The sequence below is a fragment of the Armigeres subalbatus genome, chromosome 3 (genome assembly GCF_024139115.2).
Source record: "Armigeres subalbatus isolate Guangzhou_Male chromosome 3, GZ_Asu_2, whole genome shotgun sequence".
Classification (NCBI taxonomy): Eukaryota; Metazoa; Arthropoda; class Insecta; order Diptera; family Culicidae; genus Armigeres; species Armigeres subalbatus.
The window spans coordinates 11,529,132-11,673,310 of NC_085141.1; the positions used below are offsets into that span (position 1 = coordinate 11,529,132).

Here is a 144,179-nt window from a genome sequence, read left to right on the forward strand (position 1 = left end):
CTGGATGTTTTGAAAAAGAAAAAAGAAATCAAAATCGTTTATGATCAATTGCTTTATGGCAGGATTATTCAAAAAGCAAAACATTCTGATAGTCTCTCGGATTCGTTCTTTGAGGGCATTGAATAAGTTGACGGCAATTTCTGTAGATGCCTGCGGTATATAATTCGGGCCTGGTGGCCTCACAACTGGATCTCAAACAACGAGCTCCATCGTCGTTGTCACCAGAGGCCGATAGCAACAGACATTCGGGATCGGAAATGGAGTAGGAGAAGTGTGAGTAGGATATTGTAAATGCGTGTTAAACATATCCCTTCCCACAGATCGCATTGCTTAGCGGAGTGGTTCCAGGAATAGTATCTTTTGTGATTAATACAATATTCTTTCGTTGAGATGGAGAGGTGCTCAGTTTTTAGTAGCAACGAGAGTCTAACTAATAATCCTTTCCTTCCTATATGACCGCAAGAATGTTGTCGGCGTCCTTCATCTTCTCCTTCTTCTATAGCTCTACATTTTAACTTGAATTTGGCAATCCTACGCCTTTGCTCACAAGCAGTGTTGTAAAATGTCATTTGCTTTTTTTTTTTTCATAATTTTCCCAGAACTTTTTTCAGTAGTTAGCTATCAACTATCAAGTATGGCGAACTTATAGCGCTTAAATGTGGCTACAACTTTGTCTAATAAGAAATTGCTGTAAATATGTAATCTGGGGCGTGGGAGGCAAAATGACATTATGTCAAATGACACGTGACATTTTGGAGAGATTTCACTATCTAGCCTCAGATGTTATATTTAGAGTAATGTACCAATGTAATGTGATCCAAATCAAAATATAGCACTACTCAAGCGTTATGCGTGCATCTAAAATTTTGAAGTAAATTTGGCTTCCGAAGAAAGTTATGAACAAATTAGTCAAATGACATGCAGTTGACATTTTACAAGCCTGCTCACAAGGCTTACTGGTGACCCAAGAAAAAAAATATAAAAGGAATTTGGAGGAATATCTTGAGGAACTTTCGGAAGAGTTCCTCCTGGAGGAACCCCCGGAGAAATTACCTGACTTATCGAACTTTCCGACGAACACCCTGGGGAACTTCTGAAGAAATTCTTGAAGAAACTTCCTGAGAAATTCCTGGAGGAATTTTGATGGCGTTTTTGGAGGAATTCCAGAAAGAATTCTAGGAGGATCTTCTCGAGAAATTTCAGAAGAAGTTTCCCGAAGAATTCCTAGATTATCTTCCGAAGAATGAATAAAATAATTTACCAACCAATTTCTGATGAAACTTTTGGAAGAATTTCTAAAAAACTTTCGGAGGAATTCCTGGAGGAACTTCTAAAGAAAGTATTAAGAAATCTCCAAACGAATTCCCGGAAGGAGCTTCCGGAGAAATTCCTGGATTTTTTTTTCTAAAGGATCCTCCTTAGCCCAGCGATAAGACGCGCGGCTACAAAGCAAGACCATGCTGACGGCGGCTGGGTTCGATTCCCAGTGCCGGTCTATGCAATTTTCGGATTACAAATTGTCTCGATTTCCCTCGGCATAGAAGTATCACCATGTTAGCCTCGTGATATACGAATGCAAAAATGGTACCATGGCTTAGAAACCTTGCTGTTAATAACTGTGGAAGTGCTGAATAAACACTAAACTGCGAGGCGGCAATGTCCCAGTGGGGGATGTTGTAGAAAAGGGAGTACATAACAAAACAAGTAGGGCCGATGAACGTTATAGAACGGCTCCATTAGTAAAACCTACATGATAAAATTAGAATAATTTTCATACTATTTGATAGTGGTATTCTAATGTGAAATGAAGTTGAAACCACATCAGTTAATTCGTAAGTTTTTTTTATTTGTGATTTTGATTTTGAAATTCATAATGTTCAAGACTAAAGTTTATTGGCATCAATAGCAGAAATCCAGTCATTGAAGATTGACGGATTCAGACCAATTATTGTTAGACCAATTAAGATTTCATGAATATTCATAATGGAAGAAGTAATAAAATACAATACATTTCAGTTTTGAGCTGCTACGAAACAGTACCTACTGCTGCAAGAAATTTGGGAGACATCCGAACAATGCTAATAGAACACTAAGTTGAAAAGCAGGCTAAGTTCCAGTTAGAATGTAGAGCCATAGAAAAAGAAGAAGAAGAAGGAGAAGAAGAAGAAGAAGAAGGAGAAGAAGAAGAAGAAGAAGAAAAAGAAGAAGAAGAAGTTCAAACATCAACAATATGCCTAAAGTTGTTGAGTTGTGAAGAGACAACTTTACATAAATTGATCTAGAGTGCGTTGCTGCAATATTTGACATTTACAAAGCAAAAGTGTCGATCCTGGGCAACGCAGGGTCCAATTTGCTAGTAAAGTATATAAATGAAAAGTATAAATAGCTTGCATATAGACCACATCACCTAACATTTCCCTCAAGAGTTGTTTACCTCGGGCCACAACAGTACCCAACAGTTCCTTTCAGGAGGCATCATTTTTTGAGCAGAACCAATCATTGTAATCAATGGCATCGTAACCTTACGTTTAATAACGAATGAAGACAAGTGTAATATGTCATACCTATTCCTGCACTAGAGCTCTCGATTTCAAACAGAAAACTGCTGCTACGCACATAATTTGTTGAAAGCAACCAGATACCACAATTTGCTTATTAATAATCAGTCTGGGATAAATTTCTGGATTTTCATTAAATTTCTCTTCGAGCTTGCCTATCTCAAAAACTCCCCAAAAAACTGAAATTTCGGAAAAAGCCAAATTCAGAAAGCTTCTACAAGAATTCTCGGAAATCCTGAAGCAATTTTCGAAAAACTTCCATTAATATCAGCATTTTACATGTTACTCTGAATCAATGTTAAGGGCCGAGGGGTTCCTTCTAGAATCCTGGGGAATTTATTATTAGTTCTGATGATCTGGGATATTCCTTTTGAAATTATGGGGAATTTATTATCCTGAGACAGGAAGGGCTTCCAGTGAAGATCCTAAAGAGTTTTCAGTTGATTTTTTGGAAGGATTCTCATTGAAGATGCTGGAGGACTTTTCAGTGATGCTCCTGAAACCTAATAGAATTCTGAAAGGAATTCCTGGGAGATATGGAACCCTCCTTAGCCGTGCGGTAAGACGCGCGGCTACGAAACAAGACCATGCTGAGGGTGGCTGGGTTCGATTCCCGGTGCCGGTCTAGGCAATTTTCGGATTGGAAATTGTCTCGACTTCCCTGGGCATAAAAGTATCATCGTTTTAGCCTCATGATATACGAATGCAAAAATGGTAACTTGGCTTAGAAACCTCGCAGTTAATAACTGTGGAAGTGCTTAAGGAACACTAAGCTGCGAGGCGGCTCTGTCCCAGTGTGGGAATGTAATGCCAATAAGAAGAAGAAGAAGTCCTGGGAGATATTGCTGAAGTAATTACCACAGGGATTCGTTGATGAATACCTGAAGGAATTCCGGGAGAAATATGTGAATTCCTGCAGCAGTTCCGAAAGTAGTTCCTGCAGTATTTCTATGAGAAGTTTCTTCAGGAATACCAGTAGGAATATTTGGAGAAGGTCCAAGAATAATTCCTAGAGCAGTTCAAGGAGGAACTCTCAGAGAAATTTGAAGAAGAACAGCTGGTGGATTTTCAGGAAGAAGTTCAGGATGAATTCCCTTCCTACTTTGTGCTCCTCCAGAAATTACTTCTGGAGATCTCCTCCAGAAATTCGTCCTGAATTCCTCCAGAAATTCATCAAGGACTCCTCCAGAAATTTATTCTCAGTTCCCCCAGAAATTAATTCTGAATTCCAACAGGCGTGAGTTATTTCAAGAATTCCTGGAGTAACTCCAAGATAAGTTTCTGAAGAGACTCAAAGATGAACTTTTGAAGAAACTCCATGAGGAGCTCTGCGAGGAATTACTGGTTCAAATCCGGGATAAATTGATGGAGGAACTTCAAAAAGGAACTTTAAGAAGAATTCCTGAAATAGCTTCAGAAGCAATTCCCGAAAGAGCTCCTGAAAATTAAAGGAGACATTTTTTTCCTTGTTGGGTATTTTAATCACTGCGAACTAAAGGAGAAATATTTGGAAGAAATTCCAAAAGGATATCCTAGCGGAACTCCAGGAGTAATTTCTGGAGGAACTTGAGGAGAAATTTCTGGAGGAGCTAGAAGAATAATTTTCGGAAGGATTCCCGTAAGAACTCCAGAAAGATATGTTGGAAAAACGCCAGGCAGAATTCCTGGAGGAACTTCAAGAATAATTCCCGAAGGAAAACGAAAAAGAATTTCCGAAAAGACGCTTGGAGGAATCCCTGAAAAAATCCTGAAGGATCTCCAGAAGGAAATTCTGGAGAGCTGCAGGAGTAATTTCTGGAGGAGCTCTAAAAATATTGTTTGAAGAAACTCCAGGAAGGATTCCTGTAGGAATTCCAAAAAGATATCTTGGGTGAACCCCATATAGAATCCCTGCAGGAACCTCAGGAGGAACTTTTTTGGTGAACTCAGGAGGGAATCCTGGAGGAATTCCAGTAGAAATTTCTGGTGGAGCTTCAAGAAGAACTTTGGAGAAATTCCTTTGTGATTTCCTGAAAGAACTCCAACAAGGCATCCAACAAGAAATTCCTTGGGGAATTCAGAATTAATTTCTAGGGAAATTCAGAATGAATCCCTAGAGGTATTCAAAATGAATTCCTGGGAGAGTTTAAAATGAATTCCAGGGGGAATTCTGAATGAATCGTTAGAGGTATTCAAAATGAATTCCTGGGGGAGTTTAAAATGAATTCCAGGGGGAATTCAGAATGAATTCCTGGGGAGATTCAGAATAAATTCCTGGGAGAATTCAGAATGAATTCCCTGGGGAAATTCCGGATGAATTTTAGTAATTCTTCTTGGAGCTCCTCCAGGATTCCTTCCTGGAGTTTCTTAAAAAGATCTTCTTGGAGCACCTCCAAAAATTACTTCCGTATATCCTCCTGTAGTTCTTCCAAATATTTCTCCTTTAATTTTTCAGGAGCTTTACCAGAGTATCCTTGTGAAGTTCTTTCAGGATTTTTCTTGGGGTTTCTTCAGGAATCCCATCTGGGGTTCCTCTAGAAATTCTTCTTCGGGGAATTCTTGGAATACCTCACGTCGGTTACAAGCAATTTCAGGAGTAAATTAAAAAGGATATGCTTGTGGAGCTTCAGGATGGATGCCTAGAAGAGCTTCAGGAAACATTCCTGAAGGGTTTAGAAGAGAAATTTCTTATCGAACCAAAGAAGGAATCACTGGAGAAATTCCAGGATGATTTTCTGAAGGAACTCTCAAAAATATCTGGGTGGAGTTATTGTAGGAACTCCAGAAGAAAATTTCTGGTGGAATTCGAGAAGGAATTCTTGGAAAAATTGCATGACACATTTTTGTGGAAGAACTTCAGAGTGGAATTGTACAGGAACTGCAGGAGAAATTGCTATGGTCCTGGTTCATCCTGCTCCTCAGGATGAATTTCTGGTTAAACTTCAGGAGATATTCGTGGAGAAACTGCAGAAGAAATTTATGTAGAAACTCTCTAAGATCTCTTTGTATAGGAGGAAATCATGGTTGAACTCCAGGAATAATTCATAGAAGAACTGCAGGAGTAATTTCTGTGGGATTCTCCTGAATGGAATTCTGGAGGATCTCCACGATGGGTTTCTGGAAGAACTCTCGAAGGAATTCCTGAATTCTCAAATTCCTAAGCTCCTAAACTCACAAATTCCTAAATTCCCAAATTCCTGAATTCATAAATTTCATAAATTGCTAAATTCCCAAATTTTCTAAATTTCTAAAATCGTTAATTCCTAAGTTTCTAGATTCCTGAATTCCTAAATTCCTAAATCTCTAAGTTCCTTAGTTCCTAAATTCGTCGCCGCCCACAACCAGGACGTTAGACAAGAAGATTCACGCCTCGATTATGTGATATCCAATATTTTAAGAAACACAGATAAAATTAACTATTATTTAAACATAATGTTAATTTTCATTAGACATGAAATGTTTCAACCGTCTAAGGCGAGCTTAGTACACTCCATTTAATTCCACTAGAAGAAAAAGAAGTACTAACATATCTTAAGACAAGTGAAACTTTCCATTATAAATCTCAAAATGATTATCTAATTACAATTCTGTGCAACAACCTCCCAAAATCTAGATAAAAACTGGGCATATGCGAAATTGCTAAGATCTAGTAGGACTAGTTTGTCGAATTACAACCCTATCCAATTTTAAAATCAAAGTCCTAATATGTGGAATTTGTTTCTGTCATCGTTGCCGAAATATTTAGCCACACACGTCTAATTATTTTCAAGTGGCTGTAAATGGTACAACGTAGCGAAAGTTCCATCACTTCTGGCGGTTCTTCTAGGTCACGTACTTTAGCACATTTGTTGTCTATTCCGCCTTCTGCTTCCCAGCTACAAATGTGCTCTTATGTGACGCTTCATTGCCTTCATTGAGTCGCGCAAGTTTACCCTTTGGCTTTTGTATGTATGTTACGTACTGGTATAACGCCGTCTAAATCAACAACGGTGACAGCGTCGTAAATACAAACATTTGATTCTGACTGGATCCCGATAACTTCACATCTGTTATAACGTATGTTAAAAATCCATATGCAATAATAAATGTGTGGAACCTTTCTCTTTGGTACACCCCTCAGGAGAGAGATCAAAGTCACCATGATTGTTAGTCACCAAACTTAGCAAAACCAAAAATCTTTCCCCCACTACCTAGCTGCCACGATGCGATCACGCGATCGCAGCCACCGAGAAGCCGAGATGTTTGGTTGGGAGATTGACGCCGGTATATAGATACCCTTCCCAGCAGTTTAATGCCGAGACTCTTAGATTTGAACGACCCGTGGTTGACCCCGGATCGGCGGTGCGCTGCCTTGGTTGCATCGCTATACCCACCTGTCAAGTCCAAGTCCAACTCTAATTTGGGCACCTTGCCGACGAGAATTCCATTCTTTGGGATTGGCCCCGAAAAAACACACAATCCGATTTCAATGCAGTTTGGTGAGGGTATGCGATATGCGTTTTTGATGTAGTGAAAAAGAAGGAAATGAAAAATGAGTTGGTATCTAAATAGATAAACAAAACTCTCCTTCACGATATTCGAGGGATCGGACCGTAACAGAAGCTGTCAAATTCCTCGATCGAATTTTCGACCGATCAGAGTAGCCAGGATTTGCATCGAGCTAGAGAACGCATCGATTATGAATTTTAGGTGCTGCAAAAAGAGTGTTGCGTTACAAACGCTTCATAGAGGAGTTTTTTCACCACATTCATTACATCTTTGAATCATTTCATTTCTCAACATGCGTCCTGCAACAACTATCGCTTACCCCTACGCCACGGTTAGTCGTAAAAAAGAAACGTCTGCTAGGCATTAGTAGGTACCTACATATATTTTTTTCGTGGCGTTTATCGCTCCACTAAGCCCCAAGTCGTTTGATGACGACGAACCGGCTCACGGCGGCGGTCGGTGGTGATGATGCTAAACGCGCGCGCGCCAACAGTTCAGCTTGAACCGTCGACCCGTTCGGATTGGAACGTTTTACCGCGTGCGAACACCACGTGCTGCTGTTAAGCCGATGCAAAAAATAAGTTAGATATTAGTTCGGACCGTTCGGAGGTGGTTGTTATTTAGTTCATCGACGTTGTGTTTGTTTACATCTGAAACGCGTGTCATTCTGGTGGAATAGCGGGCAGTGTACTGTTAAATGGAATTTTGCCGGACATTCCTGCATGTCGAGGGTGACTAGGAAGAGCTTAGTGTGTAATTTTATCTGTTGAGGAAGAAGCGAGTGTCTTTTAAGCGGAGATGTGCATAACTCATTCCATCGATTGATAACGAATGATTGTGTGAAAAAATTGTCAATAAAACTGCTGTGTTGAAACCGAAGAAATAGTGTCAAATTTGAAAGTGACTAAACGTCCCCACAACGGTTGAAGAAAATAACGAGCGCAATCAACTGCAGCGTCAAGAAATAAATCCAGCGGGAACCTTTATATGGATCAATAATCAATATTCACAATGAATAACAATGAAACCAAGGTAAGAGAGCCGGGTACTTTTGTCCACTTTGCATGGACGTTGATTGAATGGGGCTTGAAGAAGTGTAAAGCAATTCATACGTTGGGCTTGCTGTATGCAATAGTATGCCGATTTCACTAATCGATTGTGCTGGTTTATTGGAATTCGCAACGGAAAGGTGGTAGAGGAGTATGGGGCGAGATCCTTACTTTTGAATGAATTTATGACAACAATCGTGTAAAACATTCTTGTTAAATTTGTGATTCTGAAATAAACCATTTGTCCTTTGTATTTTTCGTTCTAATATTTTTTGCATGTATTTTGTATTCAATTTTTCAGCTAATCACAATCATGAATCAGTTGAAGGTCACATGCTTATGTGCCATCCAGACTACACACTTAATTTTTTTTACCGGGATCTCAGCAAAATGGTCAACTTTTACCGAGATTCGCACAGCCGTGCCCCAGCAATCATGTTTTTTGCCGAGATTTCTGTCAAAATTGCTGAAAATCAGCAAATATTTTGCCGAAAATCAGCTAACAAACGTCATTTCTGCTGAAATATCAGTTTTTTATTTTGCTGGCGCACGGCTGTGCGGATTTTTGCCGAGCTGCAGAAATAAAAACTAAGTGTGTACGATCTATATCACTTGATAAAGAGAATCTTGATATGAGATGTCATCTGCATTATTTGCAGTGAAAATAAGATATGTTAACTTTGATGTCAAGCTACTCTATATCAAGTGATATATCTCGTAGTCTGGATGGCACATTAAACAATCACCGATAACAATTAATGAAAAAGTTGGTTTAGTTCATTAGCATTATTGACGCAATTTTGAAGGTGAAATAAAAACACTGATTATTCCATCTTGCGGTAATTTCTCATAAGACCGTTACAAATATTTAAATTTAATCTATATACATAAAAATGGATTTCTGTCTGTCTGAACCTTATAGGTTCGGAAACTACTGAACCGATCAGCGTGAAAATTTGTATGTATAGGATTTTGGGGCCAGGGAAGGTTCTTAAGATTCTTAAGGTTCGAGACCCCTTCCCTCTTTGGAAAGGAGGGCTCCCAAACAAATGCACCAGAAATTTCTGCAGGCGAAATGAAGTTCGTCGGGTCTGTTAGTAAAAAAAAAACATTAAAATGAAAAAAAATCTCCTCGGATTTGTTAAAGAATGTTTTGAAAATCCTCAAAATTATCAGAATTTTATTTTGTTGCCCTCTAAAAATATTATTTTTGGCCAAAAAATTCCAAGCATAATTGTTTTAAAATATATGTATCGGCCTAAATTATGAAAAAATAAATCTACACCCAGTTTTTTACGCGTTTGGATTTTAGTCGGTTGAGACTTTTAGATTCAATACAATAATAAGTTAACCCCGCAAAAAACAAAATTCACTTAAAAGTCGAAGAAAATATAGGTGGTATTGAACTAACTGTGAAGGTTCTGGTTAACCAATAAATTAACGAAATCCAACCGCGAAAAAAAGTGGGTTTAAGTCAACAATATAACTGATATTCGGATGGGTGCCATTATTTACATGACCATTATCATATTCCCATTAGAATGCAATGTGTTGCAAGTAAATCGGTTAAGGACAAGTGCCAAAACAATGAATAATTCATTTTTATTATGTCATAGGGAATCTGAGCCGATAATTCGATTTGGTCTATTAATAATTAACTATCAATAAGAATATATTATATAATTATTTTACGAAAGGTTTTAAAAGTGTCTCCTAGATACCTTGAGAGTATGAATAATAAATATGATTAGATGCTTTTTATTGATTACTTTTGATGCACTGAGTAAAGGCAGTTGTCTAACAAATTCAGCTCAAAACAGCAATGAATCAATCCTCGTTAAATGTGCAGGTTCTTGAATAAAACCTAACCTAAGCCTTTTGTCAAGTAATACCTTTATCAAAATAATCCGCTTGTAATCCCAAATATTGTTACTGTTACAATATGATCCTATTTCGGTCTCTGAGCTTGCAATAATTATTGTGTCAGCACTATTCTTACTTACAACACTGCAACCAAATCCTCACATTTACACTTACATTTGATTTATGTGTTCGCATTTGATGTCTAGAATTCCAGCTGGCATAACTTATTCACCTAGTGCTTCGTGCGCCGATAGAGAAAGTCTTTCATTTATCAATCGAAGAAAGTAACAGTAACAAATTCCTATATCTTTCATATATTGTCCTGTGCTATCGCAACTTTGTATCAGCAAAACCAAAAAAGAAGCTGTCAAAATATTTGTTTCAACCTAATTTTAATCAAGAGAACAACAAGAACAGTATTACTTGAAAAAGATTTGTTTTATGCGGTTTATGCCAATTTTATTCAAGGGACATAAATTTTAATCAATTCAAATTATATTATGAAAATGCTGAATAACTGAGTTTTTTTATTTATAGCCATTCAAACTTAAACGTCATTTATGCTGTGATAATAAATGAAAACATCCAATTAATTGCGTATTATTCGACAACTCAGCCGTTTTTTTTTGTTAAATATCCTGGCTGTGGATATGCACAGCACATGTTTCGAAATGGACAAATTGATATGTAAATTTTGTGAACCCTCAACCTCCTACTCTCTAGATAGGGTTCGAGTCCCTCCAAGACTCGTAGATTTTTTTTTCGCAAACTTTCATATCAATTTGTCCATTTCGAAACATGTGCTGTGCATATGCACAGCTAAGATATTTAACAAAAAATGAAAACATCCACCAATTCATTATGAACATGATTTTTTTTTCATATTTTGTTGGCGCATTGGCTGTCATAATAATTTTATATTCTTTAGTTATACGCAAAACAGGATAGTAAATTTTGAAGCGTTGTTACAAATTTTTAGGAAGGAAATATCTTTATTGAAAAATTGTAAAATACATTATGAAGAAACATTTACTTTTGAAGTATTTCTGTTGCATTCAATTTCCTTCTGATTCTTGAAGTGATTTTTTGTTTTCAATAATAAATACAATGAAGCTCCAAACATACCCGATTGAGATTATTATAAATAATTTTGTTCTTCAAAAATTTTTTTTATCAAGATGTTTTATGGCATTCTTGATAAAGTGTTGAAAATCACGAAAAAGTCGAGGTAAGGTGTATTAAAACAAATTTTGTTGCCCAGTGCAAGTTGTTGCGAGTAAATCACTTACGATTTTGTCTTGTCATAAGACGAGTTAATACAATCCCATTGAATTCCACCACTTAATTGTATCTTGACAGATACGTATTTCGACCTCAACAGTAAGGCCGTCTTCAGTGTCTTGTACTTGACTCGACGGAATTCAATGGGATTGTATTAACTCGTCTTATGACAAGTGAAGACATTCCACTAAAAAGCTCAAAATAATTTTCTTATCAATACGATTTTGTGTTTTAATGTTAGGGATCGAAGTGTGCCGCGCACGCGAGTGGACGTGTTTTTGTTTCTTCGTTGCGGCTCCTGTCATTTTTTTTTGTTCAGCTGATAGAGGACAAAAACTCAGCAAATGTCAATTTTAAACCACAAGATCCTTAAATAGTAGTTTGTGCAACAAGTTGCAAAAAGATGATTTTTTCAGCACAAGTTGTACGTTTATCCAACGAGGCTTGCCGAGTCCCTCCAAGACTCGTAGATTTTTTTTTCGCAAACTTTCATATCAATTTGTCCATTTCGAAACATGTGCTGTGCATATGCACAGCTAAGATATTTAACAAAAAATGAAAACATCCACCAATTCATTATGAACATGATTTTTTTTTCATATTTTGTTGGCGCATTGGCTGTCATAATAATTTTATATTCTTTAGTTATTCTTCTTCTTCTTCTTCTTCTTATTGGCATTACACCCCTACACTGGGACAGAGCCACCTCGCAGCTTAGTGTTCATTAAGCACTTCCACAGTTATTAACTGCGAGGTTTCTAAGCCAAGTTACCATTTTTGCATTCCTATATCATGAGGCTAACACGATGATACTTTTATGCCCAGGGAAGTCGAGACAATTTCCAATCCGAAAATTGCCTAGACCGGCACCGGGAATCGAACCCAGCCACCCTCAACATGGTCTTGCTTTGTAGCCGCGCGTCTTACCGCACGGCTAAGGAGGGCCTGTGTGCTGTGTGGAAAAGGACAAAGTAGATTGCTTTATAATGTGTAGATTAGACAGGATGATTGGTTGGCCGAGGGAGGAAGTCGAATATGGTGAAAAGTGAATTTCAGCATGAAATTTGGTCGAAGGGAAATTTGGTCAAATGGACATTTAGTTAGGGGCCCTCCTTAGCCGTGCGGTAAGACGCGTAAAAGACGCGTAAAAGTATCATCGTGTTAGCCTCATGATATACGAATGCAAAAATGGTAACCTGGCTTAGAAACCTCGCAGTTAATAACTGTGGAAGTGCTAAATGAACACTAAGCTGCGAGGCGGCTCTGTCCCAGTGTGGGGATGTAATGCCAAGAAGAAGAAGAAGGAGAAGAAGAAGAAGAAGAAGAAGAAGAAGAAGAAGAAGAAGAAGAAGAAAAAGAAGAATAAGACGAAGAAGGGCATTTAGTCAAACAGACAATTGGTCGAATGAAAATTTAGTCGAAAGTGAAAAGTGAATTGCAGCATAATAGGTCGGTAATAGGTAAATTAGTAAAATGTATAATTGAGAATGAGAAACGAGAAAATAGAACTGTGCAATAAAAATCATATTCGACTAAATGCTGATGTCATATTAGAAATTTGGAGACAGCACTCGTCGATAGAAAATCCTTACGCACGCGATGGCATATGAGCAAATCAAACCAGTGGAGATATATCAGCTTCCACACTGATATTCTTCCCTCCCCCTTCATACGGGAGCTTGGCAGAAGGAAGGTCGTGTGATATGTGCCGTCACAAATATTGCCCTCCGCTCGCTTTCAAATCGACTTCTATAAAAACATTCTTCATGCCTGCCGTATCCTAACGGAACTATCAATTCTATACTTTCGCCTCTAATTCTATCATAAACATGTACGTCTAAGTTTGGAAGATGATATTAGCATTCCCATATTATTGTAAATTGTTTAACTTCACGTAGAAGTAACACACACAAAATCATTAATTTAGTGAACAAAAAACTGTTTTTGAACAAATTTTCACCGATTTCTTTCTTTCGATTTCTTCGATACAGATCAATAGTTTTTGGCAGAACTTAATACCCTGAGGCACTTCCAGTGCATAAACAGCAAGCAGCACTCCATAATTACTCTTCATAGTGTGTGCACATATATACTTTCTCAATCAAACGAAAAAAATTTCATACATTCCTGACCAAAATTTTTGCTAAATAGAATATGTATTTTTGGACAAGGATTCAGAATATATAAAAATCTCATTTTGGCCAAAAATGCTACATATGCAGTTTCTCAAACAAACGGTTCAAATGTCTTTTAGCCAGGTAGTATAAATTTATCGTAGTTGGTTAGAGGGGTTTGCCGAACTCAATATCCTGTCGAGATAATTCAAAGTTGTCCTTTTATTTATTCGTTTTATGAACCCATCATTCTTTGGTCAACATTGAAGCAAAAATTATGTGACTTCTTTAAACACAGCAATGAATCATTTAGTTTTTAATTGTTATTGGCTAAAGTTTCTTTCATCCAAATATCCATTCGATGAAATATACCACTCGAAAATCTGCTTTCGGCTAAATGTCCATTCGACGTAATGTCGTTTCGACTAAACGTCATTCGACCAAATGTACAAAGGTTCTTCATTCTAAAATCTGCTATCGACTAAATGTCCATTGGACCAAATGTCAATTCGACGTTGTGTCCTTTTAACCAAACGTCATTCGACCAAAAGTCCTACGTCTCTAGTGAATTAAAAAATCATTTTTGATTATACATATATATATACTCGACCAAAATGTTCATTCGACGTAATGTCCCTTAGACCAAACGTCATTCGACGAAATGTCTTTCGGTGAAATATAGATTCAATATAACCAAATGTGAGTAGTGGGTTATCCACCTAACAGCGCTATTTAGACTTTTCTAATATGCAATTTACTCTTTATATCGCGCGAGAAAGACACATACACCGTAAGGTGGATTAATCCTGATTTTTATAGAAATTTTTTATAATATGATAGAAAATATTTTATTTTTTATGTTTAAAGTTAATATCTCCTTGGTGTTTGGAAAACTCTTTTGTGCTTTTGGAAATTGTGTAGAGTAAATGATCCAATAGTGGAGGAACTAAGCACGTTCCAACATTATTTATTTTCCTAGAATTAAACGAAATTTTATGTCGCTTACCTTGGATATATATTCGAAAGCGTTCCCCATCTATTTTATTGGAAAAATGCTTCCGTCGCATGAATTTCACGAACTCCGTCCTAAAATTGCAACTCCAATTATTGGTACACTGTTCCAATAGTTGCGGTAATTTTCAATTTGTGTTCCTATAGTTGCGAATCCCATTGTTTTCTTACGGGACTAGCAACTATAGGAACACTAACGGAACTATTGGTGCACAAGCGAAAAATTAGTAAGGTATATTTTAGATATTTACCAGTATTTGAAGATAATTAATGCTGTTTTCACTTACTTCGTTTATTGACATATTGTTTTATCATTGGACGCAATGGGTTGCTGCGTTTGATTCGTAGATTTAACTCACACTGTACTACCGCAACTATAGGAACACCCACGACTATTGAATCGATTGCCCTATTATTTAGGGAAACTTGATATTTTTTTATTGCTCCTATCCTGATTTTTTTCATTGGAAATTCTTGATTCTTTAGAAGATTATTTTTTTTAATAGTGATAGATTCAAATATGATAGATCACAAATATGAATCAAGACGTTCTTCTCTATAGCGCATCAATACTTTAAATTGGATTTCACTGAATTCGCTTCCTCGTTTGATTTTGACTTCGAAAGAGCTTGACGAAGTATAATGCCGTGGTCTTACACAAAGTTCGTATGCTTATACATTGGCAGCTTCATAAATCTATTCAACCCAGAACATGAATTTTCAAAATCGCAGAAATCTAAACGAAACCTATCGTTGGGTCGCTGTAAGCAATGTTCCATTTACGCTTCCATACCAACGGCGACAGAATCGAAGTCACCAAGCGAACCTTTAAGGAGTAAGCTAAATCGTCAACCAACCAAGTCACATTTTTGATAGATTGTTTGTGCTATCCGTTCGGTCACCGTTGTAATGATTCGAAGAGGTTTTTGTCTCAATTTAATCGTTGTTCGTTATCTATTGAAAGCAAACCCTGGCAGAGGTTATCGAGATCTCCAGATAAATTGCACACACCCCACTTAAAATTCCCACCTTTTTCAACGTCATCTCCAATTGTTGTGACTTACTATTGTTTATGGCTTTTTGATTAGCTCAAATTTAACAATACTGTTGTAAAAATGATTATTTGCTCACTGGAAAATGTTACTGTCCGGATCTGTGGGTCAGTTGCACTGATACCGAAATTGGTTTCAGACTACATTTACCTACATAAGAAACCTAACAAATCATGAGCGATGATTTCAAATTATTGTTTCCAACCTTCCAAAGTAAGCCTAAGCAGTAAAATTTCAGAAATAAATTTTCATTCCCAAATTGGGAAAATGAAGTTCCAAAAAGGCAAATAATTTTTAAATAGCCTTCTTGTATTACCTACATAAGACTGGGCCTCCAGTTAGCCTTGCAAGCAAATGCGTAGGCTTGGGTTGTTTTGACCTTTGGGGTTTTTATGCATTATGTTGACTCAACTGTGAAAAAACACAAAAAAAAATCGAAGAATGGTGTGGTGTTTTAAATGTTATGGATATAGTGACGTAGACTGAGACATTTATGTTATCTCTCCACGTGAAAAGCGACCTCAACGTAGCACAGAACACTAAGTTGAAAAGCAGGCCAAGTTCCAATAAATTCTAAATTTTGGAATGTAGATCCATAGAAGAAGAAGAAGTTTCCCACTAGAAATGTTTTGGAATTTCCATGGGAAATTATGAAACTTCCCTCTCAATACGTCGTATTTCCAGTAGGAAGATATTCTCTACCCAATACCATATCTCGGAGTGTATTATTTATCTATTATTTGCACTCTATGGTTATCGAATTTGTAAGCTTCTAAGAACACCTTAGTGAAATCAGTTGAAGGGTTGAATAAAAATGAAAGTTGCCAACATAATAACATAAGCATAATTAAGAATCAATGCAAGCAGATCCTATTTGGGCAACTTTTTTATCATAAACCTTGCCAAATCTGAGGAATTCACTGCGTCGTGGAAATTCAATGAAAATAATTTAGGGTTTTATTAAACCTATATTGCTATTGCAAGCATAACTGTCCCATCTTTGCTTGATTTCCTATCTATATGAGACAGTTATGCTCATGTGGGCAGTATAGGCATATCGGTATACTTGTGGTTGGATGCCTCCAACGAACTGTGGTGGTGGTGGTTGTTTTTTTACTGGTGGCAGCGATCTCATCTCGATGACGGACGTTTATTGATGGCAAATTCATGCTGGTGGCGGTCAGTAGCTTATTACGAGTAGAGACCGTTGATCTGATGATGGTCTTCGTACCGATAACGATGACTTTGATTTGGACAGATGTTGACCTTCATGTGGATGGCCAAGTGAATACTGTAGAAATACTGTTCAAAGCCGTAGTGGAAAAAAAAAGTGAAATCTCCACGAAATATAGCTTTGGATATTCACGGACGAAATTTTCCAGAATTTCAATGAATATTTCCTTTTTTCCGTTTTCTTTCTCGACAGAATGGGTGTATGACATCCGCTAGATAGCCATTTGCCAGAATCAATTTTCTAGAATTGATCATTCCCCAGAAAGCCATTTCCAGAATGCACCACTCTCCAGGGCATTTGGCATAACTGTGATTAGCGTCAAAAGAGAGGGTCATTTGGCTTGAGGGACATTTGTCAACATTTTTGTGCTGAAAAAAAAAAACCCGAATGTTGAATTAAACTTATTTAAGTAAAAACGGCTACTCAGTCCTAATGAAGTAAAACGAGTATGTTATTTACCCAACGTTTCAACGCGGGGATTGTGTCTTCCTCAGGGGGAAGATACTGTCGTTTTTTGTCTTTAATTTTGTTTGTTGGTACATTCGGAACCACTGTCATTTAAAAATCTATATACTCGCCGGCAATGGCGCTATTTTTACTGTCAAGTTTTACAAGTTTTTATCACTGCATTCGAGAAGACTCTTGTCGACAAAAGTTTTCAATGTCAGTAGAAAAATGAAATAAGCGATTTTCAGCATATCGTGAAGAAATTTGCGACTTTTTGCAATTAAGGGAGTAATCACCTCTAAGAATACCTCTAAGAATTTGAATAATTTAAAGATAACTTTTGTTGTATATGAGATGGAATGTTACAATGTTCAGCAAAAACATATAATTTTGCTTGTTTAACAACTTTGTAGAAGAGTCGGAAAATGGGAAAAATCATTGGAAAGAGTTAGAATGAAAAATTGAAAAGTTGCTCGTATTAACATTTGCTACAACTTTGCGGAAGACACTACGTGTCTATCTCATTCTGGTGGAAAAATAATTTTCTTAACGAACTTTTAGGGGGATTAATCATCAAACTGTTTTTATCAAAAGATGCGCTCCTAAATATCTTGAAACTTCTGTGAACAAACCCTATATCCAAAATCAACACTTTTCTAGTTTTTGTATTTCGATCGTGAAAATGACGAAATAAAACACTGTGCAATGGCGCTATTTTTACTGCCATCCAGACAAAAATTGTCGGGGACGGCTGTGCAATCTGTTTCGAATCAAGGAAAATGCACTACATGTTCGTACAATATAGGGTCGACACACTAATAATGTAAGGGCGTATGGGTTTATGCCAGTTTTTTACGCACCACACAAAAAAGATGTTTGAAGAAATAAAAATTACTATTCGGAGAAGTTGGATGAAAAAGAGAGAAAGTTTTTGAAAACCACAGAAAATTTCCCTACGTGATTATTGTACAACAATAAAATTAGTTTGATAACATAAAATGCTTCTTTATTTCATGAGCATCCATCCTACCATAAACTGACGAAACTTATCGTAATTATCCTGAAATTTCAGGTGATTACCAGTGATGTGCGAATTAATTCTTTTTTCTTCGATTGTGAATCACACGAGAATGACGCACGCGATTGTAAACAAATACAAATGCAGGATCTGTTGATACTTCAGATTCCCTATAATCAACACTTTTTACCTATATAGAAGTCATGTGAACTTTACTGCCGCAACAAACATAAAAATTCCATACTTGCTTGATTTCTTATCTCTATGGAACGGTTATGCTTTTATGGGCAGTATGTTTTGGAACTTAATTTCAAATAATCAATATCAAAGTTTATTCAATATAATAACTTTTTAGGAATATCATGTTGATGTTACAAGTTTCGTTTTCGTTACATTCATTATACCCTTCTTTATCTATGACACATAACTCGGATCCATACAGACATTGACAATAAATTAGCACTACTTCTTCGGGTTATGTTATTCATGGTGAGCTGTGTGCGCCAATAGACCTGTGCAGGAGTTCATGAAATTCACTCACCCGATGGATTTTGACATTTGAGCGGGTCTTCTTCTCGAACAAAAGTTCATTTTGCGTTCATTATGCGACCCGCTCAAACGTCATAATTTCTTGGGGGAGTTCATTTTGCGTTAGTCTATTGCGAATCACAAGTAAGGGGCCATCCAGAAACCACGTGGTTATGTTTTTAAAGATTTTCAGCCCCCCTCTCGTCATGTGGTTTATCGTGGTCATTTGGTGACCGCCCCATATGACCACGTATTTTTTGTTCCTAGTGCAAAAAAAAAAAAATTATCTTGAAAGCTGTGGACAAAAACAGGAATATAAAATCAAATTAAGCGCACCATGGGTATACATCTTTCTGAATTCGATTGTTGTAGTGTATATCAGGTATAAGGATATCTAGAACTCGCACACCTCTTCGATGCATCAGGATACAAAAAAAATGGCTCGCGAATATGTTTTAATATATTTTCCGAAATATCTCTATATTCCTAAGAGTATTTGGGACCTCCCGTAGTTCCGGAGGTACTGGCAATTCTTAAGATATATTTTTTCGAGAAACTTCTAACAATAGAAAAAAAAATGTTGTCAGAGTCTATAAATATTTCAGAAATCACAGAGTTAATATTATCTTAGAGATGCAAATATACTCCTACTGTTGTTTCCTATAGCTATATTTTTTTTAGAAATTCCAGTATTGTTATCAGATTCATCAAATTAGTTTTTCTTCTAATATTCTTTTGGATTTTCTACTGTCAGAATCTCAAAACTCTCTTCATTATGCCACAATTTTATGATTCTATTCAGAACCGTAACACAATGTTCTTGATATCCCTTTTCCTAAATTTTAAATTTTCTAGTTTTCATTTAAAATTTTCAGTCTTCAATATCTTTGGGTTCCTTTCTGGTCAGAGTTGTCCTACACATTTGGCAAACATCTGCTCTTTTATTTTTCACATTTTTTTAAAAAGTAAACTAAAGTTCATTCATTGAGTGCAACTTCGCTGTGCACGTGACCGCATATATTTGGTGTGCACCATTTTGACAGATCGAAGTGACATTTAGAAAACTCAAACATCCATTTATTAGTTGCACTCACTGAAACTACGAAAAAATCAAATGACTGCCCGAAGATTATTCCCGATTAACTTTCGGAAGAATTTGTGGCGAAAAAAAAAAAAACAAACGTAGTGGGAGTTCTAAAGATTTCCAAGACCCGAAGAAAAAATTTTTTTGTGAAATTCGAAGAATTTGTGATAGGGGAACTGTTCCGTTTTCCATCTCACTGTACATATATTCATCTCATCACGAAACAAAGAAATTCCGCACCAATTTCGTCGCTTCTTTTTGCTAACATGCATGCTCACTGCTGAAAAAAATCACAAAAATAATAAACAAACAAAATACCTTTTCATTGCTTTGTTTTTCGTGAGACCAATATCGGAGCTATGAGATGAAGTCCAGGAGCAGTAACCCTATAATTCACAAAAAAAAACGGGAAATGGGAATTCCGAATAACTTCCATCGATAAATTTAGAGTTTTTTTTTTTAAAGTTTAGAAGTGTTCTGCTTGAAAATCTTGAAGAACTACTATGAAAAAGAATTTCTTGTGAAGATTCTGAAGAATTTGCCGAAGAAATTCAAAAGAAGCTTCGGCAAGAATCGGAAGAAAAATGTGAACTGTTTTTGTCCACAAGAGTTTTTTTGTATTTCTAACGGAATTGTTTTGAATTTTCAAACAGAATTCCCATGGAAATTTCTTCGGAGCTCTAAGGATTTTTTTTTTTCGGATTTTATACTGGAGCTTGTTTTGTTCGTAGCGTATTTCCAAGCTTTTTTTTAAAGATCCAACGAGATAATCTTTCTAATTTCCACAAGAATTGTTTTTAAATCATTCGGAATTCCAGCACTTCATCAGAATTGTATGAAATAGTTAAAAAGTTCTTAAGGAAATTTCGTTACGGGATTATTCCTGAAAATCAAAAAGAAATTCATTTTAAGTTTTTTTCCTGGATTTTAGTGAAAACTGAACTTTTACGAAATTGTTGCAGCATTGCGCTGATGCTGAATTGTCAGCGGCGTAATGTCAAAAACCATCGGCGGCGGTGGCGTGGCACGGCGGAATTTGTTTTTTATATTGCGTTTTACGTATTACATTCCAAACTTCTTTGTGGAAATTATGAATAAGGTCGAAATCGATTCTTTTCTGGATACAAATAGGATCTAAAGATCCGCTTTGCGTATATTGATTTAATGATGTGTACTTTTTCCACCGCTATTGTAATTCACCAAGTTTTCGCGTAAACAAATAAAATTCTAAAAACTACGTGGTTCGGGAGCTGTACCCCCTCCCCTCATGTGGCTTATCGTGGTCAATTTCCCCCTCCCCACCTATATAACCACTTGGTTTCTGGACGGTCTCTTAGTAAAAAATGATACTTCATTTCTTGTCTGTTTCAAGAAACCAAACTCAGTCATGAATTTCGAATAATCGCAATAATAATAATTATAATGAATTTCAAAATATCCATAAAAGGGACATGGTGCATTTGTTGCGCTGTAATCGCTTGAAGTAAAAAAATTTATGGAAGCAGTGCGTTTTTGTAGAGTTAGAGAATCACGTCTGTGTAATGTCGGTAACATGAAAGACTATAAGTTAAAATGTCACCTAAAGAAAAATACCCAAACAAATTAAGCTTGTTTAGTGATTTGAAATCAACCACTCCTCACGGCCTAATTTTTTTGGGAATAATAGATTTACGCCAGTATCCCGTATACGCCACAATAGATCAAATATCTGGTCGCAGTGGATATTGTACCCGACAGGAAAGATCCCGTATGAAAGGATGACTCTGCTAAATTCTGGAACTATTTTCATTTTTTCGGATATAATGCTATAATTTGTCAGAAGATGTCTGGTTTCTTATTTGGTTCCAAGATTAATTTGTATTGTGTTTTCAGCAATGGAGAATAATTAACTGGCTAGCGTCATATTTTATTATTATCGACCATTTGATAAAATCTGGATGATAATCGATATGCTGTGAAATTTATATTGAGAACAGCCAGGGTAGTTAACAAATAATCCCTCTGTTTTGGCCTTTCTGGTCATAGAATTTAAAAACGCCCAGCAATAGGCGATAGACACATAGCGGTACCCTTATAGCCTCCCTAAAGAAGACCCAACTCAAGGGTCGAAACGTCGGATGCAGTAGAATCACTTCGTTTTTGTTTTTTTTTAATTCTATGGCCAGTAAGGGAGGGATTATTATAATGAGTTTTTTTAAGGACAAGCCTCTCGGATTCCAAAACTTATTTCACTTGCGTTTTCAAGGGTATCGCATTCAGTACGGAAGAAACTCACAACTGTCATTTTTATTATTTCAGCTTTGCTGGGTCGCAGCATGCATGAAATAATGAATAACAGTTGTGCGTTGCCCTTGAAAGCGCTAGTGAAATTAGTTTTGGATTATGGGAGGCTTGTCGTTATCATTTAAATTTATACAGAAGGAGAACGTTGATTTTTTAAATCTTTGTATTTGTCTACAGTGTCAATTAGTGCCCAGTTGTTCACTTGAAAAAGCTTCAGTTCTAGCCTAATTCCTACTGGAAAATCAATGGTAGAAAAAACTGTATAATTAAATTTTTATTGGTTGATATCGCTCTAATATAAGAATAATTTTCTCATGGTTTCAATTTTATCAGCACCCATTGCTTAGTTCATAGAATCGTTTTTTTTTTGTACCGCAAACTGATCGCAAATCAGTAGTGCAGTAGTATATTGTACCCACACCGTGCAACCTCTGCCAATAATAATTGGTTAATAACTAGCGGAAGCGAACTGCATGGCCAGAGGAGCAATTAACGCAGTAACGAAGCTGAAAATCGATATTATTTGAAAGGCTCGAAGTTATGATTAAACATATTGTCTTCTGCTTACTGGATGCTCTCGACTGTTTTGGATTTAGCACCGGGGATTTTTCGGCTTTGCAGTCACTTCAGCAATTAAAACGAATGTTTTTTCTTTGCCCGACGTTTCAATGGGCTATGCCATCTTTTTCAAGGGTTCTAAAATAAATATTACAACATAACATAATCAGACAATACATAACAGAAAATGCACAAATCTTACAGAAAGGAACGTTTTTTGTCTGGTGGTTTGTTTTTAACATTCAGAATCGTCAGAACAATACAGTATTTCATCAATCCTATAGTGATTTACAATTATACTATTAGTTAGACAATGACAAATTTACACATTTCAACACAAAAATTAATATTTACTATCTAAAAAGCGTCTTTAAAAAGTGGGTGGTGGGTCACTACTCTAGTCTTTTCGCACTACACTATTTCTGTTTAACCGTCATTTTGTAATTTCAATTTATGTATCAAAGTGGGAGAAAATTATTGCATACAAGTTATGTTAGTCAAAATTTGTGTGTCGTTGTCATTATCATGGTTATTGTTTATCTGTTTATCTACATGGTTTGTTTTGGTTCTCATCTTTAGTGTGTGTAAAATGCCTGCATATGTTGTACTCAAACTGTCACAGTCGCTTCGTTTGTTTACCGTCTTGTCTGTGTTGATGATGTGGCAAACTTCCAAAACGGGGAGAGCCGATGATCTTCGATGGTTATCGAGAATTTCGGTACTTTCCAAATCGAAGTGATGGTTGTTGTTGGCCGTCTTCTGTTGTTGTCTTCTGGAAATGTTTGCAGTTAGTGTTGAAAAATGTCCGAGATGTCCTTTGGAATTTAAATTCAGAACGTTTATCAAACTTTTACGTTACTTGTAGATTACCAAACATGCCTTAAGCATATGAATCCTATTATAGCAAGTAAGTCTGTCAAGTACCCTTTGATCGTTGTTAGTTTACTTTTTCTTAACTACGCTCTGTAATTAATTAAAAAGATAAGTTCATAAGAGAAACATTTTCTTGATTCTATGATCAATTTGAGTAAAGGTTAATCTATTGTATCATGGTACCATTACAAAGAATTAAGTTTAATGAAATCAAATTCCAATTCGTCAGTTACTAGAATGTACATATGCTGTGCAAAGACTTAGTATAAACAATAAAATATTGAAATACGTCATGAAATTACCGGCTAAATCGCTGATGCCTATAATTCATAGAAGCTTTTAAAATCTCTAATGGAACTACGTGAAAAGATTCAGTCATTAAACATTCCTCATTTGTGTTCATTTAAATCCCCCTTTCAAATCATCCATCAACCGACATTATAAAAAATACCGATGATTGTAATATTGACGCTACATTAATTATTAAACGTACTGAAGTGTGTCCAATTGTCAGCAAAAAGCGACACCCTCACTTGAGCTCGATATTTGTTGATTATTTTGTTTCGATCCTCAGCGCCAAGCGTTCGGGTTGTTGGATTACCATCCATCTTAGCCGAAAACATTTCTTTTTGCTTATTGCGCTTTAAAATATAAAATGTCCTTTACCAATTTTAAGAGAAAAGATTTCTTCTTTGCATTAACTGATCTGGAAGCTGTGGCTGGATCAAAATTTGCATTTTGAACTAGAATTTGAACAACTTGGGCCAACTTTTAAAATTATACCACTTGACTAAATTTGAATAAATTTACATTTTTTAGGCCCCCTATCGGATTATTACGATGCATTTTATGGTCGCCAGAATGTCAAAGTTTCGGCATGTGTGAGAACGCCGCACCGGTTGAAATACGAGCATTAACAGCAAGCAACAACATCTATGCACCGTCTTCCTCGCAGCAGAAGAACAAGGAAACCACGCTGACATTTGTGCGGATCGGATGGTTCGGCATATGATGGCCTTGTGCTTACGGACCACAACGCCCATGAAACCGGTCCGCACCGATATCGGACCATTCAACCGGCCGCCGTTGTTGCCTGTTTTTATACATTGTGTGCAAAGGAATCCCCTTTAGCTTGTTTTGTGACCGCAGATAGCCCCGCGAACAGTAACCGAGCGTGGCAGTTCTTTTGACGTCATTTATTTTGGAAGATTACGACCATCGGTTGGTAATGATCGATCGTTATGATAGAATTAGTAGATGGCCGTGGAGATGATGTACATGGAAATACTGGCCCAGGCACCATCGGTATAATTAGTGTTTAGATATTTTATATTTCAACTTATTCAGCAATGATTCCATTTATTGAAAAGATATTCTCCACAATTCATCTGTTGCATAGCCAGCGCTTTTAGTTTCGTGAAAACTTCCTAACCTTAAGCTCATTTGCTCTAGACCAAGACTCTAGAGATAAAAAGAAGAATTTATCTGGGTAATTCCGAAGGATTTCACGTAAAAATTTAGGATGATTTGCGGTGCAAATGCAGAAAAACTTTCCATAAAAAGAATCGGCAATTGTGTCTTTTATATAAATATGTAGCCCTAAATCTGAAATTGATGGCTTTATGGGCAGTAGGTCTTAAAAACGGAATACAGTCGATAACATGATTAGGAGGAACACAATGAGTGTAAAAATGTTATAAATATATTGAATAAAATGTCTCCCTGCCGTACACGTAAAATCGATTCGGAGATGACAATTTGGATGTTTGGCCGGGTTGAGGATGTGTCGTGATTGATATGTTTCAAATAATCCTCAATAATTCAAAGAAAAATCAGTTACCAATGGTTTTGTTCAATAAGCCTACCAGAACTAAAAACCTGCCTTTTGACAATAATATGCTGTGCATTAATTCTTATTGTAGAATAAAAATATAATGAATGTTGTGAGTAATTTAAATAATTCGATAACATACGTAACAGTATTATAATACATAAATCAATACCAAATTTTTAAAACGACTTATCTGCTTTTGTAAACAAAGATTCAAACGTCGATTTGTCGCATTTAAGAGCACTCCCACGCAAACCAACACCATCAACAGGCAGCCGAAGTCTTCGCCTATGTGTTTGAATATTTGTTTACAAAAGCAGATAAGTCGTTTTCAAAATTTGGTATTGAAATAATGTAATGGAAATGCTGAATATATTGTATCAATGAATTCACACAGGAAGGGTCGCACGATTCCCATTCTGTAGAACGGCGAGTTTGTTATTGGCTCCGACTGTTACCCTGGGAATATGGGAGAGTATTCTACTACTAATCAATACTACTTCACAAGGTCATATTGAGCCAGCCTGCTTGCAAATGCACCTAGAAGTTTGGCGTACCTATAGCAAGTTAAGCTTGTAACCTTATATAAAAATACACTAATCACGCCTTGTTACAATATTATTACTTATTTTGTTCAAGCTTTTAATTCTAGAATCTACATAGTGAAACTTATTTGGTCACATATGTTTCCTAGGAAAATTTATGGCACAATTATACACATCGATCCAAACGGGAACATGTAGGACTATCAAGTTTATCCGCATGTGCGCGATATCATATCACTTTTTTCACACCAATATAAAAGAAAAATACTCCCTTGCATAATGAAAACTCCGATGATCCTCTGCAGTCCTTTATAAACTTGTCACGCACTATAGCACTCAGCACTACACGTCTTTAATTCAAATTAACTCGTATTTACATTAAATACCTAAAATGCGAAAAAAAAATCTAAACAGCTGAAAAAAATCTTGATAGCAAACTTCCGTTAACTTTATTATGTTGAAATAAAATATTTACAAAAAACGAAACAGTACCCGGATTTGTCACTCTGATCTAAGCTGTAAAGAAAATTCCTTAATATATGGGGCTTTTCCTATACATCCACAGAGAAAACGGCTGATTGAATTAATTAAAAATTAACTTTGAAGGATCCAAAGTATACAGCTTGTAACAACTATTCGATTCTGAAAGCATTCACTTCACACATGTGTTGGTTGGAAATTGGTTGGAAACCATAATGTAACAAAACTTCATATCCAGACGCATACTAAATTGGTGTTGCATGGAAAAGGGCTTCGACCTAGAATATAAGAAAATGTATTATATTTGTAAATTTTTGATATGAAGGATCAGTTTTATAATTGTTGAAAACTTGATTCAAGTTTACTGGAAAAAATAACTACCATCTTCGAGTCACTTCATGTTTCATAATGTATCATCAAACAATGTAGTTGCTGAGTTACAACGAGCGTCGAAAACAGTTCAGCGTCGGAAGCAGTTACTGTCAGATTTAATTATAGCAGTCACCATTATGGCTAGCGTGGAAGGCTGGATAGAGACAGATATGTTTTCTTTTTGAAATATTTTTTTTTATCGCCCCATCGGATGTACAATAACTCTGTGTTATTACCGCCGAATTGCAGCTATTCAAATTCACAATAAAACTTCCGTATCGTTGTTCTGCGATTGCTACCACGACGTTGAGACAATTTTCTTTTGGAGTTCATTTTTCAAAGAAATTAATCGGTTTCTCAACTGTTCATTGTTCATCTTTGTCTCGCAAAAATTACCCAACAAAAAACAATCATTGCGTCCTATACTATAGGATTTTTTTGCCCTTTTCAATCAGAGAAGAAGGGGAATGTGTGACCATTTTTGACAAATACCGGTTTTTATGAAATTTTCAGCTATTAAATGAAAATCTTTTGATTAGGACTTTTGGATGAAAAACAAAATTTGTTGACAAATTTTAAATGTTAAAATCACTGCTTGTCGAGCTGGGCAAAGCGAAACAGAAGTAGACATATATTTTTTATTTTATTTTATTTATTTATTGGGAGCAGGGAAAAGCCCGCTTGAGTTCAACAATTAGAAATTCATTAGCTCTCACCTCAAAACCAAAACCACCGCTCTCAAAACCTCCTCATCTTTTCTATGCATCAACAGATTACAATTAATATCCAAATGATACATTTCGGCTTAAAACTACATCCAACAATAAACTTAAATCTAGGCCTAGCTACTACTGATTGTCGTTTAGAAGGTGAGAAAAGTTCGTACGGAGAGTGTTACGAGATGAATGGAAATCGAATCCAATGGAGCAGTTATTGAATATACGGCACATGCTAGTAAATGGCTCATTGTGACCATAATTAGTCAGCATTGAGTACCATCTGATTTAAATTACACCGGTTTGCAAACAAATTCAGTTGTGATTGTAGGAATGACGCATCATTGAGATTTTTTATAATCCAGTATTTTTTAGTATCCAGTATCGTTTGGGGATGAAGCCATGTTGATCCTCTGATATATAACCCAGGCAGTTGTGAGATGAAAAAATGTGGACCAGTTTTTCAAACAGCTTTGAGATTGCACATAGAGCAGCAATACCCCTATATTTAGTTCTTGACTTATCACCTTTCTTGAAGGCAGGAAAAATGTAGGATTTTTTCCAGTGATCCGGAAAAGTTCCAGTACGCAGCGATAAGTTAAACAACATTGATAGAGGCAGACATAAACTGGAGGAACTTTTTTTTTTAAATAATTGATGGGATGCCATCCGGTCCCGGATTAGACGATGATTTTAAAGAGGAACAGCATTCGGCGACGTACTCGGCGGTGACAATGGGATGTTGGCCAACTAGAGGATATAACGGGAGATTGGCAGCAGCTTGCTGAACTTCTGATTCGTTAAGAAGATGGTTCGAAAAAACTCCAGAGAATTGCTCCAAAAAAAGATCACAAATTACTTCAGTAGACGTCTGTTTGATATGCCCATTAGTCATGACAGTTGGGAGACCGGATTCTTTCCTTTGTGAATCCACAAAGCCCCAAAATCCTTTTGGGTTAAGTCGTAGGTTTCTTTGAATTTTTCGTTGATACGAAGAGTCGTTCACATATTTATAACGCCGATTTGTGGAGTGATACATGACCTTGTAATAGTGCGTTTTAAATTTTGAGTATTTCCTCAAAGCAGACCTTTTTCGGGTTTTCAGGCGTTTTAAATAATTATTGCTCCAAGGTGGATTCATAGGAAGAGATGATATACGTTTTGGTACAAACTGATCAATCGAGTAGAGTAATATGTTTGAGACCGTAATAACAGCAGAGTTAACATTCATGTTCATGGTGACATCCTGCCAGTTAATATTTTCTAGGAAAATATTCATACTAGTATAATAACCCTTTTTGGAGTTGTAGTAGATGTAGTAGTTGTAGTAGAACTGGTTCAGAGAAAATACAAGGTGTGACGCTACTCGCAATTATGAGCAAAGGTGGATGATGTGAAGTTGACGTTACGAGAGGCGAAGGAGCTCCAATCAACGTGCAGCGAATATTGCCGTCCGAACTGCTGAAACAGAGATCAAGTTATTCATTTGATGAATGCGTGCTAGGCAATAACTGTCTAAGAGAATCGAGCTTATTGAGCTGATCGACGAGTGAGAAGCGTTGGGATAAAGATAGCCAGATTGACCAGGTATCCATTTAACATTAGGCAAATTAAAATCTCCTAGAATCAATATACTATCCTTGAGTTGCATCCGATCCAATATCGAAAAAAGTGAACTGACATGCTGATCAATGACATGTTGGTCTAGAATGCGGTCCGGTATATGTTATAATATACTGAGCGACTGATCTCCCAATCCGCATTGGATTTTGTTGGCAATGTTGCCATATAATAAAAATGTCCTCTCTGGCTCAACCGAAGTTGGACAAATGGTTCCAATACCGTCAAAAATTAGTGTCAAGTACTTGCCCTCAATTTCTTCAGATTCATGGTAGAATTTCTTACGGATTGCATGCAAGGATCCTGGCGTCAACGTATATGCCAAGTGTTTTGGTCTGCTACAGTCTCTTCACAAGTTGTTCTTTAACCGATAAACCAGAAAAAATTTTCCATAGAGGTATCTTTTTTGTACCGAACGTCAGGTATGGTTAGACGCTTCAAGATCCCTTCTACTCGCTTAATCAAAGTGGCTCTGGATGTCTTGAAGAAAATGCCAAAATCAGTACTGCAAAAGGCCGTGATCGTCATAGGACAAAGGACAAAGCATCTTTTTCTATTTCAGGCGACCAAATGAAGGAATCGTGGGTTCTTTGGTACATTTCGCATGAAAGGCAGTCATAAAAGGATGTCTTGCTAAATAATGCATATCTAGCGCTGATTGATCGATTTTATATTTTGTTAATAGCTCAATCGTTTTAAAAGCTACAACCGTGATTGATGTTTCTGATGGTCGGTGCTAAATGGTGCTAAATTGGGCAAAGTTACTCATGCGCGCGTATTTAGGAGAAATCCCAAATTTTGAACGACTAATTTTGTCGCCTATTGTTGAACTCCTATAAGAAATGCACGTGTGTTCAACAATAGGCGAAGAAATTAGTCGTTCAACATTTGGCGAATTACCCTAATTGTTGTATTTTTCGTACGGTGCTTCACTGCTTTTTTTTTAATTCCTAAGCAATGGAGGGGGAATCTGCTCAACAAACATCCTGGGTTGTCTAGGAATTGCGGGGTTGGGGACCATCTCCAACAGCAAACGAGGGAGGCAGGACTACATCCCCGACCCGCTAAACCGTTTCCATTGCCGCCAAGCCCATAGTCCCTTCGGTACAACCAGAAAGTAATGCTTCAAAGGGGGGCCAGTGCACAACGCACCCTCGAGGTTAGCTGCGTGTCCTTGTAGCACCGAACATCGTGACTCGCTTTTTTAAAAGAACACCATGATATCGTGCCAGCGCATTGCCGGCTTTCCAGGTGGCCTTACCAAACCCTATGTCCTCGGAAGGTGGGAAGGGTCGACTTCGCGCCTGCTTCCCTCTGCACGACTGGTATCAAGAATGATGATGCCGCGTACACCCCAAATTGACCTCTCTGCGATAGGGTCTACTCGCCAACACACAGAGGGACTTGCCGACGCGGACTGCTTGACGGATGCGGACGGACGTGCTTCACTGCTTGTAATCGAATATTTGTCCCAACTATGCTCGAGTTCCTATCTATATGAGACAGATATGCAATTACAGGCAGTTTAGCTAATATATGTAGGTGAAAACTATTCGAGATTTTTTATACTGACAGCAACATTTTAAATACCGAAAACACCGGTATTTTCCGTCTCTAAGAGCACCTCCACGGGAGTCCTCATCGCTATTCTTATAATAGTGCTCCTTCCCGAGTGCTATTTTAGGATAGCGCCCCATCTTCCCACCGGTGGTTTCTATTTTAGGTATAGCGACTTTATAAACATATTGAGTTCTCACCGGGGATTGCTAAACATAGTCATCTTCTTCTGCAATGACTACATTCCAACTGGAACTGGGCTAGCTGCTCAACTAAGGATTTTATTAGCATTTCCTTAGTTATTAATTGAAAGTTTTTCTATGCCCGCTTTTTCATGAGTATGTATTTTGTGTAACAAGCGCAATGGAGTTATTCCTTCTGGATTTCCTTCCTCCTGGATTTTTTTTTGGCTTTTTATTATCGAAACTTTTAACCCTAGGCTGGCTCGTCTCGTTCCTGGAAATTTAACTCGAAACAATTTTCAAAAGAATCCGGCGAATTCTCTTGCAAAGTTTTTTGAAACCACAAAAAAGATTATAGGACAATTCCAATAAAAAAAATTATGAGATTCTGGAAGAAACCCTAAAACTATTCTGGGGGAACTGCTAAAGATTATTAAAAGAACTCAATGATTGCTGGGGGAACTCCCGGAGAAATCTTCCAGGGATCCTAGATGAATTTTCAAAGCAAATCATATAGGGGAACTGCTCCTGGATTTCATCTCATGGCTCCGATATTCACCCAAAAACAAAGCTATGGAAAGGTATTAGATTTATTTCTCATATTTGTGATTTTTTCGGCAATTTTTCGCATGTTTACAAAAAGCAGCCCCGAAATTGGTGCCGTTTTTCTTTGTTTTGCGATGAGATGAATATATGTTCAGTGATCTTCATGATCGGAACAGTTCCCGTATGATGAACGACAGAAAAGAGAAACTTGCAGTAGATTTTCTGGAGGAACTCCTTGATCAATACTGAACAATTATTAAAATCTGAGGGATTCCTGGAAGACGCCGGTGTGTATCGCTCCTCATTATCTCCTGATATGTTGCTGTAATTACTTCTGTTTTCCTTGATATTTAATTACACACGCCGAAATTGTTCTGAAAAAGAAAAACAATTTTTATCAATACTAAAGTGACGTTTCACAGACTAGCAACCCTGTTTAGAAATTTAGCAACCCAGTATGGGACGCTAAATTTGGAAACTCACGGCTAATTTTGAGTTGCGTTTTCATTTTACATTCCCGTTTAGATGCTACCGGTGTAGAAGTGGGTCCCTATATAGGCCCCGGAAATAGCAGTAGGGATCCAACTCTACGGCGAACCCAGTATCCAGAAGGTAGCTAAAGCCGGAAGGGTACGATGGGCAGGACATGTTGCAAGAATGCCGGACAGCAACCCTGCAAAGATGGTGTTCGCTTCCGATCCGGCAGGTACGAGACGGCGTGGAGCGCAGCGAGCGAGATGGGCAGACCAGGTGCAAAACGACTTGGCGAGCGTGGGGCGTATCCGAAGATGGAGAGATGCGGCCTCGAACCGTGCATTGTGGCGTCAAATTGTTGATTCAGTGTTATCTGTTTAGATGTTAACTAAATAAATGAAATGGGGACTCCCGTGGAGGTGCTCTAATACCGGTATTTTCGGTACCCAAAATTGGCCGGTAGTACCGGTATTACTGGTTTCGGTACTACCGGTTAGACCACCCTATTTGAGGTAACATAATGTCAGCTCCTTATATCAACTGCTTACCATGAATTGGGTTCTTCCTTTGACAAGCTCATACTTGCAGAAAAGTTTCAGTACTTTGATGAACCCCAAATCCAATGTTAGAAGTTACGCTTGGTAAATAAAATTTAAGCTTCATTGCGTGAAATTTCGTTTGAACGGATTTGTGCCGAGCAGTTGTCCACAAACATTGAGACATTCGCTTCTTGTCGATCATTCTCTTATCAAATTACATTCTTCAAAGAGCATGAAATCATCTAAGCTTTGTAGTTTGCACTGTAGAGCACTGTGATAGATTCGACATTCTTGAAACATTTCGGGTTCCGACTTTAATGCGCAGGTAAAGGAAGACTATCAGTTCCGTTACACAAAGAACTGTGAATCTTTACTTACAAGAGTACTAATAGTGCACGGTCATGGGAGCCTTCGCTCTTTTTTGTTAAATTTTCAAGCTTCACTTTTCGCGATTATTCAAAATCGTCGAAACAGTACTTTGAGGATCCTGCAACCTCTTCTTAATTCCTAATACTAAGTGAATAACTGTGGCCTTCCCTCCAAAGTTCGCATAATTAAAAAATAACGTTTCCAATCACATTCAACGAAACACGATTCACACTACCTACAATTAAAAACATGAACATTAAGTTATAGAAAGCAAACAACATCATAAGTATCTTGAGGGAGTCTCGAGTAAAGGAAAGATCAACTATAGGGGGTACGTGTATACGAGAAACTGAATAGACTGAACAAATCTTTGGGTAATGTAAACTATTGACTGATGGAACATCTCCACATGAAGGTTCCAAGTTCCAACGAAAAACTTCTGTACACCTTCCAGGTTGCACACATGTTGTAAACAAGTTTCTATTGATCAAATACAACCAAATTCAGTCATATATGAGTTAGGGCTATTACTACGCAAAATATGATCAATATTTTGATGGGAAAATTTGGGATTCCGCTGGCTGGATCGCCAAATGTGTAATTCGCCATCGCATATGGCAATCACCCAGCATATTTATTTGCTTGCACACGCGACACACCTCTTGAAGAATTTATGTAAACTGTCATGTGACTGAGGAATGGAGGTATGTTAGGCTTGTTTATGTTATAGGCTTGTCCATGTCACACAAACACTGATTCTATTAAGATTTTCGAGAGATTGAAATTAATGTAGCTTATTTTTTGCTTTATTTTTTTCATTCTGTTTTTTTACTTATTTTTCTTTGTTAAAAATATCAAAAACTAATCAGAGTAAAACTAACCTAAATTAGACGCTGACCCTCAATCCAAAAAATGTATTATTTGGTGAGATTGTTTCGATTGTTTTAACAACGAGTTCAACCTTTAAAACTGTATTTATAGAAAGCGAACATTTTTATAAGAATGAGAAGACGAGAAGTTTGTTCATGGAATAATAATCCAATCTGAAATAAGCAACTGCCCCTGTCTCTTATCTGTTGCTGCATAATCAATCCTTTTATGGTGGCAATGCTTTCAAGAATAACGCTGCCGGTCATTCCATAAATCATAGCTTACGAAATTGACAGATCCATGCAATGAAAATCAATTCTAACTAAAGGTGTACAATTAATCGGTTATGTTAAAACAAAATAATTCCCGGAAATAAAAATTCATGTGCTTTTGGATTTAGCATTTGTTTTTAAACGTGAAGATTCAATAACTCCAATGCACATAAACAACTGAACTCTTCACTGAACTTCGGTTCAACACGATTAAAATTCATGCGATTTTGTACTAATCAATTTTTTCTGTGTGTTTAATTACCATCTGATATTTCTCAGATTTATTTATTGAATTGGAAAAGGCAACATAGATTATGATATTTAATTAAAGTCGCGTAAACATCAAGTTTTATTAAGCGAAATGAGTTTATAAACGTAAATATAAATACGAGGATTATTTTTATGAACCGTTCTCCCTTGTGTTTGAGATTGCCAAACAGCTGAAAGGGCTTGCATGGTGTGCTTTTTATTCATCTCCAATCACAAACTGTGACCGACCAGTACCTATTTGATTGGTTGTACATGTTAGATATTTATTATTTATGACGAGTGGTAGAAGAATGATGACACAATTTGGGTCAACAGTCTGTTCGCTGAGAGCGACAGATGATCGAGTACGATATTCTATCCGTGTGTACCGTTTGCAAATATTATCTCGTTAAACAGTAGCATTCGCGAATGTTTGATTAGTGTGTAGAACGTTGTGTAATTACAATAGCAATTGTTGGAGTACATTCTACCTCGGTTCTCGTCTAATTATTTTCGCTAAAAATACAATGAACCGCATTCAGTAGCAACTGTAACAACATCAACAATTCTTTTTCCACGGCCTTCAAACCAATTGAACTTGAACTTGATCGCGGTTCTTCTTGGAGAAAAAAGGTAAATTGAGTGAACGCAGTATGTGTATGATCACGGAAAATCTGCGAACAAGCATCGGCACAACCGGTTTTGCGCCAACTGAGGGCGCATTAATTGGCGCTTAGCTGCGGCGTACTTGGGGTGATTTTACCTCTTGGCCATCACACGTGAATTCGAGTTGCATAGGTTACTGGACCGAAAGCGGTTCAGCGGGCTTTAATCGAGCTGACGCACATAAGGAAGTGGTAGGTGCCGGGTTGAATACATGTATGTGGCTGCAGACGAGAAAACCTGTTCGGTGCGTCCACACGGCAATGATGAACTTGACATTGGAAGATTGGCAGAGATGGTGAAGTTTTTTTCACGCCTTTCACATTATACAATATTTCTTTCCGGCTTAGAAGTCCCATAAAGTTATTCGAGGGTAAACCACATTTTCAGTATTTCCGCAAATTTGTCATTTTTTTAAAATAAACGTTTCGACAATCTGAAGGTCATATCAACGCACCCCCTGGCCGCAGCTAAACAACCTAAGGTTCGTTACTTGAATTTGCTTTGATAGCGTTGAAGTCTCTTGCATCTTCAATACACAAAAGAAGGGATAGGAAGTTCTGAGAAGTGTGAAAAGTGTGACAAAGGAAGGGAAAACGAGGGTTGAAACTTACAAGCTTTTACGTGACGCACTTTATAGACCTTCTCTAAATAGAAGATTGTGGTGAAGCAAATGCTGCTCAATTGTGTTAATTTTTATGTATTCTAATATTGTAAGGAAACAATTTAAGGGGGGAGGACAAGGAAATCCCCTAGAGTTCAGAGTCGATCATACGTTAATTGCAAAAAGCAATAGCCCATAAGAAGAAGAAGCAGGTTGACAAACATTTACACATCAACACTACCCTGTCAACGGGCTACTACGCGTGAATGGAGTCACCATTTGCACAAGTCGCGTACCACGCCACTGTAGTGGCATGCTTCGATCGATGAACAATCAAATTAGGTGATAATGGCCTTGCCTGGCAAGTAAACAGCATACGACGATGTTGACTTTGGCATTGACTTTCGTCGGTTGAATTGACGGGCGTACAAGAAAATGACACCCCCTTATAAGTCACTGCCCTGCGGCGTCCGCACTTCGCACAGATAATCCGCCGAAATACGCGACCTGACTTCAAAATAATTGTCGATAGCTTGGTTCCACGTGAATTCGTCTGACGGTGAACGATGCAATTATTTAGCTTGTCTGCCAGCTAATGGAATAATTAGATCTGCATTCATGAACGATCATCATATGTGATAAGATTTATCCGGGACACGATAAGGTGGCGACCATAAAATACTTCAAATGTGGATCAGTTATTTTGAATTCAAACAGTGTGATGAACAGCGGAGCAAGGTTGAAAAAACAACAACATTTGTGGAACGTACTTTATGGATTTTTCCTGCGCGTCGTTCACTGTGAATAAATTCGCATAAACTCGTGCGTTTAAGATCCAGATCAGCACCAATGCGGTGAATCAATTGTTTGCATATTTTTCCACTGTAATCCGGTAACAAAATTCCCATTGATGTGCCGTGACCCTGTGCACAGCCGACGTTCTCCAGAGAAACGGATATAATGAGAAGGGTTTGCAAAGCACTTTGTTAGTCACTGAATTCCAGTGATTGAAAGACAATTTAACAATTATCTCTGTAGGATTGTTCCATTAGTATTCAGTGTTAAAATGGGTCAAATTCACACTGCAGCTAAATGCATTTATAGACCTGACTGACAGCGCATAGTGATGCATGTTCCAGTGAGTACTTGATCAGCATGTGAAACGAAAATGGTCATAAGCGCACGAAGGTTCGTCAACGCTGATACGGGCGTCAGATTTAACTGACAGCTCTGATGGAGTGAAACTTCGCAACACACTTAACTTAAGACTTGAGACAGACCTTTAATGTCGGACTGGTGGCGTTGTATTTTCAAGCCGGAGGTGGATTGGTGCATACTAAGTTTAAGAGGCCGAGGAAATTTCCAGTTCTCAATGATTCTTGTCCGTATACGAGAATCAGATTTGTCGTGTTTAGGAATGACAAATATTTTTTTCCCAGGCACTGAGTTAATGGAAGTCCCGATGTTTGTGTATCTAATTATAATACACCATTTTGCATCATCGATATTTTTTCAATGCTCGTTGAAAAAAGCATCTTGGACAGTTTGTCAGGTGCTTTTGAAAACGAGTCTTACGCCAATATGTACAACACACTGGGAAATTTGACCAGCTAGCACAAAGTCTGCCAATTAACTGCAGATGCTTGTTAAGTGAAACGAACGACAAACGTAGCTTCACATTGTTTACCGAAATAAAATATTTAATGACAGCACACTCGTACCCAAAGGTATTTGTGCAGACTAGCGGTCCGGCGTCTAGCGGCTTCAATTTAGCGAAGGCAGCACGAGTGCGACAGTGCTCTTGTCGTGGGTCAACTCAAAGTTATATTAGTTGCTTGTTTATCTTCTTTGTTGTTGTTTTTATTACTAGTTTTGAAGACGGTTAGGGTGACCAATTGCAATATTGGGTGGTCGGTGGTCGAAAAAACAAACATTTTAATAAATAACCTTTTTTTTAATCATAACTTTTAAAATACTGGACCATTTTTCAATGTTCATGGAGACGCAAGGTTACTCACCATGAAATTCCATGGTAAATCGGAAAATTTCATTTAAAAATGTACAGGTTGTCCAACATTTCTATATATATTATGTAAAATTTAAAGATTTCTCAATCAAAGTAATTTAAGCAAGGATCTGTTGAAGACCCTTGTTTAGAAAATGCGGAAATCAAATTATTCTTTAAATTAGTTATATAAAATCAAATACAATGTTATGGTTTCGAATTTCTTTACAAAAGTACGCTCTTAAAGACAATCCTCACGGAATACATATTTAAAAATTCTCGCGTTTTCGAGGGCACCCCACTCAAAACAGAAGCCACGCACAACTGTCACTTTTAATATTCCACGCATGCTCTTGAAAACGCGAGTACTTTTAAATTTGGATTCCGTGAGGATTGTCCTTTAGCATCCGTTTCGTGAGAACACATTGAAAATCGGTCCAGAAGTTCAAAAGTTATAAAGCTTAGCTTAGCTTAGCTAAGACTGACTGTACATATCAATGGTTGCTACTCCGTGATTGATCAGAACTGGTGCAAATTGCACTTCGATCCAAGTGAATAGTGTTTGGGATTTACCAACTATTCTCGAAGTGCACGTTTCAGCAGCTCGCAAATGTTGATCAATAACGGCGCCGGCCAAGTCCTTACAGTCAGTTGGGAAAGGGAGGGAATGTGAGTGTGTGGTAATTGTTGCTACTAGAGACCGAGAATACCTCTGCATCTCCACATTTACCACGGGAAGGAAGTAGTGTTAGTTGGGTGGGGTAATCAGTAACATAGATCGGGATTCACCATGGAAAGTGATGTGACCTATGAAACTTCTACACAGCAGTATTAGCATTTCCACAATTTGTTCAATTGTTCATTCTTCGCGAGAATAAACAATCAACCGCCCAAAGTGAGCGATTGTTCATTTGAATTTCGGATTAGGCGCCCGCGTTATCATTTCATTAACGTAAGAAAAGTGAAAAGAAACGGGATTTAAATTGAAAATAATTGATAGTAATCGGAAAGCTAATGTTATTCAGCAACCCTTATTTTATCTCTATTTGACGTTAAGTAAGAATGTAAATTTACGTTCATTTTACATGTCGTTTATTTTGCATTACTTTCGCGCGCGTGTGTGTGTCACTTGCATTGACCAGTATACCGTAATCAGGATCTCACTGGTATTAATCCTGATGTGCCGGTTGGCACTCGTGTTGGGCTTGTGCGCTTTGAGCGGCACACGTTCGCTTCCCAGTCTACATAAAATCGCACATGGTGCAATACAAGATGCTAAATTGGAGACGATATACATACATGTTGTGTGGAAAAGTACATCTATCGCCTGCACTCCAGCATCCTACACGACACCATATACGTTCATGTGTTGACTGGGTTTGATAGGGCCTGCTTATGGACACATGCAGCTTTTTGTAGAGGTTTAACAGAGCCCACTGTCAAACCCCACCACATCCTAGGCAGGCCCCCTAACTCGCAGTGGCCATGGGGAGGGGTCGTCAAGCCCTTGGACATAGTCCCTGCTGCCCCTCGGTCCAGAAGTTCAAAAGTTATAAAAGTTATAAAATGAAGTACAGTGTTGAGCCGATTTTGTCACTCCCCGATTTTGTCTGCCCTGGAATTTATCACGTTTTCGACCCTATTCTAAAATGAAATTTTAGTCGTTCTTTTTGTTTTCGTAAAAAATACCGGAACAACAATGATTTTCATAAAATAACTTTCAACGCCTGTGTTTTTTTAATAATCATTTCCTAGTGCTTGTCAAAGATTTTGTGAGCCTTTTCGATAAGAAATAACGGGTATTGTTCAAGACATAAAATATTAAAAAAAATCCGATTTTGTCACATTCCCTATTTTATCACCCCAAAATTTACCAGGGGGTGATAAAATCCTACGCCGCTACGAACCTACGCTGAATGGAGTATCTTTCTCCACTGGACTCGATCCTGGGCCAATCGCTTCCAGTCGCCCTGAACATTGAGCGCCCTCAGGTCCTCTTCAACTGCAAAAAGCCATCGTGTACGTGCCTGTGGCCTTTTCCGGGTTCTCTACTAAATATTATTTTCGCTTGATGTTCTTCCGGCATACGAACAATGTGACCAGCCCACCGTAGTCTGCCGTGTTGTATAAGCTTAATAATATCCTGGTACTTAATAAACACCTGGTACAAATCGACGTCGCCAGATACCGTTCTCCTGTTTACCGCCGAGTATTGTCCGCAGCACCTTACGCTCAAACAGCTCCGGAAGCATGTTTCATGGCCGTATAAAGCCTCCGGAAGAATCAGAGTAGAATACAGCGCGAGTTTTGTTTTCGTTTGCAGACTACGGGACTTAAGCCGGTTAAGAAGTCCGTAATAAGCCCTATTTGCAGCTGCAATACGCCTTTTACCTCGCGGGTAATATTATTATCGCACGTCACTAATGTTCCAAGATACACAAATTCTTCTACCACTTCAAATTTTTCACCATCCAGCACTATTTCGCTACCACCAGCACTAATGAACCCACGTTGATTGCCAGCGACCATGTACTTCGTTTTTCTGGTACTGATCGTGAGTCCCATCATCGATGTCTCCCTCTTAAAAGGCACAAAAGCCTCTTCCACGGCACAGCGATCAATCCTGATAATATCGATATCGTCCGCAAATCCCAGGAGCAAATGCGATTTTGTGATAATGGTACCGCTTTTTTGCACACCAGCTCTCCTCATCGCTCCCTCGAGCGCAATATTGAACAGTAGATTCGAGAGTGCATCACCTTGCTTTAATCCATGCATGCACAGTACGAACAAAACCTGTAAATTTCCGTTCAAGTAGATGTAACAAATCTGCTCCGTGTTAAACGACAGAAAGTTATAGGTTGTTTTAAATTTACACGTGCTAGAATTTTACAGTTCTTATTTTTATTTGAAAACAAAAAAAAAGGAGCAGAGCATGGGAATCGAACATTGGTCTGCAGAGTGAGAGCCGAACTTGTTATCGTCTCGGGTATTTCCGCTTCCTAATATCGAATCGATCAAGGTGTAACAGATTTAACGTTTTAGTGAATCGATAATTCTTCATTAGGCTGAACGATAGCTTAAATTTACATGACACGGAAACTCCATCGAGACTCAGTATGCTGAATGCATCACAGATTTCTCGCTGGAAGAAGCAAAAAACAAAGAGTTGCAGCGTTGAAATGCAATGTTATAAAGGCTGCTTTATTTTCATATGCGAAGATATCCGTTTAGATTGATTCTTATATGAGTAAAATAGGTGCCAGCTGCGGTTTGTATGAAATGCAGTGAAGTTTGTTTTGATTTGTTTCGACAGCCACGTGCTTGCTACCAAGGCTTCCGGTAGAGTCATGTAAAATTAAGATATATTCAATGGATTTATCATTTACATCACAGAATCTTAAAATTATGTACCAGATCATTTTGTTTCAGAATTTTACATTCAATTATAAATTCCGTCGTGGATAATTTTCATAATATTTTACTGTGTGGCGATCAGAAATCATGGCCTCCACATCCACTACAATAGATAAAGGGCTTTATGACAAAAGATCCAAAGGCAGGGCTGGTAGCGAGTCACTTTTTAGTGACTTGGTCACTATTTTGAGCCAAGTCACTAAAAAGTCACTATTTGCATCCAAAAGTCACTAAAGTCACTATTTTTCGGAAAATGGTCACTAAAGTCACTATTTTCGCACCGCCGTTTGTAAAAAAAGTTCAAAATAAATATCATTTGTACCTATCATTATCATCAACCAAATCAAATGTAAATCTGTTAGCAAAATATACAAATCTGAGAAATTGCATCAAGTGTATTGTGGAAATCGCCAGGTTACTTACAATTCATGTGAACTATGATCTTCTTCTCCATGAACTAAGGTTGTTAAAATTAGAAGTGCTGAAGACAAGAGTTGAGGAGTACTGGAACCAGGCTTTTTTATTAAAAAACGATTGTGCGTAAATACCCTAAAGTGACTAAAATAATGAAAATAGCTTTAGCTGCATCCCGTGACAACAACGTCGAGCGAGGTTTTTCTACGCCAGCGAGAATAGTTAACGATAATATGGTGTCGATGACGTAAAGTTAATAAAAATAGTTTATGATTGTGAAATCCGTCTTGTGATCCTTCATGATTCAATAATAGTCTCTAAAGCAAAAACTGAAAAGCAAGATAAGTCAGAATTAATTCTGCATTGAGGAAACTGATCGCAAGAATTTTAATCAAACACTTTATTGAAGTTTACTACAAGAAATCGTCATAAATTTCAAAGGGCCGTCTAATTAAAGATGTTTTGTGCAATGTGCGGCAGAGTGGGTTCGAACCATGGACGTCGAGATCGAGAGGCCTGCATGCAGACTACACAGCGAAGCTTGGGCATAAGTTTAGAAAACTCCGTATACAAAGCGCATGATTGTAACGACTATGCGGATTTCGCGGATTTGATGCGGATTTTAAGGCTTCGCGCGGATTTAGTTTCGGGTGGAAATTTAATAAATAAGAAGCGTAGGGTTTTGTTTTCGATAGCGAAATGTTGTTGAGAAGAGGACTTCACGTTTGAAGTCTTTGCTTACCCAATTATTTGGATATTTTCCATTATTGAATGCATTATACTCTTGAGCACTCGTTTATCAAGCATTATAAGGGTAAGAACTTCACTTGTGGTCATTTTTCATAGTTTCTGAATATTCGTTTTTTGTCACGTCAAGTTTGACATAATGCCGAGGTATTTCTTAGTTTCTTATTGATTAACCCCTCTACGACGAACCACACAGCATGATACATACCATCATAGTTCGATTTTTTTTTGTCAGGAATTAGTTCCTTTTCTTAAAGTATTGAAGGTTTTATATTGTTTTCAAAGCATTCATCTAGAAAGAAGCAGGGTCTATAAAAATTTAAAACACTAAAATGTTCCTTGATTTATACAAAAATTATATTTTTCTGATTATTCAGAAAGTGGCTCCCGTTGATTTTTTTAAACAATACGATGGGATTCAGTTCATGGCATTCAGTCTGCTGAATTTTGCTCAGAAAAATTTGATTTTTTTCTCTTGGAGGAACTTTTACTGTAATTTCTGTATCGCAAAGAATTGTGTGAAATTCCGCCTTGAATTTGGGAAATAATTTCCTGGAGGGTTTTTTAGGAATACACCAAATAATATCTACAGGAATTCTCAAAGTGACTTCCACCGGAATTCATGAATAAATCCGCTTGTAAATTAGGAAGATTTTTTTCAGGGATTCCCGGAGATTTTTTACCAGAAATAACGTTGCAATTCCCACGGAAATTCCTGAAGGACTGTAAAATATTCCGCCCCGAATTTATGATAAAAAAAGAATATCCGGAAGCTGACTCGCCATCGGATTTCTGTTAAAATTTTCGTTTGATCTCCTGGAGATAGAATTCACAAGAATTGAAGTATTTTCTGCACAATTTCTGAAAAAAACCTAAAGGTTTTCACAAGGCTTTCCACATAAATTTAACTTCTGTTGAAATTTCCGAAAAAAAATCTTCAGAGTTTTCCAAAGCTATTTCTGCATCAAATTCAAGATTTTGGATCACATTTCAAGAAACTTGAGCAGTTTTGTTAGATTCTGAATTATTTCTCTCTGGATATAAATCCAAATAATTTCCATATGAATAATGAATTAAAATAATTTGTTTACAGATGTTTTGTTCGAAAAACGAATTTACATTATTTTATTACCTAATTTTTACGATCATTAGACAATGATCCACAATTACAACAAAGCTGCAACAATAATTTTCTTTATAAAACTTTGATTATAGAAATATAGACTGCTTCATTATTGTTTGCTTAGCTTCGGAACGTTGGTGAACATAGCCATCTAGAAGGAATGTGATACTAATGTATATTTTCTTTGTTTTTTTTTTCAATGTGGTAAAATCACGTAGAAAATCAGTTTTACTTTACTTTACTGGAAGAGAAAACGTTCAGTAAATTGTGATAACAATAATTGATATTTTTCGCGCGAATTGGATTGTATGCCGTGCGGTAATGTCGCGTATTTGATTTCAGTCGGCGCGGATTTGGCGCCGGTCGAAACTTAGGTATGGTAAAATTCATGTTATATCTGAGTCCTGGCATTTTTTTAAAATAAAATCGGTTCACGGGCAAACGAGATCAGGGGCTCGAATGGCAAATTGACACTGTATGTATTTAAATTTGTTATTGATAAAAAGGTTGTTATTGATTATTTAAAATCCATCTCCCTAGTTACTGTGAAGATGGGCACGGCCAGCAGTAGTAATCCTCATGCTTTTGTAATTTTTGTCTTTTCTTGATTTCTTATAGCATTCTAGATAAGGATTTGAACAAAATATATATCACTAGTTTTCAATCCACTACGAGTTCCATAGAGACAATGTAAATACAATTCACAGGGTGTCGACTACCTGGAAAAACCTGGAAAGTCAGGGAAAGTCAGGGAATTGAATTTTGGACCTCGAATGTCAGGGAAAGTCAGGGAATTTTGATTGAGGTCAGGGAAAAAAATCACAAACCCAATATTGAAAATTTATAGTGATTTTTTTTATTTCGAGCAATATACGAAAACTAAACTAAGGACACTTATGACAATGAAACTCTGAAACCAATTTTAATCCATTGAAAAGGTATCAATAAAATTACTGAAACGTCGGATCAGAATTAATATTGCGCTTCAGACTGCATAGCCGATAAACAATACTCCGAGGCAGTTAAAAGCTTGTTTTTGTGGCTGTTGACAGTCTAGAGTCTACTACGAGGCCTTTTCATGTTCCCCATGGTAATCAACTTTGTTTCTATTAATCTCTAAGCAAAAACAAAGGTTCAAAGCCACGTTGCTTAAATGGTCACTGTTGATTTTTTTAAAGTCTCATCCAATAGTTTAGATTATTTAGTTTGAGTGGTTTTGTGTCGGAGTCGTTTTGAATTGTTTGCAGTTTCCTCATTAGTAGCGTTTGAGTCATGTTCCATCAAGCAAAATAAGTTTTGAAAATTTGTTCAAATACTTAATCATCAATCGCCAGAGTCATTCCTTATAAAATTATGTTGATGTACCTATGATATAGGAAAATTTCATTCAATGCGATCTATCCTGATGAAATTAAAATGCTGACTAGTAACCAACTCTAATTAGAAACCTAATATACCACATTACCTTCTGATAAAAATGTAACGCCCAAATGTTTGAAAACTATCTCGTGAAAGCAGTTGAAACTGAATCAAATGACTGAAATAGGTCATAGTTCAGAACCGTTCAACCGTTCAATCAATTAGGAAGCTTGTTAAAAGAAAACGACGAATAGTATCTCTGAAGACCTGTAACGGCACTCCACAGCATCGGCATCATCTCTAAACAGGATTCTGTAGGTAATGTTTTAAAAACATTTCGGGAACTTCCATTTGATGATGGGCTTATACAGTCATTGGTCGATCCTCACGTTCTAAGGTGGTCATGTAGAGAGAATGACAGAGGATAAAAGCATCATATGGTCTACTAGGTGGCGAAGGTCCCAATTAAACGTTACTCGATACTCCATAGTTATGCTTGGACGCAAGAGACGGATGATGTTGTTATCAATGGTAATGTTTCTGTTTTACATTTGCTGCTGATGTTTATAAAACAATTTAATCAGGAAATATTCTGGTTGATCTATGATAATTTTGTCCAGAAATTAACTCAGAATTTTCACTGATAAGTGAAAAATCCCAAGGGATTTTAAAAGCTGTTTCGATAGTTTTTATCCTTGAACTCCTCGATAGATGTTCAGTAGATTTTTTTCAAAAGATCTGCTCCAAAAACTTGGTAGATTGTATGGCATTTACTCAAATTTGAATTGAATGTCTTCGTGGAGGAATCTATAAATTGAAGACGGTGTTCAAATAGATAATTCAGACCAAATTTTTTAAAGTATTGCAGTGGTTAGAATGTTTTGCTGGGCTTACTGTAAGTGCTGCATAGATTTATGTGAGCTTGTAGAGATTGATCCGTAATTAATTTTAGAAGTCTTTAAATTCCACAGAGAGTGAATAAGAATGTTTACTCCGTAATCATACTTGAGAGCCTATGGAGGTTTCTCGATGTTCTCGAAAATACCTAATCCGTACGATTTTTTAACGGCAGTAGAAGGATTTCTAGAAGCTTACCCGACTGTTTGGAAGATCAAAAGTCGTGTCAAAAGATACAAGAGTTCACACAAATTTCCAGAAAGAAAATGAAAACTTCAACGGTTTGAAGAAGTCCATCAGTAGTCTTGGATGTCTATATTGCGACTCCAGGGAGCCCGTGAGAATTCTTATGGTGGATGAAGGCACCAGAAAACTTATAACATTAATTGGAGCCAATGTTAGAAACCTGTAAAATCCAAGTATAATCCAAAATCTAATCGGGAACTCATATGGACTTCAATGACTCACACTTGCAAAGATTTTCATACGTTCCTAGGAATTAAAAAAAACATTTTTCATATCTGGAATTTTTTGAGGAATGGTCTGGAAAGTCAGGGAAAGTCAGGGAATTTTATTCTCAAATTTGAGTCGACACCCTTCAGCTCACTACCTCTGGTTAATACTTCATACAAAAGTCACTATTTGGTCACTTTTTCTGCATCTGAAAGTCACTATTTAGTCACTTTTTTCGTCATCGTTGGTCACTAAGTCACTATTTTGAACGGCATTTATCGCTACCAGCCCTGCAAAGGGCAAAACCTCGAATGAACAAATTTTAAAAATGTGCTATGCAATCTACCGGATCAAAACAGAATGTTGAATAATATGTTAAGAATATGATTCTTAATTAAAATCTAGAGTCTACAGATTCGGAAGCCTCCATTTGAGATACATGAAAACTTTTTCCCGAAAAGCTCATTTGCTTCGTTGCAAAGGAATTGAAAGCATCCTTCTAAACTTTTCGGAAGCCTCCATCCAAGCAGTTCGGAGGACACCTTTCAAGTGGTTAGGAAAGCTTTTTTTTCAAGGTTCGGAAGCCTTCTTTCAAGAAACCCGGAAGCCTCATTTTAAGAGGTTCGGAAGCTTTCTTTTAACCCTTTTTTCTATAAAATTTATTTTTTTTCTGCTTCTTGAAAGCCTCGGAAGGATCTTTTCAAAGTACTCGGAAGGCATAGCCGTAAGTCTTCTTTTAAGCTTGCCTTTTAAAACTTTCTTTTTTCTTTTCTTCTTCTTTAAAAAGGCTCGGAATGCTTCTTTAAAGAGGCTCAGAATTCTTCTTTCAGGAGGCTTGGGACCGTACTCTCGAAAACCTCAGAACCGTCATTTCAATATACTCAGAAGCCTCATTTTAAGTGGCTCAAAAGCCTTCTTTCAAGAGGCTCAGAAACCTTAAAGTGGTTTGGACGCATCCTTTCATCCAAAAGGCTAAGAATGCTCTCTTAACAAAGCTCGGAAGGCTTCTTCCAAGAGGCTCTGAAGCTTCCTTCTGAGTGGTTCGGAAGCCTTTTTTCAAAAGGTCGAAGCTTTCCTTTAAGAGGCTCAAAATTCTTTTTTTATGAGGCTTGGAAGCGTCCATTCAAAATACTCTGAAGCAGGTATTGCAAACCATCCCATCATTCGATCTTTTGAGCAAAAATACTGATGAAATAATGGGATATCGATCTTAGTTATCTATCCGCTCAGTAAACAAAGTGCAATGTCCGTCATGGAGAAACATTTTTTCACAGCTTTTGTTGTAGCTACAACTTCGCAACGCGAACAAACCCCGAACCGCGCTGGCTATCCGGATCATCATCGAACGCTCAAATGATAATATCTTTCTAGAGTGCTCTTCGATTAGGGATAATATCTTTGCAAAAGCAAAGATAATATCCTGTGCTCAGATGATATTGCAATGCCTGCTCTGAAGCCTCCTTTCAAGAGACTCGAAAGCTTCCTTTCAACAGGCTTGGAAGCCTTTTTATAAGGCTCGAAAGACTTTTAAAAAGCCTCGGAAGGCTCCTTCCAAAAGTCTTGGAAGCCTACTTTCAGGGGGTTCAAAAGCCGTCATTCAATAGGCTCGGAAGACTCTTTTCCTAGTTTCAAAAGGCTCGGAAGCCTCCTTTCAATGCGCTCGGAAGCCTGCAATAGTCAAAAAAGTTCTGTTAGATGCTCGATGTATGAACTTAATTTGAATTGGGATGTTTCAAATAAAATGAAAATTTCAGAAAAGTTTATGGACAGCCATAATTCCGTTAGTTTTCAGGTCCATTCTTCATATATCTTGAAAGTTACGATTATTTTCATTTATAGCAAAAAACATAGGGGGTACCTCGATTAATTCAAAATCTCGAAGGGGTACCTCTCAAGAAAAAGGTTGAGAACCGCTGATCTAAGGTAACAAATGACGTCGATGTTTCATCCGCAACCCTTACACTTGATTTCGATCCGTCCAACGTTATACGAATCAGCCGAATCAGTTTCGCCGGAAAACCATGTTCTAGCATAATTTGCCTTAGTTCATTCCGTTTCACTGAATCGTACGCCGTCTTGAAATCAATAAACAGATGATGTGACTGCAAGTTGTTCTCCCGGAATTTATCAAGGATTTGTCTCAGGGTAAACATTTGATCCGTCGTTGATCGGCCCTCACGAAAACCTGCTTGGTATTCGCCGACGAAGGACTCTTCAAGCGGTCTCAATCTATTGAACAGAATACGCCGAATTAAGGAGGGTTATTCCTCGGTAATTAGCGCACTCCAGTGTGTGCCCTTTCTTAAAGATATGGCAAATGAGGCCGCCCAACCAGCTAGCAGGCATTTCCTCGTCTTCCCATATTTTCGACATAATATGGTGAAGAACTTCATGAAGCTGTTCACTGCCATGATTGAAAAGTTCAGCCGGGAGCTGGTCCTTCCCCGCAGACTTATTGTTTTTGAGCTCTTTAGCAGCTTTTTTAACCTCATCTAGTGTAGGTGACTCCATAGCTTGGCCATCGTCTCTAATATTTATTCTGTTCACCGATGCACCGTCACTTCCACTATTCAACAAAGTCTCGAAGTGTTGCTTCCACCTGGCAGCCACTTCGGTTTTATCTGTCAGCGAATTCCCTTCCAAAAACGCTTAGAATTTAATTCTCTAACTTTGATGATTTCCGTTTTATCGAATTATGTCGTGAAATTCGACGAATCCGACCATTGGGGTATGCTTGGCTTTATAAATACCCTTTTCCTTCAGGTTCTCTTGAAATTCCTTTAGGAGCTTGTACGAAAAATCCTCCTGCAAATTTTCGAATTTCTCCTGCAGTTTTTCCAAAGCCTCTTTCTTTTCCGAGAACTCCTCCAAAAAAGTCCACCCGAAATTCCTATACGAATTTATCCGAAAATTCTTACAGGAATTCAAACCAGGTTTTTTTTCGCAAATATCTTCAGAAATTTTTCAAAGAAACTTTCCAGCTATTGCTTCATTCTTCCTGAAAGAGAATTTTACCGGAATCAACTACTGGGGAGATTTATGCCGAAACATATCTGGAGGAACTATTGGATGAATTTCAAAATTTAGGATTTTTTTGGACGAATTCACAATTGAATTTTCATAGGAATTCTTGGATAGCTTCCGGGAGGATTTTCTGGCAGAATTCCCTGGAGGCGGAATGATATTCTGTACGAATTTCCAAGGAAATATCTGGATAAATTACTGTTTTTTTAAATAATTGCTTGAGTAATAGGGTGGTTCAAAAAATCGATTTTGCTCCACAGTGCTCATCTGATTCTTTATCATGTTCTGAGGGTCCTCTGAAAATATGAGCTCATTTGGATTAAAACTGATTTAGCACAAGCCGTTTCAAGTTTGCATGCAAATTAGTATGGGGAAATTTATTTTTTCATTATACTGTTAATGACGTTTCCCCGTTAAGCGCAGGTTAAAAGAAAACCTACATAGCTAAATGGGATACTCAACAGCTTTCACCCAACGAAAATCGCATGTTGGTTAATCGTCCCAATAATTAGTAAGCAATTATTAGCACTGTGGAGCAAAATCGACTTTTTGAACCACCCTAATGAGTAATTCTTACAGAAATTTGTGCTGGAATATTCAGGGGAGTTTCTGGTGGAATTCAACGAGCGAAATTTTTGTAAGGATTTTGGAAAATCTTCCAAAGGAATTCTTGGGGGCACTTCCGTAGGAACGACTGGAGGAACTTCCGCAGGGATTCACGAAAGAATATCTGAAGGGATTCCTGAAGGAACTTCTGGAGGGATTTATAAAGGAACATCCGGAGGAATTCCTGGAGGAACTTCTGGAAAAATCTTGGCGCTATTTTGGGACGAATTCCCGGAAGAACTTCCGGAGGAAATTCATGAGAAAGTTTCAGAGGGACCTAGATAAATTTCCAGAGAAATTCCGGAACTTTCGAATTCCTAATAGATTCCTGGAGGAACTCCCTAAGCAATTCCTGGAGGAACTTCCAGAGTAATTTCGGAGACTACCGGTTGTATTTCTGATTTTTTTCCTGTTGCAACTTTCGGAGGAATTATTCCTGGATTAACTCCTGGAGCAATTGTTGCAACTTCTGGAGGAACACTTAAACGGCGCTGAGAGTACACAGTTCAGCGGACTATGGAAACCAGCTAGTCTACACCTTTCAGGAGTCCACTTAAGAGCAACAACTTAAGAGGAGTCCACTTAATAAAGGAACTGGTAAGGATCTAGGTAAGATGGTATCGGATCTGAGCTCATCAAAGTAGGCCCGGAAAAGGTGTTCACTTGTCATACACTTAGTAATAGTCAGAATCTGAGAAACAGCTTGCGAAGGCAGGGATCATTCGTCCCATATCAAAGAAAGGTGACACGCTGGAAGATGAGAGCTTTCGAGCGAACACCATCCTCAAAATTTTAATGAGTTCGGCCGTTCGTTAATGGTAGCTTTTTACGACAGATCCTTACTGTACGGCAAATCCATCAAAAATGCCGGGAATATCAGGTCCAAACGCACCATATGCTTATCGATTTGTAAGTGACATACCACAATATAGACCGCGTGGGAAGCTTGCAAGACTTAAAGAAGAAACGATGGATGGTGTGCAAAACTGTTTGAAAATTTCGTGCGAATATTAAAGGCGATCTAAATGATTGGAACTTGGTTATCATTTTTTATAAGTTACTGCAACTGGCGCTTAATTTTACTGCTGGTGGAATTCAAACAACGTACTGGAAGGCAGAGTTGTAAAAAACATCGCGTTAAAAACCCACAATGAAACACATTTTGAGAATCAGTCTATGAAGTTATAAGCAAACTACTAAATGATCGAACCCGAATTGCTAAATGATCGAGACCATCTTTGTGCCATTTCAAGTTTTGCGGATACGAACACAGGTCAATATTATACTAGCAACAATATTGAGTGGAAACTCGAATCGCTTCCAATGACATATGACAATGTTTCTTCCTTCATTCTTAGATAAATCTGTTGGGCTGGAGGAGCAGGAATCCCCCAGTAGTCTAAGGACCTGCCTTGAAGGTCTCGTGATTTGGAAAGCATGGCTTGCGACCCTGAATGGGAACGAGGGTTGCCTGCTCACTTCGAATGGTGTGCGACTTACTGCCAGTTGCAATACCAAGAGTTGAAGCTTTTTTGTGGAGAAATTTACATCCCCCGTAGATCTGGCTTGAAAGGCTTGCATGGGGATGGTTCGTCTCTCGTCTATACTTGCCTCCCTATGACGAGTGGTATTCTTCATTTTCGACGTGGAAAAGCGTCCGCACTGGGGCTGCAATGCTGCATCAACTACATTGCCTCTGACAGGTGATCGGCTCTTCAACGAGAAGCCCCTTTATTTGCAGAGCGTTCGTCCACAATCCTATTCCAAACAAGGTCAATTCTAAGGTTCCGGTTGGGGCTTACTTCCGGTTCAAAGGGGCCTCGGCTATTCGTTTAAAAACACGGCATAATGTTGCTGGTTTTGACATGTTAGTGGCTATGACGGAGTACTGGTACTTATGAGAAGAAGACTTGGCTAACTTTCACTGCTTCTTCATTAACAAACGCTATTTTTTAGATGGTATTTTGCAGTTTTCAGGTACTGCTAAGGTTTAATTTCGGGGTTGGAGAAACTCTAGAACCTCCAGTAGTACTGGTAGATGAAGCTCTGACAATGGCTCTAGTTTTTTCGCAGATGGTATAGCATGTCGCTGGGAAAGAAAAATATCTTCGTTTGGTATGGTGGCGTGTGTCCCCTTCATTGTTCCAATCAGAGTATCGCAGGGATCGGAGGGCCAACCGTACTCCACCTCGGTTGTCCATGTTATCTAGGTAGCATTGAGTTTTGTTCATACCTTTTTGGATTTCCTTGATAAATATTTCGACCTTTTTGTAGTATGGCCCGGAACAGACTATTCTGGTAGTATCCGGCTGCTGCGGAAGAATGGGGAGGTTGGCAGTGCGCGTCGGATGATCGTTGGTTGACGATGTTCGTGTGAGCGAGCATGTTATTCTCTTCAGCGGTACAGGGTAAATCAGGTTCAGAGTTCGAGTTGTGAAGTTTTCGACTGCTGGGCCAGCAAGAGACGGGCGCTTAACAGGGGAAAAAGCAGTCCGTACTTTAGGGGTGGAACCTGAGCTACGGTCTCATTTGTCTTTAAGTTTCTGATGCTCCTTTCTCAGGTATCAAGCTTCTATTTTGAGGCCATGAAGAATCATTGTGTTCAATTTTGGGACTGTTGGGCTTCTTAGATCCTCGAGCAGCCGCACAAGTTCGTCATTATTTTCTTCCAGGTGACGAATTTTTTGAATATTAAGTGTTTGGTTTGATGCATCAGTCCAAAGAGGGAATGAACAGAGCAGTTATGGAAACAAGTTCCCTTATTTAGGTTCCGTTGGACAGAATCAGCGTAAGATCCTTGTCTCTCATGTTTCTGCAACTGTAATAGTCTGATGGCTTCCGGGTAGGCGATTCACTTCCAGTGTGCATTGATGACAGATAGTCAAATATTATTCGTATAACGGATCGGTGGTTATCATCGATTAGTGAATAGACGAATCCAAGTAAAAACAAGAAGAAGATAACCGACGGTGTTAACTATGACAGGTCCCACGGCTCAGCATAGGGAGATTATTTTAAAATGCTTATCGTAAATTCTAGACAAAATGTAATTAAAATCCAAGTTAAAATCTTATTCATGTACGATGTGGAAAGGTTCAGAGTTATATGACAGATACATTTTTGGAAAATATACAAAAAAAATGAAATAAACTAAACGTTTATGTACTTCAGAACATTTCTCGCTTAACTTTTCAAAAGGACCTAAGTAACATTTTTTTCATGAATTAATTTGAATAGCGCAATCAACAGAACAACATGAAAGCTTTTGATTGCAGTACTCAAATTAAATCATGAAAAAAATGTTACTTAGGTCCTTTTGAAAAGTTAAGCGAGATTTCCCGTATAGCATTAAAATGATCTCCCTATGCTGAGGCGTGGAACCTGTCAAAGTTAACACTGTCGGCTGTCATCTTTTTATTTTTACTTACATTCGTCTATAGCAGGCCATGACTTTGCCTCCTTCTTCGTCGGGCAACCAACAGGGTTGCACGCTTCATTAGACAGCAGAATCGGACCACACATTTGGCGATCCTGGCAGGATGTTCCTGGTTGAAAACTATTGTTTTGTAAGTATTCTGTAGTTAGTTAAAAAGAAACAATTTTCATCGATTGCGGCTTGTGGAGTCGATGGTTTCGACTTGGAATGTCGAAAAGGATTTTCATCTTGTGACGTCAAAGGCTCCTCGGTTTCGATGTAACATATCGAAGCAGTTCTGGAGAATCGCCGACGTAAATGATTCGTTTTCTCATCGGTTTTCTACTTGTAATGTCGAAGGTGTCGGATTGAAAGATTTGTTGGAATGCTGAATTGTCGCAGCTTTTTTGTGTTGAAGATTGTTTTGCGTCCTTAGTGCGATGGGCCAGTATAACGCAAAGTTTCATATTTGCTGCGGGAGAGTGTCGGATTGAATCGCTTAAGCTTGAAGATACAGTATAGTGTATGTGTATAGTGTATAGTGTATCAATGTTTGGAGAGCCACCGAAATGGTTTTGGTTTTCGCATTCGAAGGCCATCAATTTGTATTGGCTATGGTCTGCCGGATCGAATTCTATTGACTTTGGATTGCATTGCTGTATATATTTGCAAAAAATGTAGAAATATATCTGGAGGATCACGAATTTCAAATAGTTATTCTCTAAAAGTAATTGTAGTTTATTAAATATGGTATATTTGTATATGGACTTTGAACTGAAAAACTCGGATGAGATCGAATCGATCTGTGCGTTTAAAATTAAGAAAATTGATTTCCGTTTCAAAACAAGGAGAAGGGGCAGGAGTAGTCCTTCAATCCACTAAAACCCTAAGACAACTACTTCACCGCATTCATTACCATGTAATTATATAGCGTACGTCCCGTAAAATTTCCTCCGATCGTTCTCTACTGCCTACTCCCAAGGATAAGGAACGCCCTAAATCAAGGAACCCCCCTAGATCTCTCGGACATTCCAGATATCAAACTCTCAAATGTTTTAGCCAAGCAAGTCTTTGGCACAGCAGAGTGTGATTGATTCGCACTCCATACAAATCCGCCCAGCCCGTTGTTGGGGGCATAGAATGCGATCCTCTCGTTTAATAAACAATGTGCACTCGCCTGGCTGTGGATATACAACAGTAAAGCACATGTGGAGATTGGACAAATCAAGCATCCGAAAGATATTCAATTTGCAAAAAAGAGCTAACGGCGGTGGAGGTTGGTACTCGGATTCTGATGGCTTTTCCGCAAACGTGACCTTTAAGTGGTCTTGTTGTGTAGGGGTTATCACGTCTATCTAGAGAGTAGGAGGTTGAGGGTTCGAGTCCCTCCAAGACACGTGGATTCTTTTCCGCAAATTTCATATCAATTTGTCCATTTCGAAACATGTACTGTGCATATGCACAGCCAAGATATTTAACAAAAAAATGGTTTTCGTACGGCCGAGTTGCCGAATAATATGCAATTAATTGGATTCCAGATATGTCAAAACAAAAGATCCAGTATCAATAAAGCAATAAACCTTGCAAAAACCGCACCAGACTGTAGACAATAAGACAATGAATCCAATACTATTTTGAAACCAATCCATCTGTTACAGATTCATTTTGTACAACATTAAAAATGTATTATAGATATTTTGAAATCTGACACTTTTGGTTTTATCGGTTTTTGTATCGCAACAACGGTTTTTGTATCGATATGGACTTGATTGATAGAAGAGATAAAAGAACAGGCAACAATATCAAAAATTTGCATCAAAATATCATTCAAATATCAAGATATGCTATGGATAAGAACTAATTAATGGCATATAATATTGATCACTTCTTACTAGGGACGTTCCGATACTTCAAAATATCGATATTTTATTCGATACGATAATCGAATCAAAGTATCGATATCACCGATATATTGGAATGAAAATCATATGATATTTCAGAAATGAGAATATTTAAAATATATTTGTTGTAGTTATTCAATTACTATTGTAATACTGTTTTACCACTTTTTTCTATTACCTTAATCCAATCTGCTTCTATAGTGTACCAGCTCAACAATCATCGTCGTCATTCGTCGTAGTTTTAACCGGTAGCGGTACTGACCTCACTATTTTCCGTACTGATGTTTCGAGAAAATTGCTGAAATCTCATTGACAATTTTTTTATATTTCATCTCGGATTATTCTGATCCTCAACAATAGAAAATTCTCTCTTCATTTCCACGGAAGTTTTTTTTTTAAATTTATTTTCCAAGAAAATTAAGAATTTTCACGAAAAAAATCCATTACAATATTCTTAACTAAAAAAGGAAATTCGCATCAATTTTCACAGACATTCTTCAAAATTGACGCAAAAATTTCCATCAGAAAAAAATTCAAAATTTTCCTCTAAAAACGGGTAGCAATATTTTGAACTTCATAAGGAAATTCTCTTTAATTCCTAGGAGGCAGTCTTTAAAATTTCGGAAGGAAATTTTCATTTTACAATTTTTCTAAATTCTCATTTGTACAAATCTCTTCCTGATTTCTCAAGTTAATTTATCTGTTTTATCATAGGAACACGGCAAATATATAATGGGGGAGGTTCTTTCATCAGTGCTGCCACCTGGAAAAGTTTCAAGAAAAAAATATAAAACTTTTAGAACGTTATAAATTTTTTTTAGTGAAACAAATTTGTAGTTTGTTGGGTTATAAACTCAACATTCTTAAGCATTTGCTGCTTATTTGAAGAAAAAAATATAAAAAATTCAGATTTCATGTCTATTTTGTGTGCTTTTAAAATTCTAACTCTTTAAACCAAGATTTTTGAGAGACATCTTTAATTTTCGTTTTATAACAAAAATATACTTCATTTCCTATACCAAACCGTGTGAAGTTTCAAAGATTCTACTTTTTCTCTCGTTGACACCTGTCGGTCTTCTCCTCCCCTATTGCATTCTATTGGATTACTGTTATTTGTTTACCGTGTGATTTCATCAACAAAATACAATTGGTCCTAATGTATGTAAATATTAATATTCGCGTAAAGGTTCAAGGACCAGTGGCATGACATATGTTGCACAACTGCGTGTCAATGCAAAGTGTCGAGTTGCCAAAACTATTTGTGATGCGCACACCTCACACCATCCACGCTACCGAGAAAATTCATCTTAACCATTAAAAATACGGCATTCCAGATCCATTTTGAAGTTTTCTTTTCGCAAAATACATGCAATTGTTATTTTTGTGTTACCTTGTTCTGATTCAATATATCGATATCGAAAACAAAAATATCGATATGACAGATATATTGAAAGCAAAATATCGATACAAAAATATCGGATATCGAAACAAAAATATCGATATTCCGATATATCGGAAGTATCGGAACGTCCCTACTTATGATATACCTACTACAAAATTCCCAAACGAATCTTAATTTTAGTTTTTCACTATTTTTTTTAATTTTACTCGTGATTTTCACATAAGAAAATATCATTTAAAGACTCCCCTGACCTAAGCGATTTCATCACCGTGACGGCAAAAACTAGTCGCCGCGATTATATCGTTGGGTCGCTGCTGCAGGCAGTGTTCCATTTACGCTTTCATACCAAACGGCGCATCAGAATCGCAGTTACCAAGCGATAGAATCACGTCGCTTGGCAATTGTGATTCTATTGCCGTTGGTATGGAAGCGAAGATGTCGCGGCGACTAGTTGTCGCCATCACGGCGATAGAAACAAATATGTTTTTATAAATTTTAACATATCTAGTGTTTGACAAAACTTTATTGATAATGGAGACGCTTGGTAATCTAAATTATACATTTCATCAAATCACGTTTAATTTTTTAACTAGACAAGAAATTTATTGCACTCAACTTGGCCTAAACCTGCTCCTAGGTTAGGTATTAAACCTCATTAGTTCTATCAGCATCCTTCAAGGTATGAGCAATTTTATTGAGCTACGGGTACTAAGCTAACAAGTCATTTCTTGTCGCATTCAGCCAAGCTCAACGCTTGACGGCGCTTGACTCAGTCATTGAATCTCCACCGAAACCAATCGAATACCACCAGTGCCAAGAACAAGGTCAGTGGAAATTGTGTGGTACTGCTCTTAGCGTAGTACATCAAATTTTCTCTTTCGACCCTGACTGCTGCGCAAAGATGAAAACTTCCCGTGAACAAAAACGTTACTTGTGGCGCATCAACAATAAACACAGATGGTACAGCTGCTATCCATACAAGTCTCATTATTTGTCATTATTGTATTACCCGTTCCAGTTTCACGCGAAAAGTGTTCGTCCGTTCAATAGATAGTGAAAGCTGGGAAGTCGGTCGCAAATCATTAGATCTGTTTCATCAGTTAATACCGAGATCGGAAATTGTCTGACATGAATTGCAGTTAAATCCAAAACAAACAAAAAGACGATTGAAAACAGTTTCCAATAAGTATTGAGGAGGAAAGGCAAACCCGTGTGCTGGTGCCGCTTCAGTACATACGCGGATTACTTCCAGACTTCACAGTCGGTTCGTTAGTTGGTTGGTGATGAAAAGAAAAAAGTGAAACCAGTTCACGGAGTTGGCGTGATTGGAAAATCGTTCGCTTTTTTTTGCCTAAACAAACTACAGACAATGCAGTAATCATTACTTATGCATACCTTGCGGCGGGGCAGAGATTCAATAGAACGTAACCAAGTCAATGCACCAGCATTGGTGCCTTTTTCATTTCCATCCTTCGCCTCAAAACCCCCACGTATGATTGGTATACGATAGTGCAGTGGTTTTGAATTACGCAGTCGATCGTCATTCCATTGTTGCAGTTGTAGTTAAACGATTTCAGTCTTGTGTCTATAAGAATCTTTCCTTTTTTTGGGGCCTTCATTGGACATCTAATCAGGAAAACAAACATTGAAAAGTTCACCCATTGAATGGCACCCAACAGGTTGACAATCTTTGATCTCGGCCTAGATATAAAAAATAGGCGTCAAATTACTTCGCCGTAGTCCACATTAACAAACAAACGCTGAGGTATTGAACCACCATAAGCCCTACTGTGCGACTAGTGTTGAATGAAGTGAAATACACACGCAACCCGCGTACAGCCATCATTCATTAGTTTGACGAAAGAAAATATTGGCAATCGTCTATTGCGAGTGGGGTAGCGGACACGACGCAGCAGCGCTGGCGCCCCGACCAGCAGCGAGCGAGTGCCTAGAGGTGGAGTGATGATTTTTCGGAATTTTCTTTTCCTCACTCAGCAGCTGAACGTGAAGGGACGGCTCGTCTCGTGACGAACGATCCGGTCGGTGAAAAACTTTACCCGGTCCAGGGTTAGGCGGTATGAGTGCAAGAAGGTGATTATATGCTTTTAGTCGATATGGTGCTGTTGTATAATTTAGGTAGGTTAGATGTTTATTTTGAATCTTCGCTTTGCAACACACTGCTTACAATTATTATCAATGCGGCTAAAAATTGAGGAAATTGCTTTCGTCCTTTGATTCGAAACAGATGTTGCAAGGTAGTTTCCAATAGTAAGAACTGAATAATAATTCTTTTTGAGTATACTCTCCTATCCGTCAATTGAAATACGTTTTTTAATCCGCCTGAGATGGCACATTTCTAATATTTTAAAACATGTTATTCTGGCTTCACCGGCAATTAGAAAAAAGATACCTTTCACTCTTGTCTCAACATTATTCAAAAGCGTATCATCATCGCTCAGAATTTCCTTGGGTTGCTCGTGGAAATTCCAAACAATTTTCCGTGGATATTCCGAAAAAAATCCTTGGAAATTCTTGGAAGAACTTCCCGTGAAAAAATCCTAAGATCTGCAGAATTTTTCGAGATAAAGAAATTTTTGTGCGAATTCAAAATAATTTCCTGGAACTTTAGAGAAAAAGATATGGGAATTTAAAATAATTGTAGTGCATGTTTTAGATAAATTCCGCCGAAATTCCTGAAAACAAGAGATGGATAAAAAGACCTGTATGTATTTTCGCGGAAAGGATGCATCATTCGAGTATAAAACAAAGATAATTGTTATCCCTTCATGGAAATCTTGGTTTGCCCAGTAAAATGCAATAATGAATGTGTTTATTTCTTTAAAAAATAATGCGTCTATCCGGAATAAGGCATTTCGTCATTACGAGTAGATGTTTGCCCAGCATAAAGCAATGGTGATTGTGACTAGAATCTGGATATCATCAATGAAAAACGCAGATAGAAAAAGTAACTTTGCCAATACTGCAGTCAATCCTCTTCATTATAGAACATCGCATAATAAGGGAGCAAATGTTTATCTAGGAAAAAAATACAGAAACTGTATAAAATTTTGACATATACAATTTCGGAAGTTTTTAATACAATCATTGTTTTGCAATTTTGTTTTATTTTAAAACAGTATCTGTGTGAAAAGCTTACATATTTGTATTTAAATCTAGCAGAAGTGCATATGCCAACATTTTAAACAATATTTGTGAGATTTGTTTTTGCATGTACGTAAAAAAAACATTGAATAATCCTTTCTCATTCATAGATACAAATCATGCATAATGTTAGTTATGCTTAATGTCTCGTTGCTGTTTAAAATGTTACAATTGAATGATTGAATGGTTTTATAGAAATGTATAAGGAAGAAAGAGGAAGGGAGAAGGAAGAAAGACGTAGGAAAAAAGAAGAAGGAATAAGGAAGAAGAAATAGAGAAGAAATAAGAAGGAAGCAGGAAAAAAGACGTCAAAAAGAAGAAACTATTCGTGGGGTAAAGATATTATACCTTGAAATAAAATTACTTTTTTTTGTTATTATATGCCTTGGATTTCGTAAATGAGCAAAATTTGGCGGCAACACAAATAGCACGAGATGTCAAAGCACGCGCCGAATAAAAACTTCATCGCGTGGCCTTTTTGATTCCGATGACGATTCAGGCCATTTCAGTGTTGGATTTTATTGACCCAACTTAACAAAACAGTGCCTCCAAAGCTCTGGCAGACCCAACCCATAGATGGATTCTTCTTAATCCGCATAGATCCGATAGCGTTTCTGACCATCCATCGACCCACTTCAGAGTTGAAATTTATTGAACGGAAAATTTTAAATTTGTAAAACATTTTTTTGGCTTTCCATATCGTTCTTCTCCGTGATGTACTTTATAGTGCGTCGGTTTTTTCAATTGAGTGCAAAAAACGGCCAAGCAGCGACTGTTAAATTTTCTAACATTTCTGTATAAGAACCTACTAAAACCTGTAAGATCTGCGCATATACAAAATTGTTTGATTATTATACAAAAAATGTAACCTCACAAACAAATATTGTAAGAAAAGCTTGCAAAATGGTTAGGTCTCATCCAATATTTGTATGAGAATCTAGTATTTTCGCTTATTCTGTTATTTTACAGGTTTTGGAAAGATCTCATACGGAATTGTTAAAAAATTTAACAATCACCGGTTGGGTTAAGAGCTGAAACTCTGAAAGGAATCACGAGAAAAAAACTTGCCGTAAATTTAGTTACCTTTTATCACAATTATCAAAATCAAAACCTCTGAGAGGCTATGAACTACATGCCACTGTATGAAACATCTCAAAATTGTGTATGGATTGTCACACTTTGCTCACCTCCCCCCTCTAAGCGTTACCTAATTTATGGACGCTCACTGACTATTGATTGTTATTGTTATTTGAAGCACCTTAACCGATTCAATACGGATTTTTTTCGTCGCATTTCAGCATAAATTTTTGGACATAGGGTTATGCGCTAATTCGTCCATGGCGCTAGTATCCGTCATATCAAATTCTAAATCACTAAATACTCGCGAATCGTAAACTAACATAATAAACTAATCATCTGGCGAGATAGAAAAAAGTGTACACTACGATCTGCATTCATTCAAATTACATTCCGGTGTTACTTACTTGAAATACAGTTAAATTTAACTTTGCGACTGTGACTTTTTGCACAATTTCCTACGTTATCCGTGCGACGAAGGAAAATCCAGTTCGTTCACTGCTGTAGAAGATGCGCAACACCGTCACCAAAATCAAACTAATTCACTGATTTTTACCGCACTTTTTCACATAAATTTCTCACTGCGCACTAAATAAAAGCAATGTTTATTGCTCAAGTGAAAAATAATTGTAAAATAACTACCGGAAGGCGTTCAAATGATCTGTTTTTTTAAACTTTAGAGCGTTTGAAATTTATTTTCTTCGTCGCCTTGTTTATAGTCGAAAAACGCGTTGCCAAACTGGCGGTTCGAACTGAAATAATCTTTTGTTACACATCTGATAATACATCATGCAGTCAATAAAAGTAGGTTTTTCAATTATTTTCCGCTAGCGTAATAAAAGTAAAGTCTTCCAAATAAATATTTTTCATACACACTCGTCATTCATACTAAAATTTTCTACTATTCCAAAAGTTTGAAACAGGAGAAATAATTTCATAATAGAAATTTGTTGGCAGCACTACCCACGTACATGTTAAGCATGTGTGTTAGTTGTTTGACAGACTGAGGCATTTAACTGAATGGCAGCACAATCAAAACCATTTTTATGCGATCGAAATGGGATTGCACTAGGAAATTTTTGTTAACTGGAACCGAAATACACTTTCAAATATGACTTTCAAAATTGACCGAAATGATAGTTATTCTGCATGAAGTCACAGATAAGTCATCCAGTTATCCAAGAAATGGCTTGAGCTCAGGAACAAAGATTTGCAGTTCTGTTTTAAGTATGGTACATGCTCCTTGTGGTACAGGGAAAGGATACGTAGATGATCATTTTTCCGATTTCAAATATGGAACATGCTCTCTGTAGTACAAAGAACAGAATGTGTTCACAGCATATGTTCTTGGTCATCCAAGAAATCCCTGGAGTAAGGCCTTTCAATCTACACGCGTAACTGAAAATCAGTTTTCCGGTTTCAAATATGGTACATGCTCTCTGTAGTACAAAGAACAGAATGTGTTCTTAGCATATGTTCTTGGTCATCCAAGAAATCCCTGGAGTAAGGCATTTTGATCTACACGCGTAACTACAGATCAATTTTCCGGTTTCAAATATGGCACATGCTCTCTGTAGTACGAAGAACAGAATGCGTTCACAGCATATGTTCATGGTCATCCAAGAAATCTCTGGAGTAAGGCCTTTCGATCTACATGCGTAACTGAAGATCAGTTTTCCGGTTTCAAATATGGTACATGCTCTATGTAGTACAAAGAACAGAATGTGTTCACAGCATATGTTCATGGTCATCCAAGAAATCTCTAGATCAAGGCCTTTCGATCTACATGCGTAACTGAAGATCAGTTTTCCGGTTTCAAATATGGTACATGCTCTCTGTAGTACAAAGAACAGAATGTGTTCACAGCATATGTTCATGGTCATCCAAGAAATCTCTGGATCAAGGCCTTTCGATCTACATGTGTAACTGAAGATCAGTTTTCCGGTTTCAAATATTGTACATGCTCTCTGTAGTACAAAGAACAGAATGCGTTCACAGCATATGTTCTTGGTCATCCAAGAAATCCCTGGAGTAAGGCCTTTTGATCTACACGCGTAACTGAAGATCAGTTTTCCGGTTTCAAATATGGGACATGCTCTCTGTAGTACAAAGAACAGAATGTGTTCACAGCATATGTTTTTGGTCATCCAAGAAATCCCTGGATTTTCCTTTTGATCTACACGCGTAACTGAAGATCAGTTTTCCGGTTTCAAATATTGTACATGCTCTCTGTAGTACAAAGAACAGAATGCGTTCACAGCATATGTTCTTGGTCATCCAAGAAATCCCTGGAGTAAGGCCTTTTGATCTACACGCGTAACTGAAGATCAGTTTTCCGGTTTCAAATATGGGACATGCTCTCTGTAGTACAAAGAACAGAATGTGTTCACAGCATATGTTTTTGGTCATCCAAGAAATCCCTGGATTTTCCTTTTGATCTACACGCGTAACTGAAGATCAATTTTCCGGTTTCAAATATGGTACATGCTCTCTGTAGTACAAAGAACAGAATGCGTTCACAGCATATGTTCATGGTCATCCAAGAAATCTCTAGATCAAGGCCTTTCGATCTACATGCGTAACTGAAGATCAGTTTTCCGGTTTCAATTATGGTACATGCTCTCTGTAGTACAAAGAACAGAATGTGTTCACAGCATATGTTCTTGGTCATCCAAGAAATCCCTGGATTTTCCTTTTGATCTACACGCGTAACTGAAGATCAATTTTCCGGTTTCAAATATGGTACATGCTCTCTGTAGTACAAAGAACAGAATGTGTTCTTAGCATATGTTCTTGGTCATCCAAGAAAGCACTGGAGTAAAGCCTTTTGATCGACACGCGTAACTGAAAATTAGTTTTCCGGTTTCAAATACGGTACATGCTCTCTGTAGTACAAAGAACAGAATGCGTTCACAGCATATGTTCTTGGTCATCCAAGAAATCCCTGGATTTTCCTTTTGATCTACACGCGTAACTGAAGATCAATTTTCAGGTTTCAAATATGGTACATGCTCTCTGTAGTACAAAGAACAGAATGCGTTCACAGCATATGTTCATGGTCATCCAAGAAATCTCTAGATCAAGGCCTTTCGATCCACATGCGTAACTGAAGATCAGTTTTCCGGTTTCAATTATGGTACATGCTCTCTGTAGTACAAAGAACAGAATGTGTTCACAGCATATGTTCTTGGTCATCCAAGAAATCCCTGGATTTTCCTTTTGATCTACACGCGTAACTGAAGATCAATTTTCCGGTTTCAAATATGGGACATGCTCTCTGTAGTACAAAGAACAGAATGTGTTGTTAGCATATGTTCTTGGTCATCCAAGAAACCACTGGAGTAAAGCCTTTTGATCGACACGCGTAACTGAAAATTAGTTTTCCGGTTTCAAATACGGTACATGCTCTCTGTAGTACAAAGAACAGAATGTGTTCACAGCATATGTTCTTGGTCATCCAAGAAATCTTTGGAGTAAGGCCTTTCGATCTACACGCGTAACTGAAGATCAGTTTTCCGGTTTCAAATATGGTACATGCTCTCTGCAGTACAAAGAACAGAATGCGTTAACAGCATATGTTCATGGTCATCTAAGAAATCTTTGGAGTAAGGCCTTTTGATCTACACGCGTAACTACAGATCAATTTTCCGGTTTCAAATATGGTACATGCTAGTTGTATTACGAAGAACAGAATGCGTTCACAGCATATGTTCATGGTCATCTAAGAAATCTCTGGAGTAAGGCCTTTCGATCTACATGCGTAACTGAAGATCAGTTTTCCGGTTTTAAATATGGTACATGCTCTCTGTAGTACAAAGATCCGAATGTGTTCTTAGCATATGTTCTTGGTCATCCAAGAAATCCCTGGATTGAGGCCTTTTGATCTACACGCGTAACTGAAGATCAATTTTCCGGTTTCAAATATGGTACATGCTCTCTGTAGTACAAAAAACAGAATGCGTTCACAACATATGTTCATGATCATCTAAGAAATCCTTGGAGTAAGGCCTTTTGTTCCACACGCGTAACTGAAGATCAGTTTTCCAGTTTCAAATATGGTACATGCTCTCTGTAGTATAAGGAACAGAATGCGTTCACTGCATATGTTCTTGGTAATCCAAGAAATCCTTGGAGTAAGGCCTTTCAATCTACACGCGTAACTAAGGATTAGTTTTCCGGTTTCAAATATGGTACATGCTGTCTGTAGTACAAAGAACAGAATTTGTTCTAGGGCAAATGTTCTTCGTCACCCAAGAAATCCCTGGAGTAAGGCCTTTTGATCTACACGCGTAACTAAAGATCAATTTTCCGGTTTCAAATATGGTACATGCTCTCTGAAGTACAAAGAACAGAATGCGTTCACAACATATGTTCATGGTCATCCAAGCAATCCCTGCAGTAAGGCCTTTCGATCTACACACGTAACTAAATATTAGTTTTCCGGTTTCAAATATGGTACATGCTTTCTCTAGTACAAAGAACAGAATGTGTTCACAGCATATGTTCTTGGTCATCCATGAAATTCCTAGAATACGGTCTTTTGATTTAAACGCGGAACTAAAGATCAATTTTCCGGTTTCAAATATGGAACATGCTCTCTTCATAATGGGTACATAATCTATTCAGAACAGGCCTTTGGATCGTTGGTTACGCGTGTCGATCTGAAGGCCTCCACTTTAGGTATTTCTTGGATATCCGCGAACGGCTTTTATACGCAGATTCTGTTATATGTACCACAACGGGTACATTACATTAACAAAACAGGCCTGTAGATCATTGGTTATGCCTGTATACTTGATGACCTTCACTTCAGGGATTTCGTGGATAACCGTGAAGATCTTCCATCTGCAGATTCTATCATATGTACCACAATGGGTACATTACATTTACAAAACAAACGATCTGAATGCCTCCACTTCAGGTGTTTCTTGGATAACCGCGAACATGCTCCATACACATATTCTATTTTATGTTCCACAATCTACACATATCATATTCAGAACAGGCCAATATTAATTGAATTTATGTTATTTTTATTTAACACGGTATGATACCGCATAAAAATCTAATTTGGTGTACTTGTAGAAATCGCACACCAATACCAACAGATTTATTTGACAGCAATCCATCGAATTTTAGACTGGACGAATGAAAATTCTCATGGACGTAAACAGATTTTCATAAGACAAATTTGAAAATTTTGAAGGGTGTTTTGGATTGCCGATTCTCAATAAACTATGATTTAATAGTACACAATGAAAACTTGGAACTCTAAAATACGTGTTGCATACAACTTAGTTAGAGTAAGTAGTTGGGATAGCGTATAAATTAGATTTGAAAACCAAGCACTACCTACTACGACGGGAATTAGCTCACTACTCTACTGCTTCAAAAACGGATGCAAACCATAAAAAAGTTGAAACTTTCTTGAGTTCAAATCTTGATGATCTACATAAACAACAAAGCGTTTTACGAGGCCTCAATCCTAATATGAAGTTGACAATGGTACTTGAGACATAATTAAACTATTTTTATCAAATCGAAGTGTTACCAGAACATCAACGGTACTCCAAAATATTCTTGAGTTCAGATCGTGGAGTCTACTAGATCAACAAAGTAATTCATAGGCTCCCGAGCATGTGTATTAGTTGAAGAAGTCCAATGGGACATCATTACATCAGTATTTAAAAAATTCAACATTTCCAGAATAGCTATGGTACTCAAAACCATTCTTGAGTTCAGATATTGAAGGTCTACAACACCAATAGAGTAATTCATACAGTCCTGAGCTTGTGTGTTATTTGGAGTAACCCCATGGGACATCAATACACCAGTATACACAAATCACAGCATTCTCAGAGTTCCTGGGGTACTCCAAATCATTCTTGAGTTGAGATATTGGAGGTCTACAACGCCAACAGAGTGATTCATAGGTCTCCGAGCTTGTATGTTAGTTGGAAAGCCCCTTGGGACATTATTACTTCAGTAAATAAAAAAAATCAACATTCTCAGAATATCTTAGGTACTCCAAAGCATTCTTGAGTTCAAATATTGGAGGTCTACAACACCAACAGAGTGATTCGTAGGGTCCTGAGCATGTGCGTTAGTTAGAGCAACCCCATGGGACATCATTACTTCATTAGCATTAGCATTAGTATTGAGCAATTCGCACAAATTCGTAGGTGGTACAAGCCTGGACTATTGTATGAGAGTGGCATCACTTTCATCCGTTACCACAGATATTGATTTGGGACTAATCTTTATCTCTTAGATGGAAGCAATGCACTTTCCGAAAGTCCAGATCTGTCCTGGCCACGTCCTTGCGAATGCTGGGGAAGGGGAAGGATGGTTAGTTGGACATCTAGCTAGATGCAGAGAACTATACGACCTCTCATAGGTGCACGGAAGGTTTTGGAATTGTTAGTGTGGAAGGTTATAACAGTAGGAATCGTGTTGGAACGTGAAACACAGAAAGAACTGTGATAGAAATACAAAGTAGGAAAGGGACGAACCTGGAATTGAACCCACGACGTACTGCTTATTAGGCAGAAGCGGTAGCCACTAGACCACCGAGCTCGTCTTCTCCCCATGTGACATCATTACTTCAGTATATAAAAAAATCATCATTCTCAGAATATCTAAGGTACTCCAAACCATTCTTGAGCTCAGATCTTGGAGGTGTACAAGATCAATAGAGTACTTCAAAAGGTTCCCGAGCTTGTGTGTTAGTTGGAAAAGCCCCATGAGACATCATTACACCAGTATATACAAAATTACAATTTTCCCAAAATATTTTGGGTACTCCAAACCATTCTTCAATTCAGATCTTGGAGGTCTATAAGACCAACAGATTGATTCAACGGCTACTTAGCTAATGTATCAGTTGCAAAAACCCCATGAGACATCACTACCCCAATATATGAAAATTATAACATTCCCAAATTATCTACGGTACTCCAAAGCATTCTTGAGTTCATATATTGGAGGTCTACAAGATCAACAGAGTAAACCATAGGTTCCCGAGCTTGTATGTTAGTTTGAGCCCCATGGGACATCATTACACCAGTATATACAAACCATAACATTCCTAGAATATCTAAGATACCATACGTGAGCTATTCCAACTCATAAAAATAGTTGAGACATCGGAAATTTTTATGTTGATCGTTTTAAATATTAGGATCTGTACTCAAGGACAGGAGTTCCGTAGATAATGAACGAATTTTGTAGTGTGTCTGTAATGGTGTATTGTAGTCCCGTGGAGCTATTCTAACTCATAAAACGAGTAGGGGCCCCGAGGATCTTCATGTTGATCGATTTGAATATTGAGATCTGTACTCAAAGGATAGTTTGGAGAGTCGTAGATGTCGAGTGAATTATGTAGTGTGTCTGTAATGGTGTTACGAGGTACCGTGGAGCTATTCCAACTCATTAAAATAGTGGGGACATCAAAGATCTTTTTGTTAATCGATTTAAATATTTGGATCTGAACTCAAATTCAGTTTGGAGTGTCGTAAAGGTTCAACGAATTCTGTAATGTGTCTATAATAGTGTAACGAAGTCCCGTGGAGCTTTTCCAAGCCTTAAACATAGTTGAGACATCGAAGATCTTGTTGATGGTTTTGAACATCGTTTAGAATATTAAGATCTGTACTCAAGGACAGTTTGAAGTGTCGTAGATATTGAACAACTTCTGTGGTGCGTCTGTAATGGTGTTACGAGGTACCTTGGAGCTATTCCAACTTATAAAACCAGTGAGGACATTGAAGATCTTCATGTTGATCGATTTGAATATTGGGATCTGTACTCAAGGACGGCTTGGAGTGTCGTAGATGTCGAACGAATTCTGTAGTTTATCTATAATGGTGTAACGATGTCCCGTGGAGCAATTCCAACTCATAAAAATAGTTGAGACATCGAAGATCTTCATGTTGATCGATTTGAATATAAAGATCTATACTCAAGGATAGTTTGGAGAGTCGTAGATGTCGAGTGAGGTCTGTAAAGTGTCTGTAATGGTGTTATAAATAGTGAGCACATCGTAGATCTTCTTGATGATCGATATGAATATTAAGATTTGATCTGATTAAGGACGGTTTGGAGTATCGTAGATCTGAAAAAGATCTGATATACCGCTGCTCTAGATTATCGCATTGCTCATAGCCTGACCTGTGCAACATTTTTCCTATTAATATTAATTTTGAACATTTATGCTGAAGAAAGCAAGGCTCTATCTCTTACAACTGGTTTTTGACAGCTTATTTTCGTCTTGGGTCATATATGACCCATCCGTAATAAATCGGTCATCTAAACATTTTAATCTCTTTTAAGGTGAAAGATTCAATTTGTTGTCTGAATGTGTTTTATGATACAGCGGTTCTTTACCCGGTATCCCTGAGATTACCTTCGTACATAATATGCCTGGCGATCAGGTCGTAAGCCTCCTTTCAAGAGGCGCGGGAAGCCTCCTTTCAAGAGGCTCGGGAAGCCTCCTTTCAAGAGGCTCGGGAAGCCTCCTTTCAAGAGGCTCGGGAAGCCTCCTTTCAAGAGGCTCGGGAAGCCTCCTTTCAAGAGGCTCGGGAAGCCTCCTTTCAAGAGGCTCGGGAGGCCTCCTTTCAAGAGGCTCGGGAAGCCTCCTTTCAAGAGGCTCAGGAAGCCTCCTTTCAAGAGGCTCAGGAAGCCTCCTTTCAAGAGGCTCAGGAAGCCTCCTTTCAAGAGGCTCAGGAAGCCTCCTTTCAAGAGGCTCAGGAAGCCTCCTTTCAAGAGACTCAGGAAGCCTCCTTTCAAGAGACTCAGGAAGCCTCCTTTCAAGAGGCTCAGGAAGCCTCCTTTCAAGAGGCTCAGGAAGCCTTCTTTCAAGAGGCTCAGGAAGCCTCCTTTCAAGAGGCTCAGCCCTTCAAGAGGCCTCCTTTCAAGAGGCTCAGGAAGCCTCCTTTCAAGAGGCTCAGGAAGCCTCCTTTCAAGAGGCTCAGGAAGCCTCCTTTCAAGAGGCTCAGGGAGCCTCCTTTCAAGAGGCTCAGGAAGCCTCCTTTCAAGAGGCTCAGGAAGCCTCCTTTCAAGAGGCTCAGGAAGCCTCCTTTCAAGAGGCTCAGGAAGCCTCCTTTCAAGAGGCTCAGGAAGCCTCCTTTCAAGAGGCTCAGGAAGCCTCCTTTCAAGAGGCTCAGGAAGCCTCCTTTCAAGAGGCTCAGGAAGCCTCCTTTCAAGAGGCTCAGGAAGCCTCCTTTCAAGAGGCTCAGGAAGCCTCCTTTCAAGAGGCTCAGGAAGCCTCCTTTCAAGAGGCTCAGGAAGCCTCCTTTCAAGAGGCTCAGGAAGCCTCCTTTCAAGAGGCTCAGGAAGCCTCCTTTCAAGAGGCTCAGGAAGCCTCCTTTCAAGAGGCTCAGGAAGCCTCCTTTCAAGAGGCTCAGGAAGCCTCCTTTCAAGAGGGCTCAGAGCCTCCTTTCAAGAGGCTCAGGAAGCCTCCTTTCAAGAGGCTCAGGAAGCCTCCTTTCAAGAGGCTCAGAGCCGCCTTTCAAGAGGCTCAGGAAGCCTCCTTTCAAGAGGCTCAGGAAGCCTCCTTTCAAGAGGCTCAGGAAGCCTCCTTTCAAGAGGCTCAGGAAGCCTCCTTTCAAGAGGCTCAGGAAGCCTCCTTTCAAGAGGCTCAGGAAGCCTCCTTTCAAGAGGCTCAGGAAGCCTCCTTTCAAGAGGCTCAGGAAGCCTCCTTTCAAGAGGCTCAGGAAGCCTCCTTTCAAGAGGCTCAGGAAGCCTCCTTTCAAGAGGCTCAGGAAGCCTCCTTTCAAGAGGCTCAGGAAGCCTCCTTTCAAGAGGCTCAGGAAGCCTCCTTTCAAGAGGCTCAGGAAGCCTCCTTTCAAGAGGCTCAGGAAGCCTCCTTTCAAGAGGCTCAGGAAGCCTCCTTTCAAGAGGCTCAGGAAGCCTCCTTTCAAGAGGCTCAGGAAGCCTCCTTTCAAGAGGCTCAGGAAGCCTCCTTTCAAGAGGCTCAGGAAGCCTCCTTTCAAGAGGCTCAGGAAGCCTCCTTTCAAGAGGCTCAGGAAGCCTCCTTTCAAGAGGCTCAGGAAGCCTCCTTTCAAGAGGCTCTGGAAGCCTCCTTTCAAGAGGCTCAGGAAGCCTCCTTTCAAGAGGCTCAGGAAGCCTCCTTTCAAGAGGCTCAGGAAGCCTCCTTTCAAGAGGCTCAGGAAGCCTCCTTTCAAGAGGCTCAGGAAGCCTCCTTTCAAGAGGCTCAGGAAGCCTCCTTTCAAGAGGCTCAGGAAGCCTCCTTTCAAGAGGCTCAGGAAGCCTCCTTTCAAGAGGCTCAGGAAGCCTCCTTTCAAGAGGCTCAGGAAGCCTCCTTTCAAGAGGCTCAGGAAGCCTCCTTTCAAGAGGCTCAGGAAGCCTCCTTTCAAGAGGCTCAGGAAGCCTCCTTTCAAGAGGCTCAGGAAGCCTCCTTTCAAGAGGCTCAGGAAGCCTCCTTTCAAGAGGCTCAGAAGCCTCCTTTCAAGAGGCTCAGGAAGCCTCCTTTCAAGAGGCTCAGAAGCCTCCTTTCAAGAGGCTCAGAGCCTCCTTTCAAGAGGCCCGGAAGCCTCCTTTCAAGAGGCCTGGAAGCCTCCTTTCAAGAGGCTCAGAAGCCTCCTTTCAAGAGGCTCAGAAGCCTCCTTTCAAGAGGCTCAGAAGCCTCCTTTCAAGAGGCTCAGAAGCCTCCTTTCAAGAGGCTCAGAAGCCTCCTTTCAAGAGGCTCAAGCCTCCTTTCAAGGCTCAAGCCTCCTTTCAAGAGGCTCAAGCCTCCTTCCAAGAGGCTCAGAAGCCTCCTTTCAAGAGGCTCGGAAGCCTCCTTTCAAGAGGCTCGGAAGCCTCCTTTCAAGAGGCTCGGAAGCCTCCTTTCAAGAGGCTTGGAAGCCTCCTTTCAAAAGGCTCGGAACCCTTCTTTCAAGAGGCTCGAAAGCCTCCTTTCAAGAGGCGCGAAAGCCTCCTTTCAAGAGGCTCGAAAGCCTCCTTTCAAATGGATCGGCAGCCTCCTTTCAAGAGGCTCGGAAGCCTTCTTTCAAGGGGCTCGGAAGCCTCCTTTCAAGAGACTCGGAAGCCTTCTTTCAAGAGGCTCGGAAGCCTCCTCCGGAACCGCTTTATAGCACAATTTGGTTTCCTAAGTAAGGAAGGGGCAGCGTGAAATGATTTCGCTAAGTGCGCTGGGAGTCCATGCTACAGCTCTGCATTTACGTTACGATCAAAAATTTGGAGATCTCCTATATTTAATATCTTTCAATATAAGTTAACATCAACGTATTAAATCGACTATACCATTTTGTTATCAACTATATTGAAATACTCAAGTTAAGATGAATTTGGTCAAGATGTTCAAAGCTCTCTACCACAGTGTGTTGGAGCGAAGATTGTCCAATGACTGTTAGTTTTCTTGTGACGATAGCCGTGCGTAGATTTATGAGTGGCTGCTACTTTTCTACATGCATAACAATTTTGCAGATAATGCATAATTATTAAAATGCTTTGAAGTAATGACAGTCCATTGTCATCATCTATCAAGATTCCTAATTCAAGTTATGCATTGTTATATGAAATACCTCTCTCATACCCAATTCGTACCGAAAAGTATTAACATCATATGGGGAATAAAATTAAGCAACCAACTTTTTAAAAAGAATGATTGAGATGCCGAGTTTGATAACATATCTCTTCTACTGATATGGAAGAGCGCTAGACTTGTACTACCAGGCAGGTTAAAATAAATCGATTGTAATTAGCAAGATTCTTGCACTAATGCTGTGCTCATGCTAGCACGATTACGACTGTTGAATTTGGAAACCCTAATTAGTACTAAATAGTCGAAGTGATAATCATATGACGATCTTGCGTGATTTTTCACACATATTATCATTCAGAAACATCTTTTCGAGTTATTCGGCTCATACAACTTTGCATATGATAGCAGTTTTTGAACCGTCTCCTAAAATCTATTATCTATCAGTTTTCCTTAGTGCATACTATAAATTTAATGAGATTTTATATTTTTATGCTGGAATAACTTCTTTTCAATGCTTCTAAATACCAACTGCTTTTCAAATTACTTTCCGTACGCAGAACAAGAATACTGCTGACAGCTATCCATTCTTCCTGGTAGATATCTATTATATGCCATTGCTTTGCTGGATTTCATGACCGAATATCTTGGTTAAGAAAAAGGCAATACTAAAAATCAAGCATTTTATGAGTTGATTGGAACGGGCAAATAAAATTGCTTCAAACATTCTGACAAATATTTTGAATTGTTTTTGCAACCTCATAATATCATGCTGGTTATCTGATTGGGGTATTACACATTTCAAATTCTACAGAGCATCCTGATCACGCACTCCTGAGCCACGAATGGCCCTTCGCTCACGCTGTGTATAACAATCGAGATATTATTCCCATTAGCACGCTCGAATTCCTATGAATGTGATAAAATCCGGATCATCATGATTCTTTAAATTGTAGTCATATAGCCTAGCATTAACTGTTACATATTGATAGCCATCACTACTCTGGTCAGTCATTCACCGGCATTGAGGTCATTATTATTGAATCATAATAACTTCTTATCGACGTGCCACTATCACAACTTCTAAGCTTTTCAGAGTCGATAAAAAAGCTCGCTAAGATAGTACGCCGTCTGCCGCGCAACCGCAGCAAGCCCACCAGCTTAGCTTTTAAGTCCGCTAAAGCTCCTCACTGATCGTCGATTTTTCCGCTTTTCTCGTTTCATTGCAGCCATCCGCCATCGACATAGAGAAGGGACGCCTAGAAAATGAGCCACCCAACGGCGTACATCACAACTCCTCTGCGGCGACGACAACGACGTCATCAACCGCGGCGTTTACCAGCGAGAGCAACCCCCGCGACGCGAGCAGTTCAAGCTCGACCAGTGTGCGGGCCAGTCACGTCTTTCTGTACGTGATTCAGTTTGTCGGGTTCGGTTGTTCGATCGCGGGTGTCGTCCTCGTTTGGTACTACATGGGTTGGGAGTTCGGATTGCCGGCGGTCCTGATCGCCCTGCTGGCGGTGCTAATTGCCAGCGGGAAGTGGCGCTGGTTTTACATCGCTGCCGTGACGGTCCCTCGGGATGTGAAGTGAGTTTCGTGGGTGGTGGGGTGATGCGTGTAACCTTCGAGATTGGTGGCTGGAGCGGAGAAATAGATACTAACCTGATGGGATCATAACTAATTATAGGTGAACGTGAGGCTCTCATAGCTGAAGTGAAAATTGGAAATTTTCTATTGTTGCAATTGTTTTCACGGCACAGCGATCGTAGGAAACGTACTGCGATGCCCGACGAAGCAGTGTACGAAGCAAGCTGTGAAAAGTGTTTTTCAAGGCCTGCTTCGATCTTGAAAGAAGAAACCGGTTGCTTCGATACTCAGCGCACGAGGTGCTGCGGAGCAAACGACTGGCCGTGATTGAGCATCTCGACTGCAGCAGCGTTTGTTGTTGTTTTGGAAATGGCATTGCTGACGATTATGAGCTGAAGTACTTGGAGGTCTGCCATCGATGACTGATTGACCTCCTAGCACCAGCAAACACATTACGTCAAACTCCCCGGTCAGAGCTGCGAATAATTAGCTACGTGGCTGTATAATTGAGCCGATCGAGTGAGGCCTAGTGTGAATTTCTTATAAAGCATTAACTGGAGGTTAGTAAAGGCAAATGACAGGGATGTTACCGTTTGAATTTTTCATCGTCTGTTAAAAATTGGTGTAATATAATTGCCCTTAAAACATTTGAAATTCAAAGTTGATATGAATTTCAAGAGCATCTATAAATCTAAACCAAAACACATTCGTTATAAAATAGCTATATATGCATAAAAACGATTCAGCGTGATTATTATGTAAGCTTAGTGTTATAATAGGTTAAGCAAGGTCATGTTAACTAGACTACATATTTGTGACGATAGTTAGAACCGAATAAAGAATCGTTTGCTTCATTCCAATTGGTGCTGAAACCGATTCTCAAAATTAAGCTTATGACCATATCAAAATCACGAACGTATCAATAAGGAAGAATGCAACTCTGTAGTTCGCTTTGCGTAGTACGTGCGTGACATTCCGATTTTGTAATATCGCACAGTGCACTTCAACGCGCTGTCCATTCAACCGAGTCGCTTTGGGGGAGCCAAACGCGTCGCATACCAAGTAGCGACCTGCCCGAAGCCAATGTGTGATTTCTTGATTGACCAGTTCGTTGGACCTTGACGTTGTCTTCGGAGTTTCCTCCAAAACTATTTAGTGCTCTACGTCATATTCATTCGTTCGACAGGTTGCACCGATTTGATGGCGCGATGGTTTTAGGTAAAATTCCAACACGGCCTACGTACGTACGGATTAACCCGCATTTATTTTCGATAGTAAAAATAAGTTATCAATTCTGTTGTTATCACCATTTGCAGATAGATAACACAATGACCGGCATGCTTTGCTTTGTTTATTAGTCACCTAAATCCGATTCATTTACCCCAAGCCTGCTTTTGTTATCAAAGTCATAATTTACCAACACACTTTCACTTTCTGCCTCGTTGCTGTTGCGCTAACTGCAGTCAATAATAGTGCTTTGCTGCAAGTTTTCATTGATGACGCTTCGCTCTTTTATAGCTGCAAGCAAAATCGCAACAAGGCCGTGCGCGAGCGAGGGTAAAGTCCGCTCGAGACCAACTGTTTTAGATTATTTGTAGGTAGGGGAGAATGATGCAAAACGCACCACTGGTTCAATTAATGAACTCACTCATATAATCGTTTGTATTACATATAATTGATTTTCGGCGAAATTCAATAATGGCAATTCAATAATTTCAACTCACTTGTATGATTTTCGATCAACCAAATAAAGTTTATAAACAACCATGCGTTCCCGTTTAATTTTGGCCCATATTTTAAGCTCCAGTTCCAGTAGCCTTGCGAGCAAAGGCGTAGAATTGCCAATCCGAAGAAGGCGAGTTCGATTCGCGGTCCGGTCTAGAATTTTTCGGGTTGGGAACATTCTCGACTACCTGGACAAAGTGTGCACATTGTACTTGCCACACAAGATATGTACATACTCATGCAATCAAGCTTTCGATTACTAACTGAGGAAATGCTAATAGAATACTACACACTCAGTTTTTATTTCAGCAGCTCGGCAAAAATCCGCACAGCCGTGCGCCAGCAAAATAAATAACTGATATTCTGGCAAAAATAGCGTTTGTTAGCTGATTTTCGGCAAATTATTTGCTGATTATCAGCAATTTTGACAGAAATCTCGGCAAAAAACATGTTTGCTGGGGCACGGCTGTGCGATTCTCGGTAAAAGTTCAACATTTTGCTGAGATCCCGGTAAAAAAAATTAAGTGTGTAAGTTTAAAAGCAGGCATGTAAAGCCATTGAAGGAGAAGAAGATTTTAAACAAATTTTAAATGCCTACAAGTAAAGCATAGCATAGTAATGGTGAACTTGGTAGATTGGACACTAATGATACTCATGTTTTTCTTTTGGAATCTCCATTCAGATTACTACCAGCAATAAAGATGGGTATGGTCTTCGATTGCAGTCTAGGATAGCGGTTCTCAACCTGGGGTACATGTACCCCTGGGGGTACCTTCGCTCAAACAAAACTGTACCTCGGACAAAAACGCATAATGGCGGACGTATTACAATTCTAATAGGAGCTTATTGATAAAATTTTGATAATTGTGATTTTTTTTATTTCAAAACTTTGTCTCCTCAACTAGAACAGAATAGGAAGGGCTGCGGAACAATAGATCAAATGGATAAATGTTGAACGAGAAAATTTAAAAAATCTTTAATATAATCTATCTGATCTAAACAAAATGTTGAATAATATGTTTCTATGCTTTTAAACTAAAATCTAGAATTTAAAGGTTTGGAAGCCTCCATTTGAGAGGCATGTAGGCTTTTTTCAGACAAGTTCAGTTGCTTCGTTGCAAGAGGTTTAGAAGCATCTTTCTACACTTAACGGAAGCCGTCTTCGGAGCAGCACGAATGTCTCCTTTAAAGATGTTCAGAAGCTTTCTTTCAAAAAGCTCGGAAGCCTCGTTTCAAGAGGCTCGGAAGCCTCGTTTCAAGAGGCTCGGAAGCTTCGTTTCAAGAGGCTCGGAAGCTTCGTTTCAAGAGGCTCGGAAGCCTCGTTTCAAGAGGCTCGGAAGCCTCTATTCAAGAGGCTCGGAAGCCTCCTTTCAAGAGGCTCGGAAGCCGCCTTTCAAGAGGCTCGGAAGCCTCCTTTCAAGAGGCTCGGAAGCCTCCTTTCAAGAGGCTCGGAAGCCTCCTTTCAAGAGGCTCGGAAGCCTCCTTTCAAGAGGCTCGGAAGCCTCCTTTCAAGAGGCTCAGAAGCCTCCTTTCAAGAGGCTCAGAAGCCTCCTTTCAAGAGGCTCAGAAGCCTCCTTTCAAGAGGCTCAGAAGCCTCCTTTCAAGAGGCTCAGAAGCCTCCTTTCAAGAGGCCTGGAAGCCTCCTTTCAAGAGGCTCAGGCCTCCTTTCAAGAGGCTCAGAAGCCTCCTTTCAAGAGGCTCAGGAAGCCTCCTTTCAAGAGGCTCAGAAGCCTCCTTTCAAGAGGCTCAGAAGCCTCCTTTCAAGAGGCTCAGAAGCCTCCTTTCAAGAGGCTCAGAAGCCTCCTTTCAAGAGGCTCGGAAGCCTCCTTTCAAGAGGCTCAGAAGCCTCCTTTCAAGAGGCTCAGAAGCCTCCTTTCAAGAGGCCGGGAAGCCTCCTTTCAAGAGGCTCGGAAGCCTCCTTTCAAGAGGCTCGGAAGCCTCCTTTCAAGAGGCTCGGAAGCCTCCTTTCAAGAGGCTCGGAAGCCTCCTTTCAAGAGGCTTGGAAGCCTCCTTTCAAGAGGCTCGTAAGCCTCCTTTCAAGAGGCTCGGAAGCCTCCTTTCAAGAGGCTCGGAAGCCTCGTTTCAAGAGGCTCGGAAGCCTCATTTCAAGAGGCTTCGAAGCCTCATTTCAAGAGGCTTGGAAGCCTCATTTCAAGAGGCTCGGAAGCCTCATTTCAAGAGGCTAGGAAGCCTCCTTTCAAGAGACTCGGAAGCCTCCTTTCAAGAGGCTCGGAAGCCTCCTTTCAAGAGGCTCGGAAGCCTCCTTTCAAGGGGCTCAGGCCTCCTTTCAAGAGGCTCAGGCCTCCTTTCAAGAGGCTCGGAAGCCTCCTTTCAAGAGGCTCAGAAGCCTCCTTTCAAGAGGCTCAAGCCTCCTTTCAAGTGGCTCAGAGCCTCCTTTCAAGAGGCTCAGAAGCCTCCTTTCAAGAGGCTCAGGCCTCCTTTCAAGAGGCCTGGAAGCCTCCTTTCAAGAGGCTCAGAGCCTCCTTTCAAGAGGCTCAGAAGCCTCCTTTCAAGAGGCCTCGAAAGCCTCCTTTCAAGAGGCTCGGAAGCCTCCTTTCAAGAGGCTCAGGCCTCCTTTCAAGAGGCTGGAAGCCTCCTTTCAAGAGGCCTCAGCCTCCTTTCAAGAGGCTCAGGAAGCCTCCTTTCAAGAGGCCTCAGAAGCCTCCTTTCAAGAGGCTCAGAAGCCTCCTTTCAAGAGGCTCGGAAGCCTCCTTTCAAGAGGCTCAGAAGCCTCCTTTCAAGAGGCTCAGAAGCCTCCTTTCAAGAGGCTCAGCCTCCTTTCAAGAGGCTCAGAAGCCTCCTTTCAAGAGGCTCAGCCTCCTTTCAAGAGGCTCAGAAGCCTCCTTTCAAGAGGCTCAGGAAGCCTCCTTTCAAGAGGCTCAGAAGCCTCCTTTCAAGAGGCTCAGAAGCCTCCTTTCAAGAGGCTCGGAAGCCTCCTTTCAAGAGGCTCAGGAAGCCTCCTTTCAAGAGGCTCAGAGCCTCCTTTCAAGAGGCTCAGAAGCCTCCTTTCAAGAGGCTCGAAGCCTCCTTTCAAGAGGCTCAGAAGCCTCCTTTCAAGAGGCTCAAGCCTCCTTTCAAGAGGCTCGGAAGCCTCCTTTCAAGAGGCTCGGAAGCCTCCTTTCAAGAGGCCTGGAAGCCTCCTTTCAAGAGGCTCGGAAGCCTCCTTTCAAGAGGCTCGGAAGCCTCCTTTCAAGAGGCTCGGAAGCCTCCTTTCAAGAGGCTCGGAAGCCTCCTTTCAAGAGGCTCGGAAGCCTCCTTTCAAGAGGCTCGGAAGCCTCCTTTCAAGAGGCTCGGAAGCCTCCCTTGAAAGGGCTCGGAATTATTCTTTCAAGAGTCTTGAAGCCTACTTTCAAGAGGGGGTATCTCAATTAATGCAAAAGTTTGAAGGGGTACCTCTTAAGAAAAATGTTGAGAACCGCTGGTCTAGGACCACCTTCAGCGTAACTTGGGGGGAGAAGGAAGTGCTGGTGTAGTACTTACTTAATGAGAGGCCCCCGAATCAGCGACACCCTCATAAGTACCACGAAGTTGGATATTGGGGAAGGTATTCTTTAGGTCAGGATTTGCCTGTAGCTGACAATGTGACCATGTTAGATCTTACACCGTAACACACCGCACAAAGGTGTCTCTACCCAGCGTTACGGGGTCATATTTTGAAAATAATTTTAAATGCTTTGGAAAGTCAGAAAAGCTGATTACTTCGAGTAGACATGTATTATGACATGTACACAAAATAAAAAAACACGTTAATTTTGAGATGCTAAAAGTTACGCTTAAATGGTTCTCTCCCTAACAAGTTTGCGTAAAATTTGAACGCGATATCGACGATTTACGTCAAATGTCGCCTATGTTTAAGGACAAGCCTCCCGGAATTCGAAACTAATTGCACTCACGTTTTCAAGAGTACCCGACTCAGTACGGAAGCAACGCACAAATGTCATTTTTATTTTTACAACTTTGCTGCGAAACAATTGACAGTTGTGCGTTGCTTCCGTTTTGAGTGGGGTGCCCTTGAAAACGCGAATGACATTTACGCCAATAATGCCGTTTCATTGATGTGCATTTTTTCTATCTGCGTATCTAGGCTTGGAAATTTCGTGTCTGCACATTAAAATTATTCAGTATTCGGTTTATAAAACATCGAAAAGGGTTAGGGGTGCATTTAGGACCATTCTCTTCTATTGGTAGGTAGGTCCCTACCTTTAACAGCGAGTCGGACAAAAAGTCGAGTTGTTACACGCGTTTCGTATTTTCTTGTGTCACTGCGTCGTCGGTTATGTTTTCTTTGGTCGTCATCGTTTTCTGCAGACACATAGTGAGCCGTTTATGGGTGATCATGACGCGCAAGTCTTAACTATTTCAGTTTTGTTACTGTTGTTGGCAATAATAAGAATCCTTATTTATTTATTCTTCTTTCTTGGAACATTGCCGCTGCTAAGAATTTATTTATCATTTTTACAGTTTATTAACCGCAAGGGTTCTTAGCAAAAGTAACATTTTTGCATTCGTATGTCATGAGGCTAACACGAGGATATTTCAATCTGAATATTTGCTGAACTGTACCTGATTTCCACCCAGTCAGTTCAACGAATACGTGCTTAGCATCAAACATCGGAAGTTTTTTGGCGGATTCAGGTCCTTATGTGTTATAATTTGGGCCGGATTTCCCATTTCTGTGTCGAAATCCTGTAAATCTCTCGTTTCTGAAAATACCTGAGAACAAAATCCGTGGATAAGATTCAAGAGGGTTGTGGACTTAGTGATGGGCAAAACGGATCACATTGTTGAACGGATCAGATGTGGGTCACTCATTCAGTCTAATGATCCGGATCTTTAATACAGATCGGATCTTTGAATCAAAACGTAAGAAGAATGCAAAATAGTAAAACGGTTGTCATTCAGGACTACACTTTTGACCCTCACATACACTTATGACATGCATAGAGAATCTACAACAAATTTTTAGTTTTATCATTTCCTTACAAATGATTAGATCTTCTTCTTCTTCTTCTTATTGGCATTACATCCCCACACTGGGATAGAGCCGCCTCGCAGCTTAGTGTTCATTAAGCACTTCCACAGTTATTAACTGCGAGGTTTCTAAGCCAGGTTACCATTTTTGCATTCGTATATCATGAGGCTAACAACGATGATACTTTTATGCCCAGGGAAGTCGAGACAATTTCCAATCCGAAAATTACCTAGACCGGCACCGGGAATCGAACCCAGCCACCCTCAGCATGGTCTTGCTTTGTAGCCGCGCGTCTTACCGCACGGCTAAGGAGGAGGATAATATGCTGATTTCGGAATCGGATCTTTGGAAAAGTGAACTGCGAATCATTCACTCACTTCGAAGATCGGGATCATTTTAACGGTTCCAGATGTGAACGCCCATCTCTACGTGGTTAACCATTTCTCACCTATAGCTTTTTCTGGATAAATACGGAATATCCTTCCTCGCGTCCAGCTGTTTCGTTCCTTGCCGCTATAGCTATTATCACTAGATCGCCGATTCGATCATTTTACACATCTCCAAACTATTTGGATTGAGCTGGCATTACTGGGAGATACTTCTTAATCCAACGCTTCCAGAAGCTGTCTGGATAGCATTTCAATTGTAACGAAGGGCTGGTGCTTGTTTCGTAGGTATCGTAGCTGGTTGCACTACCCCGCCGGAGCTCAGGAGTAAAAATGGTTGGGCGTAAGGGCTTCGTTCTTTTCACTGTCCAGGGGTCGGGGTCAGTTGACGTAAGTTGACAAAGCTTCATCATCGGGATGTCTATCGGTCAGTAGACAGGTGAGTCCTGTCTTGACGGAGCGTACAAGCCTCTTCCCACGCCACCAATGCAATGTGAGGGGCGTACGAAGGGTTGAACTTCCACTGAATTTTTTGGTTGGTGATGGTGGAACCAAGAGATAGGTTGACACACCGTATTTATTCGGCCAGTTCATCACTACTTCCCTGGAAATTAGTCCCCTGGTCCGCATTAATCTCTTGGGGAACTCCCCGCCGTGCGATAAACCTTCGAATAGCTTGTTTACAGAACTCCGTTGATAACAATGCCGCTACTTTCAAATGTACTGCCCTAGTTGTCAGTTGTCAGAGACCTGAAATAGTCCAGTCCTACGAATGTGAAAGCTCTCACGCAGGGCGTAATTCGGGACAACAGTAGGGGACCTATTTTGGGAACCTGAGGTAGAGCTCAATACACCGAGCACCAACTGCAACTTTTCGTAGCTTTCCGTACAACAACTCTTATATCTCAGACATTGTAGTTTTTTCGGATCTTGTTGACCAGTGTTTCTCCGTTTGCGTGACCATATTTCCCGTGATACCAATTTACCAGAAGGTGTGTACATTGTGCTCTTTAGATGTTAGAACGGGAAACTTCGTGCCGTACGGAAGCTGCAATTCGTCCATTTTTTCGTATCACGTCTCCTTCGCCGGTGACAGCTTGTATATACGACTACTCTTCTGAACAACTGAATGCTGGCTTTCATGAACGGATTGATTTCTTCGCAGAATACGCATCTCATCGGAAAACGCTTCTGCCTGTACCAACCTCCAGATAGAATGTTCAGCTTCGTTCAGTTCCCTGCTTGACAAGATATCCACGTTGATCGCAGAGCCGAGTCTTTTGCGTTGGCAATTGTTGTAGAACCTTTGTAGATATGCTACAGCTCTGACCAGTCTCTTCCACTTGGAGAATCGTCGGAAGTGTATTATCGGCTCAACCGAAATCTGCACGTTAACGTGGAAGTTCCGCAACTCTTCAGTTGTACCTTCTTTCGTCCGGGAGTCTTCTACGGGTCGTTGACTCTCGTCCTCGTATATAAATACAGGACCTTTGAATCAGCGGCTGCTCTCGAAGTAGTTAGGGCTTTTTCTAAAGTGTTATTATGGTCGGGACAACGGACACGACAATAAAACCCGGAACGTTTACGGAGCAAAAACAAAACGTGTTCTTTATTTACTGTTGAGTGTTCAGTGTTCAAATTTTGACTTTTTCGCTCCCCTCCCCTAAAAAGGGCCGTTTGATTATTGTTGGGTGATGTGGACGAACGCGCTCAACCTCCGAAGCCGTACAGCGTGTGACCCTGGCGCTTCAGTGCGTAGACGACATCCATGGCGGTGATTGTTTTGCGCTTGGAGTGCTCCGTGTAGGTAACAGCGTCCTTGATAACATTTTCCAGGAACACTTTCAGCACACCGCGGGTTTCCTCGTAGATAATCCCGTAGACACGCTTGATTCCTCCACGCCGACGGATTCCAGGCTTGGAGATGCTAACATCCAGTGCACCTTCCGCAACACATTCCGATGGCGCTAGGCCCCTCCTTTGCCATGTCTATGGGTCTGGACTGTCTGTGTGATCTGAAATAGCGTGCATGCCAGACAGCCTCCTCTATCAAATAAAGTAAAACCATTAGCCCCGCCCCATTAGTAAGCGTTACCGGTGCACATTTTGATTCACTGTTGGGGCGGAATCGCATCATTTTCTTTATGCATAAAAAGACCCGTATTTCGGGGTGCGCCATTTTCATTCGAGCATTCACGGAGAACGGACACGACGCTCCATCGGTAGCCAGCATCGTCGGGCGTTGGTTAGCGATCCCAGCGGCAACGGCTGCCGCATCGATAGCGTTGGCTTTGGCGGCTGTCAACGATTGCGGAGCGGTGTGCGGTGGTTGCTGATAGTGATTGGAGTCATTAAAAATAAAACGGTTCTGTTCAGGACCATTATTATATTGGAAAGAAAGTTGAGAGGATTTTTCCAAGGTGCGACCGCGAGTTGACCCCGGCGGACTTCGGTTAGTTAGGGACAATTTCGGTTAGTCAGAAAACTCCAAGGTTGGCATCAACATTTTTACTTTTGCTATTAGGGATTGGAACTGAGCATTTTTCTACTTCATCTACATTCCAACTAGAACTTGGCCTGCTTTTCAACTTAGTATTCTATTAGCGCTTCCTCAGTTATAATGATAAGCTGTTCTAAACCCGCCATTAGATGAGGATGTATCTTGTGTGGCAATCGCTTGGCGATGAACAAATCGCTTGGCGATGGCGACAGTTCAATCGAAAATATGCCGTCGGTAGTGAAATTACTAGTCCGCATTGACGGGTGGTCACCAAGGTGCGTCTTCAGCGATTTGACGGTAATTATCATTGATTACTGAAATTCTAATGGAAATAAAGTAAAGAGTACAATTTAACCTGACAAATTAAATTTTGTATCTGAAATATCCAAATTCAGTTAAGCTCATTCTAGACTCGTCTAGACTTTTCGATTCGACGAACAACAATGAAATTGAAATTTTTGTTAGGGGTTTCAATTGAACAAACAAAACTGAACTACTCGTATTATACAAACTTCAACAAATTTGGCTTAATCTCTAAAATATATCAGTAATTTTGAAAATGTAAATTTTCAATTGCATTCAACAAATTTCATATTTTGTATATTTATCGAAACCAGTGTTATGAGAAATCAATAGAGTTATTTTATAATATTTATGCATGATGGCACTACATGCCTCAATCCACCAAACTATTTTACGTAGTCTACGTCGGGCGGCCGTGTCTTGTACACAACCCTTATGATTTTTCGATTCAGATTTTTTCTTCTCAAGGGGGACCCGATTTTTTCAATAATTCCGGAACGCAACGTCCGATCGGGGCCAATTTTCAATAGCAAACAATGAATTCTTCGTCGAATATATAAAGTACTAGTCAACCCGGCAGACGTTGTCCTACATAGTAGGCGGAAAATGTCTGTGCTGTGAACTGCTTAAGCGAAATTTCCACACGAATGTTAATTTTAGTTTTTCATGATTTACTTAACCCTGTCTATGATTTTCACATAGGGATATCATATGAACCCGTTGGAAACTAAATATAATGAACGTTCCTGCTGAAGGAATGAAGAAAATCCATCCAGCCGTTTTTGAGTTATGCGGATACGAATGCAAACCATTTCATTTTTATTATATAGAAGAAGAAGATCATTCCACGTCGAGCATCCGAGCGAGACAATTGTAAGTCCGCGTACGGTCTGCTTCTCTTTTGGTTTTTTTTCCTGAAGTACAGGTAGAGGTTTTTTTCCGAAAGTGTTTTGAAGCGAAGTGCTTGAGTGGAAGTGGTGCGTAGCTGAAGCAGTTAAGTAGCCATTTCGTTGCTTTTGCAAGACAACGCAAAGTTTTGCAGTTTCTTCGGCGTCCATCGCTGGCGCAGGCATCATCGCCCCACGCCGACAGTCATCATCCATCGTGCGTCTCCACCAACACAGACGCTGCCGTCCTGCCACCGTCCATCTACCCAGTTGCAGTGTTGTCTGCGGCAAGAACACCAACAACAGCGTGGTTCGCTTCGACCGCACCACCGCCCCGGCGATTGTCTATCCAGCCAGTGTGTGCTGCGCGACACAGCAGTGTGAACGCAAGTATTTACTTGAGCTCCCTCTCGTTGTTCCCCTCTCTTCTCCATCTTATTGGAATAGTTTTTTCCTTTTTCTTTTACTCGTCTTCCCCTCTCATTAATTTGTGTGTGTTTTTTTCTGTCCTTGTGATAATTGTTGAGTTTTAAAATAGATTGTGCCTCGCTGCAGCGGCGCATTTCGTGTCCGCAATGCGCGAAGGTGAAGTTGGCGGGGGTACTTCGTGTTCCATGTCAGATGTTTCGTTGCATTCGGGTGTTCCAAACCAAAACGAAATGGATACCAGCAACGCTAAAATTTCCTCTACGAGCCCTCGTCCCAAGGTCTACCCTCACGACTATAGTGGGCCGTATGTTGTTTTCTTTCGACCCAAAGGCAAACGTTTGAATATCAGCCAGATCAGCAAAGATCTGGAAAAGCGATTTTCGTCTGTCACGACCATTGACATGGTTGGGTCCAGTAAGCTTCGCGTCACGGTCAGTGATCGCAAACAGGCCAACGAGATTGCCACCTGCGAGCTTTTCACTCTCGAATATAAGGTGTATTTACCGTCAGCAGTGTGTGAGATCGCGGGGGTGGTGACGGAGGGAAGTATGACATGCGACGATTTGAAACAAGGTTCCGGTCGTTTCAAGAACGTTTCTTTGCCTCCTGTTGCGATACTGGATTGCAAACAAATGTATTCGGTGTCGCAGGAGGGAGAGAAGCGGATTTATTCCCCGTCCGACTCATTCTGCGTCACCTTTTCTGGGTCCGCACTGCCCGACTACGTAGTGATTGGCAAACTTCGTCTACCTCTTCGGCTGTATGTACCGAAGGTGATGAACTGTGTTAATTGCAAGCAGCTGGGCCACACCGCTCAGTACTGCTGCAATAAACCTTGCTGTGCATCATGCGGAGAGAAGCATGTGGAGGGGGCGTGCAAGACAGCACCGAAATGTGTCTATTGTAACGAAAGCCCTCCCGAAAAGCCCTGCTCTTGAAGCTTGCCCAACGTACATACAGCAGCGAATCCACCAGGAACGGTCTCTTCAGCAGCGTTCTCGGCGAAGTTACGCCGAAATGTTGAGGAAGGCCGCTTCTCCAGTCGTTTCTGACACCATCTACTCGTCTCTTCCTTTGGACGATCAAGGTAGCTCCGACTCCGAGGTTGTAAATTGGGTTCCCTTTGTTTTCAATGGCTCAACGAGGAAGAGAATAAAACAGAGCCAGCGACCCTCGAAAAAGCCTAGAAAACAGCCTCAAAGTGAGCCCCAATCCAACATGGTCAAATTCAAAGCGGGTGGAAATACTCAAAAACGTTCAACTTTTGTGGTTTCACATCGGGATGATCGAGAGTTTCCACCGCTTCCGGGAACATCTAAAATCCCAGATGCCCCAATTTTTGCGATTACTCAGCCAGAAAGAGATCATAGAGAGCGAGCAGAAGGCCCCCGAGCGCTCCAATGTTCACTCTTTCTGGCATCGTGGAGATCATCCTCAACTTCTTTGATGCTTCCGACCCCGTGAAGAACATGGTCAAAACTGTTCTGCCTATTCTGACTCCTCTCCTGAAGCAGCTGGCTTCAAAAATGCCCCTCCTCGAGTCATTTGTATCCTTCGATGGCTAACTTAGTCAATAAGGGTAACACGATTTCGATTCTACAATGGACTGTCAAAGTATTCTTCCAAAATTAGATATTTTTAAATTTTTAGTTAACAAATTACAATGCGATGCTTTTGCTTTATGTGAAACATGGCCAACACCAGATATGAACCTTCAATTTCCTGATTTCAACATAATCCGCCGCGATCGGGCAAATCGATATGGAGGGGTGCTTTTAGGGATCAAAAAACAGCACTCCTTCTATAGAGTCGATCTTGCGCCGATGTCTGGCACCGAAGCTGTCGCATGTCAGGTGACTATTCGAGGAAAAGACCTCAGTATTGCCTCGTTATATCTTCCTCCAAACACCGCGATATCTCGTAGAGATCTCTCGCACATCTGCTCGGTTATGCCCGAGCCACGGTTGCTCTTGGAAGATTTTAACTCCCACGGAACAGGCTGGGGGGAACTGTACGACGACAACCGTTCAACAATGATATACGACCTCTGCGACGACTTTAATACGTCAATTTTGAATACAGGAGAAGTTACACGAGTGGCTCCTCCAGCAAGGGATAGCCGTCTAGATCTTTCCATTTGTTCGAGCTCATTATTGTTGGACTGTACTTGGAAGGTGGTCCAAAATCCCCATGGTAGTGATCATTTGCCGATCGAAGTCTCGATTTCCAATGGACGTAATCAATCTATTTCCATTGACCTCTCATATGACCTCACGAAGCACATCGATTAAGGCACATATGCGGAGGCCATCATTGATGGCGTAATGTCGATAGAAGCACTTCCACCGCGAGAAGAGTACGAGTTTCTATCCCAGTTGATCCTTGACAGTGCTCTTCAGGCACAAAGCCGGCCAGTGCCAGGAGCTTCGGTTCGTAGGAAACCACCCAGTCCGTGGTGGGATGTCGAGTGTACACAACTTTATCGCAAGAAATCCGCCGCGTTCAAAGAATTTCGGAAACACGGTTCGATCGTTCTTTACAAACGGTACATCGCGCTCGAGATCCAGTTCAAGAAACTGGTCAAAGTGAAGAAACGCGGATATTGGCGCACTTTTGTTGAAGGTTTATCGCGCGAGACCTCAATGAAAACTCTGTGGACCGTCGGGAGAAGAATGCGCAACGCGTCGTCCGTAAATGAAGATCGTGAAAGCTCGTCGCGGTGGATACTTGACTTCGCAAAGAAAGTTTGTCCGGATTCGGTGCCGGTGAAACAAGAGCTACGTGATGCTTTTGCTGACACGGATGACATGGATCGCCCCTTTTCGATGATTGAATTCTCGCTTGCTCTCCTTTCATGTAACAATTCCGCTCCAGGGATGGATAGAATCAATCTGCTTAAAAACCTCCCAGACGTCGCGAAGAGGCGCTTATTGAGCCTTTTCAACCAATTAGTGGAGTGCAACATTGTTCCGGATGATTGGAGGCAAGTGAGGGTGATAGCCATCCAGAAGCCCGGAAAACCCGCGTCGAATTATAACTCGTATCGCCCCATCGCGATGCTGTCATGTCTTCGGAAGTTGTTGGAGAAGATGATTCTCTTCCGGCTAGACAAATGGGTTGAATCGAATAGTTTTTTGTCAGATACACAGTTTGTTTTCCGCAGGGGCAAGGGAACGAACGACTGTCTTGCGTTGCTTTCTTCAGAAATTAAGCTTACTTTCGCTAAAAAAGAGCAAATGGGCTCAGTTTTTTTGGACATTAAGGGGGCTTTTGATTCAGTTTGCGTTGATGTCTTATCCGACAAACTCCACGCGTGTGGACTTTCACCAATTTTAAACAATTATTTGTACAATTTGTTGTCAGAGAAGCGTATGAGTTTTTCTCATGGTGACTTGGCAACTTCACGAATTAGCTACATGAGTCTCCCCCAGGGCTCATGTTTAAGCCCCCTTCTTTACAATTTTTACGTCAGAGACATTGATGAAGGTCTCATGCCAAATTGCTCGTTAAGGCAGCTTGCAGATGATTGTGTTGTATCCGTTTCGGGGCCAACCGCAGTTGATCTGCAAGGACCGTTGCAAGATACTCTGGACAATTTGTCCACTTGGGCTACGAAGCTGGGTATCGAATTCTCTTCGGAGAAAACTGAGATGGTTGTCTTTTCAAAAAAACATAAGCCGGCAAAGTTCCCGCTCCAACTGATGGGTAAGACAATCACTCATAGCATGTCTTCTAAATACCTCGGGGTCTGGTTCGACTCGAAATGTACCTTCGGGAAGCACATTGTGTATCTAACACAAAAATGCCAGAAACGGATCAACTTCATGCGATCAATAACCGGAACATGGTGGGGAGCGCATCCCGAAGATCTTATGACGTTGTATAGAACAACCATTTTGTCGGTCCTCGAATACGGTAGTTTCTGCTTCCAGTCCGCGGCTAAAACACAGATGCTGAAGCTTCAAAGGATTCAGTACCGCTGTCTCCGTATCGCGTTAGAATGTAGGAATTCGACACATACGATGTGCTTGGAAGTACTTGCGGGAGTACTGCCACTAACAGATCGTTTCGCGGAATTATCGCTCCGGTTCCTCATCCGCTGTGAGGTTCTCAATCCATTGGTCATTGACAACTTCGAGAAGCTGCTCGAACAAAACCCTCAATCTCGATTCATGAGTATTTACTGGTATTTACTGGAGTATTTACTGGTACATGACGCTGGAGGTAAGCCCATCTTTGGTTGACACCAATCGTGCTAACTTCGTAGACTCTTACAGTTCCTCTGTTACTTTTGATCTGTCCATGAAGCAGGAGGTTCATGGAATACCAGACTTTCTGTGTGCGGAGGTCATACCTCCATTATTTGCAAGCAAATACGGGCACACCAGTGAGGAGAGAAGCTTTTTTACAGACGGGTCAAAAATGGATGACTCCACTGGTTTCGGTGTTTTCAACGTTTTTCATAGCGCCTATTTTAAGCTCAAAGAGCCTTGTTCCGTGTATACTGCTGAGCTAGCAGCTCTACACTATTCACTTGAGCAAATCGCATCCCTACCTCCTGACCACTTTTTTATCTTCACCGACAGTTTATCAGGTATCAGGTATCAGAACGTCGGCTCAGGAGGCACGTTCCCCTCAATTTGGGAGATTTGTGCCATCGCCTTCACTGGCCTTTCTCATCATTTACCTGACGGAAAAGGAAGTGAAAAGGGGAAAGGAAGAGGAAGTGAAGTTGGAAAGGAGAATGGAACCATTTATCGGAAAGCCAATTATGTAGACTCACACGCATTCAGCTAGGGACTAAAGAGAGGTGTCACAAAAACATAGAGGACGTAACAATGGACTAACGTCAAAGACGAAACACAGAGTGCACTGTGAAAAATGCATAATGCGAATCCATATAGGTGACAATCACAAAGTACATTGTAAAAATCGCATAATGCGAATCCATATAGGTGACAATTTGTTGAAAACTAAGTAAAACACATATCCATAACACCACTCTTATTTAACCTCACGTTGAGATTGAACAAGAGTAGCCGAAGCCGAACGTCAAGGACAAGACACAGAGTACACTGTGAAAAAACGCATAATGCGAATCCGTATAGGTAACATACACAAAGCACATTGTAAAAAACGCATAATGCGAATCCATATAGGTGACAATTTGGTGAAAACTAATTAAAACACATATTCATAACCCTACTCTTATTTAACCTCACGATGAGGTTGAATAAGAGTAGCCGATTATCTCGGAGAAGTAAAAAGTCAACTACGCCATAGCTCCGGTTAGCGCAGCGAGGGCTAAAATACTGTGAAGGGGGCCCTGGAGCTTCACAAGCTCCGTTTGCGGTTAGGTTCTTATTAGACCCCCCTAACCATTCATTCGTAGGCACGGTAAGCATTGAGCCGCATCACACCGAAAATTAGGGGTCACCTGTATGGTGGACTTTTACCACTGGAACAGGCAATCCGTAATGTTATTCTTAGCCAGATAACCAGCTGCCGACAATACACGGCTATCTAGGCTGTTCGTGGAGAGAAGTTGACATTGACTTTACGTCAACTCTCAATGTGGCCGAACAGCCGACAAGGGCCACTTTTTTATCTTCACCGACAGTCTAAGTTCCTTGGAAGCTGTTCGGTCAATGAAACCGGTTAAGCACTCAGCGTATCTTCTGAATGGGATACGGAAAGCTTTGAGTGCCTTATCACAACGGTCTTACACAATCACCATGGCTTGGGTCCCTTCTCATTGCTCGATCCCGGGAAATGAGAAAGCGGACTCTTTGGCTAAGGTGGGCGCTATGGAAGGTGATATTTACGATCGGAAAATCACCTTCGATGAATTTTTCACATTAGTTCGTCAGGAAACCTTGAACAGCTGGCAACAGAAATGGACAAATGGGGAGTTGGGTAGATGGCTGTATTCAATTCGCCCGCAGGTGTCGAAGTGTCCATGGTTCAAAAAATTGAATATGGGACGAGACTTCATTCGAACCATGTGTCGTCTAATGTCCAATCACTACCCTCTAAATGCACATCTTTTCAGAGTGGGGCTCTCGGAAGGGAATCTTTGTGTTTGCGGCGAGGATTATCAGGACATCGATCATGTCGTGTGGGCGTGCGAGGAGCATCGTGGCCCCAGATCTGCGCTAACTGAACATCTCCGGGTCCGAGGAAAACAACCAAAGCCTATTAGGGAAGTGTTGTCGGGCCTTGATCTAGAGTACATGTCCCTGGTCCACCAATTTTTGAAAGTTGCTGATGTAAAACTGTAATCATTATCTGCCCATTCCCTTGTTTGTCGTACCCCATATCGAATGTCTTCCTCTTGTTGTACATTTCCATGTCTGTCGTTAATCCCTTCCGTATGTCTTCCTCTCGTTGTTATCTCCCAAAAAAATGTTTGTTTGTCCCGTTACAAATGTAAAAATGCGAGGAAAGTCAACTTTGTGAACATCAGCATCGTAATTACTTAAGCACCCCAAAATCCTTTCCTTTCCTACTGTATTATTGTATTCCCTAACCTCGACTAAACCGCGAGTCTTTCGGTTTCCCAAAACTAACACTATGTATAAGATTCAAGAAATGTATTGTTAAACTTGATTTCGGCTCCGTAACGCTTCACGGCAAATGAGCCTTCCAAATAAACGAAAGATTAAAAAAACCCTGATTAATCCACCTAGGGGAGATGGTGCCTTTCTCGTGCATTATAAAAATAGTATTTTGGCCATTACTCTTGAGCCCATAGTCCGATCTGGCCAATTTTCAATAGGAAACAATGAGAGAGTATTCTGCGTCGAATGCAACTTCTTGCGAGTAAATCGGTTAAGGATATGTGCATGAAAAATGAGTGACATTTTTTTCTGTAAAAAAAGTGGTATTTTGGCCATAACTTCCAAGCCCATAGTCCGATCTGACCAATTTTCAATAGGAAACAATGGTAGAGTATCCTGCGTTGCGAGTAAATCGGTTAAGGATAAGTACCTGAAAAATGAGTGACATTTTTTTTGGGTGGGTGCGCACACACACACACACACACACACACACACACACACACACACACACACACACACACACACACACACACACACACACACACAGACATCACCTCAATTCGTCGAGCTGAGTCGATTGGTATATAACACTATGGGTCTCCGGGCCTTCTATAAAACGTTTTTTTTTGGAGCGATCATATAGCCTTTACGTATACTTAGTATACGAGAAAGGCGAAAAGAAGAAGAAGAAGAAGAAGAAGAAGAAGAAGAAGAAGAAGAAGAAGAAGAAGAAGAATAGAAGTTAAAAGAAGAAGACTAGTCGACCCGGCAGACGTTGTCCTGCATAGTAGGCGAAAATGCCCATGCAAAATTCCCATACGAATCTAAATTTTAGTTTTCCATAATTATCACAATTTTACCCGTGATTTTGCATGAGAAAATATAAATCCGTCGTAAAGTATAGCTGAGAAAGAATGAAGAAAAGCTATCCAGCCGTTTTCGAGTTATGCGGAAACGAACACAGACCATTTAATTTTGATTATATAGAAGATATAAAAGAAGAAGAAATATAACGAACAATCTGATTTTCATGGGTATTTTTATCTCATGTTAATGGCATTTTTAAATTGCGGAATATTTCGATAATGTTGATTACATTCCCATTAAGAGGTTTACTTACTAGTCAAGGGCTGAAAACCTGAAGAATAAAAAAATACATTTTGCTATTGGAAAAATCGTCGTTTAGGTGAAATGCTTATTATGTGGAGGTAAAATAGAAACGTTACTTCCGTTTTGGTAAGGAAAATGCTTGAAGACAGATGGAGGCGCATTATACGTCATTGGTTAGTGTCGCTAGGAAGCTTTGCCTCGCAAAATCGCTAGTTGTCTCATCCAATAACATGCAGGTTTTTAGGTAACGCCCATAAATAACGTCACGTTCAGAGGTAGGAGAGGGTTGAGAGAAGTGCGGCAGTTCATTAAATAAATTGAGATGCTTCATGCAAAAAGTGTGACAAAGGGGAAGAATGGTTAAAAAATGGCATTTTTTGCGTTACGTGATTGATGGGTCCTCCCTTACAATGGTTTTAATGTTATGGTACACCGGATTTATTCTAAATCGGGATCACTTATCAAACTGTGCATTATTCAACAGCAGTTTTTTTAATCTTTTACAAAATTTGCCGACAAGTTATTTTTTATAATCTAAAAGAGGTAGCTGCTGATCAAGTGCATCATCATCGATGTTAATCAACCAAATTTTAACGATTGTCCGCGTTTTACGTCAGATCCATTAGTGAGCGGATTCCAATTTGTTTGCAGAAGTAAACTTTTTCCCGACTTGTAGTCATAGTTGAGCTGTTGACTGCTAATGTTCATTTCAAATATTGCTTCGTAATTACCTCTCTGCTCAATGGCTTTCAATCTCGTAGCTATCCGCTTGAACTTTGTATTACTCTTTTCGTTCTGTACTCATTCGTTTTGTTTGCTGTGTCTTTTTTTGCAGAGCTCTAACACGCTACATCAAGTTGTTGATTCTGGTGAAAAAATACAACCGACAGAATGCGACAATCGCAGACATCTTTGCTGGATACGTCGCTAAGCAGCCGGAGAAAGCTTGCTTCGTCTTCGAAGGTCGCGAGTGGACTTTCAGAGAGGTTTCAGATTACTTTGATGCATTGCTTATGCGTTTTTCATTCACCTTCGCTCTATTCTTTCAAACAGGTCAGTGACTACTCGAACCGTGTGGCGAATGTGTTCCACACGCATGGCTACAAACGGGGAGACGTGGTTGGCCTTCTGCTGGAGAACCGGCCCGAATTCGTGGCAACGTGGCTTGGTCTATCCAAGCTTGGTATCGTCATTCCGCTGATCAACCATAATCTGAGGAAGAATGCCCTCCTGCACAGCATTACCGTTGCTAAGTGTAGTGCGCTGGTGTTTGGAGAATCGCTCCGCGAAGCGATATCGGAGATCTCTGATCAACTTCCGTCAACGCTGGCACTGTACCAGCTGAACGATGCTGTCCAACAAACAGTAATTCAAAACGCCAAAGACTTAGCGACATTGTTGCAAAATGCTTCGAAGGAACAACCAACAGCGAACGTCAATAGACCTGACCATCACGACCAACTGTTGTATATCTACACTTCGGGAACTACCGGACTGCCGAAGGCGGCCGTTATCACACATTCCAGGTTTGAGCTTGATGAGAAATATGTACATCAACAGATTTTTCATTGTGATTTTTTGCATTTCAGGTTCGTATTTATTACGGCAGCCATTCATATGGTAGCAGGTTTCCGACATGATGACATCTTCTACACCCCATTGCCGCTGTACCACACTGCCGGTGGTATGATGAGCGTTGGACAAGCCCTGCTGTTCGGAGCAACTGTTGTTATACGAAAGAAATTCTCTGCCTCTCAGTACTTTTCCGATTGTCAGAAATACAACTGCACGGTAAATATTGGCCTTATTTAGTTGTAGAACACAGTTCACGATCGTTCATTTCCATCCACAGATTGGTCAGTACATCGGAGAAATGTGTCGATACATCTTGGCAACTCCGGCTTCCGCAACCGATAAGGCACACAAGGTTCGACTGATCTTCGGTAATGGCTTGCGTCCGCAGATTTGGCCTCAATTTGTCGGACGGTTCAACATTCCACGGGTTGCCGAGTTCTATGGAGCTACCGAAGGCAATGCAAATATTGGTGAGTATTTCGTTAGCTACCACATTGATTGGAGGTGATTTGATCTCTTCCGCTGTTCAACAGTTAACATCGACAACACGGTGGGCGCCATTGGATTCGTATCCCGAATCATTCCACAGGTGTATCCCATTTCGATTATCAGGGCGGACCCAGCTACAGGTGATCCTATCCGCGGTAAAAATGGTTTATGTCAGGTATTTTGAGTCATGTTAAATACAGAATCAGTTGATCAGTTATCCTAATTTCTATTATAGTTATGCGAACCAAACGAGCCGGGAGTGTTCATCGGTAAGATTCTTCCCAATAACCCAAGCCGGGCGTTCCTCGGGTACGTCGACAAGAAAGCTTCCGAGAAGAAGATTGTTCGGGACATATTTAAAAAGGGCGATGCCGCTTTCTTGTCGGGTGATCTGCTTGTTGCTGATGCGCGAGGCAATCTTTTCTTCAAGGACCGAACCGGTGACACTTTCCGGTGGAAAGGAGAGAACGTTTCAACCAGCGAAGTTGAAGCTGAAGTCAGTAATGCTTCCGGTTATCGGGATACCGTGGTATACGGGGTGGAAATCCCCAACATGGAAGGGCGTGCAGGAATGGCAGCTGTCTTGGATCCGGAACGTCAAGTTGATCTTGCAAAGCTGGCCCAGACATTGAAAGAAACGCTTCCATCCTATGCGAGACCAATGTTCGTGCGTCTTCTAACGAAGGTCGATATGACGGGAACCTTCAAGCTGAAAAAGCTCGATCTACAGAAAGAAGGATTCGACCCCAACGTGATCGAGGATGCACTTTTCTATCTGTCGACGAAAGGAACGTACGAAAGCCTCACTAAGGAAGTCTTTGAACAGATAAGCCGTGGCGAAATTAGATTTTAAGCTCTGACTGAGCCAACAGTTCCGGTTCTAGCAAACTCCATCCTATTCCGTGGCCGATTCATGATGCTCAATAGATGCGCTTCCTTCTTCCTGTTCATTCCGTCTATAGTTTTGCATGATCCAACGATTCCATTAGTTTATTCCTCCTGTATCCGATTATAAGTAACTGTGATATCGCGTGAAAACGGATGGATCTAACTGGACAAAACGGTTGCGAACGCGAAGACTTTCCAGAAATACTAACTCTGTCAGATTCAATGGCGCCAATGATATTTTTTTTTATCAATAATGTACGAGTAATGAATTGTCAGATTATAATTTTCACTTTTTATACACAAATGTTCGACGGAGGAGATCCCGAAGGCACGAGAGGCCACACGTTGTTACTAATTTGCTATATGTTCGTGGCAGACAATTAGTTTACATTAGGATTGCTTTCCTGTACTTATACGTATTTTTAGTAAGGCAACTGTTTGCATTTAAGCAGAACAAAAGAGTATAGAAGAACGATGAACGATAGATAAATGTTGTCTTATAGATATGATGTGGAATAAAGTGGTTATGTATTTTGTAGCAGATTGTGTGTACATTTTATTGTTGATTAACACTAATTATCTGGTCGTACCTCCTCAGGAGAACTATGGCAAAATGAATGCTAACCTACTTAGCAATGGACTCCGCAAGAATGTTTATACTACATATGTTTAGATCTGTCCAGATTATTATTATAATCAAATTATCAACAAGAGAATTGCATTCTTTAATGCGCTCGTTCCTCCCGTTTTTCATAACAAACGGAAAAGGCTACTCTACAACTTTTTTCCCATGCCACTTTTACTGGCTTTTTTATTTTGTATTTAGCTTCGGATCCAGAAACGTTCCAGGTATAGGATAAGTAGAAAGGTGGTGTTGCTGTTAATTACGAATTCACATATGGAGAGAGACTCCAGTTCCAACTGAACGCTCTCCTTTGTCGACGCATTTGGGATGGATGCTGACTCAGCCGATTGGCCTAATAGTTGGCCATTTGTGGATGCATTTACAGATTTGGGCCGAAGACACCAACCCCTGGTACCGTCAGAATATCGGATCTCTGAGTCGTGGTAGGGGAACTGTTCCGTTTTCCATATCACTGAACATATATTCATCTCATCGCAAAACAAAGAAATACAGCACCAATCTCGTCGCATCTTTTTACTAACATGCGTGCTTACTGCTGAAAAAAAAATCACAAAGTTAAAAAACAAATCAAATTCCTTTTCATTGCTTTGTTTTTGATTGGATGAAAATGGCTATTAGATGAAGTGCCGAACCGTTCCCCTATTTGAATTTCAATTCAAAATGCCTGGCTAGTAGCGCTATGTAGAAAATTATCGATTTTCGATCGATGATTTTTTTTTTATGTCGTTTTTTACAGCAACGAGCAGTTTTGAATCTAGTTAACCATTTTAATTTTCTTTACATTGCTCGATCTCTCCCTATATCTCGATGATCCGATGACCCCTTCAATATCGAGATGTGAAGAAGTGACTGTATATTGATTTTTGACTAAGATTGTGCATGATCATCTAAAATATAACAATTAGACAGTAAAAATAATTCGGGATGCTCATGTGCAGTATTTATAATTCATGGCTTCAAAAATTTAATGTTGACTAACCCTATTTTTTTGATAGAAAAAAAATCTGAGATTATTCGGCCACAGCGCAAGAAGGTTCGTTACTTGTGCATTTCCTCGGCGTTGAAGTCTCTTGCATGTATACCCCCGCTGATCCGATAATTGTATGGCCGGACTATCGAGGTTTCTCTTGTTAATCCGACTGTCAAATCCATACAAATGAACCAAAACAAAATCACAGCACCAATCCGAAAACTGACAGCATAATGTGTTTAAATGGGTGTTGATACTTTTTCAACCGGAAAATTCCGAATTAGCGAGATCCGGACTAACGAGTCGTCAGATTACAGGTATGCCTCGATTATATGGACCCTCGATTATATGGACCTTCGATTATATGGACTTCGATTATATGGACTTTTTACCTCGATTATATGGACTTTTTTCCGCTCAATTTTTTTTTCGTGTCTAGAGGTTTTAAAAATCTTTTGAATATTCTTCGTCATATTTTACATTAATTCTATATTTATTAAGGTACATTGGGACAAAAAAGCCAGAAAGGGATGCTTTCGAAGTTATATATGATAAAACCGCACACTTAATCAAAGGATCGGCTGACTAGATTGATTTACCAATTTCACGTTGCAAATTCCATTGCATTTGTGTATTTTTAATTAACAAATACCACGGCCACGTCCTTACAAATAGGTGTGGAACGATAACGTGTATTTGAGGTGATCTCTGTTATATTAAAACTTGATGTGAATTGCCAGTCTGAGAAGTGAGTAATAAAATGAGATGTTCATATTTAGCTGTTAGATCTTCGCTAACAAACCATTTTCTACCCTTGGTGCGTGAATTAAGTGTAGGGAATGGAACTGTGCAAAGTGCGGATGGCGCATTAACATCCAGCAAATTTGACCAAGACAGATTTTGTTTAGCAGTCTTCCCAGAATACTGGAAAGGCTTATTTCAATGGCTACTATATTAAGTATCAAACCTGGCATTAACTTTTCTGGACGAAATTAATTACTATTTGAACTGTAAAAAATTGAAAAATCAACAAGAGTCTTAACTTTTAAATACATGTTATTAACTATCCCGGTATTTATATTCGTTCGTATGTTTGTTAAGTATCTGAATGTAAGTTGTCAGTTCTTAAATGATTTGCTGCTTAAAGAAGGTTACCAATGATGCAGGCAGCAAGACTTTGAATTATTTAATTTTTATGATGAATTTTAATTGATTGAATTAGGACGATATAAATATAAATTTAGACGCAAAATGAAGCTCCTGAACATAGTTGCAGTGTAGGGTAGAAGAATGAACTCTTGGTAGCGAATAAAAATATTACCAAAAAAGTAAACTTTTCGAAAAACTTTAGTTTGAAATTTAAACTTGTAAAAGCTTGTTTTTTTCAAGATGAAGAATGTCTGGTCACGCCTTTCTTTGGTAGCTGTAGGCTCAGTGCATGTGTTGATGGGTACGATATGCGTTGCGTTGTAACAGAGTATTTCGTAGATTGCATACTGATAGCTGTCATGTATTTTCTTTAACTTTCTTACCCCAACTGCTTGTGGATTACTATTTGGGATTTAATAGCAACCCAATTGGGGGTCAAAATGATAAAGCATGAAAGCTACCATTGCCGGCCACGCCTGTCTTCTCTGTTACTAAGGAAGGGAAGGAAATGATGATATGACATCTACTTAACGAGAGGCCAGCGACTCACCGACGCCCTCATAGATGTCAAGGAGTTGGATGGTTGGTAGGGAATATAGTTTAGGAATATCATCATAAGCAAATGATATAATGCGTTTAAACAGACGTTGGGAGTGACCATGCTAAGAAATTTTTGTCACTCCATTGTCAATTGTCCTGGGATGGGGCGAAGCTATCAAACTTGCCCTGGCTATAATTAGCCTAGGTTTAAGCGCCATTGTTCGCTCTCTGAAACGAGAAAGAATATAAAATATATTAATTTTCCCTTCCCGTTATGCGATCCCAATTGAAATTATGTAGTCATATTAATATATGCCCTTAGTAATAAGCGAAAACCAATATGTAACTTTACAATCACGGAAAATTTTATCGGAAAAATAGGAATATTGAGGAAAGCCAATAACAGTCTGTACTTTGGTTGAATCAAAGTTAGTTGTATTCGGAAATTACTCCATCGAAACATCGGATCAACCTATTGCTTCAAACTTATTGTGAGACCCGACACAAATTGAAAATGAAATGAAATCTTCCACTTCACTTCCACTACTTCCACTGTAAGATCGAGAGATCTTGGCAAAACTCGAATAAAAAATATCAAATTTATTTTAATCCACAAAATAGATTTTGTTCGAGAAAAGTTATTCGCAGATCCAAAAAGATCTATGCAGAAAAAAAGATCGACAAATTTCAAATGGCAAAATGGTAAATGCATCATGAACTTTGAACAACTTTGGTCACCCACTTCAAAAAGCAGGAGAGCGAATCAACTCATCTACCTATTACGCTTTAAGGAAATGAGGCAGGAAAGTTTTTTTTTTATAATAGCTCACTATAACAGTTACGTAATCGCTGCGGAACAATAGTTTGAAATTGTACAATTTATGCGAAATGAATGAATCAGATATTGAATTAAATATGTGATATGCATTTATGAAATATGTAATATACACGCAACCGGCGGTTGTTAGATCATCCTACAATTCCGCATAAAAATCCACCAAAACCTGCACAAGAACCGGGCACATGCGAAACTGCTAGACTCTTATACAAACAATGTAAGCCCACAAACAAATATTGTAAGAAAAGCTTACAAATTGTTAGACCCCTATACAATACTTGTACAAGAATCCAGCAACCCCGCACACGCCCAGCTCCCCTACAGGCCCGGTAGATTCCCATACAGAAAATTCATCAACCGCCGGTTGGGTGTACATGAGATATTTCAAGTATATTATAACGTACACTATAACTGATGGCGGAAAAATAAATAAATTATAAACGGAGACTTACCTTCACTTATTGCTTTGGATTGAACAAAGTTCAACTAAGTACTCACAGTATCATCCAGGCTGTTACCATTGGTGCTCACGTCGATAATTCCTTCCTGTTTGGTATTTCCGATTATTGAGATGTTGAACAGCAGACCTTCATCACCGACGTCATCATTAGGTAGTATCGTGCTTGAAAATTCAATCCGGCTTGAAACCATTTTTCCATTTGTTCTATCACTACACTGGGCTTCTTGGGCGCAGACCCCGCCTCGTCTATGCGACTGAGTGTGCACTCCATAGGACGTTTCAATTAAAGGTGAATTTTAATCTTGATAAAATTAGCACAATTTGTCATTTCTTTCGGAAGGAAATCGGCCGAACGATAGGCAAAACTGTCGCTAGATCAGAAAAATGCGGAGCAGCAAAATTTAAAACTGCCATCCTCTAGAACGGATTGCTTCGATCCGATCCATGTGTTGATGGGTACGATATGTAGGGCTCAAATGGAGTCGTTTTGCTGGCATCACCGGTTGTCTTTTAGTTTTTAAGCCCGTCGGGAAGAACGATCCTTCTTTAAAGACAAGCCTCCCGGAATCCAAATATAAATTTCAATACGGAAGCAATGCACACCTATCATTTTTATTAATTCAATGAGTGGAATAATTGAAATGGCAGTTGTGGGATCGAAGTAGGCTCTGCGCGCGGCCGGTCGTGTTTTGTTGTCTGGCAGCATATTTTTTCTGTCTTGTTTCGCTGATATTTTTTGATTTCGGCTGGTGCTATGCCGCCGGGACACTCGTCTCGTTAGAATTAGTGATTGAGCTTCCTAGGAGTGCGCGGGTGCTTAATATTGCTAATTGTTAGATTAGCAACGTTTTCTTCAGCGATTCTGTCCCATTGTTCCATTGCTTTGGATTATCGTCAAACCACTGTATTGCCCGTACCGTTAATAGTTTTAAGCTACAATGCTTGGTTCGTCATTGTAAATATGGCGTTCGAATCCAGATTGAGTCTACGAAGTGTGCAGATAAGTATTTTTCCTATATTATTCAGTTCAAATTATACGGTGGGTTTCCGTTAATCTTGACACTTGATTACTAATCGATACACAGACAGTGGCGGGAGTTTTAACTGAGCTATTTGAGTTTAGAGCGGAGAGGATTTGGTGTCGGTTTTCTCTTTGATAAAAATTTAATTGCCTTTTTTTCATCATCCTTTTTTTTTGTCCTTAAATCAGTTCGCCAAAAACAATCATGCTCCGGTACGGCTACTGGTAACCGCGGGTACAATTGCTATCGAGCTGTTAGAATTCAAGTAACCATTCACAGAGTGTGAGTGTGAGGAAAGAGTGATTCCATTTATCTTATTTGAACCTTCACGTCCTAAGTCACATATTGCTAAACATAAGTGAAATTTTATTTCTCCTATTTGCGCTTAGATCATACGAAAACTAATCGAAATGACGATATCTTACAAGCAATAAAACTCTTTTACCGTTGGAAAATGTTTTTCTTAATATTTACCAAGTTTAGTCAGTTAGATGAGTTTTGAATTGTGTTTTTGACTTTAGACAAGAGGGCAGGCACATTTTCTTTTCACCATTATATCCAGAAAATGTATTCATAAAATCAAATATTGGTGTGTGACTTAAAAGCTTTCGATGACACCATCGGAAATATATCCCTATTAAACACTGCTTTACTTGAGCTTGTCTGGATATTTCATCGTATGCTGATATTCTGACGATATGGGCTATTCAATAAAAATTGAACGTAGTGTTCATGTTTATTCATTTCCTCATTCAGAATAGCGTGTAGTGCAGTTGCACAGAGCTCAACCATTTGTTCAAATATTATGGAATATTTCTATATATTTTACATGCTTCAATTTATCTTGTTATCACGCTTCGATTTTGAATCGACATTATTAGTTTCGAATCATTTGTTTATAGGAATACGGAACTTAAAAATGTCAACAAATGATTCTTTTACAACTAATGATATTTTCGCAAAGCTGGCATCATTGTATGAAGACTTTACGTATTATTTATATTTGCATAATCATAGAAATCATTTAATGATAAAAATAATTTCATAATATAAATTAGAAAGTTATACGGGGAGCGGGGGAGGGAGGTTTTTTAATTTTTTCTTCTTCTCTTTGTCGTTTCAGAGAGCGAGCATAGGCGCTTAAACCTAGGCTAAATAGCCAGGGCAAGGCTAATACCTTCGCCCCATCCGAGAAGAATCATCAGCCAGGAGAACGGAGTGACACAAATTTCTTAGCCAAGTCACTTCCAACGTCTTTTCGCAAATTTGATATCATTTGCTTATGATGATACTCCTAACCAATATACCCTACCAACCATCCAACTCCTTGACATCTATGAGGGCGTCGGTGAGTCGCTGGCCTCTCGTTAAGTAGATGTCATATCAACATTTCCTTCCCTTTCCTTAGTAACGGAGAAGATGGGCGTGGCCGGCAATGGTAGCTTTCATGCTTTATCATTTTGGACCTCCAATTGGATTTCCATTAAATCCCAAATGGAAATCCATAAGCAATTGGGGTAAGAAAGGTAAAGAATATACATGACAGCTATCAGTATGCAATCTACGAAATACTCCGTTACAACGCAACGCAACGCAATAATTGAAATGGCAGTTGTGCGCTACTTTTGTATTGAGTGGGGTGCCCTTACAAACGCGAGTAAATTTAAATTTGGATTAAAGAGGGCTTGTCCTTAACATACGAAGATAGTCCAAAATATTTACAACAGGTCCTAACAGGTGTAGATGCAATCGATACTAGAGTAAATGTCACTGATACATGGATAGACTCCCTTATTTACATTCATTTCAATCCATAGTAAGAATCCCCATTGAACGCAACTTGTTGAAAACAGATCGGCTAAAGATGAGTGTCGGAAAAGATAGATTATTTCTACGCGTTTTTGTATTTTGGCCATAACGTCTGAGCCCATAGTCCGATCTGGCAAATTTTCAATAGCAGACAATAGTTCTCAATTCTCCGTCGAATTCAATTTAATGCGATAGAATCGAATAAGGATAAGTTTATTTTTGAAGAGAACATATAACTTTCTCCTACGCATAGAATTAGCTTTGGAACTAAAACAGGTATGCACTGTAGTTAGAATTCGTGACTAAGTTTATTATGTGTCTACATTAAGCTTGGCGAAATATTCATCACTGACGTAATTTTAGAACGGTGTGCAAGCCACCGACTGAAAACGGCTAAGTTCTTATAAAAACTCAACATCTACTGAATCATCATAAAATGGGCCAAAACATGCGGATTAGACTGTAATACAAAAATAAGATATTTTTGTATTGTATTAAGACTAATTTAATCGTTGAACACAAATTTTGAGAAAAAATAATTTTGCTTCGATTATATGGAAAATTCGATTATATGGACTTTTTTGCATCGAAAAAGTCCATATAATCGAGGTATACCTGTAGTGAGGTCCGGATAAGCGGGGGGATACTGTAAAATAGATCGGGATTCACCATGGAAAGTGATGTGACCTATGCAACTTCTATAGGGTTCTTTCACAAATTACGTAACGCTTAATTTGATGATTTTTGACCCCCTCCCTCCCTCACGTTACGTTTTTTGTAGGGAAGGTTATTTTTTGTATGGATCGTAACGCTCGGCCTTACCCCCCCCCCCCCCTACAACGTTACGTAATTTGTGAAAGGCTTCTATACAACTGTATTAGCATTACCTTTTTCAATTGCTCATCCTTGGCGATGATATACAATCAATCGCTCATAGTGAGTCATTTTTCATTTGAATTTGAATTAAGAGTCCGCGTCATAATTTATTTAGCGTTAGGAAAAGGAGCGGGATTAAAATTAAAAATAAGGAGATATTCACGGCTGTTCAACCACACTGATAGTAATAGGAAAACTAATGTCAATCAGCAACCCTTATTTTATCTCAATTTGAGGTTAAATAAGAATGCACAACCAGACATCTTTATCTATTTTACTGTGATTAATGCAACAACAGTTATCAATGCTTCTAGTGCCAAATGCAGTCATCCTTTTTAACACCAAACCATCAAATCTTAGCTTTACTACCGCAATTCAATACATTGATTAAAAAAACATTGACAAGGAAAAATCGGTCAATCAATTATGTGCTCTATCTCTGTGTGGTAGAATCGATCCCTGTATGTGCATTTTAACAGCAACTACATTAAAAGAAGTGTAAAAATTAACTGTTGGTATGTCAAACGATGACTTATATTACTACATAGAATACCTTCAGAAGTACATCCTTCAAATTTTGTCTCTAGGGTAGAACTATTCTCCCTCAGATGCAAAAATAATCTCTGATTAAAAGTCTCAGTTATACTGGAGTTTTCTATAGTGTACTGGTAGCTATTATCCATAGTGGAACAAACTCACCGGGATAACCTGCAACTTCAGTTTCAACTAAAAACACGCCAAATTCACAACCGAAACTAAAACACACTGTCAGATGACAAAGTACGATGCAGATGGTTTGAATATTCATATGATTTTCTGATTCCGTAAACTGCATTGATAAATAACGGTTCAATGGAGTTGAATAGGCACTGCGAAGGTAAAATTTTATAAATATCAGAAAAAAATGACGGGAGCGAAAATTGTCCACGTTCACCCGCAAACTTGGCACACTACGATTCTCTTTATTTTTTCACCAAATTTTTGCAACAAAAGCTTTACTTCAAAACACACATTTTAAGGTGAAGGTGGGTTGAGTACCAAAATAAAGCTTTGAAAGTGGTGGTACAATAAAAACTGTCATATACTGTAGTAGTATTGGTATCGTATTTATAAAAAAACAAAGAATATTAGTAGGGTGGTTCAAAAACTCGATTCCGTCCCATGCTCCGAGCGTCCTCCAAAAACCGATTTGAACAAAAACTGGTTGAGCGCAAGCCGGTTCAAGTTTGTATGAAAACTAGTATGGGAAACTAAACCTTTTATTACACTGGCTACAGTGCCTCCCCTCCAAACGCTGGCGAAAAGAGAACCCACATAGCTGAAAGCAACATTTCTGAGACTTCACTGAACAAAAACCGCACGCAGGAAAGATCCATTGGTTACGTAACGCAGAAATAGCATTTTATACTCCACTCACCCCCACGTCACACTTTTTGTATGAAGCATTTGCCCCTTGCGCGATTGTGTAGACTAGACTAGACTAGAAGTATCTGCCCCTGGTGCGATAGATATGACAGACAAATTATGGGTATTTTGTTGAATTGCACGTTTCACTGATGCCTTCTGAGAAGCCTAATGTTCATGCTAAAGATTCGCAACCTCGTTTAAAATCGACCCCCAACTATTGGAACGACCATTCTATATGGATTTTCTATGGAGCTGGAGCTCTTGAATATTTCATCCAGTCATATGGTCTCCCCCCTCGCCATCGCCCAATGACGGAGTGCCAGAATCAGAATAATGTTAAATTCAACCTCGCCATATCAACTGTCATACAAACCTGAAACGACCTGTGCACGGTAAGCCTCTAATCAAACCAGCCCAAACCATCGGATAACACCCAAACTATAAATCATAATCGTCTGAGCGTGGCGGAGCAAAATTATTTTTTGAACCACCCTGTTCATTAGTTTGCTGCTGCCGGTGCCGTTGTTTACATTCGCTCCGCGATCAGTTTTTAATCGTTTTTTTCGGGCAAAAATAGCAGTTTATATTAAGTTTTCGGTTTAAACAAGTAACTGATTTAGAAAATTGATGTTTAATTTGCATTCCATCAACATTTCGGGGTGTTCATGTGCGGAGAAGTGAGTAAAAACTTGATATTTTCAGTGCCCTTTGAGAAGAAGTGAAGTGCAGTGATAAACCTACCAAATCGCGAACGGCTAATAAATTGCACGAAACTGCTAATTTATGATATTATTCGAGCCGAAATACATAGGACTTTTTGGATAAACATGTTCATTATCACGGGAAGTGAATAAATATGCTGTGAACAGGTTAGTAATTTGAATATTAAACTTTTGTTCGATGCTGTTCGAAGCATTCGAATGCTGGTGGGAGAGGGGTGCGGGAGGTGTGGGGTTGACCCGTGGAAGGTCCGGTGCCATCTTGACTGCCATTGTGGTACTCTTCCAACTATGTCCTTAACTTAATAACAATAATTCATTCAATCATAACTATCAAACAGTTCATCTTATTGTTATGATGCTGATGTATAGACTTTGGCAACTCCATGTACTAATCGGAGAGCCTAGTGTTGGTGATAGAGAATTGCGAGTAAGTTTGAAAAGGCCGGAATAAACACATTTTTTCAGTTTTCAAAAATTTTATTTGAAATTTCTCGAAAACGGTAACACACAGAATACATACAAGCTAACATACCAGAAATACATACCAGCTTTTTTGTTCAAAATTGACCCAGGAATCATAACTCGGCGTCAAATACAAGTGAGGGGGTATGAAGCAGAGGGTGTAAGTGACATTTTCATAAAAATTTAGATAACTACATAGCATAGATTTTATACCTATTGGTAATATAGTTGGTCTTATATACCTATCACTCATATAAAAATCTATGCACTTCTATTGCATCGCATCATTCTTCTTACCAATGACTGTTATTTCTATTATTATTATCGCCTTACACTCATTTATCGTTTTATCCGTTAGTCTTATTAATCCTGATGCCAGAACATTTCATTGAATATTATATTTCGCCTTGATATATTCTAATGTTTAATGTCTTTATGCACGTTGTTTATCGCTTCAAAAATCCTGGGTAAATCTTTCCGGTAAATAATGCTGAAAATGTCGTCTGTCGTCTGAAAATGTCCACCATTTCTCGGGCAGTACTCCTTGATCTTCTAGGTTGTCCTCCAAATTCGCCATGAATAATTCGCACAAAAACGGTGATAGCGGATTTCCCATCGGTGCACCCTTTGTTTGTTTGTAGAAGCTTCCGCGGAATGTAAAGTAGTTCTCATTGCATAATCTTGAGATACATCTTTATCTTTTCTCGTCATGCTGTATCCGTCCTTTGTGCTAATAGCCAATCCTCCAAAAGGTTCAGAGTGTTTTTACCCTTCTCTAGCTCGCGGTAAACTGTTCAATAGGAAGTGACCCCTCGAACTGGGTCTCAAGGCTGGCCTACTACTGGGCAATCGGCTTCGCGAACAACGTGCACCTTATTGTCACCTTACTCAAGTTATTTTTAAACTAGCTATTGGGGTGGAAATGATGGTGTTTATTGAATATGCGTGTGGAATTAATTTTAACGAACTATTGATTACGTGTACAGTGGGTGTTTTATTAAAAGTTGTGGGGGTGGGGGACGTACCGGTCGGTACTGCTGCTGTTGGAATCGCGTTGCTGGTGTTCCCGCTGGCGGTGGACGAGCGCTCGTCAAAGAACTTGTAGCCGTCTGGTTGGGCCTCCGGCTGGGTGGTGGTAGTAGTCGGAAGGATAATCTGGTGGATCGGATAGCAGATCGTCTTGGCTTGACGGTGCGATCTGCTTCTCACGCTGACGTCTTCCCTCTTTGGCTTACATTGACAGAGCCCAGGACGATACCGGAATGACTGCCGAGTCCTCTTTTACGGTTAGGGCACCGATTCGGGCTCGGGGAATCGCTCTTTCACGAATTATAGCCGCGCACGGCTAGAGCGTTTTGATGCCCTTTACGGTTTAGGCGTAGTGGCCAGCTAGGGACCACTAGGCCGATCGTGTGCCACAAAAGGTCCTGTGAGTAGTCCTTCCTTGGTAACACAGGGTTCGTCATTTGTACCAGGGCTTTGTCCACCTTCATGTAGTAAACGGGTTTCTCCTTCAACTCCTTCAAAATCCTCCTCTCGTCTTTGTTCGATGTCCCGTTCCTAGCAGATCAGTTGTAAACACTCAGGAGTTCACCAAGAGGAAACATCGGAGAAGAGGACATCATTGTATTATTCTGCTTTGATGGCGTCTGCTACAATATTTCTCACACTACACAGGATTTTGTTTTTACACGATTTTTTTTTCGCTCGTATTCTTTATCGTGTGACTTCAATTTACCTCCAAAATCTTCGCAACATGTTTCAAAAAATCCAGAATAAATCAAAGAAAAATCACATGATAATTAATATGCGTTAATCATTTAGGATGAGTAGAAAATTAAGAAAGTGATTACCTTTAAAAATTACTAAGGGATTACCTTTATGAACTCGGCGTACAAGATTCTGTACAACAGACTAAGACCGCTTGAGGAGTGTTCCGTCGGCGATTTTAGGTAGAATTATTTCCCCTAAACAAGTGGATTTTATACCTATTGATAAAAAATTGCTTATATACCTATCACAAGTATTAAATTTCTATGCATTACCATGCCACAGCATCATTCGTCTTGCCAATGTCTGTAATTTCTATTATTATTATCGCCTTTCACTCATTTATCGTTTTCTCTGTTAGTCTTATTAATCATGATGCCAGAACATTGTATTCGGGCAAGATCAATATTATATTTTGCCTTGGTATATTCGAATGCTTTTGTTGCATTGACTATCAGAGATTCTAGAAGTAGCTCGGTGGTTCTATGTGCCATATTACCATTTCTCGATTAAATAAGCGTCGAAAATAAATTTGTAATTTGAAGTAGCGTGATAGCGGATTTCCCATCGGTCCAATATCCTCTTGGTGAACTCCTAGTGTTTACAACCGATCTGCTGGGAACGACTTCGGCTTTCTCGCTTCAATTCCCATCAATATCCCATGTTGTCCTGTTTTGATGACGTCTGCTAGATTCTGACCCGTCTTCTGTTCAACAGGCTAACAGGCCGTTCTCAAGATACACGCAAGTTCTATCAGAAGCTCAACGCATCCCGTGAGCCGAAATGTGCCGGGATCAAGGTGTAACAAGTTAAACGTTTTGGTGATTCGATAATTTTTCATTAGGCTGAACGATAGCTTAAATTTACATGATACGGAAACTCCATAGAGGCGGAATCATTTGAGACTCAGTATGTTGAATGCATCACAGATTTCTCGCCGGAAGAAGCAAAAAACAAACAAAAAAACAAAGAGTGATATATATAGTCATTTTCTTCTTTAAATTTCACTACATTCCAACTGGAACTTCGCTAGCTGTTTAACTTTGTATTCTATAAGCATTTCCTCAGTTATTAATTGAAAGATTTTCTGCGCCCGCCATTGCATGAGTATGTATTTTTTTGACAACTATGCCCAAGGAGCCCACTCGAACACATCCTTGACCGAATCGGGAACAGGAATTCTACGCTTTTGTTCGCAAGGCTAGCTGGAGACCCGTCTTAGTAATTTTTTTCACCGTTATTCCTTCTGGACTTCCTTCCTTCTGTAAATTTTCTTCGGGGATTTATACTTGCAGTTGAAGAAATTCCTCCTGATATACCCACCAGTTTTCCTACAGGAATCTATTGACAAAATCATGCAGGAATGCTTCCGCAGTTTCTTTTTTCTCTGAAGGATGTCTCGGAGAAAAAATAGCAGCAAGATCAGAAAAATCCGGAGAATTCTCTTGAAAAAAATAAGTTTTCAAATGAAACCACAAAAGAAATTATAGGGCGATTCCAATAAAAAAAACCCAAAAGATTCTGGAAGAAATCCTAAAACTATTCTGAGAGAACTGCTAAAGATTTTTAAAAGAACACAAAGATTGCTGGGAAACTCCCGGAGAATCTGCCAGGAATCCTAGATGAATTTCCAAAACAAATCATGTTCAAATCAACGACACAAAAGACAAACTTGCGGGAGATTTTCTGGAGGAACTACTTGAAGAACATACTGATCAATTACTGAAGGAACCTTCTGAGGGATTTCTGGAAGACCTCCTTGGAATAACTTTCAAAAAAAAAAACCGTGGAATTTTCTTCCACGAAAAACCCACCGGGTTCAACCATCAAAAAATATATGAGGGTTTGTGCAACTTCACTACAAATGCTCAAACATGTTCGGAAAACCTTGACTCCGCCCCCGACTACTCAAATCAAACCGTTTTATTTTTTTCCAACCTAGCCGCCAACTGTCAAATGGTTGTTCGAACAACTTCACACACGTTCAAACAAAGCAGCAACCGAAGCGTTTTCTTGGGGGCGCAGTCAATGTTCGTCAAACTGCTTGACTGGTGTGTACGTTGCATCAGTGCGGAATTTTCAATGTTGACTACGGAATGAAATGTGGTGGTGGAATAAGTGTCAGTCCCGTGTCTGGAGTGTGCAAATTAGGGAGCTTCCACAAATTACGTAACTTTTAGAGGGGGAGGGAGTTGAGCAAAGTGTGACGATCCATACAAAAATTTTAGATGTTTCATACAAAAATTTTGAAATAGAAATATTTTGCGTTACGTAATTAATGGATCTTCCCTTACTGAGGAATTACCTTTATGAACTTGGCGTTCAGTACAAAATTCTGTCGCGTGTTCTGTTCAACATGCCGAAGTAAAATCGAGGTAAAAAAAAACAAAAATAGCAATTAAAAAATTGAATCGAGTAGCCATCAATTTGAAGCCATTCTGCTTCATAGTTATGGGGTACCATAGCAGCTCGCGGTCTATCGCTAATGTTAGGTAGAATTATTGTTTTCCCTTCAACAACTGGATTTTATACCTATAAATAAGCAAATTGGTCTTATGTACCTATCACATGTATAAAATGTTATGCATTACCATGCCATAACATTAGTAGTCTTACCAATGACTGTAATTTCTATTATTATTATCGCCTTACACTCATTTATTGTTTTTTCCGTTAGTCTTATTAATCCTCGTGCAACGCATTGTTAAAATGATTTGCTACTTACTTCAACTTTTTAAATAGTTGTTCTTCTTTGGCAAGAACAATATTATATTTTGCCTTGATATATTCAAATGCTTTTGTTCCATTGACTACATAATCTTTTTGACCAGGCATAGCTCGACTTACATCATCATCTTCGAAATATTGAACTACTATTTCTTTGATAATTTTTCTTTCCTTGTCGTGTGAAGTGAAACCATCGTCCTCTGGGCATGTGATATCTGAGAGAGTTACCAAACTCATTTGGTTCTACCTTAACTCTAAATTTTTATTTCATAGGTTTTGATTTATATACAGATTTTAACAATTCTTACTCTAATAATTTACCAATCGATGAGTTCAGATGCCTGCATTTATTGCCCTAACCTCGGCAAGTAAGGCAATGGTGGTAGTTTATCACACGTGGCTGGATTCGAGAACCTTTCCTTCATATTTGTAATTAAATCATCGTAGTCTGTATTTTCCATCCTCAGGTCCTAATTTGAAGAGCTTTCTTCGTACAGCTTCGTTCATTTCACGGTATTTTTTCTCCATTTAATCCGGGCTATGCGTTAAAGCGTTCGATGTTGACCTTTTGGATACACTAATCTTCCGATTGATTTTTTGAAACAGATTTCGCTGATGGCACGGTGGCAATGCTCTCTGCACTTGATACTTCTGGTAATTCATCAGTTGCTGGCGGTACATTTGGCAATTCTTCAGTTATTGTCGTTTTCGAACTTCCTGCGCTACCGATGATATACAGATTGGTCGTTTGTCAACGTTTAGACGGCAGGGCGTTCAGCGTAAATTTGTATTCAATGTGGACATTGGAGCATAACCAGTCGCTTTCAGTTTATATATGGTGCTTTCGGTGAGATTTCGTAACTCTTTTGAACGTGGTAGTATTTTTTTCTTTTTCAAAAAGACAGAATCACCGTCTTCGACCAGATGCAATACCCAGTGGGCCAGTGGAGATCTTTTCGCTAGACGTCTAGAGCATTGTCATGGTATGTTACCTATCTTGTATTTGTTCTCTAAGACGTAATTTTCGTTGCAGGTAAACGTGTATATAAATCTTTTATTTTACAGCTTTGTCTTAAAAATACGGGTAAAAAACAGGCGCTGAAAAGTGGCAAAAAGAGTCATGATTTCGGGAAAAATGTTACGAAAATACACCATGAAAAAAGGTCATGAAATCATGACCAATTTTGACGAAACGTAACCCTGGCGTTACGTTTTCAAAATTTAATGACGAAAAGTGGCAAATTGAGTCATGATATCATGAAGCATGAGCTCCGAAACCATGAACTATAGTCATGAAAACAGAATCATAGCTCATGAAACTGATAACTGTCATTTATGATTTCGATTGATCCGATGGACGTTCTTCCGTGTAGGGATCCTATATTAAGAGATGTGCGAATACTTTTCCAGACGATTTAGCAACGCTGTTACATTCGTAAACAAACGCTGCCAGCACTTGCCATGGCGCAAAATGTTGGAGCTCGAACATGACTTTGCGTATAATGGCATTTTCAGATTTCGTTATCTAACGTCCAACAGTGCATTATCACTCAAATAAGAGTGCAATACAAATGCTTCAGTTACCTAATGTTTCTGCGAAATCCAGAGTCTGAGAAATCAACTTAACTTTTGTTGATCCTTAAGAATCCCTAGATTCTTTTATACTTACGGAAACTGGCTAGATTCCTTAAAATAATCAAAACTTTATTCTCCAGGTTAAGAAGATATTTCAAGATATTTTATTTATTATATTATATTATTATATTTTCTTCTAATTGTTCGAATCTGCTACAAATTTTCTAGATATCCTATTTTCTACGGATTTCATAGATTTTCGAGATTTAACAGTTTCGTCAAAGAATCCGGGACGTTTTCCGGGACGCCTGGCAATACGGGATCGTCCCGCATAATCCGGGACGTCTGGCCACTTTACCTTAATATCAAAAAATCATCCCACATATGAATGTCGAGAAAATAACTAACCTAAAAATTTCCTAGAGTGAATACAGACCAGCTCCTGGTCTTGGCATGCTCAGCTAAAAGGTAGGTAAAATTTGTTTGATAATATGTGAAAGCTTTGATGTGTGATAAATGGGCTTGAACCAATGGAAAGTATTGCGATAGTGCTGATGAATATAGTGGAACATTATTCCGAAAATATTAAAAGCTGGAGTCCATGGAAAAAGGTAGAGGAATTTGTTCTGGGATTTACTAGTTGAGTAACATTTTATTAGATTTTTCGCGATTTATTTGATTTTTGTCTTGCATATTTTCTGAGGGGTACTGTGCATGTGCATAGTAAGTCGAATGACCGAAGCGTCTTCCTCTTCCTCTCGGGTTACCTCTAGAGTGAAACGTGTTTTGATGCATTTGATGATAAACAATAAACAATAAGGCGCTTCCTGGAGGTTCAGACAAGTGTTGAATCCGCCTTTTGCTTTTCGTGTCTTGTGAGTAACCTGTGGCTCAGGAGAGTTGAAAGAGAAACCCAGAATGCGGCAAGCAATTGCCACCCTAGACCGTAGATGTCATACAAGATCTTCCGTGTATCACGGTATCAATAATGAATTTTACAACTTTCGCTATCATGGTCCTCGTGGGGGCCAAAGCGCACTTGGAGTTTTCGAAAGGAAAGTGCTGCGTACCAGCTATGGTGGGGTGCAGATGGCGGACGGTACGTGGAGGAGGCGAATGAACCACGAGTTGCATCAGCTGTTGGGAGAACCATCCATCGTTCACACCGCGAAAATCGGAAGACTGCGGTGGGCCGGGCACGTAGCCAGAATGTCGGACCGTAACCCGGTGAAAATCATCGTTCTCGACAACGATCCGACGGGCACAAGAAGGCGAGGTGCGCAGCGGGCAAGGTGGATCGATCAGGTGGAAGATGACTTGCGGACCCTCCATAGACTGCGTGGTTGGCGACGTGTAGCCATGGACCGAGCCGAATGGAGATCTTATATACTTCTTATATACCGCACAGGCCACTTAGAATAATAATTAAATGAATAATTTGATCTTCTGTCCATACCAGAATGCTGATGTGTCGACGCGTGGTACGTTGTTCCCTAAGAGCTGCCGGCCAAAAGGCGTTCTGCCTCATGAGTTTTCCGGCAACGAAATATCACCACTTTTTTTTGACGTAAACTACGTCTAAGGGGAAGACTCAGATACAGGGTGTAAAACCGAAATTTCCAAATTCGAGACCGTCACGAAATTAGGATAGATTTCAAACGCTAATAGCGTCTTTATTTTTCGATGGATTTTCGACATTTGCTTATCAATCGATTCAGAAACTCTCCAGCTTGCCAATTCTATTGATACTATTGATTATCAACGTGAAACTATTGAAAATTTTGTTTCTTTTCAAACCGGGTGAAAAATTCAATTCCGTTCATAAATCCCCAACACGGACATCAGATTGCAGTAAGGTACGGGCCTTTTGATCCACTGCTTCGTTTTCCCTGTGTATAAAAAGCCCCGTGTTTCGCGTGCGCGCGATATTTTCATTCTGGATGTCACGGAAAGCGGACCAGGGCATCCAGAAGCGGTCCCAGTGACAACGGCTGTCTCAGCGGTGGTGGTGCGGATGAAATTTTTTCGCTCGGTGGTGGTGGCGGTCGTGGCAGCAGCAGCACATCATTTGCATCCGTGTCCCATCTTCGGCGGATCTGGCAATCGACGGCGTTCGATGAGCCGAATCATCGGATGGCGGTCGCGCAGCCCAGTGGCTGCTGTTAATAAGGCACATAAGTGGAAATTAATCGGTTCTTTTCAGGACCATCATTATATTTGGGAGGAAGGTTAAGTTGAAATAATTTTTCTAAAGTGCAACCGATAGGAACTGGAAATTTATTCGGTAAAATTTTCTAGCGTAATTCGGAGTTATATGATTTTTGTGATTGAGAATGTTGATAATAGACGAACTTTCTTCATAGAATAGAAGATACAACGGGTCTGTTGACAATTAGCTGATAATAGTAAAGATTAATGTTTGAATGAAAATTCTGTGTTTATTATCGTTTGAGTACAAAATTTGAGAAGTTACCGGCGACAACTCGCCTACTGTTTTCACGTGAAAAGTTTTCACATGAAAATCGAAATCATTATCGCCTGATAATGATTCAGCACAACATTGCATAGAACAATGCATAATTGTATGGCATCGGTAGCGGAATCATAGCATTAGTGCCGGTCCAAGCATGGGCTGTCAGCAAAAGATTGCTACAGCAATTTATTCACTAATGTGACATTTGCAACGATTTGGGTTTTGTCGGCACAACATGAAATTTTCCCGCGAGACTCTAACTTTGTATTTTTTCTGTTGATGATTGAAAAAGAAATCGGTTCCGAGATGAACTTTATTCAAAGCGCAACGCTAACGTCGGTAGTTGAATCCCAAGCAAGTATCGGAAGGAGACCATGTAAACAAATGATTCGCATTATGTCTGAAGAAAATTGTATGGCGTCAGTATTGATGTTTGTTACAAACTTTTTGACGTAAACTACGTCTAAGGGGAAGACTCAGATACAGGGTGTAAAACGGAAATTTCCAAATTCGAGACCGTCACAAAAATTAGGATAGATTACAAACGCTAATAGCGTCTCTATCTTTCGATGGATTTTTGACATTTGCTTATCAATCGATTCGGAAATTCTTCAGCAATTTGCCAATTCTATTGATACTACTGATTTTCATTGAATGCTTAATTTTTTTAAAACAAATATGATTTTGAAAAAGTATCACCGGCGCGTGCTTACTCGCAATCTACATTGCTGATACATTTACAGTTACATCAAACAACTGAAAACCGAAATACGCCACTCCAAAATTACGAGGTGTCAATGTTAGAAAGAAACAAAAGATAGGAAAAATAACACGGTGTGTAGTGCCTCCCCGAGTCACCTTAAGCGAAGATCCATTAATTACGTAACGCAAAAATTGGGCATTTTCAACCCCCCTCCCCCCTATGTCACACTTTTTGTATGAAGCATCTAAAAATTATGTATGGGTCGTCACACTTCGCCAAACCCCGCTCCCCCCTCTAAGCGTTACGTAATTTGTGGACGCTCCCTAAGAGCCACTTTCATTGATGGTAGCCGATCGTTAGTACTTCAGACAAGAAAATTTAATTTGAGCGCTGATGTTGATGACGACGACCGCACGACCCACACCATCGGTGAGAATAAGATTTCCGGTAGGAGCTCCGCCGATGCCGATGGTGGGACCATAATCTGCTTTTCGCGACATCTCGAACGAAATGGCTCGCGCGCGCGGAAGAGCTGCTTTCTTGTAATCAATAAAGTTGAACCTGTAGCCACGCCCCTTTGGTGAGTGTGTGACGGATACACAATATTTGCAGCCATACCATACAACAAAGAGGCGGGACTAATGGGACATCTTTATTGATTATAAGAAAATTGCTTTCCCCCGCGCGCGTGGCATTTCATTTGAAGTGTCGCGGAGAGCTGTCCCAGCATCGGCGGAGTTGCTGAGCGAAATAGTCGGTTCTTCTCAGGACCACCATTCTATACAAAGGAAGAGGTTAGGCGAATATTATTCAAAGAGCAAATTAACCATTTGGCGACGCCATAATGTTGCCGTCCGTAGCAGAATCATGAGTGCGCCCCGGGGGGAGATTCTATATAACATGAATTCGTATGAATGGCATCAGTGGCAGCCAAGTGCAATTTTTCTCAAGATTCTTATTTGGTTTTGTTGCAGTTTGTGATTGGGAAGGCAGACCATTTACAATCGATCGAAAAATCACTAGCTTCTAAACCGTCTAAGACGAATTAAGTACTGTCCATTTAATTCCACTAGTTAATTTTCGTTATCTTTGCAGATACGTATTTCGACCACAACTGTGGTCGTCTTCAGTGTCTTGTACTTGACTCGACTTGTAAGTCGAGTCAAGTACAAGACACTGAAGACGACCACACAGTTGTGGTCGAAATACGTATCTGCAAAGATAACGAAAATTAACTAGTGGAATTAAATGGACAGTACTTAATTCGTCTTAGACGGTTTGATACATTCCACTAAAAGAGCTTAATATATTTTTCCACTAGCTTCTGTTGAGCTAGTGATTTGAAAGCCGAATGATCGATCATCTATCAGATCAAACGGTCCTTTTAATTTCAATAAATTTTACATGAGAGAAAGGGGGTTTGACTGAGAGTAAATTCGTTTGAAAAATCAAAATCATCGATGGGACGTAACAATGACGTCTGTACTTTTGTAGGAAATCATCTAGTCCAGAGGTTCCCAAACTTTTGGATATGCGACCCACCTAGCAGAATCCCATGTTGCTTGCGACCCACCAGGTACCAAATGTATTGATTTTGTGAAATTAGATAAAAATGAGTTCGCGTTAGATTGGACAAATTATAATAAATTGCTTTTCATCCCATCATTGTATTTGTCAAAATTTTGTCAATTTTTGCCTTTCTCGTACTTTCTCTTGCCTTTCTGGTACAAAAAGGCTATCATTTCACTCCAAAATCGAACTTTTTTTAGAAGTCTCGGAGACTCATGATGTTATATACCAATCGACTCAGCTCATCGAACTGAACAAATGTCTGCCTGTCCGTGTGTATGTGTGTGTGTGTGCACACGAAAACCGAAAAACATTAGCCACTTTTGCATATAGTAATTCTTAACCGATTTTCTCGCAACAAGTTGCATTCGACAGGGGAAAAAGCCTTGTTGATCACTATTGAATTTGATAACGATCGACCATTGCGTTTAAAAGTTATTAAGAAAATGGAATCGAACTATATAAGCGCCATATAAGGTTGGTGTCTTGGCTAAATGCGAGAAAGGTGAATTAGGTTAGGTTTTTGCCTTTCTCGTACAACAAAGTTGTACCAGAAGGCTATAATTTCACTCCAAAAGTGTGTACACTGAGGATACTGGTCGTAAGATTTTCATACGACAAAACTTATGAGAATGTTTCATAAGAATTGAACTATGAAAATCTTAAAATCTTATTTCAGTCAAATCTATCTTTTTATTGTATATCCAACAAGACAATTCCTCGAAGCGTCGGTGGACGTGTGGTGTGATCACACGCCTCCTAATCACGACGTCCATGGTTCGAAATCAGGTTACAATTTTTTCAAACGAACTTAAAAAATTTCATAAGATTGTCGTATGAAATGCATTTCATTAGTGAATCGTATGAAAATCAATACATTTTCTTGTGGCGAAATTTCAAAAGAGAATCGTATGATAGTCTTACGGCCAGTATCCTCAGTGTATGTGTGTAACCCATAAATATTTTTTTTGTTAAACGCGTTTCATATAGAAGGGCTTGACAGATTCGAGTGCAACTGGTTTCATTCGACGGAGCAAATTTCGTAGTTGGACACTATTGTTTTTGTTTTTTAATAAATCAAGCAGTTTGGATTATATTTTTATTTTTAATCAACAAAAACACAAATGCCCATTGAATCATTAATCATTTTAGCCGTGGCGCAACCCACGGTAAGTAATTTTTAAGCAACGTACTAGAATTGCACCAAATCTTTTTACCGCCGAAATGTAGGCAATAAGCACTGCATTTACAACATTAATTCGAATTCAACATATTGAATCGAGAAAGGCATCATCACCACCGGTGGATAAATTTGGGTTTTTAATGTGGATTGGATTTGGATGGGATTTGAATTGAATTTGGGTTGGATTTAGATTGGATTTGAAATTTATTCAGATTGGATTTGAATTGAATTTCGATTTGATTAGGATTGGATTTGAATTAGATTTGGATTGGATTTGAATTAGATTTGGATTGGATTTTAAATAGATTTAGATTTGATTTAGATTGGATTCGAATTTGATTAGGATTGGTTTTGGATTGAGTTCGGGGCTTAGATTTGGATTGCATAGGACTTCTTTCTACTTGCCCAAATATCGTAAAACAAAAAAAGGCCGTTGACCTCGTCAGGTTTGTTGATCTTTAATCATCCAATCGTAACTTAGATCCTAATTTAAAATATGGATTAGATTTGTGGGGCAAAGTAGTAACAAAATTATGAATTAAGATTTGTCTTTCGCGACCCACCACTGAACAGCCCACGACCCCCCTGGGGGTCGCGACCCACAGTTTGGGAACCTCTGATCTAGTCGTTATTTTCAGCAGCAAGTAAAATTCGAGCAATCATTTGGTTGCTGTTATTCGTAATTATGTACAAAGAGCAAAACACATCCGAAAATTCATTCATAAAGATGGCATCTAAAGGATCTCAATCTTAAAAATAGCATCTCAAAAGCACAAAATATAATCGCATGGCGATCCAGAAATTTGATGTTGGAACTGCAATCACAAGCGTGCGTCGGAGGGAGTAGCTGGAATAAATATTGAATATATGGTAAATGAATGGTAAATTGGTAATGTGATCGCATTTTGACATGAACTACGTCCAAGGGGGATACTCTGATACAGGGTGTAAGATGAACATTTCAAAATTGTGGACCGTCACGTAGTCATGTAAGATTTTAAACGATAATCTTTATCTTTTGATGGATTTTTGAGTTTTGTATATCAAACGCATCGGAAACTATCCACCAATTTGCAAATGTTATTGAAACTTTTGATTATCAACGTTAAACTAGTGGAAATTTCAATTCTTTCCAAACCCAGTAAAAAAAATCATACCCAATCAATAATCCTGCATCCCCAACAAGGACATCAGGTTGTTATAAGTTACGGTCCTTTTCTCCCAGCGCTCCATTTCTCTATGCATAAAAAACTCGTGACTCATACGTGCGCGTCATTTTCGTTCGAGCATTCTCAGAGAGCGGACACGATGCTTCATTTGTAGCCTTGAGCCAGCATTGGAGGCGATTGTCGAGCGGAGAGTGGATCATGGCGTTGGGTAGCGATCCCAGCGACAAAGGCATCCCACAGCGATAGGCATCACTCAACGATGGTGGAGCGAGGGTCGGGACGGCAGCCTCACTGGAGTGGAAATTTTGCCCGGTTGCGGTCCAAGCGACAACGGCTGCCGCGTTGATGTTGGTCGCGTCGTCAATGGTGGAGCTGCGGTAATTGCTGATAGTGAATGGAATCATTAAAAGTAAATCAATTCTTTTGATTACCATCCAAGCCACCTTGGAAAAATGGTGTTAACAAATTAAACAAACAAAACTAAACTTCTCATATTACCTATATAAAACTCGAGAATTTAACAATTTTGACTTAATTACATAAATATATCAGTTACTTTCAAAATATAAATTTTAAATTGTATCCAACAAATTTTATGGTTTGAATATTGCTCGAAACCAGTGTTGTCTCTAAAGAAATCAAAATAACAATTTTGTAATATTCATGAATGATGGGACTTGCTAGGTTCTTCATTTCATCAAACGGGTTTACGTAGTTTACCTCGGGCGGTCGTGTCTTGTACGCAACCCTTATGATTTTTTTTAAATGTGAACATTATTAATATGATTGAGATTTTTTCTAATTTTAATATGGCATCAGCTAGCTATATTGTTTAACTGTTGCGTGAGGTAGAAACACCCATTAAAATTGTTATAGCTAAGGTAAGGCATAAAATCAATCTATGCTTAGCTAGGGCATATTGCCTCTGCTTCCCCTATAACCGTTGCAAAGTTGACTGTATTTGGTAGCATTCGGAAAAAGATTAAATTTTGGAGTGTCATCAGTTTCAGAGTTCCTGTTATAGCTGTTTTTTATTATGCCTTTATTAGTAGGTATATGTATCCCTCATCGCATGCACATTGCATGCACCTAATAACTTCCTTACTTCGCTCCGCTCTTCACCAATATTCTTGTTTACCTCTCCGAAGTCCTTACGAAAGTTGATACACATTCTCGCTTAAGCTCAAAAAGGGGAAATGAGTGAACGAATCCAATTCGTTCGAAAGTTTTGGTCGTTCGTAAACAAGAATACGGGTGAATAATTTTAATCTAGTTCGGGCATGTAGCCCAATAACCATTTTCAGCTTTTGCGTGCGTCTCTGTGTTTCAATGTGCTTTAACGCTAAATCAATACTTCCGAGGCAATGAGATTCGGGTTATTTCGAACTTAGTGAAACAATATAACAAAATAAATGATTGAGGCTATAACAAAAACTATCAGTACTATTGAAATTTAAATGAATATGAAAGCTCGAAGAATACAATGAAAGAAAAACTACTAATTTCATAATGGAAATGTGACGCAAGATACGAGGAAATGCTCGAGCTTAAAATGTCAATACAGTAACTCTACATCAGGAAGCTTTGGTTATAATACTCTTGAGGTGAAAACAAATAAGCGATCATCTAGTTGGGTAAGGTTACTTCAATTTGTCTTTGATATTATCGAGTTGTGGCTCTCTCTATTTGATTATGTTTTAGGTATTTGAAATAATTGATTGAATTTATTGTTTTGTGTATTCCTTACTCGGTATATATTGCCATATTAACTCGTTTTGCGTGTGTTTGTTTGTTTTTTTGTCGTATAAGAGAGATAGGAAGAGCAGATCTTGCGACTGTTTAGATTTGAGATAATGCTATACACATATAGAAATAAGCTGATCACTTTTGTTTAGTATTTTCTATCGATTTTGTTTTAACTTGGTGGTATCGTTGACAGGGAGATCTGGGAATGCTGACCACGTCGGCTACCGAACCAACTCATCTTCCACGTGAGCGTGTCCTGCAGAAGTTTTTCTTCTTCGTAGGACAATTGCAGCAGCGTGGATACCGCTTTGACGAGTTGTCGTGCTTCAACCTATTTAAAGAAAATGATTTGATTGTCAGATTATATTATTTAACAAACACTGCCACCAACCTCTCGACTAGTAAGAAATTTTATTATCACATGTTTCAAATAGCGGAAGTTTACTTCATCCATGACTATTATCCCACTGGCTTTTGGCGCTCCGTTTTGACTGGCGTGGGGATTATTGTTATGGCTGTGGTTATTGTTACTACTGTTGCTATTACTAACGTGGCTAATGGCACCATTATGTTGCTTAACTCCAGTGAAATCCTGTTTTTCCCTCGAGCTGGACCGCTCATAGACGTGTTCGGAATGTTTCGAGTGAGATCCGCCACTATTGATGGTGACACCGTTGGTATTATTATTGATTTCCTCTTGCAGAGTTTTCTTCATGTCGACTAATCGTTGATTTAGAATTTTTATGATCTAAAAGGAAACAAATACGTGAAAATTTCTTTTGAAAATGATCAATTATTTGAAACTAAAATACCTTATTTTTATCAATCAATTCTGTGTGCAGACTGTCAAGCGAAGCCAGTTTTGCATTTTGTTCGAGGTTTGTGCTCATCAATTCATCGATCTGCTTACGAAGCTCATTAACGGTGTTCAATCTACGAAAACAAAAAGATTAAATTTGTTTCAAGTCCATATTGATATCATTACTTTTTATCCAGCTCTCTCTGCAATAAAGTGGCACGGTCATGCAGTTCCTGAGCTTCTTCCTGTTCCTGCCGGAGCTCTTTCCGTAGAATTTCCTCTTTTTGAGAAATTTCTGCATTTTTCATAAGAATCGAAAGTTTTTCTTGCTTCTCCCTTGAAAGTGTAATAAACCGTTAACAAATGTCTTCAATTCAATGCTTTTTGTACTCCATACATCGTCAGTTCTCCATCAAGTGTGCGCACGCTATCCTCTAGTTGTAAAATTTGGGATTTATAAGAATTCATCGATCGGTCAGATCCTTCCAGGGAATCCATTAGTCTTTGTTCGGTGTCGGTGAGATTGGTTCTGATGTTGTTCAACTCCAACTGTAGTTGTTCCTAAATGAATTGCGCGAATATAATTAACGTCCTTTTCTACCATAAGCAAGTGTGAGCGCGCGGTTTGAAATATTCCACCGGTCTTTGAAATATTTCGCAACCATCAGCGTTTGACGGATATGTCAACAGCGAAGTTTGGTGATAGGTGTTACATGATGACGTTAGTTGACTGTGACTTTTGTATAACGAAATAAGACCACATAGTTTTTTTGTATTCATGTTGACAAATCTTGAAACTTCACATAAATGTATCTATCGTAATTCCTTTTAAAGTCGCATATCGAACAAGTTTCAAAATCTGTCAAACAAATGATGTTATGCTCACAGGTGCAAACCTCAATTTACACATTCAATCACTTTAAATATTAAATTAACTGTGTAGTAGTGAGTAAGCTTTGTTTTGATTACACTTTTGTTGATAGTTTGATTGAAAGCGAAAGTACCGAGACTGCGCAAACCAACAGAAGAGGGTGCAGGAAGTAAGGAAATGAAAATAAAACAAAATGTGTTCAAACGAATAAAAAAATGCTTTTATTTAATTGTACTTTTGTCATACTGTTCTTGGTAACACATGTGATGTATTTGTCGTAAGGTATCATGAAATATTAACTACTGTTAGTACATCCCTAAAATTGCAATTTATCCAAGGAACTTCGTTTCCACAAGGCACAGTTCAATACGATCGAATCGTTAGGTACAGTTTGTTGAAGCAAAATGCAAAACCGAAGCATGAACCCAACCAAAGGCAAAACACTGATAAGAATAACCTCAATGTGCAGCAAACCCGAACACACCATACTGATAAGGCAAATTAAGCGTTTCTTTCGCTAGCTGGAGCACTAACACGTTTATGTTAGTCACAGAAAGAAACGATGGAATTAGGCTTTACCTCCAATTAGTGTATGTGTGATTATAGTTGATATCGTGTCACTTGTTGAGTTTACTTACGAGCTTGCAGTTCATATACGTCACTTCCTCTTCATGCTGTTCCCGAGCTTCCCGTAACGCGGAGTTCAGTTCGTCTATCTCTTCGCTCATTAATTTTATCTGAAAATTGCCCCAACACGGTTAGAGAGCTACGTGGATCAACGTATTCTGATATTACCCACCTTGTTATCCCTTTGACTCACTTCATTCCGAGTCTTTTCGAGCTCGAACTCCAGCTGTTTGGTTTTCTCCATGAGATCATCCTTCATTTTGAGAGCGTTGTGTCTCTCGCGGGTTTCCTCCGCCACCTGTCGGGAAAGCCGATTCACCTGAGTTTCGAGAGACAGGTTCTGACCACTCCAGCTACTTTTGATGTCCGACAGATGCAGATGAGCCTCTTCTAAACGCTGCTCGAGTAGCTTTCGTTCCTGTAGCAGGGAGCGATATTTCTCATCCGTATTTCCTGAAGTAAGTGAGGCACGACTCTCTTCCAAGACCTGAATGCGGCTCTTTAGATGACGGTTTTCTTCTTCTACGGTGGCTAAGTTCGACCGAAGATTATTCTTCTCGATGCTGGTCGAATGTCGAATGTTTTCAAGTTCGTCCTAAAACGAAGAACATGTTACATATGCCAATTTTATTAAGACAACATCTTTGACAAACCTGCAAATCCTCAATCATGGGCTCAATGCCACGTACCCGTCCAAGCTCTTGCTTCAAACTCTCAACCTTTTGTTCGGCTGCCTTTTGATATGATATTCGATCGACTGCTTCCTGCTCCCTGAACAGCAACATACTTTTCAGTTTCGAGATCTCCTGTTGTTGCAAGTTCTGTATTTTGTCTTGCTCTTCGCAAAGCAAGTCCTTTTGCACTTGGGCCACCTTCAACGACTCCTCTAGTAATTTATTAGCATCTTCCAGTCTTACTTTGTCTTCTTCGTATGCTCTCTTCTGATCTCTTAACTCGTTGTATTGTACAGCTAGTTCCTGCAACTGAATTCGCGTAGCACTCAGTTCGGCATCCTTCTGCTCCAGTAGACTCAACTCATCCATCGATGCCATGCTAGTCACCGATTCACCTCTACTTCGCCGGAATCGTTGGCCTGACACCATCGACATTTCTGACTGTGAACTCCTCGGTGGCAACGTAGTCACATCGCTTCCGGTCTCTTCCTTGATCTTGTTCTTCAGTGAAGCGAACATGATCGCTTCCACTCAGTTTTCACACTCCCGAAAAACAAAACTTTTCTGCTTTCAGTCCGTCTGCAATTTGCCACTGCGTTCGATCGAAACGAAACCCCGATAACTACGATTGCAAAACATATTCAGCTCATCCACGAAGAAAAAACTGCAACCTTCAATGGGTCTCTTTGTGCAAAGTGTTTCACCAACAGCTGCTTCGAGGCTTGACTTGTTTGATCCAGCGCCGCCAACAAACTGCGACGTCTTGTTCGGTAGGTTCGCCGCAGTTCACTCAAAACACAATAGAACTATTATAAATTCGTATTTTCCTCCGATAAGAACAACTTGTTTTCGGTCACACTTGATCGTGTTGCAGGTGCTCGTCACACAAGCAAAAAAAAATCCAATGGAACTTTTTTCTGTCGATTCATTCACGATGAGCGAAAAAGATAAATTCTTGTAATTCCACCAAATGGCACAAACGGAATTGGAATGATTTGTAATACTACTAAATGACGATGGTAGCAATGACTAGCAATGATTAGGATACAAGTACTTATAACACTAAAATGTTGCGAAAATCACAGAAATGTAAGACTTTTTTCATCGGCTTCTGAACACGAACGACCTGTGATGAATTTTTGTGGATGAAAAGTTGATTTTTGACGTTTCACTTATCCTTCGATGACGGTGAAGCGATGGGGTTGCACGGTGAACAGTGACTTTTGGTGTTTACTTCTCGAACGAAGGTTGTTTTTGTTGTTGTGCGGGATCTCTTATCACCTAATGTTTTGACATAGTATTGAAATGTTGCCCCGTGAAATATTTCAATTAGATTTTCAGGGTGAGCTTATATCATTGAATTGCAGATGGCACTTTTTTCCAATAGGATATTTCAAGGGCTTTCTCGACAATTTCATTTATTTGTTAAATCCAATTATTGATTTTTAATAAAATGACCACAAAAAATCAAAATCAAATCATCCAATTTTGGCCTGATGTTCACCAGATTGGAGACAAATGCCAAACAAGTGCTTCTGCTCAGTTCGAACTCTAGACCCTTTCAAATGTTTTATTTTCAATTTTTAGTAATTATAGATTTGAGCTTTATTTGTAAAAAGTTAACCCTAAAAAATCGTAAGCATAAATGGCATCATACATCGTTGCCTACTGGGAATGTTTGTGTCTAGCAGGTAATGTTGCCCTTCTGACAGTAGCAAGATTAAGGAGAGCGCCACGAACATTGCTGCCTACATTGCCTCCTGAACTAATTGGATCACTACTGAGAAACGATGGATGGTTCCACCTGTGCCTAACACAAGCATTGTCTAGGTCATGTGTGGTTAACTACCGATCTAATGAATGTTTTAATTGAAATTGATTCCTTTTATTTTTTTTCTGTGAAAATCATACTACTCAAAGCGGAGTGTAATGAAGAAACAGTTCAAATGACGAGCGGCAAGTATGGAATGATATAGAAACTGAAAATTAGCAGAGCCCCAATTATGAGTAACAAGCATTTTTGAAATCGCTGTTATTTGCCTAACGTCCACCCAGGAATGACGGAAAAAATGCTGAAGCGTATACTGGGTAGATTATTGGAGAAGTTTAGGCAAGTACTTCAACAAATTTTATGGGACATCCGGCAGAAAACTTTGAAAGAAAGTTGAAAATGCTAGGAGAAAATCTTATGACCAAAAACATTAGTTATATACACATCTTTTCCATCTGCTATAAAAAATGCTAAGTACCATATTTAAAACTGTTCGAATGATCTGTTACAGGGATTCGTCAGATGACCATGCACAGCATCATGCGTCCTAGAGCACCATATGCGTCCGCTCTAGCATTGCAGTCTACACTCTGCAAGTATCATATCGTCCGCATAAATAAGGATTTTAAGATGCTTAAGAATAAGGGAAATATCGTTTACAAACAATATGAATAGAAGAGGTCCTATGTGCGAGACTTGGGGAAACAAATGTCACATTGACTTGAAGCGACTGTTTCGTTTTAAATCGTACTATTTGTTGGCTGACCGTCTTATCTTAATTCCTAATTTCTTAGGCTTGGAAATAATCATAGGAATATCAAGTCTATCAAATGCTTTGCTAAAGTCTGTGTAAAGTGCCTCAACATGACTACCTTTGTCCATAGCATTCAATGAGTAATTTTCAAATTATAAAAGAGGTTATTAGTAGTTGATCGTTCTTTTAAAGATTTGATTTATTTGGTTGAACATCCTTCTATTGATGATTTATTCAAAAGTTTTGGGAATACATGAAATAATGAGCATATCAGATTTTTTTCATGATTTAAAAATGGGTATTGGAAAAGACTTCTTCCATTCTTTTTTCAAACTACATTGCGCTTTTCTAAAAACTCAAGCAACCAAACGTTAGTCCGATCCTTGTGTAAAAATTTCACTTGACTACGCTGCTGTCCGACAGTCACTCGATGATTTTCCGCTAAGACGCCACCATTTAGAATACACTTTCAGTACCGCCACAGATGCCCCGGACCGCAACCAAAGCCATTTTGGCTTTCTTATCATCAACAGCAACCAAACGAAGGTCCAAACATTGCACAATCGTTTTTTCCTGCAAAAAGGCATTAAATTCAATATTTTAGGAATTCACTGGACTACATATCTCGTTTTTATATCTGTTGACGCACATAAGGGCGATAACTTGGTTCCGATCATTGTCGGGTTATAATTGCAGCTTTGTCACGAACAGAACATTCTCATTGGTAATGACGACACTATGACTAACTTTCACATAACTAATCTATTATAACAACACTTAATATAACAACTGGACAAATTATTTATTGACTTAATTAGTTCAAAGCCATCTTCAAGAGATGCTGCGCCTAGCTGCTCTTTCGTTGGGAGTGCCACTTCCAGCTGCTGCGCGTAGTCTTGGGCTAGCCTACCGTCTTGTAGCCGCCCAATTTCCCGTAACACGGTAGATCACTTTGACGTAGTGTGTTGCGGTGTAAGATCTACCAAACAGAGCACTAGCTTAATCCATTTTTTCTAGCTAGGGCAATAAGTTGTGGTAATTAAGGATTCATCGTATTTAGTCCCCGCTACCAACAGCAGTCTCAGAAATAAAACATAATTTATGTTACCTTGCAGACAGTTGAAAGACTCGAATTCCTCTTGTTTGAGGCTAGACTGTATGCAGCGGAAACAACTTTTCAAGCAATTAGTTAAAAAACCTCGGTACCCGGTCTTAGGCTGAACTGACTGCTGGAAAAATCGAGTTAGGGGTTTAAATACCTATGTACTAACTCTTCATGAACTGGTGAAAATGGTAGTGAGAGGAACACACGGAAGTTCTTATTACTGAACAAATCCCGGGTTTTCATTGTTTACTGGTGATATTCTAGAAGCAAGACAAGGATGTGGCTAGGGCTCCGATGCATGGCCAACAACAGTATCACTGTTCTCTTTTCTCAAGAAAGGATTGATTTCCTATTGATAAGGGGCGCGCCTTCAATGGGATTGCTCTCTGTGAAGGGTCTAAATAACGGGACCTTGTCATGTTGCTCTTGAGGAAACAAAACACCAACTGTATCGAAACCGATACTGCATTGCTTATCAATAGTAATGAAGTAATTGGACATGCACTTTAACACTAAGGATACGGATAACGCTACAATAGATCTAATAACAGGTCGCAGTGGCACACCCGAACAGGAAAAAAAAAGCCGCCCAATGTTTAGCCACGGCGGACGACTCCGACGTGTGTTTATCACCGTCGAGAGTTTTGAGCGCAGGCATACTGCAACGAGGTAGTGGTCGGATTCAATATTCGCACTGCGGTAAGTGCGTACGTTCGTGATGTCGGAGAAGAATTTACCGTCGATTAGAACGTGGTCGTTTTGGTTTTCCGTTACTTGATTAGGTGATTTCCATGTGGCCTTGTGGATATTCTTGCGGGGAAAGAAGGTGCTTCGGACTACCATTCCGCGGGAGGCTGCAAAGTTTATGCATCGTTGATCGTTGTCGTTCGATACGGTATGCAGACTATCCGGTCCGATGACCGGTCTATACGTTTCCTTTCTTCCTACCTGAGCGTTCATGTCACCGATGACGATTTTGACGTCCCGCAGTGGGCATCCATCGTATGTCTGCTCCAGCTGCGCATAGAACGCTTCTTTCTCGTCGTCGGATCTCACTTCGTGTGGGCAGTGCACGTTGATGATGCTATAGTTGAAGAAACGGCCTTTTATCCTCAGCTTGCACATCCTTGCGTTGATTGGCTGCCACCCAATCACGCGTTGGGGCATCTTTCCCAGCACTATGAAGCCGGTTCCCAGCTCGTTGGTGGTGCCACAGCTTTGGTAGAAGGTAGCCGCTCGATGCCCGCTTTTCCACACTTTCTGTCCTGTCCAGCAGATTTCCTTCAGCGCTACGACATCGAAGTTGCGGGGATGTAATTCATCGTAGATTATCCTGTCGCAACCTGCGAAGCCTAGCGACTTGCAGTTCCATCAACAATCAATATGAAACTGACGACTTTTTGGTGGTTCCGGTTTCGTATGCTATAAATGATCCACGGTACCCAGTAATGTAATCGGTAATCAGTACGTCGTTTCTTAACGTTTTAGTACAAAACATATTTATTAAAATCAAAGCAAACTGCACTCTTCACTCCCATAGGGCACTGCACGGACTGCTTTGTCTCTTTCTCGCTGCAAAGAAATTAGAAAACAACAAGGCCAGTAAACGTCAAAATTTATGAGGAACGAAAGAGAAAGAGACTTTTCCGTGCAGTGCCCTATTGCAACATTCCTATTTCAACTGTCAATCTCACACAAACGTTTTGTTGTTAATAGTCTCTTCTACATCATAAAGTTGAACGTCCAGCTTATGCGCCACACCCGCGACAGGGGAGACTGCAGACGTGCGTTTGAGTCCGGCTGAGACTCTTTTCTAAAGGCGGGTCAAAATGGTTCAAATACTCTCGATCATTTGTATCATCCAACCCCAAGGCACAGAACACTGGTGGAAACCCTTTAAACCCAAACGGATTTGAATTAACACTAACCGGAGAATGGAAAATAAGAAATATTGACAAATTTGATCAAAGATATAAGATAAAAAGGACTGGGCATACTTGTATTAATACGTGTCTTTTCTCTTTTAGGGATTTTTTCATTACGAGCTGAACCGGTCCAGGGCCGAAAACCTCATTAATAAAGATAATAAAATCTTTTAGGGATTACAAAGCTTTGAGAAGAAGGCCTTACTACTATCCTACCGTAACTTTTCTTCTTATCCTGACTACGGCGAAGAGCTCCCACGTTGTGTAGTCGAAGGAAGATAGCAGGTGCTAACAGTCATGCAATTAGACTCCGCATAAACCCACACTAGTAGAACCCATGGCCGAAACCACTGGTTGAGACGAAGCTTAAAGCACTCGGTCGCTTTCGAGCACGCCTGATGAACGGACGTAGGTGGCTTTTAGTCGAACAGATTTTCCTGAGTGACCACCCTCGATGTAGAAAACGTCGAATGAATATGATGGCCAGGCAATCGACAACCGATCAGGACCAATTCCGAGTGGCTGTAGCTAGGCGCGTGATGACGTTTCGGGCATACGCTAGCTCACGCTAAGCTTATCGAGCACGTGATGTACGGTCTCAAAATAACACGCAAGAATCGATATAGGTCGTTCTGCTAGGCCGTAAGGGTTCGTATGGACCTGAATTTGAAGATCCGAAACATTCAGGGATGGTTCGTTGTCCGAGTCAAGGCTCTTGCATATTGAGCACGTGGTGTACCTCCATAGCTAACACCACTCAAAGCTCAGTGCGTCGAATCGAGTCCGCACCAGCACCCCAGGTCGAGGAATTCAACGGGACGGTTACAATTTTTCCACTTTTCCACACGCGAACTGCAACAAGTAGATGATTCACAAAAGTTAGACTTTTTTGCATGAGAACTAGAAATTTAAGTGTTACTAGGTTTCATGAGCTTTTGACTATTTTACCTAGTTGCTACACTGTATTTATTTGCTTCTAGCACACTTAGGTATCACACTTTATGTAAAGCTTGACTAGTTTTAACGGCCTATCGACAATCTCTGGACAAATGCGATTATAATAGTCAAAGAGACTATTGAACCCCTTTGTATTGAAAATTCATCATCTTCTTCTACGAGATACGAGGGGAAAGTCGATTTCTCGATTATTTTGGGTACCGTAATATTAGTACTTGGAACCATAAAATGAGTACTAATTTGTTCAGATCCCAACATCTTGATAATTATATCTATGGTTCCATGTTCCAAGCTTTCAATCGTGATCCTTTATTCGTCGCCTAGGTCGTTGCCGATTGTATCGAGTCGTATTATCTTCTATGTCGTTCGTAATAGTTGTTTTTAAAGGTGGCTTATTGGGCCTGCGCAAACCTCCTGTCTCGTCGGAGGGCCGTCGTGTCAGGGCTGTTTAGCGTCCCACCTAACACCAGGACTTGGGCTTGTGCGCTTTGAGCGGCACACGGTCGCTTTGGTGGAGCCTACTTGCGGATACATGCAGCTTTTTATAGAGGTTTAACAAGGCCCACTGTCAAACCCCACCACATCCTAGGCAAGCCCCACAACTCGCAGATGGCCTGGGGAGGGATCGTCAAGCCCTTGGACATAGTCCCTGCTGCCCATTTTTCAATAGATTAGCGCTTTTAATCTATTATTGTTTAATAGTTGAGAAAAATTTTAGAGCGTTCATCGATCGATTGATCTCATCAAATTGTAAGCCCGCTATCTTCCCGAAGGACGGAATCCTAGCTACTATCGAAGTTTTGTCGAGGGACTATCACGAGAAACCTCAATGACAACACTTTAGAAAACGGCCCGCAATATGCAGTCAAGCAGTTTGACGAACATTGACTCCGCCCCCATGAAAACGCAACAAAAGTTGCTGCTTTGTTTGAACGTGTGTGAAGTTGTTCGAACAACCATTTGACAGTTGGCGGCTAGGTTGGAAAAAATTAAAACGGTTTGATTTTGGTTTGAGTTGTCGGGGGTGGAGTCAAGGTTCGCCGAACATGTTTGAGCATTTGTAGTGAAATTGCAGAAACCCTCATATATTTGTTGATGCTTGGTGCTCAAGTTGGCACTTCGGTCGTTCGTGTGTTATATTGTTGGTCGGATAAATTGATTGTTCGTGCCGCTGTTGGTAAAACTTGATAGATGTTTGAATAAACGAGAAGTGGAGTCAATGCTGGTCAAACTGCTTGACCGTGTGTACGTTCCAATATGCGGAACCGCATTTCCTCCAACGAGAGTAAAGAATATTCCAGTTGATGGAAATTCAACTTTTCAAAAAAGGTCTATCCAGATTCCGTACCAGCTGAACCACTATTTCAATAATTAGTCACTGATCCCGGTTCATTGGATGGACATTTTTCATTGCTGGAACTATCTAGTGGGAATCGAAACTGCACGTTTGGACCTCCAAAATCCGGTTACAGATGTTCTGGGAACCTGGTTCACTTTTTTAGTGGTTCTGAAACCCAGCTTGCGACACATCAAACTTCTTGATTTTGCAACACAAATCTTCTTTATATATAAAAATGAAATGGTCTGTGTTCGTATCCGCATAACTCGAAAACGGCTGGATGGATTTTTTTCATTCGTTATAGTTTCCGACAGGTTTATATGATATTTCCTAATGGGAAAATTACGACTAAAGTTGGGCAAACCGTGAAAACTAAAATTGTGATTCCTATGCGAACTTTGCATGGGCAGTTCGGAATGCACATTCTCGCCTACTATGCAGGACAACGTCTGCCGGGTCAACTAGTATAATATAGAAGACATTTGCAGAGCATCTGTGACCCACTTCCGGAGGGTCCCTGGGAACATGAAGCCCTCAGGAAAGCGGTCGTTTTTTTAAATTGATTCTGAAATCCAGCTTGCTACACATTGCACTTCATGATTTTGCAACGCAAATACAATAGAAGACATTTACAGAACATATGAGAGCATTGGCCACTCCCAGAGGTTCCCTGGGAACCTGATGCCCCAGGGAAGTGGTCACTTTTTGAGTATAGTTCTGAAACCCAACTTGCGACACATCAAACTTCATGATTATGCAACCCAAATATAATAGAAAACATTTGCACAGCATCTGTGCACATCGGCCATTTCAAGAGTTTCCCTAGAAACCTGATGCCCTAAGGGAAGTAGTCACTTTTTGAATGATTCTGAAACCCTTCAATGATTCTGAAACTTCATGATTCCCAACACAAATGTAATACCGGTTTGACTCAAATTCCAAACATGACACATATTTCGAACACTCGCTTTTAAACGACCAATTTGGCTTTATTCGTGTAAGTTTCTCCACAGGAACTTGAATTCGTTTATAATCTTGATCCTCAGTACAGAAAACCAATGAAAGTTTTAGGTTCATGGCGCTAAAACGCTAGTGTTCGAAATATGAGTCATTTTCGGAATTTGAGCCAAAGCGGTAGAAGACGTTTATAGAGCATCTGAACACATTCCAATGCATTGGCCGCTTCCTGAGGTTCCCTGGGAACCTGGTGCCCTAAGAGAAGTGATCACTTTTTGAGTCCTTCTGAAACTCAGCTTGTGACACATCAAACTTCATATCTTTCTATCACAAATATAATAGAAGTCATTTACAGAGCATCTGAGCACATTGGCCATACCCTGAGGTTTCTTGGGAACCTGGAGCCCTGAGAGAAGTAGTAACTTTTTTAGTGATTCTGAAACCCAGCATGCAAAACATCAATCTTCATGATTTTGCAACACAAATCTCATAGAAGGTATTAGCAGACCATCTGGATAAATTGGCCACTTCCGGAGATTCCCTGGGAAGCTGGAGCCCTAAGGGGAGAGGGTTGCTTTTTGAATGGTTTTGAAACCCAACATGCAACACATCAAATTTACTGATTTTGCAATACAAATTAAATAGAAGACATTTGCAGAGTATCTGGACACATTTGCCAATTGCGGAGGTTCCCTGGAAACCTACTGCATTTCACAACCTTGGGTGGTTATGAAACCCAGCTTGCGACACATCGAACTTGATGATTTTGTAACATAAATCAGTAGAAGGCATTTGCACAATTGCAGAGCATCCTGAAACATTGGGCTCATTCGCTGGAAGCCCCCCTAGGGAAGTGGTCACTGTTTGAAAGGTCTTGAAACCCAGATTGCTATATATCATGGCATCACTACATGATTTTGCAACATGAATACAATAGACAACAGTAGCAGAACATCAAGACAAATTGAAGACTTTATGAGCTTCGCGAGATGCCTGTGCAGCCACAAAAGTGATCATTTTTATGGTACTCCAGCTTGCGACATATCATGTTCCTCCTGAAACCTGGCGTCTTCAGATAAGTGGACATTGTTTGGTGGTTTTGAAAGCTATATAGCAATACTTCAAATGTCATGGTTTTGTAAAACAGATTCAATGAAAGATACTTACGCAGCATCTAGATACATTGGCCACTAATGTTTACCGGTAAATATGCTATATGATATTTTGGGGCCTTCTAGCCGTGCAATAAGATGCGCGGCTACAAAGCAAGACCATGCTGAACAAAGCTATGTTATTTGGAGAAAACAAATTCTTTCATTTTTTTGTTAAATATCTTGGCTGTGCATATGCACAGCATACGTTTCGAAATGGACAAATTGATATGAAACTTGAGAAAAAGAATCCACGTGTCTTGGAGGGATTTCAGTTTTATGTGTCGCAAACTGTTTTTCAGAACCATTTAAAAAGGCCTTTTTCTTGGGGGCATCAGGTTCCCAGGGACCCTCCGGAAGTGGCTAATGTGTACAGATGCTCTGCAAATGTCTTCTATTGTATTTGCGTTGCAAAATCACGAAGTTTGATGTGCCGCAACCTGGGTTTCAGAATCAATCAAAAAGTGACCACTTCCCTGGGGGAACCCGGTTCCCGGAACATCGGTAATCGGATTTTGGAGGTCCAAACGTGCAGTTTCCATTCCCACTATTGCATTATTGAGAGCATTTGCTACTAGTTATCTACGATTAATAAGAAGTTGACCTATTTTTGGCCCCATTTGACCCAGGGGACCCCGTCGACAAAACCGTCCCTAAGGACCCAATCACCAAATCAACACACTGCACAAAAATATAGGGTTTAATGCATCTTTCCTCCAAATTTCATGCAAATCGGTCGAAAACAAGAGAACGGTGGATTTTATAATTTGAAATCGTAGCTCGGGCCGAAATGGGTTTTAAAAATCTTCCAGATATCACAAAAAGACGATTACTTAACCTGTACAACTGTTTCAAGGAGTACAACATTGTGCTACTAGAATGTTGATTGACACGAGAAAATGACCGTTTCAAGAATCGACCATTGGGTTGAATAAAATTCATTACCGTCAAACACTCAATTTGGTTTTCGAAAAGGTAAATGAACAAACGATTGTCTAGCGTTGCTCTTTTCAGATATACAACTGGCCTTTGCGTACAAGGAGCAATTGGCTTGAGTATTCTTGGATATTAAGGTAGGGTGACCAGATTAAATTTTCCAAAATGAGGACAATTCATCCAAATCGTGGCGAAGAAGGAGGACATTTGATTGGAAATGTCCACCTTTCCAACAAGAACAAGAAAAAAAATCTTTGTTTGACATTACTTTTATCGACTTTTCGTTATTTATTCAACTGAAAATATTATATTCATAAAAATTTTGCATACTTAATTTATTCGGAAAATGTTTTCATAAGTGGGGGCAAATGGAACATGAACTATGAAACTATGAAAATTAAAATAATAGAAGAGGACAACCTTCCCAACTTTATAGTAAGACAATTCTATCGAACAAGCAATTTCAGTTATCAAAAGTGAGTGAATGTTAACATCAATAAACTTGCAACTGTCGCCACGACTACGAAGCTCTGTACTGTTATCTGTACATTGGAACATGGAACTGCAAGTCGCTAGGCTTCGCAGGTTGCGACAGGATAATCTACGATGAATTACATCCCCGCAACTTCGAAGTCGTAGCGCTGCAGGGAATTTGCTGGACAGGACAGAAAGGGAGGAAAAGCGGGCATCGAGTGGCTACCTTCTACCTAGGGCTTCCAATTTTCCCGGGAATCAACTACCCGGGAAACGGGAAATAAAACAGCAATTTCCCGGGATTTCCCGGATCCCGGGAAATAAAAAAAATGTACGATACTAATTCAAAATTGGTTTTTTATAAAGACAATTATTTAGCTCTTTTTAGTGGAATGTTTTCACTGTCATAAGACACTCGTCTCTTAGCACAATTCCATTTAATTCCACCACCTCATATTACTTTCACATATACGTATTTCGACCTCAACTGTAAGGTCGTCTTCAGTGTCTCGTACTCGACTCGACGACAATACAGGCCTTACAGTTGAGGTCGAAATACGTATATGTAAAAGTAATAAAAGTATTGGAATTGTACTAAACTCGTCTTATGAAAGCGTTTTTTTATATTTAGTCATGAAATATAATTTAAAAAAATTGTTATGAAATTGTTACATCATTGCCATAAAATAATCAAATAGTTGTTGAACACTTTTCTCTTTTTTTCCGTTAAGTTTCAAAAGTGTTAACTACTTCTCCAAAACGTTCATCATGTCATAGTATCGGTTGTTAAAGTATTAACACCTGCTCTGTCAGAATAGTAAGATCAGCATTGTTCTGATGAGTACTTCTATGCGCTATGTTTTCATAATGGTAGTATTTTGTCTTGATGTGGGGAAAAAGACGGCTTTGGGAGAATCTCAATTTTTATTTTTTCAATACAAACAATCTTCTGCTCAAGTTTAAGAGGATTATTGTATGATTTATATAACAAGCACTCATGCACATGGTCGGTTTTGAAGGTCCAAACAGATAAATAAGCATTTTCCAATATATAAATTGTTTCATTTAAAGGCCTAAAAGAAGATCTTTCAGACAAGTGCTTGATGGTTGTACTGATCTTGACTGTAAATTCAATGATTCTTTCAACCAATTAAACCGCATCAAATGCATAGGTCCATCTAGTTTTCGTTGTTGCACAATTGTAATGACCTCAAAGGCCTAACATCTATTAACTTTTACACTCTAATGTACCCAGAATTAAATACTAATATATCATGATTTGGAAAAGCTTCTGAAATATTCAAATGAGTTAGTGCAGACAAATATTAAAATAAAAACGAGTGTTTGGAAGATGAGTCTGTTCTAGAATCAAAATAGGTCTAATAAAAACCCTCTGACAATAACAGGGCATACCTATAAAATCCCTTACTGCCCATGTATAAATATCTGCGATCTAGTAAGAATTCGTAACTCTGTACAAAAAAAAACTGTGTTTTACAACAAGAAGTTCCGTCACATGCACTTATATGTCAATTCGATTTTGAATCTGCTTAATTAACAAACGATAAAAAAATATTTGTCTGTTTTAATCTATTCAAATTAAAAAAATGACAAAATAATTTATTTTATCATTTTCCCGGGAAATTCGGGAAACTATTGTATATTTCCCGGGAATCGGGAATCCCGGGAATTATTATTTCCCGGGAAATCGTTTCCGGGAATGGAAGCCCTACTTCTACCCAAGCTGTGGCACCACTAACGAGTTGGGAACCGGCTTCATAGTGCTGGGCAAGATGCGCCAACGCGTGATTGGGTGATAGCCAATCAACATAAGGATGTGCAAGCTGAGGATATAAGGCCGTTTCTTCAACTATAGCATCATCAACGTGCACTGCCTACACGAAGGGAGCCCGACGACGAGAAAGAAGCGTTCTATGCTCAGCTTTAGCAGACATACGATGGATGTCCAATGCGAGACGTCAAAATAGTCATCGACGAAATTAACGCTCAGGTAGGAAGGGAGGAAGTATATAGACCAGTTATCGGACCGGATAGTCTGCATACCGTATCGAACGAAAACGGCCAACGATGCATAAACTTTGCATTCTCCCACGGAATGGTAGTTCGAAGCACTTTCTTCCCCCGCAATAATATCCACAAGGTCACATGGAAATCGCCTAATCAAGCATTAGCATTAGCATTAGCATTGTTACGGTGTAATTTGTAGATTGGACACTAGTGATACTCATGTTTTACTTTTGAGATCCTTATCTAGAATGCTATCAAAAATCAAGAAGGGAAGTGGTCCTTGATTCCAGTCTTAAACAAAAATAACAAAAGCATGAGGATTACTACTCCTGGCCACGCCCATCTTCACCGTAACTAGGGAGAAAAAGGAAGTGTTGATGTAGTACTTACTTAACGAGAGGCCACCGACTTAGCGACACCCTCATAAGTACCACGGAGTTGGATAATGAGGAAGGGATTCGTTGGGTCAGGATTTGCCTGTAGCTGGCAATGTAACCGTGGTAGATCTTACCCCGTAACACACCACGTAAAGATGTCTACCCAGCATTACGGGTCCATGGAAATCGCCTAATCAAGTAACGCAAACCCATATAGACCACATTCTAATCGACGGTAAATTCTTCTTCGATATCCCGAACGTATGCACTTACCGCAGTACGAATATGGAATCCAACCACTTCCTCGTTGCAGTATGTCTGCGCTCAAAACTCTCGACGCTGTACAACACGAGTCGGAGTCGTCCGCCGCTGCATAACATTGGGCGGCTACAAGACGGTAGACTAGCCCAAGACTACGCGCAGCAGCTGGAGGTGGCACTCCCATCGGAAGAGCAGCTAGGTGCAGCGTCTCTTGAAGATGGCTGGAGAGATATTTGATCCGCCATTGGTAGCACCGCAACTACTGCACTAGGCACAGTGCCCCCGGATCAGAGAAACGACTGGTATGACGGCGAATGTAAGCAGTTAGTTGAGGAGAAGAATGCAGCATGGGTGAGATTGCTGCAACACCGCACGAGGGCGAACGAGGCATGATACAAACGGGCGCGGAACAGACAATACTCGATTTTTTGGAGGAACACACGAAGTTCTATGAGAAGTTGAACCGTTCACGTAAGGGCCTCATGCCACAGCCTGATATGTGTAAGGACATAAACGGGAACCTTCTTACGAACGAGCGTGAGGTGATCCAAAGGTGGCGGCAGCACTACGAAGAGCACCTGAATGGCGATGTGGCAGACGAAGATGGCGGTATGGTGAAGGACCTGGGGGATCGCGCGCAGGACATAATTCTACCGGCCCCGGATCTCCAGGGAATCCAGGAGGAGATTGGCCGGCTGAAGAACAACAAAGCCCCTGGGGTTGACCAATTACCAGGAGAGCTATTTAAACACGGTGATAAGGCACTGGCTAGAGCGCTGCACTGGGTCATTACCAAGATTTGAGAGGAGGAAGTTTTGCCGCAGGAGTGGATGGAAGGTGTCGTGTGTCCCATTTACAAAAAGGGCGATAAGCTGGCTTGTAGCAACTACCGCGCAATCACATTGCTGAACGCCGCCTGCAAGGTACTCTCCCAAATTTTATGCCGTCGACTAGCACACATTGCAAGAGAGTTCGTGGGGCAATACCAGGCGGGATTTATGGATGAACGCTCTACCACAGATCAGGTGTTCACCGTACGTCAGGTATTGCATAAATGTCGCGAATACAACGTGCCCACACATCATCTATTTTTCGACTTCAAAGCCGCATATGATACAATGGATCGGGACCAGCTATGGCAGCTAATGCACGAACACGGATTTCCGGATAAACTGATACGGTTGATCAAGGCGACGATGGATCGGGTGATGTGCTTAGTTCGAGTTTCAGGGGCATTCTCGAGTCCCTTCGAAACGCGGAGAGGGTTACGGCAAGGTGATGGTCTCTCGTGTCTGCTATTCAACATCGCTTTGGAGGGAGTAATACGAAGGGCAGGGATTGACACGAGTGGTACGATTTTCACGAAGTCCGTCCAGTTATTTGGTTTCGCCGACGACATTGATATCATGGCAAGTAACTTTGAGATGATGGAGGAATCCTACATCAGACTGAAAAGCGAAGCTCAACACGTCGAAGACGAAGTACATGATAGGAACAGGCTCAAGATAGATCAGTGTAAGCCGTCCACCTCGAGTTTCTATCGGTGGTGACGAAATCGAGGTGGTTGAAGAATTCGTGTACTTGGGCTCACTGGTGACTGCCGATAACGATACCAGCAGAGAAATTCGGAGACGCATCATGGCCGGAAATCGTACACACTTTGGACTCCGCAAAACTTCTCGTCCGAATAGAGTTCGCCGCCGTACCAAACTGACTATGTGCAAAACGCTCATTAGACCGGTAGTTATCTACGGACACGAGACCTGGACGATGTTCGTGGAGGATCAACGCGCACTGGGAGTTTTCGAAAGGAAAGTGCTGCGTACCATCTTTGGTGGGGTGCTGATGGTGGACGGTACGTGGAGGAGGCGAATGAACCACAAGTTGCATCAGCTGATGGGAGAACCATCCATCGTTCGATTTTTGTTTTAAATTTTAAAAATACTTAGAGGTGTCAAAAATATGGGTTCTTTGGGAAAATTGACCTTAATAAGCCAAAGATCCGAATGAGACAATAAAACGAGATACAATTTTGGAAAGGTCAATTGAATACGATCTGTCCATGAAACAAGCTATTCAAGAAATACCAGATAGCCTAGCGGTAATATGCGCGGCTGTAAAGCAAGATCATGCTGAGGGTGGCTGGGTTCGATTCCCGGTCTAGACAATTTTCGATTTGGAAATTGTCTCTACTTCCCATGGCATAAAAGTATCATCTTGTTAGCCTCATGATATACGAATGCAAAAATGGTAACTTGGCTTAGAAACCTCGCGGTTAACAACTGTGGAAGTGCTAAATGAACGCCAAGCAGCGAAGCGGTAATGTCCCAGTGGGGAATGTAATGCCAATTAGAAGAAGAAGAGCCAGATCATCTTCGACCAATATCTTTTCCCTTTTTTCTGAAAAAATATGAACATGTCAATTGCAACAACAAGTATTTCACTGATGGTTCTTGTATCTACGGATCCACTGGCTTCGGTGTTTTCAATGTAACTTCAACCACCTTTCGAAAACTTCAGGAATTGTGTTCGGTTATGTTACTGAGCTGGCAGCAACTAATTTCGCTTTGGGGATAATCCCCGATCAACCCGTAGACAAATATTTCATCTTCTCGAATAGACTTAGTTCTACCGAGGTACTCCGTCCGATGAAACCAGTGAAGCACGCATCTTACTTTTTTCAAATATAAAGAACAGATGCGTGTTTTGATCGAAAGATCATTCAAGAAAACCTTTGTTTGGGTCCCATCTCACTGCTCAATCTACGGCAATGAGGAGGCGGACTCGCTAGCAAAGGTGGACGTACAGGAAGGTGAGGTTTATGATAGACAAGAGCCACGAGTTTTTCCCATTAGTCCGTCGGAGTTGTCAAAGGAATTGGGCACACAACAAACTTGGACTATTTCCTATAGTTGCAAAAGTTTCTGCGTGAGCATGGTTCAGAGATGAGGAGTCGAGGCTTACGTCCATTCACTATTCACTAAAAGCACATCTCTACAGAATAAACCTTGTCTTAGCACTTATGTAGGGGCGGAACCGTTTATGATGACATCGATCACGTAGTTTTATTCTGCTCGGAAACTGACGCCTCCAGAGAGTGACTGTTGGATACCCTTGTGGCCTGAGGTAAACAACCTTTAAGGGAAGTTCGAGGGAAGTTTTGGGAAATCGTGATGCTGTCTATATGAAGGCCATTTATAGTTTTTTTTGTTCTTCGGACGTCAAAATCTAATATTTTGAAATAAAAATTAATTTGAGCTTTTAGTCTTGTCGTTACAGAATGTCTTTACTTGTCATAAGACGAGATTGTACAGTTCCACTTGATTGTGCCTTTGCCAGATGCGTATTTCGACCTTGTTTTTTTTTCTTTCTTCAAAGTTTTTTTTTGTTTAGTATTTGCCCATCTGTTCCGTAGAACTGTGTAGCTCTTGCCATCCGGAAGATCTCGAGCACGACGACACGTCACATCGTCCCTGACGCAAATGTTCCGATTAGTAGTGAAATTACTTGATTATAATTATTCCCTGATTCCTGAATCCTAATTCCCGTCCATCTTTAAACATTGTAAGCCTAACTTTCTGTCACAAAAAATAGCACAATCTCCGGCGAAAAAACTTTAGTTTTTTTTCAATGGAAGACAAGAAAAAAAAATCAAAGATACACACAGCATCGATATTTTAAACATATTTTTATTTTTAAATTCTCTGTGACTTGTTTTGTCTATTCAAATCCATACACGTATGTGTGTTTTTTTATGCTGCTGCAACCTCTTTCCATCTCAGGCATTTCGGGGAAAGTTTTCTGATAAAAGTACTGCATTAACATAGATAGAAAACCGCTTCGCGATAGAGTTTCGACTCGCCTCAAATCTACCACATGCATACTTGGTTACCCACAAATTGTCTTGAAGAGGTAGTGCAGGAAAGCACAAGAATCCGACAACTCACGTATACATCCGGTAGGGCAATTGGGGTCTCGGCAATAAGGCCAACTTTTTCTACATATCATGCAGCGGTTCCCAATTTGTAACAGAAATAATTGACAATAGTATTCCATTTTTGATCGTGTATACAAAAAATGTATTACTTGTCTGATTCAATGCGGCTTTCATTTAGCCGAAAATACTGACCAAATATGTTGAAGACACAACACTAGGTCATCTCTTTTCATAACAGTGCGAAGCATGCTAAATTGGAAACCCACCTTCTCCATAACCGACATCCACTAGAGGCCAATCCACCCGAACCAGCACTAGCTGGCTCATGCAGAGGAGTACTCTCTTATCTACAGTGAGGTGTTCCACCTTGAAGCGATACCAGCCAGAGTTTAAAATCTTGCAAAGCGTATGTATCTACCAATCCCCGTGCATGTTGGTATATTTCGTCAGAATCTGAGATGCGCAAAAAAAAAACTCTGCAAGTGCACTGAGGTCGTCGATGCAGCAGACAGTTGATACAATGCAATGTCGGTCGCGACAGTGCCGTGGAAGGAAATATCCTCTCATAGCACTTCGTGTTCAGTAGAGAGTTACTGCACTTCCCAAAGTGGTTCCAGTCGCTCGTAAGATAGATGAGGTAATTTCCTCGGGCTCCAGCAGAATGTAGATTTTTTTTTTCGACTAGAAAAGTTAGACCAAATCCATTTTCTGGATTGCCCTCTGCTATCGCTTCTCGTGGGAAAAGTCGCCTATTGTGGGCGCGGATGATGGAGGCACGAGGAGAACGCGAGCAAATTTTGGAGCCCGGTTTATCTTCGTAGCGTGTCGTAGTCATAGGGGAAAGTATTTCCCGGGAAGAGAAAACTTTGCTAAACCGATGAAGTTGACTTTTGTTTTTGTTAGGCTTTCGGGGTTTGGATTTTTTTTAGGTGGGTAAAGACATGAACTCTGACAATAGAAAACACTAACTTTTAGGTGTTTGGGACTTGTTGGCTTCCTGTAAAGGCGTAAATGAAGCGAAACTTTTGACAATAGAAGTTCATTCTGATAGTTCTATCTACCTGTTTGTTAGTTTTTACATTGTAGGAGTATGAAAATCGGCGCATCTGTATTCATTGTTTTCAATAGAGGTAACTGGGGATAGCAAATATTTTTTTGTCCTTGTTCTGTGATACGGTTAGTAGTTTTTTTTTACCACGCAATGATGGAGTTTTGGTGTTGAAGCGTGTGATACTGATAGGTCGTACCCGAGGTGCCGCATGCTAAACATACAGCGAACCATTCCATAGATCAGTTAATCGTAGGACTACAACCAGGCGGCAGCATCCAAATTCAGTCACTTTTTCTGTACTTCATTCAAAACGGAAGATACTGAGTGCGTGTCAGAGCATCCTGTCGCTTAACACGTAAGATCGTTTAGTAGACTCGTAAATAAGGCACACATTTTAAGTAGCTAATTAAGATCAGACTTTCGTTCGTATAGAAAAGTGCAATTTTTTTTTGCACGGAATTCAGTACCAGTAAAATACCAACACCGAACTAGCGCACAGTGGGTAAAAAGGGGCCCCAAATGGCACTTAGTTAAAGACCGCTACATAAAAGCTATGCAAAATAACGTTTCCGGACGTAAAAATGCCTAGAATCGAATAGTGGTGGTTTCGTGTTGCTCATGCTTCGGCAAGTGGTCCATTTTACCCATTTCATCCTATTATCTTGGGAAATATAGAAAACCATAAAGTAAAAGACACTTATTTTAACCATTTTAAGCAGATATTTATCGTACTTGTATTATAATGTTTGTAGTAGCGAATGGAGGATATATCCTCAGTTTCGGACGTTCAGTGTTTTAGGCGATCAATTGTTTTAGGATGATAAGAAATAGATTCATCATTTGATATTAGAAACAGAGGGAAATCAGAGTGAATTCAAATGTAATGTCAAAAAAGAACTTAAACTCTGTTTATTGTAATAATATCTACTGAATTCAATGAAAAAGATCAAGTAATATGCAACCTCCGTCAGTTGCCCGATGCTCCTCAGAGTGGCTATCGGAGGATCTTCGAAAGATCCGTAACATCCGTGAAAGAGGTCAATTCATGGAACTCACCTAGAAATTCCATCCCGGGACATCCCGGGTCAAAAAATCCCGGGATTTAGGAAAATTCGGGATTTCCCGATTCCCGGGATATTATTT

General features: G+C 39.7%; 2 protein-coding genes across 3 annotated transcripts; one reads left to right on the forward strand and one right to left on the reverse strand.

Annotated features, from left to right (window-relative positions):
* Window positions 1-7,516: 7,516 nt before the first annotated feature.
* On the forward strand, window positions 7,517-95,767 carry LOC134227203 (long-chain fatty acid transport protein 4-like). 2 transcript variants are annotated; one of them, XM_062708548.1, is made up of 8 exons: window positions 7,517-8,057; window positions 73,044-73,402; window positions 93,110-93,260; window positions 93,328-93,800; window positions 93,864-94,065; window positions 94,127-94,319; window positions 94,383-94,513; window positions 94,574-95,767. In XM_062708548.1, exons 1-8 carry the CDS (start codon window positions 8,037-8,039, stop codon window positions 95,189-95,191), a joined length of 2,148 nt encoding a protein of 715 aa, XP_062564532.1. In that variant the 5' UTR covers window positions 7,517-8,036; the 3' UTR covers window positions 95,192-95,767. The 2 variants fall into 2 exon arrangements, with proteins under 2 accessions (XP_062564532.1, XP_062564533.1); XM_062708549.1 differs by lacking the exon at window positions 7,517-8,057 and adding an exon at window positions 57,724-58,163.
* A 24,561-nt stretch (window positions 95,768-120,328) lies between these two features.
* Window positions 120,329-125,206, reverse strand: LOC134219639 (golgin subfamily A member 1). Its single transcript, XM_062698434.1, has 8 exons — window positions 123,993-125,206; window positions 123,512-123,934; window positions 123,351-123,449; window positions 122,239-122,402; window positions 122,028-122,177; window positions 121,855-121,975; window positions 121,434-121,790; window positions 120,329-121,373 (listed from the first exon to the last, which is right to left on the reverse strand). The coding sequence occupies exons 1-8, from the start codon at window positions 124,530-124,532 to the stop codon at window positions 121,212-121,214; spliced, it is 2,016 nt and encodes a 671-aa protein (XP_062554418.1). The 5' UTR covers window positions 124,533-125,206; the 3' UTR covers window positions 120,329-121,211.
* Window positions 125,207-144,179: the final 18,973 nt, after the last annotated feature.

Bases quoted from the DNA above. Each gene is read 5' to 3' on its own strand.
- LOC134227203 (XM_062708548.1), top strand. From the start codon at position 8,037: ATGAATAACAATGAAACCAAG. The intron at 8,058-73,043 runs GTAAGAGAGCCG...GTTTCATTGCAG, and splicing joins TGAATAACAATGAAACCAAG to CCATCCGCCATCGACATAGA. The intron at 94,514-94,573 runs GTATTTTGAGTC...TTTCTATTATAG, and splicing joins GTAAAAATGGTTTATGTCAG to TTATGCGAACCAAACGAGCC.
- LOC134219639 (XM_062698434.1), bottom strand. From the start codon at position 124,532: ATGTTCGCTTCACTGAAGAACAAGATCAAGGAAGAGACCGGAAGCGAT. The intron at 123,935-123,992 runs GTTTGTCAAAGA...TCTTCGTTTTAG, and splicing joins CCATGATTGAGGATTTGCAG to GACGAACTTGAAAACATTCG. The intron at 121,374-121,433 runs GTTGGTGGCAGT...TTCTTTAAATAG, and splicing joins AATTTCTTACTAGTCGAGAG to GTTGAAGCACGACAACTCGT.